This window comes from Acartia tonsa, chromosome 11 (assembly GCF_053477335.1).
Source record: "Acartia tonsa isolate MP-2025a chromosome 11, ASM5347733v1, whole genome shotgun sequence".
NCBI lineage: Eukaryota > Metazoa > Arthropoda > Copepoda > Calanoida > Acartiidae > Acartia > Acartia tonsa.
In genome coordinates this window covers 3,383,478-3,496,310 of record NC_137270.1, presented here as the reverse complement: position 1 = coordinate 3,496,310, position 112,833 = coordinate 3,383,478, and the positions used below count along the sequence as shown (strand labels likewise).

The following is a 112,833-nucleotide window of genomic DNA, read 5'->3' as shown; positions in this document are numbered from 1 at the left end:
CCCCAAAGTTATATAATGATGTTTTCATATTCGTTGGCTCAACAACTTTGGGAACTACATTAAAGTTTTATTAGTTGGATCATTATTTTGAGTGTTTAAACGTTTTAACCACTAATTTTATGCTACAGAAGGGTTAATTTTGTGTAACGTCATTGGGAAATCAATTTATTGTTCATTGTACTATCCCTTTAGATCCCTGCATAATATATCTATGGTTACCAACACCCATCGTACAGACAACTAACCCTTTGATTGCATGACCTTTGTCTAAAGAGTTCTAACTGTGCATGGTAATTAGTGGCGCCTATTTATGTTGCACACCTGACATAGAAGCAGTAGGAACCATTTTTAACGTCTTTAGTTTTAAAGTTATAATTTTTAGAAACATAACTTTATAAGAAATTCAACTATTTTTAGCTAACTTATATTATGTTTTGTCATAGGCTTCACTTTATACGAAACAATTCACCCAAGAAAAGCTTTATCCTAAGATATGCGTTAATCTACACAGAGAGAGAGAGGGGACAATGGGCTGTTTATTACACTAGTTCCCAAAGTTTATAATAACGTTTCCTTATTGGTTTGCTCAACAACTTTGTGGATTAAAGTGAATTTTGATTGGTTGGCTTATTAAGTTTTGTGTCCAAACGTTTCAACCACTAATTGTAATCTACAGAAGCTTATAACGTTATACTTTGTTGTCACAGATTATCACTTCCTTAGATAGATAAATAGACAAAAAGATGGATAGATAGATAGATAGAGATAGATAAAGAGACAGATAGATAAATAGATAGATAAAGGGTGAGCAAAAAAAATGCGTACTTTTTTAAAATTAAAATTGCGCAACTTGTGTTAATAGTAGAAAAATGTTATAAATATTGTTAGAACCGGTATGAACTCTATTTTTTGGAAATATAAGAACGGATCCTGTGCTACGTATAGTTAGGGAGCTACGTATTAAAATGTCCCAACTGGCTTAAAACTTAACTTGCGAGTAAATTTTGGGACATTTTTCCATCTGGCTCCTAGATTATATGTAGCACAGAAACCGTTCTTATATTTCAAAAAAATACAGTTCATAGCGGTTCTAACGGTATGCGTAACATTTTTCTACTATTAACACAAGCCGCACAATTTGAAATTAAAAAATGTATGCATCTCTTTTTGCAAAATATCTTCTCTAATTTCTCTAAGTTATATTTTAAAATTTACTCGTAAGTCAAGTTTTACATCAGTTGGGACATTTTAACACGTAGCTCCGTAACTGTACGTATCAGAGGAATCGTTCTTATATTTCCAAAAAATAGACTTCTTAGCGGTTCTAACGATATGCATAACATTATACTATTAACACAAGCCGCGCAATTTCAATTTTTAAAATGTACGCATTTTTTTTTGCTCACCCTTTAGATGGATGGATAGATGGATAGATTGAAAGATGGATATATGGATAGATAGATAGATAGATAGATTTAGATAGATTGATAGATAGATAGACAGATAGATAGATAGATAGATAGATAGATAGATAGATAGATAGATAGATAGATAGATAGATAGATAGATAGATAGATAGATAGATAGATAGATAGATAGATAGATAGATAGATAGATAGATAGATAGATAGATAGATAGATAGATAGATAGATAGATATATATATAGATAGATAGATAGATAGATAGATAGACAGATAGATAGATAGATAGATAGATAGATAGAAAAATAGATAGATAGAATCAAATAAAAAGAAATAGCCTAAAACCTGTCCATATAACAATACTAAGCTTCCCTGACAATTTAACAATGAATAGTTAAGAAAGCGTCATCTATTAAACCGGTTTTAAACTGATTTTTTTAAATCAAAACATAAAAGCAAAGTTGTTAAGCATGAAAAAAACTCTAGCATATTAAAAAATAGCCAGATAGCTTTATTTTGCTTGTTTTATGATAAAATTGATTTTTTTCTGTTCTACAGTTAAAACATATTCAATAATTTGAAGAATTTTAAGAGTTTTTTTTCTGTCTAGAGTTAAAAATCATGAAAATTGGTAAACTCAATTAGTTGATCTTTTAAGGGCAGCTTTATACATATCTTACTTGGCGGATTTAAGCTATTTTCATTACCTCCCTCGCACAAATATATTATAATCTTATATAGGAAATAACTGCAGAGAGAGAGAGGACAATTGTCCCCAAAGTTTTTTATTCGTTGATTTAATAATTTTTTGGCCTATAGGGAATTTTAATGGCTTGGTTTATTGAGTTGTGTGTTCAAACGTCTCACTCACTAATCTATAGATAAGGTAATTTGTGTATAATTTGGGATGTTTATCAATTTATCGGACATCGTCTAATCCCTTTAGATCTCTGGTTAAATTATAACAATTTGTTATTAAAAAATCCTTAAATGTCATTTTATGTTATATTCTTTTTAGTAGCAAAGGTACTATATAAATAACTTTGTGTGTCTGTCCGTCCGTCCATCTGTACGGCTAAGGGGAAATATAAATTTTGTAGAAAGCTGAAATTTTTAGTGTTAACCTAAGAGAGAAGGGGAACAATGGATTGCTTATTACACTAGTCCCCAAATTTTAAAATAAAGTTTACTAATTGTTGGCTTAACAACTTTGGGGATTTTTCTTGACTTTTGATTAGTTGGTCGATAAAGTTGAGTGACTAAATGTTTGAACCACTAATTGTAATCAACAGAAGAGGTTATTTTGTGTATCATCTTTGGGGTTGTACATCAATATATCGGCATATGTCTTATCCCTTTAGATCCCTGGTTATATTATAACAATATCTTATTTATCTTTATCTTTAAATTGCCATAAAAATTATCCTGTATCAAGCAGTTTTTCATCAAAGTTACTTACAATTTTGCTTCGACTCTTATACTTTTATATTCTGATTATTAAGTTCTGACACTATACAAGTATTAATGTCCGTTTGTTCAACCGTTTCAGTGCTTCGCTTTTATGGATGTTGTCATCCTTTTTTTTATATTTAATGCAAGTATACTTAGAGATGGATTTTATGAAATAATATTAAATAAAGTATAATAGAATAATTTTGTAAAAAATAATACAAATTTGAATATGTTTTGAAAAATATTTGACTGAAAATTTGAAATCGACAAAATCTTTGAGATTAAAATCTAGGCTTTAAAAATATTATATCCGTTGGCTTTGAAACATTTTGTTTGATTAAATGTTATTAGCAATACTTATCTAAATTTGAGTGTCTATGTTTTTCTACCAAATAGGTTTACAAATCTATCCCATAGATACATCTATTTTTCTTAATGAAATTTCATTTTTAAAAAGGAGTCTCTATTTAAAAGTATAGGTTGACATATCTTAATCGATTCAAATGATCTTTTGCCACAATGATTCTATAGATGCAGAAAGAATAGAAATTGTTTTATTTTTTTTCTGATGATGGTGAAATGTGACAGCACCGTTTAAGTAAAATGACACCGGGGGTATAATGGAAGCGAACCGGACACAAACTATCTAACTTGAGGCCCTTTAATTTCAAATAAGATGGGAACAAAACAAGGACGTCAAAGCATTTTTATTTGGGGGGATACAAAATTTAAAAATATATTTTTTTGGGGGGGGGGGAGGAGGGGGGCGGGTAATCATTATATCACAGAAACAAGGACGTCCATGTATTTTTTATTTGGAGGGGGGGTAATCAACCCTTTACACCTTCCCCTTGAACATCCCTGGAATAAAAATAAAACAAAATATTTCCTCAAATACTCTTCAGTGAGGGTTAACTTAACAGGACAGGTTTTAGGCTATATTAGAGGTCCGTGGGAAAGATTATACCTTACTTATACAGGAATCTTCAAGTAATGCTACTAGGTTTTAAGATTAAAGGACGATTTTACTATGTCTAACATTTCATTTTAAATATGCTGTCAAAAAGAAGGTGAAGGGCTAGAGAGATGGAGTTTTGCTTACTTGCGGAAATAACCTAAAACCTTTCCAATATATCTCTGTGTCTGTCTGTCTGTACCAAAAAATGCCACCCCCCCCTCCTCCCAATTATTTTTCTAAAACTAAAATAAAAATGGGGGTCGAATTTGACATCTTCCCCCTACCTTAAGTTTCCTTAGAAGCCTCCAGGGGCGTACACGCTTGTATTAAGATAAACAGCTGAGAAAATTCGTTATTAAGCATAAATATTTTATAGCAGAGCAGCTTTTTAGCTTATTATCATTCTAAATATAATTCTGGTAAATCTATATGTCTATATACATATCTGTGTTTATGTGGAACAAGATCCCTGAAACAGCTTTGTTTGGAAATTTTTTTTCCTAAAATATCTTTAAAAATATTCACTATCTATCTATATACATATATATCAATCAAGCATTCTATCTATCTAACTAACTATTAATCTTATAGCACTTGCTACTTTGTAATTTCTAGTCCTTGTTATGCCTGTTGACTGTTGAAAGTAATATTTATGGCCCATATCCTATTATGTCTCAGCTATAAACTCTCTTCATTGTGCAATTTGTGTTCTATAGATAATTGCTTTTAGTTTAATATTGCTTTTACACAAAGTATCCTGTTGAGCACTGGTACATCCCCAAACCCAACAAGTTTTTGAACTAATTTAAAAGTAAAGATTATATGGTGTGGGGAAGTTTTTTGTTTATTGATTCAGGTTAGGTTATACTGGGTAAACCCGCAGGGATATGGCACTTATACCGCGGGGGTGGGGGGTATTATAGTTCTAAAAAGACACTTTGTGTGAAACCTTGAATAATCTATGTGCATCAATCTAATTTTATTTTCTTTAGTTATGCTATAAATATATGTTTCCTTGTAAAAATCAAAGTTTAAACATTAGAGGGGGTATTTTTGTTTAACGGACATTTTTTAAATTCCGAAATTTGTAGATATTAGTATTACACAATTTCTATTTTTTGTTTTTTTCTCTTTCCAATAGCTAAAATATGAGAAGGATAAACAAACAGCTTGATAGATATTTAGATGATATGATTAAAAGGTAGATAATACATTTTAAAATGCTTAGATTAACAATTAAACAGAAAAAAACTCCCCCCCCCCCCTACAAAAAAAAATGGTTTTTTTACCTTTGAGACTGGGAGGTCGACTTACCCTCACCTTAAGTGCCTCTAGAGCCCTCTAAGGGCGAAGCCGCTATTCTGTATTACAAATGGGTTTTTTTCAAATTAGATATTTAATTGTGCTGGTCTATGGGTTGTACTTTCCAGGTAAGTTAGATAGATAGATAATAAGTTAGATAGATAGTAAGTTAGTTACATAGATCGATAGATATGTATATAAATAGATAGTTAAATAGGTAGATAGATCATAGATGACTATTATTAAAAATACTTTAGGACCAGCAATTTCTAATAAAAAGATGTTTCAGGGATCTTGTATTACTATAAATTGATAAGTATACTGGCTTCTTAAATTTTAAAATGTTCTAACTTTTTAACCAATAATTTTAATCTAAAGAATGAATAAATTTGATAATCATCATTGAAGACGCATAATGACAAAGAAAAACGTATACAAAAACGCATACCCTTGATTTATTATATACTAGCGGCTACGACCCTAGAAGCCTCTAGGGGCATTTAAGGTAGGAGGAGGAAAAGTCGACCTAATCCTATTTTAAATTTGAGTAAAAAAAAATATTTTTTGGGGGGGGAGGGGGGTGAATACAACCTCCCCAAAAATAGTTTAAAACCTTCCCAGGACCTATAAGAAGCTTCATTGTAAAGGAGAACAATATCGGTTCAGCGGTTAGCGAGATCCTTCGGGACAGACAAAAAACGCTTACTACTTTATATAATAGGATAGGATATAATTGATTAAATATAAAAGAGAGGCACAATTCAGAAAGCGTAGCAACTCTATAACCCTTACCAGAAAGTCCGTATATATTGTTGAAATATGCAAATTTTTCACAATTTTTTTATGTATGACATGATTATTATAATAGACATGTTACAATTATCCTATCTATTTTATGCTTCGCATGATCTCTCTCTCTCTCTCAATCCCTGTCTCATTCTCATATTTTTTCATTTTTACACTTAAAATTGATCAAATTTAAATGGAAGATTTTTATAAATATCATTTGGCGGATTTTTAAAGTGAAGCTTTTATTATAATTATGTTCGTCCGTCCGTCTGTACCTCCGTAACGCTTAGCTCTTTTCGTTAATTTAGGCATGTTATAATTGTAGTAGCGATTTCAAACTGTGCATGACAATTTAGAAAGCGTAGCAAATCTATAATCATTACCAGAAAGTCAATATATACGTTTAAGACATGCTGATTTTTTTTTTACTTTTTAAACAACATTTATTTGTGATAAAATTATAAAAAAAAGATATGTTACACTTATTTCATCTATTTAAAACTTTACATGAGGATTCCTATGACAGTTAGGTACAATTCAGAAAGCGTAGCAACTCTATAATCGCTACCAGAAAGTCAATACATACGTTTAAGACATGCTGATTTTTTTTTACTTTTTAAACAACATTTTATTCGTGATAAAATTACAAAAAAAGACATGTTACACTTATTCCATCGATTTAAAACTTTATATGATGATTCCTATGACAGTTAGGTACAATTTAGAAAGCGTAGCAACACCATAATCGTTACCAGAAATTCCGTATATCCATTTAAAACTTGCTGATTTTCTTGACACTTTGACAAAACAATTTTTATATGACATAATTATCTTATTCATCTGATTTTTTAAATAATGATTCTTAGGACAACAAGGTAAAGTGTTATAAGCAAGGCAACTCTATAATCAAATCCTAAAATTGAAAGTATATATTAGAGAGAGGGAAGAATGGGCTGTTTATATCATATGTCCCCAAAGTTTTATAAAAAGCATTTTCTTATTTGTTGGCTTAACAACTTTGAGGACTTTTCCTGAATTTTAATTGGTTGGTTTAGTAAGTTGAGTGTTCAAACGTTTCAACCACTAATATTAATCTACAGAATGGATAATTTTGTGTGTCATCATTTGGGATGTACATGAATTTAACAGCCATTGTCTTATCCCTTTAGATCCCTGCCTAACCTAAAAGTATAAAAGTCTGGGGCTATAAATTAATAACTGAAATTTCTTTAAAAGGATGTTTCTAATTTCATACCTATGGATGGGATACAATTTAGCACGGATCAAGTGATCGCCTAAATTACGTGCTCTTTTGTACCCAACCGTAGGCATTATCGGAAAAGATGTTTTAAAGCTGGGATCCTTATTTGTAAATTTTTATGTGATGTAATCATCCGATTGATCTGATTTTTGGAATACTGATTCCTAGGACATCAAAACTACATTGTTATAAGCGAATCATCTCTATAAACAAGACCTAAAAATGTAAGTATGTCCTTAAACATTATCCTGTATGTTAGCAGTTTTTCAACAAATTTACTTAATTTTATTTCGACTTTTATACACATATGTTCTGATTATTCAGTTCTGACACTCTACAAGTTTTATTGTTCATTTGTCCATCCATTTCAGGGCTTTGCTTTTATTGAATTTAATATCCATGAAAAACTGTTTATACTACTATACGATAAATACCTGCTTTCCCAAATTACCTTGATTTATTAACTGTATAAGGAATTACAGAGAAATTTCGTGATTTTTTAAGCACATAAATATTCAGAACAAAATTTTGAATTCGTAATGTAAATCTGCAGCCACTTGTGCAGCCATTACTTTATGAATCCTGCAGCCATTACTTTATGAATCCAAGATTCTTATCATTCCATCTTTACATTCCATGTGTCATATTTCATTTACTTTAAGAATTCAATCATTTACTTTAAGAATTCGAAAAAATCGGCTGCAAAATTGCATTTAGAAGCCGGCTGCGGAATTCTTAAAATATACTTTAAAAATCTTCTTTTAACTAATTCTATGGTATTTTGTCGGCATATTAACAGAACAAAAGCTGAATATTGAAATCAGTTGGTTTTATCAAATTGTGTAGCTGTTTTTGTTGGTGTATTTTTGACTGTACTTATGACATGGCCAGCTCATGAGCGGCTGCGTATCTGCCGGTCACCCAGTGGAACAGCTGCCGTTCTATGTCAGTCAACAGGCCACTGGCTCCGATTCTAAAATACAGAAAGAAGTTGCATAGTAATTCAATTATTGAACGATTAAGAAAATTCAAATAAAAGTTCCAACTACACCTAAAAGATTACCACCCTTAATTTTCCGCCGTTTTCAAAAGCCAAGGCATTCCTCCTACTTTTACCGAAGCTTTCACGTAATTGAAACACAAAATCACAAGATCAAAATGCATTTGTTCAATTTGAATTAATTATTGTACCTTTGAATTTGACACATAGACAAAAAATGAATTTTAAATAAATTTTAATAAATCAATCATTCCAAAATTAAGTAACAGGATGTCTATCAATCTCTGTGTCTGTCTGTCTGTGTTTAACGAAGGATTTCGCTAACCATTGAACTGACATGGTTCTCCTTTACGACGGAGATTATCATAGGTCCGCGGAGGTTTTATAACTATTAGGGGGAGAAAGAGAAATCACCTCTAGAAAAAATGACTACCCTCGAAAAAGTATCAGGTTATTTCTAAAAGTGGTGAATTGCCCGCTCCCTGCCTTTCTTCATATGCCCCTAGAGACATCTACTATAGTGGTTTAGCCACTAATTAAATGTAAGATAAGAAGAAAGGTGCGTAAATGTACCTGAAAAGATGATTATTCAGCCAGGCATCTCCTAGCTCCTCTTTGATTAAGATTAACCAGACCAAACAATCTTTTGCAGTTCTGTGAAAAATAATAATAATTTATATCAATCTGTATATTAGATGCATTTATCCTCATATGAAAGTAACAAGGCGCATATGCTTGTCCTTATATAAAAGTAATAGGATGTTTGTCTGTGTGTGTACCTTAATATATCGCAAAATATGAAACAATAACGATACATATGAACAAGAATTACATGGCAAAGATATAACATAACATGGTGGTTATGCAGAGCTGATCCCCTCCCTGCGTCAGGTGGGGGGGGGGGGGGGGGCAGCAGATGCATAACTAAATCAGATAAACACAATTAAGGGCACAATAGCTATACAGCAACCTAATAAATTATATTGGTATATTTACAATGGCTTCTCCCGTAACTCAAGGGAATCAACAAAATTAAACATAGAGCTGGGGAAGCAATGCTATGATATAGCCGGGTAAAGTAAGGAACGTACTGCAAAAGTAATACGGACAGACATATCCTAGTTATAGAGCAGCTGCGAATATAATAATTAATACCTGATTCCTCCAGCAGGCTTGAATCCCACAACAAAGCCAGTTCTTTCATAATAGTCTCTAAAATTATAACACTGTTTATTCGGAATTATTCCAGCATATAAGTTCATACCTAGTAGATTACCTCGTACGGGCGGGATTACAGTCCAGGACCTTTTTTAATTTGGTGTACTGTCTAGGTCCTAGTCCAGCAATCCAGGAGAACTAAGGATGACTGTTACGCACCCTTCTCTGTCCAAACACCCAAGGATATTAGGTTAAGTAACATCCGACAGACAACCAACTCTCTCTGAGAAGTCCCAACTGTGCATGGTAACAAGTTGCGCCTGTTTTGGGTCAAGGCATTCCCCCTACTCTAACTATGTATGTCGCGCATCTGACATAGCAGCAGTAGGAACCATTTTTAACGTCTTTAGTTATGACGCGGTGTCGGCCCGAGATTCGAACCTATAACCTTCCCGATGAGTGGATTCACTACGTGTTGAGCCATGGTCGCGGGTTCTCAAACTTTGAAACCCCTCATTTTACTCCCCTCAAAAAAAGTTTTAGCGACAGTAAGCTCCAATTACAAGGAATGAACAACTAGTTCTACATAGATGTACCTGTCAATGGCCCTGCAATCATTTGAAAGTGATTTTAGCTTTTTGATACCAATGTTACTTTGTTTTTTAATTTTAGAAGGCCAAATTGGAAACATAATTCTGTTCATAACTCTAAATGTTCCTGAAATAAACTTCGAGAAGTATCAGGATCAAGTTAAGCAGAGAAAGCCAATTCATTGTTTTGAAATGTGCTTAACTTCGCAAAATTTTGGCATGCTCTGCTTTAATTTTTGAGCATTGAAATGCCCTGCTTAACATGATCCACCTGGAGAATTTAACCCCTTACAGTCGGGCCCCTTGCTGCACCTTAATCAGTCGGGGGGGGGGGGGGGGGGTTCATCCTTTTATTTAACAACCTTTGTTTTTAGGTCCTTTTTTACTTTAAAATTTCAAACGGCTGTAATTTTTTTATTTTTTAAGCTAGAATAAATTTTTTTTTGCAGAAAATGTTAATCTTTATGTAAATTCTATATTTCAAATATCAAATTATAAATTTCAGCGGCCGCAGCTGTACTTGGCAGCTGCCAGCCGCCGCAGTCGGCGGGTAAACGGCGGCGGATCTTTATGAAATTTTAATACGTTATGTAGACATGTAAGAAAAGAAAAACTTTAAAATTTGAAGCCTCTAAGTCAAAAATTGCGGCCACAGGAGCCATTTAAAGATTTCTGGAGACCTGGAGGTTTAAGACCTGCAGGATCATACCTGGAACCTGAAATTGACTTGAAAACCTAATATGAGAATGTACTACTAGAGGATATCTTAGTATTTTGGTAAGATAAAATGCTTTTTTAAAGTCAAAAAAATATTTTTGCTCTTTACCTGGATGACCCTGCCAGGTTTGCTGGCATCCTGTGCCCGCCAGGATGAAGATATTCAAAAAATTCCAACTCACGGTTATGTGTCATACCCAAACTTAGAAAGTCACGCAGTTTGGGCTCTTTATCTTTCACACACAGAAAATGAGATAGAAAAAACCGGATGGGGGGGCGTTCAACGCCCCCCCCCCCCCCCCCCGACCGTTAAGGGTTAAATATTCCTTGAGGAAAAATACAAATTCAGCCTTTTCAGCAATCTTCTCAATCAGTATGGCTTAAAACCGGTTCTAATCCAGCGGATATTAAACGATTTCAAATGTTTTTACCTGATGGCTCTACACATGACAAGACCAACAGGCAGGATGGCATTCACACCTTCCTTTCCTAGGAAAAAAGAGAGTAAAGATGTAGTTTTTAAGGGCAACCAATGATTTTAAAAAATACTAGAAAATGCAGGGAGTAAGGGAGGGGACAATGGATCGAATATTCAATTTTTAGGAGTCTCAGACTTTGGGGACTGGCTTAAAGGGAACATGCAAGAATTTAGCAGTTTCTAACCAATCTTGGGGACCAATTATGAATGACGTCACGCAAAATCATGCATAATCTCGCGGCAAACTAGCGCGTCAACAAAAAGATAAACAATAACAAGCAGACAGAATATTTTGATTTTGAAAATTATTTTGTAAATTGAATCATTACATTTTTTATATCTAATTCTTGTTTAATGTTAATTCATTCCGATTAGTGCGTTGTAGAAAGAAATTATATTAAGATTATTAGTTATTATGAGCAAAGCCTTCCTATAATTAGGTCCCGCACATTTGTACGTCCGTAACGGTTAGCTCTTTTCGTTACTTTAGACATGTTAGATGTTTCTTATTGATTTAATGTAAAGGCAAAAGTTTTTTGTCTTTAGCTTAATATTTCTGTAATTAATGATCCGATTAATTTCAAAATTTTAGAGGAATGAGAAACTGTCCCAATTTTGTATAACTTTAGCGGAACAAGTTCCAATTACGTCATATTTTTCTTTCCCGAAAAAGGGAGGGGGGTAAGAAAATCTCTTCAAAAGAGATGGGGAAAACCCCCTTTTCTCCCATCTCTTTTTTCTTCCCCCCTTCCCTTTTTTTCTTTCCCCCTTCTCTTTTTCGGGAAAGAAAAATATGACGTAATTGGAACTTGTTCCGCTAAAGTTATACAAAATTGGGACAGTTTCTCATTCCTCAAAATTTTAGGGAAAATTCACGAAGTCCTGAGTTGTTCAAGGTTTGTTTATCATTAAAATCTCAAGATGGTGTTATTTTATTTTTCTGTCCTGGATGCTAGGAGCGCAGCTACCAGTTATCCTAAGATATGTTACTTAAACCTTAAGATCTTTAAAATTAAGATGTACTTATGTTCTCAACTATTTTATTTATGTAGTATGAAATTTTGACGCAAGGTATCTCATTTTTATTTCGTTAAATGAAATAACTTGAGTTAAAAGTTCTGTAGCAAGGTAATTGTTTTAGTAAGTTTTGTAATATAATTATTTAAAGGCTTTTTCATGTCTAAGCTTTTTAATAAATACAATAAAAAAATTTGGGTAAAAGATGTTGTAAAAGTAAAATAGTATGTTTCCTTAATTTTCCGAAGTTTAAATAATAATAATTATGGAAATGAATTGTAAACAAGGGTTTTGATCTCTAGAATTAAGGGCTTGTAGTAAAGCATCAGTTTAAGGATGGTGCATTTCGAATGAAAAACAATTCAAAAAGTCAAAAATTTCCACTAAAGGTTGCTATATTGTAAATACTTATTTTATCTGGAAATATCTGGGTTTTCAACCTGAAAGGGTCACAACTATAAAATTGAATTAACTGCCCATTGTCCCCTCCCTTACTCCCTGAGAAAATGTCACATTAATTTTCAACGTAAACCTGATAGACCCACTTTTCTCTATTCAGGAAGGGATTGGACATTATGCTATTTAAAACACTAGTTTCCTAAGTTTTATAATAATTTTTCTTATTAGTTGGCTTAACAACTTTAGGGACTTTTTAGGGATGTTTTTTCCCTAGTTGCTATCACATGACCAGTTACTTAGGTAGCATTGCAATTGGCTACATCAATAATTCTATCTTTCTTATTGGTTCAATCAATAATTGATTCATTCGTATTGGTTAAATCAATACTTGAATCATTCTTATTGGTTAAATCAAAAATTGAATCATTCTTATTGGTTAAATCAATAATTGAATCATTCTTATTGGTTAAATCAATAATTTAATCAATCTAATTGGTTACATCAATAATTCAAGCAATCTAATTGGTTGCATCAATAATTAAAGCAATCTAATTGGTTACATCAATAATTCAAGCAATCTTATTGGTTACATCAATAATTCAATTATTCTTATTGGCTACATCAATAATTCGAGCAATCTAATTGGTTACTTAAATAATCTAATCTTTCTTATTGGGTACATCAATAATTTAATCATTCTTATTGGTTACATCAATAATTAAATCTTTCTTATTGGCTACATCAATAACAATCATTCTTATTAGTTACATCAATAATTGAACCGTTCTTATTGGTTAAATCAATAATTCAAGCAATCTTATTGTCTACATCAATAATTCAAGCATTCTTATTGGTTACATTAATAATTTAAAAATTTTTATTGGTTACATAAATAATTCAATCAATCAAATTGATTACATTAATAATTGAATTATTCTTATTGGCTACATCAATAATTGAATCATTCTTATTGGTTACATCAATAATTAAATCTTTCTTATTGGCTACGTCAATAACAATCATTCTTATTAGTTACATCAATAATTGAATCGTTCTTATTGGTTAAATCAATAATTCAAGCAATCTTATTGGCTACATCAATAATTAAATTTTTGTTACTCGTTGTGTACCTGTGCTAGTCTTGATAAAGTCAGATCCAGCCATCATACAAACAAGAGATGCCTGAAAAAATATAAAAAAATGTTTTGTCATTTTGAAAGCTTTAACTATATTTAAATAAATTTATTGTTGTTGTATATTTCTTATATTTCTATAATGCTTTCCTCCCTTTTTATTCAAATTTTGGTGCAATTCATTTTTAAAACATAATTAAAAAGGGCAACTAATGCACTTCTAAGCAACTGATCATAAATTGTTACCTTATAAACATTCTCCATGGTGCCCAGTTCACCAATAGCAAGAATAGCTTTCATATGGGCATCTCCGCATGCCTCTTTCATGGCAACAACCTCTCTAAATATTTACACAATCAATAAGCATACAAAGAGCCTAGTAATTTTACTTTATTCTGGTAGTACAAAGAGTCAGTAACATTTTGTTATCCTTGTATTGCATAAAACTAAAATTGGCCACCACAGGACCAATAGCTATATTAACTGAAGAATAGAGCCCAATTGGCACAACAGTTACCATGATCTTAAGCTTCAGATGGACAGACAGACAGACAATGTTCTACTTTGCACTATAGAAAAGTTTTTTTTAAAGCTTAATATCCGATATAGTAGGGAAGATTTTTAATGGCCATGGCTGTTTTAATTTTGGATTTAAGTCTTTGAATGGTTTTACTTCTCTTTATTACTCCTTTGAATACAGAGCTCCTAAATGCTTGAGGCGCAGACTTTAGTTCAATACAAAGAGTCATATTTCATGATACAATTTAGAATTTACACATCATTTAACACAAGAAGCTGCGAACATAAGTCCCTTCCTCACATAAACTTACTTGTACAACTCCTCCCAATTGTGCTGGAGTGCCAAGGTTCTGTTGATAACAATATCAATCTCTCTTGCCCCTGCCTCTACAGCCATACGAATCTCCTAAGATTATGGTTTAGAATAAGTGTAAAGAAAGTTCCAAAGCAGAATTACAAAATTAAATCAAACAGTATGACTTGTATCACAACTCATTACAGACAGTTTTAGAAATAATGCACATTTGTATTTACAGAAAAAAGCATGTAGCTGGCAAATAATACCTGTAGCCTGGTATCTAGGCTGTATTGACCGCTAGGAAATAATACCTGTAGCCTGGTATCTAGGCTGTATTCACCGCTAAGAAATATTACCTGTAGCCTGGTATCTAGGCTGTATTGACCGCTAGGAAAGCCAGTAGCCACAGCTGCTACAGGAATCTGAAATAAAATAACACAAGGAATTGATTATTTTCTATGTCAAGTAATTAAGGTATTAAAGTAATTTAAAATTATCACAGAAACCAATATTTAAAGTATCATTAACCCAGAAAAGTTAAAGGTTCGTGAGTAAAGAGGTGATGACCACCCCCAAAAACAAGTTTGGGGCATTTGTACGGCTTTACCCCCCCCCCCCCCCTCTTATTCCACACCATGTAAATATTCAGAAAGAAAAGTCACAAAAATAGTAAAATCATACCCAGTGCATAGACCCTAATATTTTCTCAGCAATTCAGTGTCCTTTCCCTTTGAGGGTTGGTTATTAACATTGTGTACCTAACCCTATGGGGATGTTAATCTCAAAAATAATATGCCTAACCAGGCTGCACCATATTCAACTAGCAAAAAAAAGTCTCCCTAACCCTACTCGGGTAAACACAAATATTCTTAACCCTACGGGGTTGACCCCAAATATAAAGTATGCCTAACCTGGCTAGCACCAAGTTAACTAGAAAAAACAGTCTCCTTTTAACCCTACTTGGGCATACAAAAACATTATGTACCTAACCTACGGAGTTACATCCAATTAATAAATGCCTCACCATATTTAGCTATGAGTCACCTTAACCCTACTTAGAACAAACATAAAATATACCTAACCTGGCTGGCACCATATTTAGCCAGGAACTCCACAGTCTCCTTAACCCTACTCGGGTAAACACAAACGGCCCCACAGGTGATTTTTAATCCTTCAACATCCATGGCCTGAATAAGAACTGTAATTAGACATTAAACTATTGAGTAAACTTTTTTGTTGTCTCTCCCGCTAAGGTTTTGATATTTGATATTTGATTAAAGGGAAGATTAGATATAACAGATACATAATCATATATATCGCCTCGAATTTATTCATTAGATAATTTTATAGACAAATGTAGTTCGAAATAAAAATACTATTTACAATGTGGCCAATTTCATGTAAGTTTTGCAGATAATCAAATCTGCTCTATCATATGAAATGTCTGTCTGTTCTGAGAAACCTGCTATTTATTGCTCCGTTCTAAGATAGGTGGCTAGGCCGGATAACAGACATTTTAGATCTACTGCAGTTCACGGTAAAATATTGCTGGTAACGAATATTGCAAAAAGTCTATGAATTTTAAAGGCTGCTAGCTGCCAAACGGCTGAACGTACAGATAATGCACGCACACTGTTTTAAGTGGCATAAGAAGGCCTACAAATAATCTGGAATAGCCACAAATCAATAATGCATAATTATCTCGCAGTTTAGAGAAATGCGCGAAAAAGGCCTATTTTACGCGTTTTTTCTTCAGTGAAGCTTTCCCTGTGCATCATTGGATCTTGGCTATTCCAGATTATTTGTAGGCCTTCTTATACCGCTTAAAATGGTGTGCGGGTATGATCTGTACGTTCAGGCGTTTTGCAGCTAGCAGCAATAGATTTTTTTTGCAATATTCGTTACCAGCAATATTTTACCGTGAACTGCAGTAGATCCGACATTTTTATTGAGTAGTTTTGCTACTAAATACCTCGATAATGTCATTTCTAATAGGCCGGGCAGCTTTCAAAGCCAGTCTACTTGTATTTGATGGGGTGTCATCTCCTAAAAATGAAAAAAAAAAAATTTTATTGGTGCTATCACACAAAGTATCTTGTTGAACACTGATAACCCTGCCTTTAAAAACATAAAGTAATGGTGGACGGGCTATTTTTTGTTAGTTTAATTATTACTTTAGGTCAGGTATAATAAAATGAGAATTCAGAAAAAACCTTAATAAGCTAATTCTAACAAAATTATTTACATTAGAAAATAAACAGAATTTTAATCATTGCCTTACAAATGTATCAACGAACATGAATTTAAAGTAACAGGATGTCTGTTTTTCAGTCTATATATCTGTTTGTTTGTACTAAAGGATCTCGCTAACCTCTAAACCGATATGGTTCTCATTTACAGGGTAGCTTTTCATGGGTACTGGGAAGGTTTCTAACTATGTATAAACCAAACGAAACTTTTTTTACTTTTTCTTTTTAAATTTAAATAAAAAATTGGTTTTTCGAATTCAACTCCCCCACCTCATGTGACCCTAGAGGCCTCTAGGTGCGAAGCCGCTAGTTAAGTAATATAATAGTAACTGCAACAAACTAATTATTTACCTGAAAGAGTTGTCAGATCAATACAGGTAACTGCCCTCAGCAACCAAGCTGCCTAAATAATAAATTTATACTGTATAGATGTATAACCAGACAAATACCTGGATCCCCCTTTTAAGGACCTTTTTTGTCTGCTAGCAAATTGTTTTCTGCTTCTTGGCTATGTTAATATTCCCAACACTACTGGTTGATTTTCAAAGACTCAATTGAAAGTCGGCACAAGGTCCTTGGGATGGGGACTTAGTTATTTAACCCTTTCCACCTCTAGTTATTTTCTATAATGCCTGAATAATAATTGTAAAAATCTAGGATGACAACATCCATCGATCAGACAGTGGCAAAAAAATAAGCAAGAATATTAATTTCATTATCTAAACAAAATTGTATGTAGATATGTTGTCAAATTGCCTAAATAAAGAATAATATTTATGGTCATGCATACATATTTAGGAATTAAAGAGATGCTTCGCTTATAATTTTGTAATATAAAATTTAGCCTATACTTGTTAGTGAACCTTTTTTAAATCCCAGAAATTTTACCTGCCATTGCTGTTTGACGGTCCTACGGGTGCCGAGGGTTTCTGCCCGCCTCTTGACCGCGGGTAAATTAACCTTCATAAAAGATTGTTTACTATAGCTATAGATATAGTTATTTTCTATATTTCAAATTATAAATAACAGCTACGGCGCTTAATTATAGAGTAATCCGCCATTTTTTTTTTGATAATTTGTTAATTTTTTTAAATTCAGGCCTGGTTAGGTTAGGTTTTATTAGGGACATAGTAGCCCGGCAGGGTATGTTAACCTTAGGTTTAGTCCCTGGGCCTCCTGCAGGGAAAAGAGGGGGGGGGGGTCATAAGTGCACAACAGGCACTTTGTGTGAAAACATCAAACCTACTTTACAAGTTTGTAAAATATGTTAGTTTCCAAATATTCACGTAAATAAAACATTAAAACATCAAATTTACCCAGAAATAAGGTATAGCCAATAAGCGCAATTATTTTAAAGTAATAATTGGGAGGCAGATAGAGAGGTCATTAATCCTACTGTTGTGCCCCCCAATAACAGCTGAAAATCACGTATAGGTTTCGTGCCTTTTCCGAATTGATTTCGATATAATCTGAATTTACCAAATATATCATGTGGCCTTCTATAATACAAAGTAGAACGATGTCTGTCTGTCTGTCTGTCCGTCTGTCCGTCTGTCTGTCCGTCTGAAGCTTAAGATCTCAGTAACCACTGAACCGATTGGGCTCTACTCTTCAGGGAATATACCTACTGGTCCTGTGATGGTTTTAAGCTATTTTCTTGGGGGGTGGGAAACCCCTAACCCCCCCAAAAAATGAAAAATACCCCCTCCCCCCCAAAAATTTTTTTTTACTTTTTCTTTTTAAATCTAAAATACAAAAAAATAGGTTGATCAAACCTCTTGGGACAAAGCCCCTAGAGGCTAGGGGCGAAGCCGCTAGTAAATAAATAATGCAGAACCTTGACAGCTTGAATCCAAGCCAGGTCCAGCTCCATCCCAGGATTGTTTGGTCCAGCTACCATTTTTATCTGGACAAGGACGATAACATCTATGAAAGCGAAGCTTTAAAAACGAACATTAACTCTTGTAGACAGTAAGAACTTAACCCCCCTCTAGTTTTTTCAATCTCATTTTTTTGTAGGTAAGATGGAGAGCTGTAACTTCATGACTTTTTAAGTTTAGTAATTATACGTCAGCAAGAGTTGATTTTATTAGGATATCTGGTCTGTGTCGGTCGTGGTGTCCGGTCAAAGTCGGTTGGGTAGCAAAAAAAAATTAGAAAAAATTCTAAATAAATCTTAATTTCTACATTATGACATTTGTATATAAGGTAGAAACCTAAAATTTTTTTGGTGAATACTTAGATATCAATGACCTTCTGAGAAAAGTGGTGTTATGACCGTTTGACCGCTCCCTGACCGACTTTATGACCGATTTTTGTCCGGCTTTTACTACAGACATATATCATGAATATCGTGGCTTCTATTACAGCTAGAGACCTATAATTTTTTTTTGGTAAATCCTTGAGTAATAATAAACAGATAAAAATATTAATTTGCGCCGCCGACCGCCGTTTTACCGCCGTAACCGCCGAAAAATGGCGGTTTCCGTTATTTGACGTTTTTCGGCGATGATCAGAAAAAGTATTTTTTTGTTATGAAAAATAAAAGTTCGTCCTAAAATTTGGTCATCCTAGCTGCAAAATTGGCCGTTCTACAGCTGTTTTAAAATTTAGCGGCTGGCCGCTAAAAAGCGGCTAAGGAGCGGTCTGACCGCTATGACTAGAAAAAGTAATTTTCTCTAATATTACACATGAACCACCAGAAAAAATTTTTACGTCTTTATCTGTACCAGGAGCCGATATAGAGGGGGGGGGGGGCTCTTTGAGTCCCCCCCCCCCCCGATCTATTAAGGTGGGAATTGGGGCCCGCTCTGTAAGGGTTAATAACAGAATAATTTTGTAGCTGAATTGCTTCAATATTAAATTTTGTTTAAGGACAGATGTAAACTAGTCCATCAATAAATTTAAACTTTAGTAAGAGTTTTCTTGATTATCATAATTTTTTGTAAACCTTAAATTACCCCCCCCCCCCCACCCCACACTGTCTTTTTCATTTTCTAAAGCACAATTTTTTTGCATATCAAAAGCTCAGATATAATAATAACATCGCACCTTATGGGGCGATTTTTCTTATTTTTCACAGTAGCTTTCTCCTATTTCTAGCCCCTGCGGGGGGCTCTAACACTGCGGGGCCAATTACCTAACACTGTGGGGCAATCACCTAACCCAATATAACCTAACCTAACCTAAAATAACCTATAAAAAGACATTTTAAAAATACGACGCATCGCCCCTTATGGGGCGATCTTACGAAAGGGACTATTATCTAATAAACTAACAAAATTGTTGGGAAAATATTGTTAAAAAATTGTCACCAAAGTTTTTAAATCGAACAATAAGCAATGATCAATTATGCTGTAAACGCACAGAATAAGAACACACATATATGTTTTACTTATAGAGTAGCTTCTTCACCAAACAAAATAAAGAATTATATTTCCAGTAAGGCTTCGAAACCGATTAATATCCGCTGAATTAGAACCGCTTCTCAGTCATACTGAAGAATTATGTGCAACATCGTGTTATAGACATTTTTTCCCGAATAATATAATGTAAAACATTGTTTTCGGTTATAATTCTATAATTTTTCATACCCGTGGAAAGCTGTCTATAATACGATGCGATGAATAACTATTCTAACAAAACTAAATAACACAAAACTAATAAAAACATTAGCTTATCACATAATTAAAGTTTCACATTGACTATCTATATATAAGTTTATTTTTGAAATGTTTAAAACTTGAATTTCAAGTTTTATAACAGTTCATATAATACGACAGATTTTTGTAAATAGCAGAACAACATGTAATTGTATATGAGTTACATCAAAATTAAACATGTTTTATCCTTCTATTACTATTTAAGGTCACAGACATCAAGACTTTTGGAGGCCTTTCTTGGCACACTAACAGGCTATAAACATTTTAATCTATGGAAATCATTTAACAGCAATGTTTAAAATGACTTTTTACCTATAATTCACCATATTCGTTTTATAAAAGAATCATCGCTACTATTAAATGAATTATCATTCTTGTTATATTATTTATTAATCATTTACTTATTAGAAATCTTTAAATTTAGCTGTTAAGAGTTTGGGTAAGATTGTAGGAAAATTTGTTGCTCACTGCATTGATGTAGTATGCGTGTGTATGTGTGTATTTGTGTGTGTGTGTGTGTGTGTGTGTGTATGTGTATTTGCTTGGAGCACAGTTTTATATAATAAGAGTCTGTCTGTACACCTTAATGTTAGACATGTAAGAATTCAAAATGATGACTCCTGTTACAGTTAGGTACGATTTAGAAAGCGTAGAAACTATATAATTCTATATAAATGAAACCAAAGGGTTCCTTTAAATAATGTTTTTTTTCAAAAACTTGTTATTCAACAAAATTTTATATGATGAGCACTTCTTAGTTTCTTATACAAAAAAAATCACGCATGAACAATAAAGCCTAAAAACTATCCTAAATTGTAAAAAATACATTAAGAAATGATAGTGTGTTGAAAAAAAATATTTTTTCTAACAATAGAAAGATATTTTTTTATTTTCCTTATAGAATTAGTTGAAGTCATGGCTGCCAACACAAAAATGTTAAAACCGTATTTTTGTTCTCATTTGAACAATTTTCAGAGTTGACATGAGTTTTATATCTTAAACTTTTCCTTTAAACTTACTTGACAATCAAAAACCTTTAAATCAACACATTTATTAATGTCTAGGAGTACAGCTCTTCACAAGTCATTTTTACCTGGAGGTCGATTGTGGAAAAAGCATGGCCTAATATCAATTTTTTTTTTCATAAATGGAATAGTCTATACTTGTGTAAATTATGGTATCAATTCTAGATTGGCTACATTATTCTTACTAGTTCTATAACTGATTAATCTGTTTCCAAAAATCTAGCTTTCTTTCTTTGCACTTCTTTGTACTTGTTTTTCTTGTCAAAATGATAAAATGATTTAAAAAATAGCTGTTTAGGCCTTCCTAAACGAAGATCCAATAATTGTGATGAATATAAGCATTCATGATATCTCTATATCTGTAAAATTAGGTATAGTAAATATTACAAATCTTAAACGGCAACCATGATTATAATCAATTTCTATTTAATTTTAAGAGCTTTGCTTTAATGGATGTTGTCATCCTTATTAAATAAGATTCAACAATGTATTATTTTTTTTAGTAGTGAAGCTACTCTATAATTTGAAATGTCCATCCGTCTTTTAGAGACAAAAAGGGGGAAACATCATTTTCTCAGCTCCTATAAAAGATAGAAAACTGAAACTTCTTGTAAACATAAAATAAATATGGAGCATAATTAAGTATAAAACATCCATAGCAGTTGGACTGCTTTTAAGCCACTTATATTTTCACAACTGATTTCTCAATGTATTATTATTTTAGTAGCAAAGCTACTCTAAATTTCGAAATGTCCGTCCATCCGTCTGTCAGTCCATCTGTTAGAAACAAAACGGGGGGGGGGGGAGGGACATGATTTTCTCAGTTCCTGTAAAAGATAGAAGGCTGAAAATTCTTGTAGCTATTCACATAAATATGGAGCATAATTAAATGTAACACATCCATAGCGGTCAGACTGCTCTTTTTTTTCTTTTTTGTGTTAACAGATAATCAGCTTTATGACTCACTTTGTCCGTTTTTACAATAGATTTTGTGCTTCGCTACTTATGGATGTTGTGAACCTTGTTTTTTTTATTTAATACAAATAAATGTTCTTATTAAATAGTGTCAAAATTTAGTATTTATAAATGGATTTGTAATTCAAAACATTTAGAATGACTCTATGTCTTTATTAAACTTAAATAAGGGGGGGGGGTGTACACTTTCACGGAAACAGTGCGCTCTGAGGCCCATATACAAGATAGAGCTCTGAATTATAATACTATGGGTCAGTCTAGAAATATTCTGCAAAACTTTTAATTTGGTGGTTTGGCGGCTGACCGCTGGTGCAATTATTCAGCTAAACTTGTAAAATTGAACATGTAATCTTGTTTTTTTTTTTGAGGTTTGTTTTGGTTAATTATAAGAAAATATATCAACAGTAACAAAAAACTGTTGAGCTGCAAACTACCAGCCGCTTGCTGTGGCTATTAATAAATATTACAACAATTTTGCAGCTCAAAGTTTTTCATTACTGTTGATATATTTTCTCATAATTAACTAAAACACACCCAATTAAACATGTGCCTCAAAGCTTACTATTTATGTGAAAGTGTTCAAACTGCCCCCCCCCCCCCCTTGTTCCACTAGCAAACAGAGGGCGGTTGTAAAGAGCTTTGTTTGCTAATCTATGGTTTTAAAAAATTTAATTTAAAATTAGCTTCGCTACTGTAAAGTTGTTTTCATGTAAAATGTATTTTTTTGTGTCCAATTCATGTAGATTTTACAGGAAGGGATAGTTCATCTGCTAAGAGGTAATAAGGGAAGATTTAGCCAACCTCCCTGGATATCCTTTTCTATTTATATTATCTCATCTATTTAAGACTATTTGTTAAAACATTTTATAATTTTGACAAAAAAAAACAGTACAAAGAAGTGCAAAGAAAGAAAGCTAGATTTTTGGAAACAGATTAATCAGTTATAGAACTAGTTAGAATAACGTAGCCAATCTAGAATTGATACCATAATTTACACAAGTATAGACTATTCCATTTATGAAAAAAAAATTGATATTAGGCCATGCTTTTTCCACAATCGACCTCCAGGTAAAAATGACTTGTGAAGAGCTGTACTGAAATGTGTTGATTTAAAGGTTTTCGATTGTCAAGTAAGTTTAAAGGAAGAGATTAAGGTATTAATCATGTTTTAACTCTGAAAATTGCGCGTTTTAGAACAAAATTAGTATTTCATCTTCAACGTGTTAAAGTTGATGGCATTGCTAAAGTCAAAATGAAAAAAAATTATTTTGTACTATTTAAGGAATAAAAGAACTTTTCTTTGATACACTATCAATTGTTTATGTATGTTTAACAATTTAGGATAGTTTTTAGGCTTTTTCTGTTCATGCGTGATTTTTTCGTATAAGAAACTAAGAAGTGCTCTGATATGATTGTCCTATTGGTGTTGTTTATGGAATAATAATTACTAAAAATACTAAGTATACAATTATGAGCAAAAAAATCACTAAAATCAATTAAATTTAACGTATGTGCTTAAAGGAAGCCTGCAAGAAATAAACCGATCTAACTGCTGGATGACTGCCACAATTAAGTAGACCTAAAACATATCCCATATTTAAGCAGTTTTGCAAAAAAAATATTACTTACAATTTTGTTGAGACTCATTTATTCAAAACCTATTGATACAGTTCTGACACTATACAAGTGTTAATGTTTGATTGTACTACTGTTCCAGAGCTTCACTTTTATGGATGTTGTCATACTTGTTACCTTGCTTACTATAAAAGGTACAAAACACCAAAAAAATATAAATACTTGCCTCTAATCTAACTCTAGCAACTAGATGGAAATAGATCTGAAAAACCATCAATTAAACCAATTATTATGCAGTTTCATACCTCTAGTTCCTTCTCTGAAAGGGGATGTCATTCAGCCAATTAATTCCATTTGAAATTACCGAAAATTAGATATTTTGGTGGCGTAGAGTTGGCGTTAAATTTGTGTAGCTGAAAGGAAAGATGGTAGGAATGGGAGAAATAAGGGAAGAGGGTTGTGGGGAAATGTTCACTTAGAATTGTTTGTCTGAATCCCGTTCCCTAGTCCCTGCTTCTCTGACAAAGATTCACGACAGCCCCCCATGATTGAAGCGCACATAAACAAGGCAATTCCACAATAGTTTTCCAAAGATTTCTCACACAAAGACGACATTTTGTTAAATTAATCCTTTTAAGAGGCCTCTAGGGACACGTAAGATTATTTATTTTCAATCTATTTTAAAATCAGCTATTTACCTAAAATATTTTTTTCGTCGATGAACGGTGTTAGTTATGTTTTTAGGTAATTGCAAAATTAGTCCGCAGGGCATCGTTTTTATTTTTGCCGATTTCTCATGGAAGGGTGGTGGTGCCCTCATCAAAATAGTTATCAACCTTCCCAGGACCTATGAGAAGCTACCCTGTTAAGGAGAATCCGATCGGTTCGACAGTTAGCGAGATCCTTCGGTACAGACACACAGACAAACACACATTCTGTTACTTTATTATAAGGACTAGCTGCTACTCCCCTAGAGCCCTCTTTAAATGTTTGTTTTTTTGGTTCAAGTCTCTAAGATACCCATCTACATATGTTGCGTTGAAGTCTTTATTGCGTTTTTTTCGTGATTTCTCTTGAGAGGGTGGTGGTAACCTCTCTTATCAACCTTCCCAGGACCTATGAGAAGCTACCCTGTTAAGGAGAATCCGATCGGTTCAACAGTTAGCGAGATCCTTCGGTACAGACAAACACACATCCTGTTACTTCATTATAGGAATTATAAATGTCTTACCATAGGGGGAAATTGTAGATTGTTCCAGTAGAGAGATTACTCAAGAAACATAATGTCTGATTCCACCAATAGAAGAATCCTTAAAGGACGCCTGCAAGAAATACCACCCTTTAACTCCTGAAAGACTGCCACAAGTGGACCCAATACCCCAAATTTAAAGCCTTCAGCTTCAATAACAAAAAAGTTCTAGGCATTTCAAAATAGCATTTTATGTACAATGAAACTTTTGAAAGATTTCCAATGCTTATAAAAGAAAAAACAATATGAAATTACATCGCCTAGACACAAAATTATGACTTTATCTTTGTCAGAAACTTAGATTGCCAGTAACTGATTACATTTTTACAATAAAAACACCACATCTCATAGTTAAAATCCATGAAAAAAAATCGATTTAAATTGCATTTTTAAACAAAAATCATACGTAAACAAAGGGGTAAACTAAGACAAGCTGAGCTGTGATTGGTTGCTTAGCTGATTCAGCCTTCTGATTGGCTACAGTACACTCGGTACAACGCACGTTAAACTTATTTTTTTTTAATGGTTTTGACTATAAAAATGGGTATTTTTATTGTAAAAATATAATTAGTTACTGGTTGCCTAAATTTATGACAAAAATAAGCTTTTAATTTTGTTTCTAGGCCACGTAGTTTAATTTCAAAATTTCTAACATTAGCACTGCAATTCTTTCAAAATTTTCATTGTACATAAAATGTCATTTTAAAATGCCTAGAACTTTTTTGTTATAGAAGCTGAAGGCTTCAAATTTGGGGTATTGGGTCTACTTGTGGCAGTCTTTCAGCAGTTAAAGCGTGGTATTTCTTGCAGGCTTCCTTTAAGGAACATCCAAGAGATCTCATTGGTTGAAATTGTGTAAACATTATACTAACACGTGTCTTTATTTATTTCATTCATCAGATGTATACAGTATAATTATTTTACTACAAAGCTTTGCTGAATCATACTTAATTGCCCAAAAATTTTGATTACTTTTCGCAGGTTACCTATTAAAATAAAACAATAATATACATACTATTATAAAATCATAAAAAGGTTATTAACATAAGGTTTTGTTTAATTTTTGTAGATTTTTAATGTGATTTTGGAGGATTTATCAGAAAAATTATTTTGCCTCACCAGCGAGTAGCGAGCCTAATTTTTTTTAAAGAATCCATCTCAGCTTTAGTCGAAAGTAAACATTTCTTTCGTCTGCTAGAAATGTTCCTTTTTAGATTTGATGAAAAATCGGGTCAGACTGGTAATCTAGATATAGTATGTCTATTATTGTTCTAATTTAATAGGTAACATGCGAAAAGTAATTAAAAATTCCTACATTTTCATGATTAAACACCTTTGCTTGTTTTTTATATTACATGATACTTGATGATTTCTTCTCTCTCTTCGCCCCTAGAGGCTGTATAAATGAGTCAGCTACGAATAATTAAATTTCTTGGGATAAATTTAGTTTTTGGGAAAATATATAACAAAATATAAACAAATGTATTTATCTGCTAGAATTTCCATTTCTAAAACATTAATAAACATTTATGACGGTTTCGTGATTTTTTTATCATGTTTATCGACTTTTATTCTTATGTCCTTTATTCTCCATCTTTTTATTCTTCTTTTTATGATCACTGAACATATGCATAACTTTACTAAGTGTTTAAAAAATCAGCTTTGTGATGTCATAAAAATGTTGGATTATCCATCTCTTTTTTTATGGGTTTTCTTACTCACTTCTCCTCTCATCTCCTTCATTTTTATGACGTAACATGGCTGATTTATGAGAATCTTTGTAAAGTTACAACATATGCTTGAGAATTCACCTTAGTGCCCCACTGCCGCCCCATGATTTTGTACTTTGATACTTATGGATGTTGTCATCCTTGTTTTTATATAGATTATACTTTAATTTTAGTATAATAATATTGCTTCTTAAAAATATAAGTAAATATTTTAGAAGCACTTTATTTAACACAAACTTTTTTATAGATTAAATTAGATATTTATTTTATGACACATATAACAAAAAAGACGTCACCGAAACTGTCCCAATTTTGTATAACTTTTGCGGAACAAGTTCCAATTACGTCATATTTTTCTTTCCCGAAAAAGAGAAGGGGGAAAGAAAAAAAAGGGAGGGGGGGAAGAAAATCTCTTCAAAAGAGATGGGGAAAACCCCCTTTTCTCCCATCTCTTTTTTCTTCCCCCCTTCCCTTTTTTTTCTTTCCCCTTCTCTTTTTCGGGAAAGAAAAATATTACGTAATTGGAACTTGTTCCGCAAAAGTTATACAAAATTGGGACAGTTTCGGTGACGTCAACAAAAAATAATAATAACAGTTTTATAATACCTGTATTAAATATCATAAACAAACAATAAAATTGAATATGAATAAAAAATAAGGGCAAAACATTCAAATAAGAATTATGTACAGTGTCAAAGGACAAAACAATCTCATGAGAGCCAGGAATAGTTATTTCTCGCATCGTATTATAAACAGCTTTCCGCGGATATAGAATGTACAGTTATAAGATTAAAACCAGTTTGTTTAGCCCCGAGGTGCCAAAGGCCAGGCTAAAATAACTGGTTTTAATCTTGTGATTGTACATTTTTATATTCGTAGAAAGCTGGATATAATTCGATGCTAGACATAGTTGTTTCGTATGGATGAGAACCGGTTCCTATCCACCGGATTCGAATGAATACGAGAAATATACTTATAATGTTTAAGAGGAGGGTTTAAATCTCAATTTGGTACATGAAAAAAGTTATACTTACCTGTTTGAAATATTTCATTATAATCATTCAATTAAAATTCACATCTACTGCTTTACCTATGACTAGCGGCTTTGCCCCTAGAGTCCTTTAGGGACAATTGAGGTGGTAGGGGTCTAATTCGAACCCCCACATTTATTATTTTAGTTTTGAAGAAATAAAATTTTTTTCTAATGGCGATTTCTCTTGAGAGGGTATTGGTACCATCCTTTAAAATAGTTATAAACCTTCCCAGGACCTATGGAAAGCCAAAGTGTAAAGAAGAACCATATCGACTCAGCAGTTAGCGGGATCCTACGGTCCAGACAGACAGACAAACAGACAACCTGTTACTTTATTATAAGGATTATCCTTTTTATTTGTGCAAAAACCCAAAAAGCTTCATAGCGAAACTTTATGTTAATGCACAGTAAATATGTTTGGAGTGCTAAGAGAGATTTCTGCTCTATACGCAATTTCGTCTATAAGTATTTTATAATAGCTAAATCAGACAACCAACTACTATTTTATTGCACAACTTTTTGTTAATGAGGAAGGTACCAATGTATTTCAAGAAAGAGGGGATATGACAACACAAAGGAGATCTGTTAGTCAAGGACGTCCAAGCTTTCTTATTTTATTGGGGGAGGAAGTTAATCTCTCATTTTTTTGGGGGGGGGGGATTATTTTCTTCATAAAAATGTTAGGGGGATGATAGCATTTGATAAAATATGAAGAATGTAGATTGACTTTTAAATGAAACAAGGATGACAACATCCAAAAGAGCAAAGCTCTGAAACGGTAGGGTGTCAGAACTGAATCATTATGCTAAGTTTGAAATATATAAGACAATTCTAACAATTCTAATTTGCGAAAAGAGCTAACCGTTATGGATGGAGGGACAGACTCTAATCATAGATAAGCTTCGATTTAAAAAATACTAAAGTTATAATTAAAAATTTAAATACTTACTTGTGCAGTCATAACATTCTGTTGTGGTAGCTGAAATTAAATTATATACATAAATAATTGCAATGAATATCAATAATACATTATTTACTTTTTTAAGGTGTGAAATTTTTTTTCAATTTCTCTTGGGAGGGTGGTGGTACCTTCCTTCAAAGAGGGTATTAACGTCTAAGGACCTATGAGAACGATTATACACTGTAAAGCAGAAACATAATGGTTCAACGGTTAACTAGATCCTTTGGTACACACAGTTAAGCATAAATTTATTGGCCTTTGTCCTATCCCTTTAGATCCCTGGGGAAATACATTTCTTAAAAAAACTGTACTAAAAGAAAAAATACTCACGTATAACGCACTGAAATCTGTCCCAATCGGTGGGTGCGTCAAAAGAACCAGAATCCTAGATATTAAGTAGTGAAATAAACAATAAAATTAAGATATGAAAATACATTATGAAAGTTTTTCCTATTTGGTAAGTAAATGAAGCTGATTCCAATGGTATACTTTGTAAGTCTTACATTCCATAAAATCTACCTTATGACCCACTAGCGGCTTCGCCCCTAGCCTCTAGGGGCTTTGCCCCAAGAGGTTTGATCAACCTAATTTTTCGTATTTTAGATTTTGAAAGAAAAAGTAAAAAAAAAAATTTTTTTTTTTTTGGGGGGGGTGTATTTTTCATTTTTGGGGAGGTTGGGGGTGTCCCACCCCCCAAGAAATTAGCTTAAAACCATCACAGGACCAGTAGGTATATTCCCTGAAGAGTAGAGCCCAATCGGTTCAGTGGTTACTGAGATCTTAAGCTTCAGACGGACAGACAGACGGACAGACGGACAGACGGACAGACAGACATCGTTCTACTTTGTATTATAGATAAAAAAGTATTTTTTTTAGGCTTTAGAGTCTTTTTTTGAAATGTAACATCAAATTCAAAAGTAGCATATGTTCTTGTTCTCTATACAATTTTACACAAGAAAAATCACATATTAATGGAGATTTTTAAGGCCAAGATTTCTAAAAAGCTCTTGAGAAAAAAATTTTTTTTGTTTCTCATATTTTCTCATATCTTAATTTTGCTAAAAAAAGTAATTTCATGTAAAAAGTTACCTTTTGCTTAGTCACTTTTTAAAAACCTTAGCTATAAAAATCTTTGTTGTTAATGTATGCAAAATAAATTTTTTTATATATGGTTATGTGGAAATGTATACAGAAAAAGGACATATGCTACTTTTGATAATATATATGAACTAAGGGCTGTAAACCCTAAAAAATACTTTTTTTATGGGTCATTGTGAACATGTTATGAACATTAACTTGTAATTTTTTATGTATAATTTGCGTTTTTATCTATAATTATCCCATGAAACAATCAGTAATAAACTATCAATACTTTTTTACTTCACTAAAATGGCTTAAATACAAAGAGAGTTTAAAAAAAAACTAAGAGTTTTTGTGGGACACCTTGTACATGTAACAGTAACAAGCACTTTTCACTCCATAGGGGGAGCATAGGCCGCTGACAATTTGTCAGTGTTTCTGTAACAATGTGGCTTTTTTTGGACATGGGATAGGGTTGTCAGCCCTAAGCCCTATGATTGCCCATCAGACAACCAACCCTTTGATTGCACGACCTTTGTCTGAGAAGTCCTAACTGTGCATGGTAGTGAGTTGCGCCTGTTTTGGGCCAAGGCATTCCCCCTACTCTAACTATTTATGTCGCGCACCTGACATAGCAGCAGTAGGAACCATTTTTAACGTCTTTAGTTATGACGCGGTGTCGGACCGAGATTCGAACCTATCACCTTCCCGACGACGAGCGGATGCGCTACGTGTTGAGCCACGGTCGCGGGTACATGTACATTGCTATAATTGTATAATTTCATATTTTTCCTCTACCCAATACAATTTTGCTTTTGCAGGACTTACAGGTGAAGAAGCAACACTACAATTTAGTAACAAACCTGGCATGTCATCATAACAAACGGTGTAGCAAACCAGTCTGCATCAAAAACCATTCCTAGCAAACATTTTTTATCATTTGCTTGTACAGCTAAGGGACTTAAATATTTCATCCCAAACACATCTAATGAGAAGGGTATGGGTTGAGTTAAAAACCTAAAATATTTTAACTCTTCCCCCAATAACAAATTATCTCCCTCCCTACTTGATGTTGCCATAGACAGAAGTTTTGGTGTTATTACACCTCAAAACCAACCCTCTCGCCCACAAATTCTCAAGACATTACTTTACACCTGCTTACAAGACATCAAGTATGTACCAGAACAGAAATCATGACCACACCCATTGTTATTAAACAAACATACGTCTAACTACTTAATTGATTGTAGTATTAAAAGGTAATAATATGATAATTGAATATTTCTAACACTTTCTTTGAAACTAGCGGCTTTTCCCCTAGCATCTAGGGGCTTTGCACCAAGAGGTGTCCCACCCCTCAAGAAAATAGCCTAAACCACCACAGGACCAGTAGGTATATTCCCTGAAGAGTAGAATCCGATCGGTTCAGTGGTTACCGAGATATTAAGGGACAGACTGACAGACAGACATCATTCTGCTTTGTATTATAGATAATCAAAATATAAAGATTATACCATCTGAACATCTATAGGTTAGGTTGAAACCCAGAGGTGGAGCAGGGTCCATATTTTCTGATCCAAACCCAGCATAACTGAAGGGAAGATTAGTAAAAATAAGTTCATTGCTAATAAAAAAAAATAAGGGACATAAACCTTTAACTGATCAATCAAAGTATTATTAATTTAAACCAAAATAGGTAGATAACTATATGTTACACTTTAAACAACTAATTTTATCACTCACCATCATATAAGTCTTTCAAATGTATAAGAGTTACCTACTTCCATTTTGCAATCACACCATTTTACAGTTTTTCATATAAATAATTTTGTTCACAAAGAAAGTATTTATAAATTACATACTGCTATGTATATAATTATACACCTTCAAAACTATTGTAGTCTATTAAGTTTTCTAAGTTGGTAATAAATGTATAGAAATAACTTTCAAGTACTATTTTATACTATGTAAGTTCCTACCTTAATTCAATGCCCCCATATACCAACAAGTTGGTAATGTTTTCTAAAGGTATCCGATGAAGGAAATGTGGAAGAGCTGCATCAGCATTGAGCTTCAAAGAAAATCCATCTTCATCACAATGCAAGCTAGAAAATGAGGAATCTTTTAATTAAGAGAGACTTTCATAATCTCCTAGTAATTAATTATTTTTATTATTTTCTTTTGTGGTTGAAGAATTTAATAGGTAAGATTCATTTTTCAACTGTTTAGATTTATTTTTATAACCAAGTGTATTTTAAAACATTTTGTTAGTTTACTATTAACATATAAACTTACACAATGATGATAGGTTCACCAAAATCTATAGTTGTCCCTACATCAGTTTCCATTCCTTCTTCCACACCCTGTTAATAATTTAAGAGTAAAAGTTTTTGACTTGCTAAAATACAATAAGAAAAAGTCATAAATAAATAAACATAATGATCTGAGAAAGATTTCAAACTGAATAGCTTAAAATTAAATAAATACATATTCTGATAAAATAACTTACATCTTCAAGTTCCATCCACCTTGATATTTCTTCAGTAGCTATATCTAGTTTCACATGGAATGCCTCCATGTCATTTTCAGCTCTTAGGACTAGTTGTGCTGGCTAGAAAGTTAGATAATTTAAAAGTTAGAATATTGTTTAAATTGTAAGACTATTTGACAGTTGATAAATACTCATAATATTTGTTTTGTTTATATTAGTTACCTGGTTATTGTCAAGTATTTTTCCAACAAGCATAAGTTTCTGTCCTTTTTCACATTGGCTGGGTCCAGGGAAAGGAATTTTCATGGGAATTGATGGATTATACCGGGTAAATTCTACAAAAATAAAGCTTCTAGCAATTGTTTATAGGACAATAGATAAAAATATTTTTGATTTGATAATTGTTCATCTTCTGTATCTTTTTTAACCACAAAATATCAGAAGGGGGAGAGGGGAAATTTCTTTATTTACTTCTTTTTTTTTGCAGTCTCTTTAACATTATGTAAAAAAATTAAGGTTATTATTGATTGGCATTTTAACTTTAGTAATTGGACATAACTGGAATTTTGGAGTAACACCATCCTGCCGGTCAAAGCACACCAGGAAACCAGAATGGGTCATTGAATTACAGAAAATAATTGTTTGAATTTTAAAATTTATATTATTTTGTGCTTCAAGTTCATTTTATAGGCAATTTAAGTTAGGTTAAAAAATGACCATAAAAAGATCTTGCTAATTGAAAGCAGTGAAGACAAAAAAGATTGGCTTTGCTTTTGCTATACTCTAAAAATGAAAAAAAAATCACACAGAAGGTTTTAGCCCTCTGCTATGATATATAGGGGTTAAAATATATTAAGGTTCTGCTTTGGGCACAATCTGTAAAGGATAAATTTTACAACTTTTTCTCGAGGACAAGAAACAATTTAATTATAGATCTTAATACCTGATACTAGAGTCATATTATTCCTCTCATCTGGGCTGTATACCAGTCCAAGTTTCTTTGGTGGGAAAGGAATGTCCTGATATTAACACAAAAGGTAAATTATACTGTTGTACTTCATAAAATAATTTAATTGGCTTTAATTACAATAACATAGTTTTTTTCTAATACTTGTCAGTAGTTTATTCTTCTCCAATAACATATTTTTCTTGAATGAGTTTTACAATGCTCTAAATTATCAAAAAGTATCTTGAGATTCAAATCTGTACCTGACAAGCTTTTGCTGCACAGTTAGGGAGTACATCCGGCACCCAGGATTTATTCCAACCACATTCAACTAAAATGGAAGCAAATATTTGATAAATAAAATGTCAAGTCACATGAAAGCTATGATAGAAACTTAACTCTAAATGTATTTTTATTTGATGATTGGTCAATATTCTCCTTTGAATAAGGAGCTACATTGAAGCTTTCAGTTAGATTATTACTATGAAAGTGTTTAAATGCATTATATTACATGATTTTTCATTATAGCTCAGAACCAGTTATAATCCAGCAGGTATTAATTGGTTTCAAAGCAATTCTGGAAATTCTTTACCTATAACTTCTTCAAGGCAATTTCCATCTTCATCACAAAATTTTCCATAGGGTCCACATGTGTAAGATATTTGTGTTCCATAGGAGTAGTTACCACTCCACTCCCAGGTTCCTGCTCCAGGTCTTGCTGGTGGCTCCCCACAATCAACACCTAAATATAATATATTAATTGGTGTGATTCATTATGAGATAATAAGTTCAAATTTCAAAAATACCAATATGATATGCAGTAAATTCCATGCCCTAGGAAGTAAGATTAAATCTTACTTGCAAGACACCTTGGCCATTCATCAGGTTCAGTAAAGCTACCATCAGTTTGACAATAAACATCATAAGCTTCCAGTTCTTTGTCATGTTCAAAGAAGATATTGTCAGTAGCACAGGTGTAATTACTTGTGCCACCAAATTCTGTTGTTTCTCCTTGCCAGGAGCTTAGCAGTTTGTTCTCCAAAGGTGGCTGAAACAAAAGGCATGTATCTTAACCAGAGGTGTACAGAAGGAGGTTGTGTGTCCAACCCCTGACCAAATTTAGTGGGGGGGGGGGGTGTATCAATCCCCATAAAACTCCCTTACGCCCCTCTATTAAGGGTCTACACACATCTCATATAACCTCATTTACGTAATTTTCCTTCTTGAATCAGGTAAAGTAGGACTGATAAATGGTGTATCCTATTATACAAAGTGTAAGCCTTTTTGTCTGTAGTGAAGGAACTAGGTAACTGCTAAACCAATATAGTTTTCTTTTACAGTGAAAGTTTCCTGAAAAGGTTTTAGGCTATTTCATTTTTAAAATTAAGTCTGGGTAAGGTTTTAGGTTATCTATCTGGCCAATATAGAACCATAGATGATAGGGGAGCAGCCGCTAGTTATACTCACTGTAGGTGGATAAAGACAGGCCACCCAAACACATTCGTCCAGAGTATTATGAAGGGTCCAGGTCTGGTTCCAGTTACAATAGATTGTCCTGTTTGGATATGTGTCTTGGAATTTGTCACCACCTGACATGCATGCATTTAAATAAAGCATTAAAGAACAATTCAATGTTTACCTCTACAAATATCGTAAATTCCCAAAAATAAGGTTAAAAAAATTTAAATTTTGAGAAAAAATTCATTTTTCCTTAAACTAATCAATCTCCAAAACTCAGAATTTAAATACTTACAGACTACTGTCTATAAGCACATGTCAAACACCATAAATTTTACTATCATCATATAATTTGTAAAAACAAAACAAAAATATTATCCTTATGATAACTTGATCTAACTATAAAATAGCCCTGGCATACCTGAGGTTAAATCTAGAATATTCAAGAAAACATTTTTTTATCTCATTATTAATACAAAATTACTACAGTGTCCCGTCCTAAAAAAAATTTGGTTAAAATTTTGGCCCACAGCCAAAATATGGTTGATTTATGCAAAAAAAATTCTGTAATGCAAAAATTGCGATGGTACTTGCTACACCTTCATATGTTATAATTGAGTCGGCCCCCATTTTTTTTGGAAATTTTCAGGTTTATAAGGACACACAAGAATTGAAATTTTATGAAAATCTTTAGAATTGAGATGGTACAGGTCTTTTTGCAGATTTTAAAAACAGGTCTTTTTGTAGATGTTAAAAACTTTGCAGTGCTTGTACCATCGCAATTTTTGCATTACAAAAAATATTTTGCATGGGTAATTTTTTTTGTGCATAAATTAACCATATTTTGGCTGGGAACCAAAATTTTAACAAAATTTATCTAGAACAGGACACTGTAATAATTACTTTAGATTCAATTAAGCTTTAATTTCAATGCTCCTTTGGGTAAAAACTCTCTTCCCTTTCCGCACTCATACCTAAAATTTAAAAAAAATAGTTTTATCATTTAGTTGTAAATTCAATCAAGAAATTCAAAATCACCAAACCTTTCTATTTAAATTGTATACTCCCTCGAGAAACAGACCATAAGGTGGTGATTCTAATGCCTTTGATTTGAAGTGATCATCCAAAGAACCATGGGCAACATCCGCTTGTAATGAGAAATATCCAACACAGACAATCAACCATTTGATGGCATGACCTTTGTCTGTAAGTTGTAATTATGCATGGAAATGATTTTCGCCAGTTAATAAGCCAACTATTCTTACTACCAGTATCATATACCTGACATAGCAGCAGTAGGTACCATTTTTAACGCCTATAGTATAATACGGTGTGTACCACACAAACCCGTCACCAACCAGACAGCAAGCGGCACACTACTATTTAAGCTAATGACATGTGTTATTATGTGGTCCATTACTTGAAAGCTCAATTTTTTTTTATTTTTGGGGGAGGGGGTGGGGTTTGTATATCCAAAAAATAGACCTCCTCAAAAAAGTTATATAGGCATACAAAACTTTAAATTGACATGCAATTTAAAATTGATTCCCTTTACTTATTTTAGTTTTAACAGAATGTGTACTCTTTATACTTTCAATTAAAATTAATAGTATTTTAAATATAGACATCTAAATATATATCAAACACTTTGCAAAACTCAAACTGACACTAATTCATGTTTTTGTAGAGGGAGAAAGGGTTAATAACTGTATTTCCCCATCGCAACCGTCTTGTGCAGCCTTTCTATTGGGTCATTGAAAATCAACCAATGGTGTCGCTTATTTTAACACAGCCAAGTAGCAGAAAATGATTTAGAAGCAGACAAAAGAGGTCTTTGAAAAAGGAAGGGAGGTAGTTGTCTGTATATACATCTATACTATAGATCTGTTTAATGGACATGAAATATACGTGGATATTATGACAGGGGAAAAATTCTCGTCAATTTAGGTTGCTAGCAAGGACATCATTTATTGTCCAGTTTATTTATCCAGTAGGAGTAGAGAGGATTGGGAGAGGGGGTGGATAGCTTATTTTTTCCAGCTATAATTTTTACTTTATTAGAGTACTTGGTAATCTGGTTTAAAATCCAAGTAATAATACATGTTCTTTTTCACTTCTTTAAATAAATCTAAACCTTAGAAAGAAAATAAAGAATAATTCTAATCCTATTATATAAAGTAGTAAGCATTATTTGTCTGTCCCAAAGGATCTTGCTAACCGCTGAACCGATTTTGTTCTCCATTACAGTGAAGCTTCTTATAGTTCTTGGGAAGGTTTTAAACTATTTTTAGAGAGGGTGTCTTTACCCCCCTTCCCCCAAAAATATTTTTTAAAACTCTTTTGAAACTAAAATTTAAAATGGGATTAAGTCGACTTTTCCCCCTCCTATCAGTGCCCCTAGAGGCTTCTAGGGGCGTAGCCGCTAGTAATATATAAGGCAGTTTTTACTTTAGCTTTAGCTAATTATCGTTATCGGTTAATTTTGAATTTCATAACAAAACAAATTCATTTATTGATTCTATTTAATTATTTCAAAATAGGGAAAGTTCAGACATTAATACACGTGTACAATAAATATATAAAGTTTACTTATTTAAAGTAACAGGATGTCTCTTTTTCTGTCTGTACAAAAGGACTTTGCTAAACACAAAACCGTTATTGTTCTCCTTTATAATGTACCTTCTCATAGGTCCTGAGAAGGTTTATAACTATTTTGGAGGATAGAAACCAATAAATAAGAAAACTTTTTGAGATCAAAGTTGAAAATGGAGTGGGAGTCGACTTTATCCCCCCCCCCCCATTCCTCTTCTAAATAGGAGCGTAAAAAATTCCGAAAATAAAAATAATTCTAATGTTATGTTTATAATAAAAAAATAACATTTTAAGATTTATAGTTAAATTGTTTTAAAGTTTTTTTAAAACAATCTTATAATATAAAGTAGAAAGGCTTCTTTTTCTGTAGCTTGAGATTTCTGTAACTAATGAACCATTTTAGGGAAGTTTTACATTGGTTTTTGATGGTTTTAGTCTAATTTGTATTTCAGATCGAAGTCTTGAATTGGTTTTAGGCTATTTTTCTACACTTCCCTTCTATATGCCAGAGGCGAAACCGCTAGTCATCAAAAATAAATAAGGTAACTTGTTTAAAGAGTAGATTAACTTTAACAGAAAATGAGACACCAAAGCAAGAATTTAAATTGTTTTTTTTCAGGCATTTTTAGAACAGTATTAAATTTCAATAAGCATCACTAATATTTGAAGAAAAAAAATTAAAAGAGAGGAAGTGAGTTAGTATTGGTCAACAGACATTTCAGTGGATTTTGACGTCGGATGTCATACATATTTGAAATATTTAATAAAATTAATAGATAATAAAGTGCTTTCCCCAAAAATAGTAATAAATCGTCCATGCACTTATTAAAAGTTTCACTCTCAAAAAGAAGCATGTCTGTCCAACAGTTAGCAAGATATAAGGCTAAACACAGACATTGCTTACAAAATTAGTCTCTATTAAAATCATATTTGTCTGGCGGCAAACTTTAGCGGCAACATTGGAATTCATCGATTAATAATTTTCAAAAAAGCAATTTGTCATTTAAAAATACATTGAGCATGAATTTTTCATATAAATGGAATTAACATGTTTTAATGAACAAATGTGGTGAGTGAAAAAGTGCATGAAATATATGTATTTTCTAATTCATTTTCTTACGCTTTGAAACCCTCGTGTCTGCTTGCTGTCGGGAAGGTGTCGGGTTCGAGTCTGGCGCACACCATGCCATACAAGAGACGTCAAAAATATAACCTTCTGCTGCTGTCTGATTGATGACACAAATATTGACGACCAGACATACAATGGTATAGCTATTTGTCAATGAAAGTAAAAAATTTATTGAATCAGAACTATGGCTTCATAGTGCTCCCAGGAAAGGCCTTGAGGAGTAGAATCAGGAACTTTAGTCCGTTTCAAAATATCTTGTTCCTAGCCTAAGAAATTACTAAAAAAAACACCATTTTTAAAGGTTGATTGAAAATTGTCCAATTTGTAGAGGTTTTTTGAGATTTTCTCAGTCTAAGAACGAGATATTTTGAAACGGCCAAAGCCATAGTTCTGATTCAATAAATTGTTTACACCCATTTACAAATAGCTATACAATTGAATGTCTGGTCGTCAGCGGTTTTAAGACTAAGGATAAATTTTAAATCATCCAGAGGTGTATTATACTCTTTAAAATCATTTGCAGATCCCCGCTTTGGTCTCAGAAAAAAAATGTCCAAAATAGACCCACCCTAGTGAATAACCTAATATCCATGGGTGTATTGCATACAATTACAAGCTGATGATGATCTAGCTTCTCTAAATGATCACATTAAATCAAATTTAACTTTGTTACGGAAAAAAAATTACGTGAGAATCGCTCCATAGGATCTAAGATCGATTTCTTCTTGTGTTTCCAGCGGCTCAGAATCTGCTGTGTCTGTCTGTCTTCTCCATCTTTCCAGGCCTCTGTAAGGGGACTCGGATTGCTCATTGTCTAAACAGTTTTTGTTTTTACATTAAATTAACAATAAAAAATCAATAAGAAAAATATTGGTTTAAAGGTGTAATATATAAACATGTTACACAATTTTGTAAACACAGGATTTTAACATTATTATGATAAAAGAGATGCATCGCTTTCTAAATCACACCCGACTGTTAAAGGTATCACCATCTAAAGTTTAAAATCGATAGGACAATTCTAGCATGCCTACACTATAGTGTTTTAGTAGTAAAAATGTAAAATATTATATACTGTTAAACATGTTTAATTCTGAGCAAGAAAAAATAAAAAATTTTAAAATCTGAACAATTCATAAAATTATTGAAAAAAAACTTATTCCTAAATTTATTTTTTAACAATTCATTGTTTTCTTGCTATTGTTTTGATAATTATGTTTTTATAATTGTTTATTTACAAACCTTCCATTTCCCAGTGAAAAGCAGATACTTCTCTTTTCTTTTTACTTGTTGCGCCACTAGTACAAGCAACTAAAACATTTAATTTTAGTCATGAAATAGCAATCTCTGAGTCTCTATAAAGATACTGGAAATGACTGAAATTTGTCATTTTTATGCAAATTTACAACAATGAAGTTTGGTGGAAATCGTTCCTTTTTTGTCTGAAAGTAGGGGGATGCCTTGGCACATCAACAGGCTCAACTCATTACCATGCACAGTAATGAGAATGCTTTTGTACATAAACAAACTCATAACCATACACATCTAAAACTTACATACAAAGGTCTTGCAATCAAATGGTTGGTTGTCAGTTGAATGTTTCTTAACATAATATCCTATAGAGGTTGTTATAGCATTGCATCCCTTTACTAGCAGTTGATGACACCATGGAATCTGTCCCGATTTTGTATAACTTTTGCGGAACATGTTCCAGTTACGTCATATTTTTCTTTCCCGATAAAGGGAAGGGGGGAAGAAAATCTCTTCAAAAGAGATGGGGAAAACCCCCTTTTCTCTCATCTCTTTTTTCTTCCCCCCTTCCCTTTTTTTCTTTCCCCCTTCCCTTTTTCGGGAAAGAAAAATATGACGTAACTGGAACATGTTCCGCAAAAGTTATACAAAATCGGGACAGATTTCATGGTGTCGCAGTTGATGTTCTAGCTTCTCTAGATAATTGAAGAAGAATCCTTTCCCAGCAAGATAAATAATTTTTTAACTGAATGACTAAATTTTACTTACATATATGAAATTGTGTCAATAGATCTTTATCCGGTAATGCTTCATCTATTCATTTTATATAAACATTCTCTACAACATTAATTCATACAAAATGTCTTTTTATACTTACTTGGTCAAACAGATTAATAGGCTGGCAAACTCCCCTACTAGTGGTACTGAATCTACCCACAAAGACAAAGCTAAACTCAAGCTAGAGTATGACATTACCCATGCCCCACAACTTTTTGACTACACAGGGTTAGATTTCTCCACTAGATTTTGAAATGAAATAAGATAAATTTTAATAAGTTGAATAAGAAATAAAATTGTAAATTATCAGAGGATGCTCTCCATGACACTGTAACATCAGGTCCAACAACCACGTACGGATAACTAAGGGGAGCTGTATTTCTCCTTTTATGTCTAAACACCCAGGGTCAGTAAGACCCATTAGACAACAAACTCTTAAACAGAACGACCTTTGTCTGGAAGTCCTAACTGTACACAACTGTGCACTATGTGAACCATGTTTAACGTCTTTAGTTATGATACAATGTTAAGTCAATATTTAAATCCTCCAAACAACGAGTAGACGCGATGTGAGTAGAGCCATAGCCGCAAGTTATTATCTGGGGTAGTTAGGACAAATATTGTAAAACATTATTTGACCCTTTATTTGTGCTTTGATGTTCAGATCTCTTTATGGTACTTTCATGACCAAACACACATTTTATATTATTATGTTTATATTATTTTTCCTAGTGCCATTTCCATTTCTTCAAACAATGTCTCCCTCATTTGATCATATGTCATCTTTAGTAGTTCTTGTGATATACAAATAATCTATTAGTTTATTGCATACTCTTGAACTGCCATATTAAATATTTAACAATAAAGAATGAGACAGTTATTTCTTTGAAAAAACCAGTAATTAAAAGTTGCAAATTTTTTAATTTATAGATAAAAAAAGCAAAAACTAAGAGCAGGTTAGTAGTTATTTTTTAACTTAGTTTCCAAAGTTTAACCCATTTAATTTTTTTATCTTGGAAGGTATAGGATCTGCTTTACAACCAATGGATTTGCCTGATTTTGTTTTGACTGTTTCAAAAAGTGCCCAGTACATTGCTGATATACCACACAAGCTGCCAGTTGCATCCATAACACCCCTAAGTAAAAGTGTAAGTAAGCTTAAATCAAGACAGGCAAAGATTTTTATGATTATGGTTGAAATAATTGACCATTAGGTGAACTTTTTTAACCTCCCTAATGAATTAAATCTAATAGAGATTTAATTCAAAACATATATCACAGGGAGCTAACCATATTTTAGTATATGGAATACAGATTGCCCAAATTTAATTAAGTTTGAACGGCCAAATTGTTGACATTTTCTAGGACAATCTGGTTTCAAGGACTATTGAGCTAGATATCTAAGATTAATTATCCCTTGTCCAATCTCTATGTCCCTAAGTCATTGGATAGATAAAGATTATAATTTTACCCAGATGAAGGGCATACACTATTTTAAGATTAACCTACACACAAACCTAAAATGTAAGGTAGCTTTGTTTTAAAAAATAATTTACCTTCCAGCTAAATCTCCCAGAGTATGCTTTTTCTTGCTCACTTTTCTTGATAAAGTGACTGTTAGTTGGGCTCTAATTTCTTCAGCTACATATGTTACTTGTCTCAATTTTTGTTATTTGTCAAGTGTAACTTAGACATGGCCAGGACTATAAATAATAACTAGGTCTTCTTTAACTTTTATAGTGGGGAACTTTTAGGAGGAGAAAGTGTTGTAGATTATAGAGTTCTTAATATAAACTGAATGGCCATCAGTCAAAAGTCCCATTGCACTGAATGCAGTTTTAGGATGTAGAGTTTTTAATTTTTACAAGGTTAAGGTCAAGATTTCAATGCAAATAAATATTACAATTGACAATTTGGTATTAGAGTTGTGGGTAATAAGAAATACACCAACAGGAGAAACAAAACATACTTTTACCTTTTACCTTCTTAATTGTAAGTGAAAAATGAGAACATTCCTGTAGAATTTGTAAGACTTTCTTCACTTGCCCATTCATTGATTAACAGGGACCTTTTCAAGCATTTTGATTCATCTTCCAATAAGGTAGACCAGTCATTACATAGAACTAAATACAATAACACATTTATTTCTACTTTAATAAATTTTTTCTGTCCAACAGATCTTGCTTATACTGCTATACCAATATTATGTTCCCATAAACTTTTTTTAGGGAAGTTTCATAACTTTTTTTTGAGAGTTTACCTCGACACTCCCAACAGAATTATTTTTCCTTTTAGAAAAAAATAAAAATTTTTTCCTGATTTTTAAAATTATACCTTTTAATTCTAGAAAATATTTAAAATTTTTAAAATTGATACAATGCCTTTCTATCAAAGCTCTTTGTTAAGGACATACGAACAAACAAACATGTATAGGAAATATAAAAAAATCTTCATAAAGTACTAACTACAAATATAAGTTGCATTAATTTCTCTTCTATATCTTTCACAAACAGCATCCAAAGGATATGCAGCAAATCCAAAGGTTCCAGTGCACATTTTCTAAAAATAATGTAAATGAATTTGTTATACCATGGCTTAATGGATCAACATGGTAACAAGTTATTGAAAGAAAAGGTTACATATTATTTTTCATTTTAAGAAGAATTTGCCAATAATTTTTAGGTGCTTGCCTTTCTCGCATCATGTAAATCATGTTTCCATAAAATAAAGATCTTTCAAAGAATAGAATGAAATATTTTTAATAAAATCTTCTCAACAGAATAAGAATTATTTCATTTAGCAGCTGTTAAATAACATTTCCCCTTTAGAAAACATTATATAGTAACCCTGCTTCTGAAAATATCAACCCACTTACCTTTCCATGACAAGTTTGTCTTATTTGATGAACAACAGTTGTGTCTATGCAGTCTACATCTGGGCCACCCTTAGGATCATCATCTATGTTGATAGATTGCTTCATTAGATAAGGAAATGGATAGATTGATAATGATAAGAAGGCAATACAAAGATAAATGAGAGGAAGAAGAAGAAATTGATATCTGTAGATTGTTTGGTATTTAGATTGCTATTGACACCATATAAAGCAATAATTTGAATATCAAACAAGGATGACGACATCCATAAAAGCGAAGTACTGAAACGGTAGGACAAACAAATATTAACACTAGTATAGTGTCAGAACTGAATAATCAGAATTAAAATGTATTAGAGTCGAAGCAAAATTGTAAGTAAATTCGTTGAAAAACTGCTTGATACAGAATATTGATTATGGACATACATTTTTAGGACTTGATTATAGATTTGCTTTGCTCATAACATTATACTTTGTTGTCCAAGGAATCAATATACCAAAAATCAGATCAATCAGATAATTAGATCACATAAAAATTTGTTTTTAAAAAAGTAAAAAATCAACATGTTTAAAATGGACGTACGGACATTCTGTTAATAATTATAGAGTTGCTACGCTTTCTAAATCGTAACTAATTACTAAAGGAATCACTATGCAAAGTTTGAAATCGATAGGACAATTCTAACATGCCTAAATTAACGAAAAAAGCTATCCGTTCCAGACGGACGGACGGACTGACCATAATTATAGAAAAGCTACGTTTTTTTTAAAATGAAAGATAACCCACCCTGCTCTCCATTGCAAAGTTGTTTTTTGTTCAACTTTTTATATCTTCCAAAGTAAGCAGATTTCACATATATATTCATGAATGAAAAGCATTTCATTTCCATTTCCTTAACAAAATGTTTGGTAAACTAAGACAATTACATCAAAAAATAATTTTCAATTCTATTAAATTTTGCCTATTATTAATAATAAATAAGGTAGAAAATTTGATGAAAGATGATAACGCCAAAAATCCTCTTCTTCAAAATACAAATTAGCTAATAGATTTACAAGAAGCCAAGTGTGAATATTACCTCTCCATCCACCCCACAGCTATGAGAACTGGGAAGGCCTACCACAAGAGGATCATTCTCCACTTTACCCTCAAATGGAACCTCTGGTGGTTTGGGGCACAATGGAGCTAAAAAGGTAAAAAACTTATAAAATCCAACGGTAAAACTGACATTAACACTAATAGATCTTCAGAACTCAAAATGAAGAATACAAATTCATAATTTTATACAAAATTGTATATAAATTTGATGCAACATTGCTTAAATATGGGATACTGTATAGTAAATACTTACATTTCCAGGACTTAAGCATAGAAATGCTTCACTTAAAAATTGTTGTCAAAAATTTTGAAAATTAACATGTTTTATGTACATACCTAACATACCTAACTGGTGCAGGAATCACCAAACTAAGTCAATAGGACAATTCTAACATGCTAAAATTAACTATATTCTTTATGGATGTACAGAAAAAATTTATCCTAATTATAGAAAATGTTTACCTGCAAGACATCTTGGCCATTTTGAAGGATCTGTTGGTGTATTAAAAAATCCGCGACTGTTATTTTTTATACTGTTAGTCTTATAGCAGGAACTAAATATTACAAAGTTAAGTGAGTAATTAGCTAATCTTATACAAATTGAAAGAAAACTTAATTGAAAGTGATTTCTTACAGTGAATTTTATAAGATGAAGTTTATTTAAATTTTAGAAGTGACAATAGTGTTTTTAAACCAAATCAACTTAAACATATCTATAATCGAACCTTGTAATAGTGTCGGACTGATTAAGACGTAAGAAAAAAAATTAGCCAATGAGAGGCCACTATAAATTTTACCATTGGTCAATAATGGCCTCTCATTGGCTAATTTTTTTTCTTACGTCATAATCAGTTCGACACTATTACTAGGTTCCTATAATCACACTAACTTTTCAAAATTGTTTCATGTGTGCACAAAATTAAATAAAAATTAATAATCTTTTTGTTTATGACCACTTAAATTAACAATTAACAATCTGTTGATTTTAACAGTAAGTAAATTCCTTGAGCCTCCAGCACCATCTTTGCACTCATAATTGACCTCTAATATCTCTGGATCATCCTCAAAGAACATTCCCCTTCGACAAGCATACCTAGACCAGGTAATAAACTGAGTAATGAACAGAAATTCCCACTATAACCATGTGGTGTCTTTACAACCCTCAGGGTGGATCTTGGACAAAGTAGCTTCGGACAAAGCAGCTTCGGACAAAGTAGCTTCAGACAAAGTAGCTTCAGACAAAGTAGCTTCAGGACAAAGTAGCTTCAGGACAAAGTAGCTTAGGGACAAAGTAGCTTAAGGACAAAGTAGCCTCCTAAGGAAAGTAGCCTCCACTGTTAATAAAGGTCATATCCGCAGCGCTCGGCCCCCTGGCCTGACTAGCCGCGGGCGCTCGGCTCCCTAGCCTATAACCTAACCTAACCAAAAAATTGTAAAAACATAATTAAAACTTGTAAAAACAATATTAAAAATTATAAAAATCTATCGACCGTTTTTTGGAAATCCACGAAATTATAAACCACCTATGTATTACCAGTTGATGATATTTTTCTAAGATAAATGTTCTGAGGCTAACATATAGGTTAGGTTATAGGCTAAGGGGCCGAACGCCCGCGGCTAGGCAGGCCAGGGGGGCCGAACGCTGCGGCCATATTGGAGACTATTTTTCTTTGTAAGCTACTTTTCTTAAGTAAATGTTCTGAAGCTACTTTGTCCTGAAGCTACTTTGTCCGAAGCTACTTTGTCCAAAGCTACTTTGTCCAAGATCCCTCAGGGCTACATATAGTGACTACATATAGTACTACACATATGTTTAGGATTAAACCTCATTTATTTCAATTAATTTAAAATTAAAAAGTTAGTAACTAGGCATTTGAGAGTTATCGCCATAAAACCTTGTAAGACAGCAAAGGTAAGAAGTCACTGCTCACTAAAGAGACTATGAAATGCATACCATTGACATATTACCTGGCAAATCCCCCAAATGGCATGACCTCTCCTTCCCAGTCCAGGAGAATTAGGTTGGTTCCTTCTGGTGGTTCTGGAGGCCGTAGACATCCTACCCAATCACATTCCTATTGAATAGAAAAAATGTGTTGTCTTCTACTTTAAGCTTTTAGAATCACTACAATTTTGTGGTTAAAGATAGAAAGGATCCAGAAAGATAAAAAATAATTTACAAAAGTAAAAATAAAAAAAATAAAATTTCTATTTAAAACAACAATTATTGACAAATAACAATCATTATTATTTCGGCCTCTAACTAAAGTACTTATAATTGTTAACCTCAAACTAAAAATCCATTCCAACAAATTCCAAACACATAATGCCTGCAAGTACAAAACAACACTTACAGGAAGTTCTGTGAGGGGTGGATTCCATTCTCTGTTCCACTGACAACGCATCTTCTGTATGGGATGAAAGGATCCATCTTCACTCTTAAACTCTCTTGCTGCTCCACAACCATAACTGAGAGATGGTTTTTATTATAAAATTTGTTGAAACTATCATTTTTAAAAGATTGATTTATATCTGCATTATAGATTAAAATATATTAAATTTAAACATTATTATGTAAAAATACAATCCTATTGTGTAAAGTAGTAAGCTTTTTTTGTCTGTAGCAAAGCATCTTGAGGTGTAAACACACGCTTAAATGACCGACTAGATATAACCTGTTGTTTATAGATTGTTACTAGGGACGCCATTATTGTGTATACACTTGTATCATACACACAAACATTTAACATTTGTATTGTGTACTTTGTTAAAATAATTTAAAACTTTTCAAATTCTCGTTGCACTAACTAAAACTTTTTACTGTTAAAATGAGTGATCTAAAATCTCTCAAAGACCTTGTTGATAAACTAACTCTACAAGTGAATTCCTTACAAACTAAATGTGATTCTGCGGACTATAGCAGTATAAAAAGTGACATTAATAAGTGCAAAATATCATTAAATGATAGAGAACAATATGCGAGGAATTGGAGTGTGAGAATTAATGGTCTCAGCGTTCCTCGTGATCTTATACAAAAGTATGGCGTAGATGGTGGATGCCTGCGTCATATTTATGACAAAGTTCTTAAACCCACGCTCCTATGCTCGACGCCCGAGAAAGTAGCAGAACTTAATTTGAATTCTGGCACCCAGTTGGAACCACAGATTGACTTCGTTCCCGGCTTATTTTCGGTTTTAGAAAATGCCCATTTTTTGGGTGGTCCTACAAAGTCAAAAAAAAGCAAAGATTTATTGCTACCACCTGCAATAATCTGCCGGTTCAAATCACGCTACTTTAGAAACCTGTTTTTGCGACTAAAAAGGAACCATATGCCATTACCATCAGATGCTGAAGTTGCCAGAGGCATAAGCTATTACTCTGTCACACCAGATCTAACTAGAGACAACCATCTTTTGCTGACAAATTTAAAACGAGACAGTAGAGTTAAAGCAGCCTGGTCCATAGATGGACACATTAGATTTTGTCTTCTCTCAAACGATAAAATCAAATATCAAGTTAATGATGTGTACCGATCAGTAGAAGATATTATCTCTTCTTGTGCAACAGCAGCCTCAAACACTGCTGACAATATAACATCTATTGTTAAGCAGAGAGGCAGCTCAGATAACGAGAACAGTTCGACAGCGGACGAGAGCAGCAGGAGAGCCAGCAGGAATGGTGGAGGTCCCCCTGAGAGGAATGGCAGCAGGTCACCTGTCCAAGCTGAGCTTCGCGGCGGCCGCAGACACCCTCCACCCGTTGGAACAAGAAAGCCTGGAATAAGGGCTGAGGTTGAAACTTCAAAAATAAAGTGATAAGTTTCCTTTTATTTAAAACATGATCATTCTTCTTACCACTATTAGACATAATCGTCCATGTCTATTTTTCTTACAGATTGATATTTTTTAGCACCACTAATCCTATTGATAACAATCTATTAAACATAAACAACATTTTTCATGAACGACAAAACTTCTATACATGTGATCCGTACTTATACATTTACTCTTTTATTCTTAATTAATAATCATTTTACATTTAATAAAGCCTTATTGTGTTATTTTACTTTTTCTTACTTTTATATGATTGTACATTTAGGGCTCTTTTTTATCTTACCAGTTACCTTTTACAAAATTAAAATTCTAAAAATTAAATTTAACTTTTTTTTCTTTGCAGGAGCGCTGAAGGAAGTGGCGGTGGCGGACGTATGTACCTGGCGGGACTTTCACCTAGGGCTTAAACATGATCCAGGATGATAATCTGCTAGGTATAGGTAGTATTCTAGCCAATGATAATTATAAATTTAACTCATTATTTCAAAATGAAAATGGCATAGGCAGTCAGGAAAATGTTATTTTTGACTCTCCTTACGAAAATTGTTTTCTAAATTGTGCATATTATAGCGAACACGAGTTTGCAAATTGTTTTAAAGAAAATAAAATTTCTTCCTTGCTAAGTTTAAATATACAGGGTCTCGCTTCAAAATTCAATAATTTACAAGAATTTCTGAATGAATTAGCCTGTCACAAATTTTCATTTGATATTATTGGTCTTCAAGAACTACATTCTATAATAAATAAGGATTTTTTCAAATTAAGGGGTTATCATGAATTAATTAACAAGAATAGAGTTCTATCGAGGGGGGGTGGGGTAGGTTTTTTTCTTTCTGAAACCATAAAGTATAAAATATTAGACGAAGTTTCTATTTTCCATGAAATGATTTTTGAGTCTATCTTTATAGAGGCAGAATTGCCAGATAAAACAACAATTATTGTCGGCAATGTTTATAGGTCTCCCTCCCCAATACAAAATATGACCCAAAGTGTGCAGCTTGATTCTTTTATTGATATTATGTCGAATGTTGTATCTAAACTCTCAGATTATAATAGCAAAGTATATATTTTAGGCGACCTTAATTTTGACATTCTACAGTATAAAAATCACAGAAAAACTCAAGATTTTATAGATAATATGTTTGCTTCTGGCTTTTTACAAATTATTAATCATCCTACTAGAATTTCTGACCATGCTAACAATAATAGTGCAACACTAATAGACCATATTTGGACAAACAATATAAATGATTTTTATACTTCTGGAATAATAACTACGCATATTTCAGATCATTATGCACCCTTTTGCTTCTTAAATAGTAATAAACCAGCCAATAGACCAAAATTTATAAAAACTAGAAATTTTTCTGCTGAAAACATTAATTCATTTAGGACCCTTTTAGAACAGGCTAACTTTCAAGGTACATTCAATGAGCAAGAAAACCCACAATTAGCTTATGACAAATTTCATGACATTTTTTTCTCTCTTTATGACGCACACTTTGAGGAAAAAACTATTCGTTTTAACATCAATATACATAAGATAGAACCATGGATGTCAAATGGTCTTTTAACTTCTAGACGCAAAAAAATAGAGCTTTATTCAATTTGGTCTAAAGACCGTTCAGCTGAAAGCAAACAAATTTTTAATAATTATAAGAATCTTTATAATAAATTAATTAGGGCAATGAAGAAACTACATTATAGTATGCAACTTATTTCTCATCAAGGTAATTTTAAAAAAACTTGGGACATTATCAAAGAGGCATGTAATAAGAGTGGAAGGGCCAATTCATCCCCTAAATCCTTGAACATTAATGGCAATATTATTAGTCAAACAGAGGAGATAGTTGAGCATTTTAATAGACATTTTACTAGTGTTACTACTAACATCCAGCAGACAATCCCCCCCACGGATCGTCCCCCTGATAGTTATTTAGATGAAGCTGGTGCAAATTTTAGTTTCAATCTAACTTCATCTGAAGAAATAATACAAATTTTTAGCCAACTTGAAAGCAAATCTAGCACTGATTTTACTAGTCTCTCCACTAAATTAGTTAAAAAGATTCTGCCAATAATTTCTAGGCCACTTGCACACATTTTTAATTTATCTTTAAGGCATGGTTTAGTCCCCTCTCAATTTAAGATAGCTAAAGTGTCAGCAGTTTTTAAAAAAGGTGGAAATCCTGAAAACCTAAATGATTACAGATCCATAAACTTATTGTTAGTATTTAGTAAAATCTTAGAAAAATTAGTTTCAATTCAATTGAAAGATTATTTAAACGAACATAACATTATTCATCCTAATCAGTTTGGTTTTCAGGAAGGAAATTCTACCATTCATCCTATGATTCATATGCTTAACAAAATTTCAACTGCAATGAATAATAATGAATATACAGTTGGAATTTTCTGTGACTTAACCAAAGCTTTTGATATGGTTCCTGTGGACATTATGTGTAAAAAATTAGAAAAGATAGGTATACAGGGGTCTAATCTTAATTGGTTTAGAAACTATTTAACAGATAGGCAACAATTTGTTTGTATTGATTCTACCAAATCCACTCTTCGCGAAATTAAACTTGGCTTGCCACAAGGATCAATACTTGGCCCAATTATGTTTCTTATTTTTATTAATGATTTACCCAAATCTACTCTATTATATACTTTGCTTTTTTGTGATGACACTACACTTCTTGCATGTGGGCCTAATCTAGCAGATTTAGTTTCATTTGTAAATTCAGAACTGCAAAAAGTCTCTACTTGGTTTCGCACTAACAAAATGTCTCTTCATCCCTTAAAAGCAAAGTTTACTATTTTCCATCCCTCCCCTCATCTAATTCCATGGAATGAAATAAATATTTATATTAATGAAAATAATATTGACTGTCCTTCCTCCAATGAGCAACTTATTAAAAAATTAGAATATGTAAATCATGAATCAGATATACCTGCTATAAAATTTCTTGGGGTTTACTTTGATCCAGCTCTAACTTTTAAGTACCATGTTAAACAACTAAATGCTAAGCTTTCAAAATCACTTTTTGTTTTACGAAGATGTCAAAAAATATTAAACCCTGAAGCAATGCGATCCTTATATTATTCAACTTTTCATTGTCATTTAATCTATGGAATTATAGCATATTCTTCAACATATGATAGTCTTATTAATGATGTCTTTAAACAGCAGAAGAAAGCTATTCGATGTATTTCTAATGCTAAATATAATTCACATACAGGATCGCTGTTTAAAAGATGGGGTATTTTGCCATTTCCTGCTCTAATAGACTATTTTGAATTAAACTTTATGTATCTTTATTTAAAAGATTTGCAGCCTAAATCATTCAGGATAGATAATTGTTGGACTTTGAATCGAGACAGAAATGTTCCTTATGCTTTAAGAACTCAAGCTGACTTTGCTATACCATTTTCCAGACTTGCCCTAATTTCTAGATTGCCTTTTATTTCTCTTCCAAAAACATGGAATAATTATGCAGAAATTTTGAAAGATCTAAAAAATAAGCCAAATTTTAATTTATTTAAACAACATTTGAAAAAAACAATGGTTGAAAATATTGAAACAAACTGCTACAGACTTCTTTGCCATATTTGCCATTTAAATGCAATTTGAACTATTGTTGGTTGGAATGCTGCCATTATTCTATAATTTTATTATTCTGTGATCAAAAAATATTAGAATGCAAAATTTGCCAGGTTTTAAACATACTACAACGCCGTACATTTCCTTTCTTTTTTTTCTTTCTCTCTTTTTTTTTGAACTACATGCTCCATTTACTTTTTTATTTTTTTAAAAGAAATAAAAAAATTTTTCACTTATGATATTTAACTTTTATCTCATTTTTATTTTATTGTATTATATTCTTAATAGGGCTTGATCTCTTTTTACCGCATGATCACAGTGTTATTGTTTAATAATCCACTTTATGCTAAAAAATTTACACATTGTGTTTTGCGTTAGGTCCTGCCACTAGGCAACATATTTGATATTTCTTGTGTATTAAAATAAATAAAATAAAACTATATAAACAATATACCTATGTAAATATTCGTATTATATAATTGTGTTTTAATATGTTGACTGAAATAAATATTTTGATTTGATTTGATTTGATCTGGCCAACCGCTGAACTGATATGATTCTCTCTTACAGTGACGCTCCTTGTAGCTTTAGAGTAGGTTTTTAACTATTTTGGGGAAGGGTATTTCAACCCTCCCAATAAAAAATGACCCCAACAAAAAATATTTTGATTTTCTCTTTAAAACTCAAATTGAAAATTTGTGGGTGTCGACTTTCCCTCCTAACTTAAATTCCACCGGAGGCCTCTACGGACGTAGCTGTTAGTATAAATGTTTCAACTTTAATAAGACTCCTACATGTGGGATTTCCTTAATTAGGTAGGTTTATGAAGGATACTTACGTAAGTGTCACATCATAGTTTCTATTAAAAGTAGTATGATTATGTTCTGAAGTTAGATTCTTGTACAGTGGTGCTGGGGGCAGAGGGTATTCATAGTACTCAATATGCACATACCCATCATCCTAACATAATAATTATATTTATAAGCATATCATATTTGAGCTAACATCTGAAAAAAAATCAGGACAGTAAGAATAGTTTTTTAAATTACTCCCATTGTTGGTGGTTCAAAATTTTTAAAAGTGAAGCTTTTCTATAATTAGGGTCGGTCCCTCCGTCCGTAACGAATAGCTTTTTTCGTTAATTTAGGCATGTTAGAATTGTCCTATCGATTTCAAATTTTGCATGGTGATTCCTTAAACAGTTAGGTACGATTTAGAAAGCGTAGCAACTCTATAATCATTACCAAAATGTCCGTACGTCCATTTTAAACATGTTGATTTTTTTACTTTTTTAACATCAAATTTTTATGTGATCTAATCATCCGATTGATCTAATTTTTGGTATATTGATTCCTGGGACAACAAAGTATAATGTTATAAGCGAAGAACTCTATAATCAAGTCCTAAAAAAAGTAAGTATGTCCATAAACATTATCCTGTATAAAGCAGTTTTTTCAACAAATTCACTTACAATTTTGCTTCGACTCTCATACATTTATATTCTGATTATTCAGTTCTGACACTATATAAGTTTTAATGTCCGTTTGTCCTACCGTTTCAGTGCTTCGCTTTTATGGATGTTTTCATCCTTGTTAAAAACATAATTAAAAAGAGCAACTAATGCACTTCTAAGCAACTGATCATAAATTTTTACCTTAGTTTCAGTGCTTCGCTTTTAAGGATGTTGTCATCCTTGTTATAATGGTATTAGTAGGAACTATCTTTTTATGAATATTTTACCTTTTTGAGTACATACTCTTCATCAGTTGGAATAGGGGGAGGAATAGGACACTCAACATCAACTTGACAAGTTGGCCAATTTACTCTTTCATTTTCAAAGTCGTAATATCCATCCTCCTTGAAAAGCATAGAATAAAGCATAGAGTAATGGAATAAAGAAATCCAATTATGATACAGATTTTCAAAATTTTAGATAATATAGAAAAACATAACTGAAAAATAGTTATTCTGTTGTGAAATTACTTCAACCATTTCCAAAGGATAACGATGACACATATTTAATCTAGGATTTAGTACTTCATGTTTTAAAAAGAAAATACCTTGCATAGCATTGAGAACTCTGATTTTGTTCTGTCCTTTTCAAAGTACATTGTATGGTCAGCTCCTCTCTTATCTTGACACTCATACACCTTCATCATTCCAACTCTTGTCCATGCTGAGGTCTTCTCCTAAAATTTATTAGCATTTTTTACTATATTATTCTCTCCCATTAGTGTTGAGTTGTTGAGGATGGTATAAACACTAAATCCAAATTTTAGACAACAATTCCTGATGTTAATCTCTTTAAAAATATATTGTTTTATCAAATTTTTGCCAATGGTTTTATTGCCATTGTGCATGTCTTTCATTGTAGTTCCATTTTTTTTAGACTAGCAATTTAAAATTTTAACTTTAATCAATTTTCAGTTAGTTAAATTCATAGCAAATTCATAAAATAATAAATGAAATAATATAAACCAGTTTTTCAGGTATTGTATCAAATGTTACCTGAAGAAAAGAGTCTTCTGGAATTTTAAAAGGTTTCACACAATCTGTTATTTTACACTCAGGCAGAGTATCCTTGTAAGGGAACCACTTTTTGTTCCATTGACATCTAAAGATATAAGATGTAAAGTCTAAACAAACTGACAACATTAATTTTCAGGGGAAATGATTTTTTTAAAGACCTGGTTCTCAAGAAAATTGTATCTCCATTCCCATCTAAATCGACATCAAATTCTGATCCATTAACACATCTATACTCAATTGTTGTATTGTAAGTTTCCTGAAAAAAAAATCAATCAATTAGAACTATTTTAAAACATTTTCGCGTATTCATTTGAATCCGGTGGATAGGAACCGGTTCTCATGAATACGAAAAAACTATGTCTAGCATCGTATTATATCCAGTTTTCTACAAATATTAGCCGGTGCCTTCGGCACCACGGGGCTAAAAAACTAGTTTTAATCTTATAATTGTACATTCTATATCCGCGGAAAGCCGTTTATAATACTATATGAGAAATAACTATTACTTACTTTACCCTTGTATTTATCTACATTTGATTTTGTCTGCAAGTAATTTTTAAAAATAAAATTTTAAAAATTCTGTAAATTTTATATTTATAAGAAACAATGACAGTTAGTTGATTAAATGAGTTATAATTACCCCTAAATAAAAATTTTGTATCCCTATGTATCAAATGAACATCTGTAGGGTTATCATCAACTTGAAACTTTTGTTTGTTTAATTCAGAATAGTATTACCTCATTTTCTTGATTCAACCAGATTCTGGAACCATTGATTGTTGGTTCAGGAGGAGTACCGCACAAAACTGTTTCTGTACAGTTTGGCCATTGGTCCGGAATAGCATATATACCTTCTCCAGTCATACATTGTACCTATGAAGTTAGTTCTCTGTACTAATATAATGACAAATATAAATACTTTATCCTTTTCTTAGAGGGTTCCTGAGGAAGGAGGGGAGGGGGGGGGATTTAAAGCATAGTATCTCATAAAAGTAGATAATAGTTATTTATCATATTTTCGTAATATTGTGAATGCTAGAAAGGATATTAAAATTATTTCAACAATTTTGGTCATGTGATCAAGATTTGAATTTTCCTTCTACTATTGCCCCCTCTGGGGGCGAAGTAGGTGGAAATTTAAATTTTTGTCACTTGACCTTAATATTGGTGAAATAATTTTGAATGACCTTTCTTGTATAAGCAATATTAATAAAATATGATACTTGGTTTTGTCTCATTCTCTATCTTTTTCTTAAATTCAAAAAAGTCTATCAAAAAATTTACATCATCTAAGGGTGAACAATAAATATCTCTGTCTATTTTTCTCTATATTTCTTCCCCCTCCCCCCTCCCTCACTTTTCTGTCTATTTCCTTCTCTCTCTCCTCCTCTTTTGTACGTTCATTTATACAATAGAGATAACCTAAAGACAGCACAAGGGAATTTTGTTTACATTATGTATCAGCTATAAATTGTTGAATATCTCAGATTAAAGCTTTCCTTGGGTGAAATATTTGAAGAAAATATTTCTTCCATCATATAATGTGAAGCGTATGACACAACATATAATAAGTTAGTTATAAATAATTTAATTTCTTATAATAAAGTTATCTTTCTAAAAATTATATCATTGCAAAATTTAGTTGCAAATAATGTTGCCTATAGGGCTGTATTTCATATACAACAAAAAGTGAACAAAGGTTTCTTTTTATGAAAAAAAATGGGGTCAGATTTACCATCTATGTCTAATGTTTATACCCACATCAAATATTAAATTATAACAATGTACAGTAGAGTGGATCAATTTTGGACATTGAATTTGTAATCAACATCTACAGTTTAAACGTCATATAAGAAACCTAAATATAAAAAATTGATTTTGTCCTTGAGGGGAAATGGGGGGAAGGTGTTTCCATGCATTAAAAATTTTAGAAGTTTATTCTGGAGGTGCAACTTTTTTTCTTTCAAAGTATTGCTTTATGCATCTTTTTGAATTTGTCTTGTTGATTAATATAAGAATATCAAATTGGTTTTTAAAAATATTCATCCAAGCATGAAAAATCTTAAATTAAATGTAATATCTCTTGGTTTTTAAATTTATTTATGGATTTTTCTTGCTAGGATCAATAGTTTTAAAAACAGATTTTTTATTCTTATTCTACTCTTCAAGACAAAATTGGGAAGGTGCATAAAGCTATACTTTGAAAGAAAAATAATTGCCCCCCCCCAAAAAAAAAAAAATTCTCCCCACAAGTGTCTTTCTGAAAGTTTACATGCATCAGCGAGCCTCCCCATTATCCAAAATATTTTCTTTTCATTTTTTGGTCTCTTATATGATGTTCAGACAGAAAGTGTATGTAGCACATTTAAAATTAGAAAATCATTGAAAATCAAGCCACTCTAATGTACAGCATTTATTTCTTCAATTCCACAGTACAAAATTATTCCTGTATTTAAATTTAACATATCATATAGGAAAAAATATTCTTGTATTTAAAATTTAAAATCATGTTGGAATTTTTTTTACAATTTTTTAATTTTTTAATAATGTACAGCAAATTATTTCCTTTTTATCTCATGTTTTGAAATTTATAAGATAGTAAGAATAAATTACAGAAATAATGAAAGTTTTAAAGAAGAGAGCGTCAGGGTGGGGGGTCGAGGGGGGTTTCCCCCCTCAGGAGAGGGGGGGTTGAGGGGGGTCTCCCCCCTCAGAAAAAGCTTTGGCTTAAATCTTCAACAAATAAAGAAAACAAAATTATTTAAAAAATTTCTTTTTTATGTTAAATATTATTATTTTTGTGACACTTGATTTTGAATGACAAAAAATGTTAAAATAAATATTACCCACTGTATGAAATGTTAAATTAGAAATCAATAATGATGTTGAAAAATTTATTCTCATTTTATACTCTGAAAAAAGGAATTGACAAAAAATAATAATTTTTATTCCAAACTTTTAAAACAGCATGCCTATTTCTTATTGGTTGACACTTGAATTAAAATAAAATAATGAATATTATTTCAAGACCAGAAATAAATTTAAAATAAATAATTTTCTTTCCCCTATATTTTTTATTCCAAAATGCCAAGAATTAATTTTGAAATAAAATAATTTTCTTTCCAATATTTTTATTCCTTTTTCTTATTGGACGTCATTTTGTGTCCAATGAGAGACTAGTGTTTAAATATTTTAAAGCTTATTACAGCATTTATTTTGAATATGATAATAGCAACATTCTTACATTAAATGTGATAAAGAAATTTCACAGAAATATATTTTTCCAAATATTTTCTCAATTTATTAATATTAGTCAATTAATAAGCACTGCTTTATTGGTAATTCTGTTGCTAGGAATTAGAGATTGTAATTAAGCTATTTTTTTGGAATGTAAAATTTACCTTTATTTCTGTTTTAGTAGGATCTATTTCAGTATTCTCGATGAAATAGTTTTCTTTACATCTATATATAACACTAAAAAGAATTATTAGCTTAGAGACAGAACTTATTCTAAAATAAATCAATAATTCATAAAAAAAAATGCCACTTAATAATTTTTGGTCATTTTGAATTTTAGTTTGAGGTCTAAGCAATTTCCTTTGTGCAAATGGAACATGACTAGCATTAATCTGTGAAGTTAGAACAAGATCAATATCATAAATGGGGTCAGGATGTTCATGACTACCATCTTCCAAGTTTGGATGTCCACAATGATGAATATCACACTAAAAAAAGACTTGATCAGCAAATGTTATTTTTGCCCAGTAGAACAAATTCACTAAATGACAGGGACTTTAAAAGGTTTCCTGGGTAGGGACTATTTATCAGCAAATTAATTATAATTGAAAGTGATGAAAATTTGGATATTTTGTGGTTCAACACTTGTTTTGTTCTGGGAAGTGGATAAATTAGATTTAGACATTTCTTCCCAATTCCTTTAATTACAATATTTTGTACTTTTTTTGTAAATCTTTCTTTAGATAATTTTTAAAAACTTTCAGTTAAGGAAAAATACCATTAACTTGGGAACATTGATTGGATATGTTTTCTTCCATCTACAAGTTGTTGTTGTTTTTGCAGCCAATGTTCCAGTTTCTCCTTCTTTTATCCATCTTCTTTTATCCTAATATTTTATTTTTAATACAGGGTAATCTCGATTAAGTGATATTTCTATTGCTTTAAAAGCTAAGAACCAATTAGCATTTAGAAATTAACACTAATTAGTTAACACATGTATGAATATAGGATATGAATTCTAGTTGTGAAAGAGACAATTATCTACTTAAGGACTACAATAATAAAATAATTGTAAATAACTACTATTCATTATTACCTTGCAGTGATAAGTTATTACAGAATCATAGTTCAGAACATCAGGCTAGGAGATGAAATTTCATGTTTCTTAAGTAATTTGAAAGTAAAGAAGATTTTATAATAGAAACTTTCTATTGTAGGTAAATTTAAAAAATTATAAAATGTTTGATGTAAATCTTACAACTAAATTAAACATGAAATTTTCCTTAGTCTGAACAAGAAAATCTTCTGTGCCAGGATCTTCACAAAGTATGTCATTCACACAAATATCCCAAGTAGCTAAATACATCAAAATTAAAAATGTTTAGAAATACTTAAAGAAAAATGTAAAGGAAGATTTGAAATTTTGTAATTGAATAATTTCTAACAATTATAAATCTTAGGATATTTTCATATTTTTTTTAATAAGATAACATATTTCTGTTTGACAACCAATAAGATAATGTCAGGTTGAAGTTTAAGTTTTAAAAATTAGCATGTGTATTAATGTAAACGAATGTGTTTCTTGGCCAATCGCATGTCAATTTTTTCATTATTTTTTCTTAGTGATTGATCATAGAATAATATATATTTTATAAGTAAATGTAACATCCTGATAAAGTGAATAATTACCTATTTGGTATAACAAATCTTTTACAACAAAAAATATATTATATGGAAATATTTTGAATTAACTTTAGTATACCTGGATATTGAAATTCTCCAGTATCCAAACATGGAACAACTGTTGTACGAACAGCTTGTTCTTTTCTATCTACATCATCATTCCTACAATAATTATATCTCTGAGCTCAGAATTCACTCCTCCTCAACCTGACATTTTCACCAAATGTGTAAAAATTTATGACTTGCAAGTATTAGTAAAATTGTCCCAAGAAACGTGAAAAAAAATGATTACTCACATACAATTCAATTGATAAGAAGTGTGTGATTCAAAGAAAACTATGATAATTCCTGTCTGCTTAACCCTTACGGTCGGGGGGGTGGGGGTGCATTGAACGCCCCCCCCCCCCCTCCGTTTTTTTCTATCTCTGTATGTGAAAGTTAGAGGGCTTTAACTTAGCGACTTTTTAAATACGGACATGCCACACAATCGATTTCCCGCTGGCTGTGGCAGTTGGCGGCTGCAAAATACAGCTGCAGCCGCCGAAATTTATGTTTTGAGATTTGTAATCTAAAATTCACAATTTCTGAAAAATTGTTTATCTAGCTTCAAAAATAAGAAAATTACAGCCGTTTGAATTTTTAAGAAAAAATAACCTAAAAACAAAGGTAGTTAAATAAAAGGGTGAAATTTGATGGTGACTTATTCATAGGGGACATGCCCAAAATTTAGCCCTATAGCTCTAATAGTAGCTGAGATAATGGGGGAGGCTGGAGCAAAACTTAGGTAGGATATAATTAATTATTAAATTATAAAAGTAAAACCTGTAGTAACCATTCTTACAAACATATGTTATTGTTTGTCCTATGGAAACTCTTTCATGTTCTTGAAATTTGTATGTATTCCACGTTTGTCCATGTCTATATGCCCAATGATAATCAATTCCTGCTGCTAGAGGATCTTGGGTAGCATTTGTACAATGTGCTAGTTCACATCTTAATACAATACAATGATAAAATATTATGAAAAAAATATTTGAATATTTTTTCTTTGACAACAAATCAAGGTTTTAAAAATTTCTTACGTTAAATCGCTTGGTTTTATGTTAAAAGTTTTATCCCATTGACATTGTGCATACTGTATATCAACTGCAGGATTAGATCCTCTTTTTGTGTGCATTCTTCTATCCTTGCAGAACCATCTGAATAAGTCAGTTATAACACAATCAAATATGAATACTAATAAAATTGCTTGTAAAATATAATAAAGAACTAACCCTGTATATCCTTGATACCAGATCTTCAAATTTGGATTAGTATTAGTGTCAAAAATATCATCAACCAATGCAAAAGGATCACACTCAATATCTAAATATTATTTCTAATTTTCAGTACTATACTCATAAGAGAAAAAAGGAAAGTATAATTATTAAAGAGTTTGTGCATGATAAACTTTCTCATCTGTTTATCAAACTTTAACATTTTATAAGCCCCATTCGCTAAACCGACCAAAAAAGTCCTATTAACAAAAATATATAGGACCTATGTCTTAATTTTACGGTATTTTTGGAGGAAAAAATGTAAAAACACAGAAAATCTGAGTCCATTGAACAACCAATCACAACTGAGCATCTGTATCTTACATTAGTTTAATTTTTCCCGCTATGATTTTACGCTTTCAAATACAATTTAAACCGAATTTTTAAAAGACATTTTGACTATAAAAAGGGGTGTTTTTATTTACTGGCAGTCTAAGTTTTTGACAAAGATAAGCTATTAATTTTGCTTCCAGACAACGTAATTTAATATTGAAATTGCCATCATTAGCAATGAAAATCTTTCAAAACTTTCATTGTACTAAAATAATCATTTGAAATGTCTGTAACTTTTTTGTTATTGAAGCTGGAGGCTTTAAATTTTGGGTATTGGGTCTACTCGTGGCAGGCTTTCAGCAGTTAAAGCGGAGTATGTCTTGCATGGTTCCTTTAAGGATTGATTTTATGACATAAAATTGCCAATTCATGTTTAAAAAACGTTATAATTTGGTAAAATGATCTCCTTTGAATTCGTAAAGTGCTGAATCTCAGAGTTTATTTCAAATGATAATATCCTTTTTATTGTGTTGGACAATAAATAACCTAATCATTATTTACTTATTCAGATTTAGATTACACTTTTATCAGACTGTTTATAATTTTATATTATAATTTAATAATTTGTAATTAAAGATGGGCAAGAGATGGGCCAACTGAAGTATATGATATAAAAAAAAACATGTTTTTAGCTTTGTTATTGTTATTTATATTAGATAAAGAATATGGCTTAATTTATCAATTTCTAAGTATCTCTACATTAAGAGCATGGTATGTGTTAAAAGTCGGCATAACCATTAGGAGAACTATGTCAAAAAGTTTAGTTTTAGCTACAAAAGGAATTCTTCGTATCTTGGATTTAGTAGTAAAAATTGGTGGAAAACGTTTTTTAGGAAACGAGATTCCAGTTTCCCTTATCTTTAAGATATTATGAATGAGATGATGTAAAGGTTTGATAATCATATGAGAATGTTTTTTCATGCACACTCTCTTTAAATTAATAATTTAATAGTTATTTCTCGTATCGTATTATAAACGGCTTTCCGCGGATATAGAGTGTACAATTATAAGATTAAAACTAGTTTTTTTAGCCCTGAGGTGCCGGAGGCACCAGCTAAAAAAAAATGGTTTTAATCTTATGATTGTACATTTCTATATTCGTAGAAAGCTGGATATAATACAATGCTAGACATGTTTTTTTCGTATGGATGAGAACTGGTTCCTATCCACTGGATTTAAATGAATACGAGAAAATATATTACCATTTGGAGAACTATGTCAAAAAGTTTAGTTTTAGCTACAAAAGGAATTCTTCGTATCTTGGATTTAGTAGTAAAAATTGGTGGAAAACGTTTTTTAGGAAACGAGATTCCAGTTTCCCTTATCTTTAAGATATTATGAATGAGATGATGTAAAGGTTTGATAATCAGATGAGAATGTTTTTCGTGCACACTCTCTTTAAATTAATAATTTAATAGTTATTTCTCGTATCGTATTATAAACGGCTTTCCGCGGATATAGAGTGTACAATTATAAGATTAAAACTAGTTTTTTTAGCCCCGAGGTGCTGGAGGCACCAGCTAAAAAACTGGTTTTAATCTTATGATTGTACATTTCTATATTCGTAGAAAGCTGGATATAATACGATGCTAGACATGGTTTTTTCATATGGATGAGAACCGGTTCCTATCCACCGGGTTCGAATGAATACAAGAAAAATATATTATATTTATAATGACTTACTTGAGACACAATTAGGCCATTCAATATTCTCAAAACTATTATTGACAGCACAATTGACTTGAATTTCACTTTTAGTGAAGTCAGATTCAAACTTATTGTATCCATTTGTGTTACATCTAAGTAAATAAATGCAATAAATAATATTTCAAGGTGTACTGCATTTGTGCAATGAAAAAAGACTAAAAGACATCAACATTTTTTAGTTTATTTAAATCTTCACAGTGAAAGATTTCTCAATTGTCTCAAAAGTTGTAGAAAATTAAATGCAGCTAATGGCCTATTATTAGCTGAATTTGATCTCATAAACATTTTACTGTGGAATTCACCGGACTAGTTTATTTAACTTTCTCGTATTCATTTGAATCCGGTAGATAGGAACCGGTTCTCATGAATACGAAAAAACTATGTCTAGCATCGTATTATATCCAGTTTTCTACGAATATAGAAATGTACAATCATAAGATTAAAACTAGTTTTTTTAGCCGGTGCCTTCGGCACCACGGGGCTAAAAACTAGTTTTAATCTTATAATTGTACATTCTATATCCGCGGAAAGCCGTTTATAATACGATGCGAGAAATAACTATTCTATGGTGTATTGCCTTGTTTGGGTTGTCTTATAATACCAAGAGATAAAATAAAACCTAAACAAGAGCAACAAAAATCCTACATAAAAATGTACATCTGAATAGCGTACAAAAAAAGATTAAATTTAAATATTCCATCAATGAAAAGTTAATGAAATAATCTGTGTTTATATATATTATAAATATTATAATAAATTTAAATATAGTAATATTTACATGAATGTAATGTTGTCACCATGTCTGGGCAATTTAGTGTTGTTCCAATGATTCCAGGCCTCTGGTCTCCCACCACCACCACTACCACCACCTGCACCACCTGCACCACCTGCGCCACCACACACTGGTATTGTAGTTGTAGTACCTGTTTCTGTTGTGGTTTCACCTGTGGTTCCTGATGTGGTAGTTTCACTTGTAGTTCCTGTAGTAGTTTCAACAGTTGTACATTCTTCAGTGGTAGTTGTAGTAGTTGTAGTAGTTGTTGTAGTTGTTGTCCGGCCATCAGTTACTTTCCAGCCAACCAGTTTTAATTTATGGGAGGCATCAGGTACAGGAGGAATCAAACAGTTGGCCCCTTTTAGATTAAAGTTTTATCATGTAAAAAATCTATTATGTTATATGTTATAAAATATGTATCGATTGAATTGAAGAAAAATCAAAACACTTACAATTGCATGGAGGAAAGGTGTTTGATGACCAAACTGGATTTCCATCTGCATCTTGGTCACAAGTTATGTTGTAAGTTTTAGAGAATTGAGCTGTTTGGGGCTCAAATTCACGTCCTATTTCATTACATTTAAACCTGAATAGTTTTAAATCAAAATTCATTTTGACATTTGATTAGATTGCTCTAGATTAATTTTTGATGATAATTCAACATAAGGGTATTTTTTTGTATAAAAAATATACTGGAAAAAAAAAATACATGATATTAGTCCCAAAAGTAGACGTAGTTTCATCCCAACCGACATGTTGTACATCTGTCCTGTTTGCAAGCATATCTTTGATCAGAGATGCGGTGCAATTAACAACTAAAATTATATATATCTTTTGATGGTAATTACAATATATATAATATGATAAGTTTTTATAGATTAATTTTCAAATTTCTAACTTAAGAAAATTTATAGATTTTTTAATACTACCAAAGAATACATTACAATTCAAAATAAAAATATAAAATTCTTAAATTTTTTTCAGAAGATTCTTCAAATTGATCTACTTTGTTAATTAATAAATAAATCTTACTATAGCAAGCTGAGGGAACAGTGTAGTCATATTTCCAATATGCAGCTGTACCTTCTTGCCAGCTTGTACAGTGAAACCTTCTTTCTGTTCTCAATTCATCCTCTACATAAAAAAAGTGTTTTGATGGAAATAACCTCTAAAAAGTCAATATAAAGCTATTGCTAAACCATACACATATATCTATTGTAAGTTGTAGGAAAGTTAAAATTTATAAATTTTGTATTGTTTGTCTATAATGATTTTTTGTTAAGGAGCATTAGAAATTCTTTGGGTTGAAAGTTAATTGTGGCATTGATTGATTTTTAATTTTAGAAATTGGTGTCTGGTACATTCTAAATTGTCCTTAATTATAAGATATTAACTTTGCCTTCATTGAGACATGAATTATTAATTTCATTGAGTTTTTTTCACCATGACACTAAAAAAAATATATTAATTACTGTACAAAAAAAAACATTTTTGTTTCTCACTTTAAACTTCAAACAATAAAAAAAGGAAATAATCATTGTGCAATAAGATTACTTGGTAATATCATCTTAGAAATTTTTTTTCAATTTTGTAAATTTGAGAACCCCCCCCCCCCCCCTCCCCCCCCCCCCCGTCAGCAAACTATGAACTTTGGCCGCAGCGCTCGGCTCCCTAGTCTGCCTAGCCGCAGCGCTCAACCCCCTTGCCTGCCTAGCCGCAGCGCTGGGCCCCCTTGCCTGCCTAGCCGTAGCGCTCGGCTTCCTAGCCTAAAACCTAACCTAACCTAAGGATTAGTGTTATCAGCTAATAAAAATCAAATTTGTATTATTCATCTTCAAAAGGACTTTCATTAAAATTACAACTTTCCTATAATTCATATAGAACAAGGATGACAACATTCTTAAAAGCGATGCTCTGAAACTGTATAACAAATGAACATTAGCACTTGTAAAGTGTCAGAACTTAATAATTAGAATTTAAATGCATACAAGTCGAAAATTGTAAGTAAATTTGTTGTAAAACTGCTTAAATACAGGATAATAATTAAGGACATACTACATGTTTGGGAATTGATTATGGAGATACTTCGCTTATAACATTGTGCTTTGTTGTCCTAGGAACTTTTCCAAAAATCAGGACTATCGGATTATTATATCACATAAAAATTTATTTTATAAAGTTAAAAACTCAGCATGTTTAAAATGGATGTACAGACATTCTTGTAACGATTATAGAGTTGCTACGCTTTCTTAATCGTAACTAACTACTACAGGAATCACCATGCAAAGTTTGAAATTGATAGGACAATTTTAACATGCCTAAATTAACGAAAAAAGCTATCTGTTCCAGACAGACGACCCTAATTATAGAAAAGCTTCGCTTTCAAGATATCTATAAATATAAGTGTACAAATATAGTTTTATAAGCATTTATACTTTTATAATAAAGTTTTCCTAAATAATGAAATATTAATAAATAATTACAGTTTATACCAAATAAATATTAAATATACCTCAAAATTTCATTTATATTGTCCACCAATCATGAAACAGTATTAATTTATTTTTTAAAAGTTTTAATTTTTCCCAAAATAATGTGTTCAATACAATTTAAAACATTGAAATACATTTTAATAATCTTATTAGGGCTCTTAATGATTCCTATCATACCATGATATCATAGCATAGGATTATAAATATCTTACCATTTGATAAATATTTATACAAATTAACTTACCAGTCATTGCACCTTGTTGAGTTGTTGTTGCAACAACTGTTGTTGTTTCTGATGTAGCTGTTGAAGCATTAGGATCTGTAGTCGCTGTTGTAGTAGAAGCATTAGTGGTTGTAGTTGATGTTGTAGTTGTTGTAGTGGTAACAGTTGTCTCTGTAATGGAAGTATTTGTTGAAGCAGAAGTATCTTTAGTAGCAGTGCTTGTAGAAACAGTGTTGTCTGTTGATGTACTTGTGCTAGATTCTGTTGAAATAGATGTTGAAGAATCTGTGAAGGAATTCATTTTATTTTACCTGGGCTATTCTAATTTTTTCATATGAAAGTGTAATTATCTTGGTTAAATCAACTCTCTGGTAATTAAGTTATTTGCTAAAATATATAATAGCCCTAGATTAAAACAAAATAAAAGTTCCTGTTGTCACAGTTGTTAATAAGACTTGTGTACTGTCTGTAGATATTGTAGTTGTTTGTGTAGTTGTTTCTCCTAATATTTTTGCCATTAAGAAAGTTACCAAATCAAAACAATAATTAAACTTTTCAAAATAGTAAGCTACAATTTTGAATTGTTTTTAGGCACCAAATTAGTGTATCTGTTTTTAAAGTAATAATCTAGTCCTGTGTGTACATTTGTATGATTTTATAAAAATGAATGTAAATTATAAAAGTTACATTCATTTCATGAATATTATTTAATTTTAATTCTTGTATTTTTACTAATCAATTTTTTAGAAACCTGTAATGTAGAAGAAAAAATACAAGAAATGCATGCACGATGTATTTTACAGAGAAAAAAATGTAAAGAAATTTTATGAAAAATAATTTCTAGTTGTTAAGATTTAAATTCATTTAAAAGTCAATTTATGTTCCAAAATTTAAAGTTAGAAAACTAATAAAAAATATAAAATATTTTCTCGTATTCATTCGAATCCGGTGGATAGGAACCGGTTCTCATCCATACGAAAAAACTATGTCTAGCATCGTATTACATCCAGCTTTCTATGAATATAGAAATGTACAATCATAAGATTAAAACCAGTTTTTTTAGCCCGTGCCTAGCACCTAGGGGCTAAAAAACTGGTTTTAATCTTATAAATGTACATTCTATATCCGCGGAAAGCCGTTTATAATACGATGCAAGAAATAACTATTAATGTATTTAAAATGACAATTTATGTAAAAATAATACTGTAATATGCAATCATTTTTGTAATATTGCACTTACAAGACTAGGTTTCCAACTAAAAACATTAAAATAAGTATCAAATATTTTAAATGTTGATTTGACACTTAAACTAAAAATAAATATAATTAAAGTGATTGTAAAGCATTTTAAAACTACTGTTAGATTGCTTAAATTGATATAACATATCAAAGAAAATTCAGATTTTAAAGTTAATACCGTACTATCAAAGTTGTTGTATAAATAATAGATATAAATATAAATAATGGATATGGAGATTTGAAAATATAATGTTCACAATCACTTTAACTAAAAGTCCAGAGCTGGATCTTTAAATCATTTCAATGGTGCGCCAATGGTGCGCCAAATCGTAAAATTATGTGCTCTCATTGGTGGAAAGTTGGCTCACCCCGATTTGGCGCACCATTGAAATGATTTAAAGATTCAGCTCAGGTAGAAATTAGTGTGAAAAAGTGGGATAGACAGAAAGACAAACAATATAGATGTCCCTAGGAAGAATCAAAAACAAAGAAGCACTGAAAGAAATTTAAATTGTTAGAATTATTGAAAATATTTTATTTAAGGCATAAAAAAGATGACATTATCCACTAATTATTAGGAAAGGCCATGAAATGTAAGGAAAATGTAAGTTACGAAAACTATTGAAAAAAACATTAACGATTAGAAGCCAAAAAAAAAATATTTTCAAAAAAAATTAGGTATAAAGAATAAGATATATAAGTTTTCCGGAATTTTAATGTTAGGGGGAGATTTGAAATCTGCATCAAATTTTAAGGATTTTTTATAAAATTCGTTTTTTGTATAATTCTTTATCTAAAAGCGGAAATGCATTTTAAGTTAATTAATTTTGACCAATAGGATAGGTGGATTTTAAACTACCTGCGCTCTAATTGGTTGAATGATGTACGCTATCCAATCAGAGCGCAGATTTTTTAAATCCACCAATCACAAATACCAAAATTAATTAACTTAAATTGCATTTCCGCTTTTAAATAAAGAATTATAGAAAAAACGAATTTTATAAAAAATCCTCAAAATTTGATGCAGATTTCAAATCTCCCCCCAACTTTAAAATTCCGTAAAACTTATATATCTTAATAAAGAACCACCAAAAGAAATATTCCATATTATTTTATGCTCTTTCACAAAATAGAGAAGATTGTTCTTTTGGTAAACAAAGATCTTGCTGCTCTATCTTGTTATAGAAGCGGATAAAAATTATTTTCCCCTCATAGAAACCGAAATATCAAATTTCCTTTGCATCGATTCAAATTTATTAAATATAGTAGATTATGAACAACTAGCGGCTTCGCCCCTAGCCTCTAGGGGCTTTGACCCAAGAGGTGATCAAAAAAAATTTTTGGCGAAATTCGTAAAAGCACCAAGGAAATCTTCAGCAAAACAAAAAAAAATGGGGGGGGATTTTTTTTGTTTTTTGGGGGGTTGGGGGTGTCCCACCCCCCCAAGAAAATAGCCTAAAACCACCACAGGACCAGTAGGTATATTCCCTGAAGAGTAGAATCCAATCAGTTCAGTGGTTACCGAGATCTTAAGGGATGGACAGACAGACGGACAGACAGACAGACAGACAGACGGACGGACAGACATCATTCTACTTTGTACTATAGATTAGTGAATTCTTCACAAAAATCAGTTTCCTTTGACTACTTTGCAATCTCATTTTTTTGTTTTCCATAGAGATGTAAAAAATAATAATATTTTTTTGAAATTATTTACATTGCAATGTAAAGTGTTGTCATTTAGATATGCGATTTTATACTTTAGTTTCTAAGAATAACCATGCAGTGTATTTTGTGTCAATGTGTTGTTTTAAAATGTTTGAAGTATGCAGTTTTTATAATATCAATAATAATATTTTTTAAATTGATAATTTGCATAACCATATCTTCATTATTTGTTTGATCTCATTTAAATTTACAAATGTATTCATATTTAGTATAATCTTGGATATCTATTTTTAAAAGCGAAGCTTTGCTATATTTTAGGCCAGTCAATCCATCCATAACAGTTAGCTCTTTTCATTAATTTAGATAAATTGTCCTTTTGATTTCAAACTTTCTATATAATGTAAAATGCGTAGAAACTCAATAATCGTTACCAGAATGTCTGTACCCCCATTTTTAACCTTTCTATAAAAAAAATTTCTTTTGATGCAATTATCCTGTTTATCTAATTTTTAAAAATTCCTAATTCTACAAGGTAAGCAATGCATCTCTATAATCAACTCCTAGAAATGTAATTATGTCCTTAAACAGTATCATGTATTAAGGTAGGTTTGCAACAAATTTACTTACAATTTTGTTTACATTTTATACATTTAAATTTTGCTTATTCAGTTCTGACACTCTACAATAGTTACTGTTAGCTTCGCCCTTATGGATGTAGTCGTTCATGTTTCTTTTACAAATAAGCTGAGCTTCAGCATATTTTTTACCTCGACTTTCTGTTTTAGCTGCCTCAGTAGCTGCTTCTGTGGCAGCCTCTGTGGCAGCCTCTGTGGCAGCCTCAGTAGCTGCTTCTGTGGCAGCCTCTGTGGCAGCTTTCACAACCTCATTTACTGTTTCTTCAACAGTAACAGTGTCTTTTTCCTTAAGTTTATTTCCACCTGCATTCGAATTTGCGTTTGCACTTTGACGTTTTTTCCTTCTTCCACTTGCTCTTGGTGTTGTTGTTGTAGTAGTTGTTGTTGTAGTTGTGTGCTCTGTTGTGCTTATTTGTACATTTCCCTCCGCAGCTGAAGTAATTCAGATTAACGTGTCTTATGATTTTAAGGAAAACAATATTAATATGACGCGGTGTTGCGCTGTAATTCGAACCTAACAACTCAAAGACAATGGTTGCCATGGTCTTGAGCCATGGTTGCTGGTTAGATACAATGATTCATGTCCTGTTTATTTAATTTAAGATTGAAGATTACCTGGAAAGGCAAAACCAGGATTGCACCTTAGTGTAGCTACTTGTCCAATTCCATTGTCATTTGTTTTTTCATATACATACTTTGCACTAGAGACAAGAATAATTACAATAACTTTAAACACTAATTACACATCCAACCCACACAACTAATTAACATTCTCAGGAATAAGGTATAACCAACAAGCGAGATAAATCTAAAATAATATTTTGGAGCAAATGAAGAGATCCTTGTAATAGTGTCTAACTTTTTATCTTTGTGATGTAACAAAAATCCATCTCTTTTTTAGGGGTTTTCTTTCCCACCTCCCCTCTCATCCTTCGATTTTTGTTACGTCACAAAGATAAAAAGTTAGACACTATTACTAGGTTCAGTGGAGAGGTCGTCAATTTTACAATATGTTGCCCCCAAACTAAAGCTGAAAAACACGTATAGGTTTCGTGATTTTATTCGAATTAATTTCGTTATTGTTATAAGCTGTTAAATTCTGCATGGTAATCTATAATGTAAGCTACTCTATAACAAGGGTCAGCCCTTCAGAGTATGTTAGCTAAGATTTTCTCATAGACTACAAAAGATTGGCAGCCAGACTGCTCCTTGACTACTTTTTTTCGGATGTTCAAATTGTTTCCTAAGACAATAAGGTACAATGTTATAAGCAAGGCATCTCTATCAATAATTCCTAAATATAAAAGTATATTTCCTTTTACTGTATCCTGTATTGACGCAATTTTGCAACAAACTTATTTTAGTTTTGTTACAACTTACAAATTAATATTTTGCACTTTACAAGCGTTATTGATACTTTGTCCTTCCTTCTGATTTTGGGTTTTATATGGATGTTGCCATCCTTGTTTCTCTTTGATGTGTTTCTAACCTTACAAATTTTTCATTTTCTGTCATAATCTCTTCCTTTTCTACCACTTTTCTCTCTCTCTCTCTCTCTCTCTCTCTCTCTCTCTCTCTCTCTCTCTCTCTCTCTCTCTCTCTCTCTCTCTCTCTCTCTCTCTCTCTCTCTCTCTCTCTCTCTCTCTCTCTCTCTCTCTCTCTCTCTCTCTCTCTCCCTCTCTCTCTCTCTCTCTCTCTCTTATTTATTTTAAAAAATGTTTATCTCTTCTTCTTTTACTATCTTTCTATCTTTCATATTTACATTTTTAACTTATTATTATCTTTTGTATAATTGTATTATTTATAAAAAATATGTAGAACTTTAAAAAAGAATAATAGGATGATCTATTATCAAAATTTCCAAATTTAACTATAATTTTGCATGAACATTTAAAATTATACAGGTCTTTTAATTATCATTGAAGTTTTGCTCGATTTTTTAAAAAGAAAAATCATTCTAACCTCCTTAATGTAAAAAATTCAAAGGTGTAACTTACTTTTTTACTTGTGTAGGAAGAAACTTGCTTTCACACCATGCTGAAAAAAAAACTATACAATTTTAGATGTCTATAATAAGTGTGTGTCTTTCTGTTTGTTGGTATCAAAGGATCTCGCTAAACACTGATCTGATATGGTTCTCCTTTACAGAGTAGCTTCTCATAGATCCTAGAAAGGCTTGTAACTATTAGGGGGAGGGGCAGCACTATCATCTCTATAAAAGAATTATCCTCCACAATTTACTTTTAACTTTTTCTTTTAGAATTAAAACTGAAAGTTGAGGAGGTGACCTGGGGCATAGCCGCAATTACATACTATAGTGGCTTCTTTAAACAGATGAAAATAAACTGTTGACTATATTTTGGCCAAACTAACTACCTAATATTGTAAAGTGTACTTACGAATGCAATTTGGTACAGGATTTGCATCTGCTGTATATATAAAAGCTGGATCTAAACTTGATGGATCTCTACCAAGAGCACAGGAGTCAGCAAGTGTACGGTTATGATGCAGGTTATCAAACACAGTTCCTAACTAAAAAATGCAAATTTTGTTGAAATCTTAAATCTTATTCAGGCAGAGCTGACAAAAAAAGTGATTTAAATAAAACCATAAAGAGTAAGTTAAAAAACTTCTCTGTTAAATGATCCAACATATTAAAAAGTAGCACATTTTAAGTTTTAAACATTATTTGATTTTTTGAGAAAAAAAACTGAATAGAATAACCAAATAACACAAAAAAAGTTATTATGGAGGTACTTTTGGGAACAAATTTATATTTAATCTAACACGCTTCTTTTCAACATATTATGAACAAGTTAATACAGATTACAAATTACTTCATCTTATTTTTAAGAATGGAAAGCTCTGTTTGCAGAAAGCTACAGAAAGTAAAAATGAAATTAACACTAATTTACTTTTACAACAATAGGTTACATAATAGGTCAATTGAATTAACTTATTGTTGAAATAGAATTAATAAATGAATAAATGATGACCTATTGGTCCATCATTTATTCCCTCGGGTAAGAAATATTCATTCCTAAACAAAAAACTGGACATTTAAGGATTTTTGTTAACAAAGGACAAGGACTTTCACAGTTAAAGTTTACCTTGCATTGATAAGTCACTTTTGTATATAGAAACTTGTCACCATATGGAACCCAGCTTCTATTAGCATACTAAAAAACAAAATTATATCTATGTAAGAAAAACATCACAAGATCAAGTGTATGATCCGCCCTATGTAGCCACCCTTTAATCCTGGTTATAATAGATGCCAACTGTGTCTCATAGAAAACCATACATAGAAAATGAATCTATCTTAATAAATGCCATGTCATTTTCTCACAATACTAGATACTAAAGATACTAAAAAAATGTCGCTGTTCAAAATTAGATACTGTGTTAATAAATCTTTTTGAAAAAATCATCCAATTTGTTTTGTAAGTTTTGTTTCAGTTAAAGATAAATAACATTGAAGTAAAAAAAAAACATTTTTTTACTATATAAATATGTAAGTAATGCATGTATTTTAAATATTATTATAAGGGTAATGTTGAAGATGTAGAATTTCTTTTATATCTTTAGAAATATCTTAAACTACAAATATTTGAAAATTCTTTTAAAATACTGTAGTTATTTCGCATCGCATTATAAACATTTTTCTGCAAATGTAAAATGTACAATTATTCTTTTCCTCCAAATACCGAAGCCACGGGTTAAAAAAATAGTTTTAATCTTATGATTGTACATTTTTATATTAGTAGAAAAATGGGATCAACTGAAGTTCATGATAAATTATTGCTGGTAACGAATGCTTCTTAATACCTTGCAATATTATTAAATTCCTGGATCTAGCATATCAAGAAATTTTCTGAAGCCATGAATGTTTAACTTTCCTGGTTGCCGGCATTTACCCTTAACGGTCGGGGGGGGGGGGGGAGTTCTATCTTCCACTCACAAACAAACAAGGCGCGAATTTTGAATTCATTATTTATCATGTACTCCCAGGGAATAAGGGAGGGGACAATGGGCAATTAATTCAATTTTAGAGTTCTAACTCTTTGAAATTTGCCAAAATAATAAAAGTTGCATATATTCTGGTCCCCAAAGTCCAAGACTGTTAGAAATATGAATTTTAGATCCATTGTCTCCTCCCTTCCTCCCTGATGTACTCCCCTTTTTGCTATGTACAATTTGGTTGTTAACTGTAAAAGACAAGTAATCCCTTTCAGCGGTTAGCAAGATCTTAATCTACACAATGTCAGATAGACACAAATATATTCTTTTAATTTTAATGAAGGATGCGTTATAGAAATGTTTATATGAACAAGGACTTCCTGGCTGCCTTTATGGAAAACTTGATGGAATGTGTTGGGGATAAATTTATTTCGCATTAAAATTTGATTGGCCATTACATAAACGCCTTTCTGAAAGTGAAGGTATAATGTAATGATAAAAAGTACCTAGTAATATAAATCTTAACAGATATCGTATCATTATTAATTTTTAAACATAACACAGTGCGTATGAAGGTGCTTTAAATTTGGGTCAGAACCTAAATTAGGACATAGTGCATTTCATTACCCTAGGTAAGGTAACTTCATTTCCCTTTTCAATAAAATCTAAAATGCAGCCGTTTTTGAGAAAATTAGATTTGAAAATTTCAAGTTCAATTTTCATCCACTAGGAGTTACCATATAATCATGACAAGAAACAAAGGTTATTTATTTAAATTTATGAACAACTTTGCTTTTTTAAAGTCTGTCATAAAACCTCTCTATATATGATTTATTTCAGGCTGAATTTCCGTGACCTTAGCAAAGCAACTGATAAAAAAGACATTATTTAACTCACTTCAGGAGTGGTTTTATGAAAACTTTATAAAAGCAAACTTGTTCAAAATTTTAAATAAATAATCTTTGCTTTTCTTATCATGATTATGCGGTAACTCCTAGTGGATGAAAATTGAACTTGAAATTTTCTCAAAAATGGGTGCATTTAGATTTTATTGAAAAGTGAAATGAAGTTACCTTACTTAGGTAATGAAAAAGTCAAAGCACCTTCATACGCACTGTGTTTTGTTTAAAAATTAATGATGATATGATATCTGTTGAGATTTATATTACTAGGTACTTTTTATCATTACATTATACCTTCACTTTCAGAAAGGCGTTTATGTAATGGCCAAACAAATTTTAACGCGAAATAAATTTATCCCCAACACATTCCTCCCTTCTTTGTAAAGAATGCAGAAAAAGTGTTTGATGCTAGTTTCAATCTCTTATTTAGAGTAACACACAGCATCAGAAGCCACTGTCCCTTTTTAATCATTGCTCCTTCCCCTATTGTGAAAAAGGGTATGGGTTAGAAATTGCTGTAAGCCAGTAACATTCATTAATTGCTGGTAACCTCGAAAATTTTAAGATTGCCAGCTAACAGGAACCTTGATTTTAGGGGAATATTTGTGCTGCTGGATCCAGGAATCTTGTATTATTTGCCAGGTATTGGGAAGCATTTTTTACCAGCAATATTTTACCATGAACTGCAGTTGATCAGAAAAATGGGATATCAATTGGTTTTGAATGAATACAAGAAATGTCTTTAGATAAATTTGACCTGAGTGGTAGGTGCTGGATATGTTGGGCACTCCTGGGGGAAACACTTTGAGAATGATCTAAAGTCTGCTCTTCTATTAGGAAGGCATTCCACAGTTTGAACTGGGTTTGTCTTATTTTCTATCACATAGTTTTCTCTAAACAGAGTAAATATATTTTTTATTAAACACTAACAACAATATTTTTAATAGAATTAACCATTGTCTATACAATATTTACATAAAAAATAAATTTAAAGAAATACTTACTTACAGTCGTATTTCCCAATGAATCCTGGGCCTTTGTACGCATTATGAAAAGGAGCATCTACTGTTTGTTGTTTCAAGTATCCATCATTACCTTTAGAGTACAAGATTATGATAATGTAAAATTACATGAAATAATTGTTAAGGTAACACTCATAACATAGAATTCTTTCATGTAGGTCACAGTATAAAAATTTTAACAGTAACTTATTCTTTCATTAAAAAAAAGAAGGTATTTTAACTTTTATATATTTATAAAAGATGAAAAAAATAATACCATTTTCTCTGTATGCCAATTTTGAGTTTCTTATAATATGTAAGTGTCCATCTATTCCATAATAATCAACACAATTTCGATTCCACCTAAAACAAAAATAGCTTTCAAATCAAACGTATTCAGAAACATTGATTTCCTTATCTAAATCGACATAATAGTAATGGTATATACTAGTTATCATATTTATTTTACATAAAAATTATAAATAGTATTTTATACTTTTTTACGATTAATGTAATTTAAAAATAGTATGTGTGATTTCAATAATGAAAGTGGAATGATACATTACAAAAAACGTATTGGCATTAATGATATCATCATCAAGAGAGGCAAATTGGAATGGTAGATTTCAAAAAGCATATTGGCCATGATGATTTCATTACCAAGAGAAGGGAAAATGGAATCATACATTATGTTTTTAGAGGGTCAAAACCGTATTCATAGATAATATTTCTGCTTCTATAAAAATGGATTCAACCTCCTAACTGTATTATTTTATTCTGTTTTATATAAATTATTTATGTACAATCTTTTTGGCTCACCTTTTATAAAGTTCGTAAACAAATAGTCCTTTGCTGGAGTAATAGTTATCATTTAAACAGTTTGTTTTCGGACTAAAAAAAATTTTTAATATTAGATTGAGGTCTTATTCCGGGTCCAATTTTTAAAAGTGAATAGATTTTACATAAAAGGTTTTTTCGATCCAAAGTTTTTAAAATATTGTTTTAGTTAGAATACTAAAACATAGGGCATAAGCTACGACTAAGCCACAAATTTAAAACCGTTTGGATTTTAAAAAGTTTGAAAGAGTGATTTTTTATATTTGGATCATGTTTAGACTTCCAGTTTATTTTTGAAATAGTTAAAGATCAATTTCCTGAGGATTACTGGTGGATGACGTTCGGCTAACAAGCTCTGCTAAACTGTTTAAACATAAGGGGACTATGCACGAATGAGAGCAAGTGATTTTAAGCACTTTCCAGCAGTGAAACTAAGTATTTTTTTAATGAATATACTAGGTGAATGTTTAACATAGTTATACCGACTAAAACATTAATTTTTACCATGGGTGTATATGAAAAAACTTTGAAATGCTAACCATATTTTGGCGAAATATCATCAAATGTTTTGTTGCGTTCAAAAAACAAAATAAATTAAAGATTGTAAAAGATCATTAAATGGTCTAAATTGTTCATTTATTAAACTGTTTACAATATTTCAAGTTATCACCTCTTTTGCGAAATGTTCATTTTTCATCAAAATCAAATAATTATGTGTCAAAACTTTTTAACAACAGTTTGAACTCAACAAAACATTTGATGATAATTCATCAACAAATGCTTATCATTTAAAAGTTTTTTCTTTAAAACCATGATAAACTTAATTTCTTAGTCGATAAGGATATTTTAAGCATAAACCAGTACATTCAACAAAAAATGCTTAGTTTCAATGCGTGAAGAATCATAAAATGTCTTGCTCTTTTGCGTGCATAGTCTAAATTTTAAAAAAGCAACTATAAATTTATTAAATGCTAGTAACAAGAACCTGTTAGGTTTATCACCCAAATTTACGTTTGAAATGACGTAGCAAAGTTGCATAAAGTATTCCCAAACTTGGTTCTGAAAAAAAATATGGATAAAATATATTTTGAGTACAATTATCAAATATGAAGTAAGTGTTTTGATGGATCCTTAATATATCACAAATACATCTAAAGTTATTCTAATTAATCAAGTAAAATCTTAACTTGATGTATTTGGATTTTTCAGGAAGAAATACATCTTTTAGAGCGAACTTTGCATTAAAAGAAATCTTATTTAAGATTAAGACTTACTAAACAGTAGTTATCATCTTTACCACAATTTCGTGCGTGGCTTTTACAATGTTCTAACACAGCATCTCCGCGTAAATTGCACCAGTCTGGATTTCTATATCTCCTAGGTTATGGAAAGTTTTAAAGGCTGTTTTTTTAATGATATTATATATAAAAATTATAATACCTTAGTATGTATTCCTGGTTAGTATTATAATTAAAGACTATCCTCCAAAATCCATCATCTAAACCATCTTTACCATCGAAAACCGAGCTTGAATATTGAAGGGGAAATTGGTTGCCTAAAAATTGATTCTTAACAAGGTAGCTTCTCATAGGTCCCGGGAAGGTTTATAACTATTTTCTTGGGGGGTGGGACACCCCCCCCCCGAATGAAAAATCCCCCCCCCAAAAAAAATTTTTTTTTATTTTTTTTAACTAAAATTTAAAATGAGAGGGGAGGCAACCCCCCCCCCCCCAAAAAAAAAAAAAAATTTCGCCCCCCCCAAAATTTTTTTTTTACTTTTTCTTTTAAAATCTAAAATAAGAAATTGAATTATTAGATTCGTCTCTCTCCTCCTCAAGTGCCCCTAGAGGCCTCTAGGGGCGTAGCCGCTAGTATATCATACAGCGTGTTTTTAATTATAGGAGCAAGTATTGCTTTATTTAACCCATTTACCATTGACAGAATTTAACAACAAATATATCATTATCTGTATTGATGAGGAGAGTTTTATATCATAAAAATAGTTCATGGTATTCAACAAATCATGCCTTGAAACTGGTTTTTCCAATGTGACTTGATCATTTTTAAAGATTAATGGATTATGACTGATTAAAAGGATACACAAATTGTATTAATTTCCAAAATAAAAAAAATAGCTTATGACAGTTCTAACAGTATACATAACATTTTTCTACTATTAACACAATCCACGGAGGTTAATTTCTTTTGAAATTTTAAAATGAACACATTTTTGTCCATACCCTTAAAAAAGTCATGAGCTATTAGTCTTCAAATATACGTCTCTTTGGAAAAACAAGTTTATATTTATAATCATTTTTATTATTATGATTTAATGAATTGTTAGCTTTTGTCAATGGCAAGTCAGTGAAATAAAGCAATACTTTTGTTCATTTGAATAAAAACACCCTGCAGGATTATATAGAAAATTTAATGTAAAAGGAATTCCCTAAGAAAATTTTATTATCAGTGACTTCTCTTCTAATCTCTAAAATCCTTACTCAAGAGATTCATTATCTTAAATCTTTAATAATTCTGTTTTCAACTTAGCACTTAGCAGACGCGTGTAAGTCTTAGTGAAATATTCATTTAATAAACGTTCAAATTCAGCTGGACGCCTAAACCTGTTCCCAAACATACAATCCATTTTTTTGGGATTTAGTTTATTATACAAAAGCGGGTTTTAAGTTTGGTCTTATGTGCAGATCAGGCGCAGCTTCCAGGCCCTGGTTTTGATTGTAGGACTGGTAGGTATATTTAATATAAACAAATGGTTTATAAGCAAACCACACATTTTAGGACCACATATATTGTCCTATATTTACCCCTAGATGGGAGTGCAGAGAAATCGCACTCCTGAAACCCAGCACAATTTTCTATACGCTTCCTTGTACTAAAAGTAACCTTGTTTTTTTTAAAGCAAGCACATGGTGTTTACAAGATCTTACATGAACTTACCTTTATAAAATGGATAATTTTTTGCCCTGTTGGGATCATACTGTGCTTGTACAAAACCATACTTTTTATTAGAATGATACAATGTGCGTTCAAGAAAATACGCCATGTAAACTGTTGCTACATCACCAAGTCGCTCATCAATACATAGATTTGTCGCAGAATTTCTTTTATCTCTATATATCTGAGATTGTTGACTTTCAGAAGAATTGTTTGTCTCAGCTTCTTCATTTGCGTGGCGTCGTTTTCTGCCAGAGGCAGGACCTGCAGGAGGAGGTTTCACAGGTAAAGGTTTTTTTTCCTCCTAACAAAGTAAACATTTTGTTTCTGATAGTTTTAATTAGTTTAAATTGATCAAACAAACAGTTTCTAAATATCAGAGCAGTAAAACAATTAAGATGATTAAAGTCCCTCCACAGATTATGACGATAGAATAATCATTGGTTATTCTATCATATGACGTCATAATCTGTGGAGGCACTTTAATCACCGCCTAATAGCCAAAGGTTATTCTATCATACGACTTCATAATATGTGGAGGGACTTTAATCATCTTCTAAAACAATATTTAAAGTGTCATTAAATATATTAATCAAAAATAGATATTCTTAAAATTGGATGGGGTAGAGAGGGGGGGGACATAGTTTTGAGTTTTTAAAAAACTGAAGAAAGTGAACATTAATTTTATTAGTTGTTTCTAGTCCTTATTAAAGTAAATATTCTCATTCTTTCAGCAACACTAGGCATAATCTATACATTTTTTATGTTTAGAGCTGGATTTATTAGAGTTTATTTCCTTAGTTTATCAACCGCTCTACACACAATTTTGAAATGCCTGTAACTTTTTTTATTCAAATAAACTCTTAATTTTATAAAATTAGGTCTTATAGGAAATTAACTTTGAACATAGGCTGCAAGGGTTCCTTTTAACTTACTGTGAGCCATTTCTTTAGTCCAACTGCATCCTTATCCATCTGGGTATTCACGGATTGAAAATATGCATCAGTGCAAGATACATGAGTATGAGGAGCCGTGTTATGCATTAAAGAAGGGATTGCCATTCCAACCATTTCATTCATTTCCTAAAGCAAAACACATCGTGATAATTAAACTTTGGACACTTTTTTACAGATAAGAATGTGAATTTATTAATATGTAGAGGGATAAATAACTATACTTAAGTGGATTTATATTAGTAAGAATAGTACCTTTGTAACACACAAGCATCTAAACTTTCCAGGGCTCAAAAACTTAGCAGCATAGAAGGGATATTTTGCCTCTGTACACTGTGAATTACAACTTTCTGCATATATGTAACTTGCATCTTTCACTTTGGGAGTTTCAGCTGAAATAAGAAATTTAATAATAAATAAATTTACTTTTTATTTCAGAAAGTAAAATTTTAATGCACTTTTCTCTAAATATAAACATTTTTAATAAAGATTATTAGCAATAAAGAAAGTTTATTAATTATTTGACAGCATGCATCTATTTAATATTTGTCTAAATAAATTTACAAATATGTTTAAGGAATAACAATTTGTTTTACCTTTGAACACAAAAGTTCCAATATGGTGTTTTGTTAGAAGAGGGTCACTACTGTAGGGAAATGATACAGAAGGATCATAATATTCCCCTAAAAAAAAGGATTTTTAAGCAAAATATGATTCGTGTTTTACAATAAAAGTTTGGTCATCAAGCAAAATTTGAATAACAATTTGGATGACCAAACGCCCATTCCTCAATTATGGTTCTTATTAGAGCTCTGATTGGTCTAAAAATTGCTAGCTATGTAACAGTGGTTTTCATTTTTTTTATATGACAGATTTTAGGTCATTTTATACTTATAACTTAAATGGCAAATTACAAATCTATTTAGACATTTCAAACTAAATTTTTATGGAAAGGACTATAGAAGGTTTAAAATTACTATACTCCTACTTTTGACCTATGTTCTTTAGTCAATAGTCTCTTTACAACACTAGTGTTGTTTTTTGTTCTATTTAAATATTCTAAGGTCAGATTACCATGCAACAGCTTATGACTTACCAAAAAAGTCTATTGTAAACAGAGTTGGTCCTGATACCCATGTAACTTCAACCTTGCTTGCTGTAAAGTGAGCTGGAGTGCTGGTTTTATGGAAGGACTCATTGACTGTCTTGAAGTGAAAGAGTCCTAAAATATATAATTACAATGTGTAGGTTAACTTTCTTCCTTTTTTAACATATACATATAAAAGGAAAATTATACCTGCTGAATCTAAAGAAGTGGCAGGATCTATGCTTATTTCATAAAATTTGTCATCAACATAAATACTAGGAGGTGGCACTGGGTTCATCCAGTCTCTGTAAGCAGAAAAAGTAAAGACCATTTGAAATGTTATTATACCTACCTTTACCATTACCTCATAAGGGTGGGATTCTCCTATGATTTAAGTGATCATCTAGAGAATCCAGAGCATCATCTGCATGTAATGGGATACAATACTCTAACACCCAAGGATATTATGTTAAGTAAAATCCTTTGATTGGACGACCTTTGTCTGAGAAGTCCTAACTGTGCATGGTAGTGAGTTGCGCGTGTGTATGGGCCAAGGGATTCCCCCTAATCTTACTATTTATGTCACACACCAGACATAGCAGCAGTAGTAACCATTTTTACTGTCTTAAGTTATGACGGGGTGTCGGCCTGAGATTTGAACCTATTACCTCCCTGGCGTCGAGTGGATGCGCTACATGTTGAGCCACTGTTGTTGGTTATTATACCTTAGTATTTTGCACACATTGATAAATATGCAATAATACTTACGTCCATGAAGAGTTAGTTGATTTTATTCTAAGTTTTAAAGATATTGGCTCAGTGAGCTGTTGTTGTTGTATTGCCATTCCCCAGATATGGGCAAACCTATAATATTTAACTATTATTAAATACTTAATTGAAAATCAAATTTAAATTCTCATTGAAAAAAAATTTATTGCGGTAAAAATGAATTACAAGTTTAGATTTAAAATATTTAAATCATTACCGGTCTTGAAAATCCACAACAATGGTTGGATGTACAGCAAAGTCAACTGTATATACTCCGTCAAATTTCCAAGGAAATACTCTTCCATCAGGACCAAAGAGATCTTCAGCTACCTAGAAGACAACAAAGAACATTAGAATACCGGTTTAAAACCTAACCTAATCATTTATATATACAAAACTTTACTTAACCTTTATCTTGGAATCAGCAAAAAAAACATTATTTTAAAAAAAAATTTGTGATCAAAATGCAAATTAGAGAAACTGTCAATTTATTTGTTTGTTGGAATTTTTAATAGTTATTTCTCGCATCGTATTATAAACGGCTTTCCGCAGATATAGAATGTACAATTATGAGATTAAAACTAGTTTTTTTAGCCCCGAGGTGACAAAGTCACTGGTTAAAAAAACTAGTTTTAATCCTATGATTGTACATTTCTATATTCGTAGAAAGCTGGATATAATACGATGCTAGACATAGTTTTTTCGTATGGATGAGAACCGGTTCCTATCCACCGGATTCGAATGAATACAAGAAAATTGTTTAAATACTTGATGAAGGTCAGGAGTATAGAATTATTGCATACATACTGACAGACAGAATAGCAAAGTTGTTTTGTTTTGTTAATGTTACTGGAAAAATATAATCAGATTTACCTGATTTTTAATCAATTTAACACCTCTGGCTGGATCTCTAACAGATTCTTGGTCACCTAACAACAGTGACCTGAAACAAAAAATAACATATTATTAAAAGCAAAGCTTTTATATAATTAAGGTCGGTTCCGCAAATTAATGACATTTAGCTCTTTTCTGGTGATTCCTGTAGTAGTTAATTACGATTTAGAAAGCGTAGCAACTCTATAATCTTACTAGAATGTCTGTACATACATTTCAACCATATTGATTTTAACTTTTTTAACAGCAAATTTTTATGTGATATAATTATCCAATTGATCTGATTTTTGAAATACTGATTATTAGGATAATTGCAAAGAATCTCAGTTCTGACTCTACACGTGTTAATGTTTGTTTGTTCTACCATTTCAGAACTTAGCTTTTATGGATTTTGACATCCATGTTTTATATTTTTAAAATATATAAAAATTAAAAATAAGATTTACCTGATACCTGGTAATTTATAAAAAAATGTTAATTATAATAAAAAAGCAACAAAGGGTATAACCAAACAAATAGCACAGCACAGTAAAAATCATTCAAAAATATATAACATGCAAATTGTACCATATAGACAAGTACATTTTAATTTGAAAATATTTCATAAATTTTACAAACCTAAAAAGATATTTTTCTGCAAAAAAAACATTCATATGATTTTATTATGAAAGAAGAATTAATTTTTTTCTGATTTTTGTCTGGGAAAAATAAAAAAAGATGATAATATCAAAGGAGAAATTATTCTATATTTTCCAACCACTTTAATAAAAAGTTTTAAATTCATGAACCATTGTCAATTATTTAATGTCTCCAACACTTCTAAATTCACATCTCATACTGAAATAAAAAAGCTATATGCACTTTTTCTTCATTAGTTTACATAATGAATTTGTGTGTTAATTTAATCTTAAGTTAATTGTATTCCATAAATGGATATATTTCAATATTAGAATATACTTTTTATTGACATATTATTATTCCTTTCTTTTCACAAGGTTAGGTTTAACATTTCAGAGATTAATTTTATTATTTCCATACAATTTTTTAAGAAAAATTTAATATTGCAATCGATACACAAATTTTCAGTATGGCTCAGAATCATTTTTAGAAAGTTAATTCTATGCCATAATGGAAAGTACATTATTATTTCTTAGAATTTGGGTTTTCATTTTGATATTCTTTAAAAAATACTTAACAGTAAAGTTACTCTAAAGTATGGACTAGAAAAATGATCTCTCATTTGTCATTAAACATAAAATATGATTCTAAACCGTTTAGCTGCATGTCTGCAAAATACTAATGTTTTAGCAAGGAACAAAATATATATATATATAAACAATAATTTTCCTCTTCAGAAAATGGTATTAACCTCCACCATCAATAAATTGCTGTCAAGCAAAAATTAGAATTTAAAACTTTTGTTGATTGTATGTTTCTTGCAATAAAGATTATAAATGATTTATAACTAATTATCATAATTTCATAGCACTTCAGTTTTAAATATCAAAATAAGCCCTTGCAAAGTATTTTACTTTTGCTATTAATAATTCATAATTTTGCAAGCATAAAATTTATAAAACAAACTTTAAGCTTAAGTTTGATATTTAATAAAATTAAGAAAATAGAAAGATACTCCCCAACATTTTTACCCTAAATTTCAATTAGATTTAAAAATATTGCAAATTATAAATGAGCTAACAAACTTTCCAAAATAAAGTTAATGAGATTTTTTAACAAAAGACAAATATTACTAAAGTTTTAAAGGTGTTTATGAGTCCTTTTATAAGAATGTATCATAAAAGGTCTGTTTTTATGCATGTAGCTATTAAAATAAAACAGTTGTAAATAAATAATGATCCTAATATTTAACTACTTTTTAATTCTATGAATTAGTCTGTCATTTAAAAGCAATAACAATCATTTTGATTCTTAGGACAATTTAATTTTCTATTCATTCAAAAAATGCATTAATATATGTGATTGAAATGCCTTTTGTAGGGGCAGGTGGAGGTTCCCATTAAAAAAAAGTTTTTGTGAAGTCATTTTTAAAAAAAGAAAAATCTTGAACGGTTAATTTCTTTGGTAAAGAATATTTGTCATCTAGCAACACTGTAAAGAAAAACTGTATTGGTTCAGTGGTTTGCAAGATCCTTAGGTACACACAGATCTTGTTCCTTAATATAAGGCACGTCCTAGAGGCCTCTAGCGGCAATTTATTTTTTTCTTTAAAATCTATGATCAGTTGTTTACCAAAAAGTATTTAAAAAGGCAGCAAGGCTGTGTCAGTTTTGAAGAACGTAACTTTGAAACTGGCGCCGCTTTGCTGCCCCTTTAAATATATTTTTGTATCTTTTAGCTAATTATTTTGGGAGGTGTTGGTACCCTCCCCCAAAATAGTTATAAACCTGCTAAGGATCTATGAGGAGCTTCATTGTAAAGGTGAACTGTATTAGTTCAGTGATTATCATGATCCTTTTTTACACGCAGACAGACAAAGATCCTGTAAGTTTATTTTGATGAGAATGACCATTCTGGTCAACACCAATACATCCAGATACATCAATTCATGTACAAGGTCCTACCTGTTACCCTACTTTTCATGTATACAAGTTTTTTAATGTTATTGTTGATGCATAATGACTCTAAAATGATAATATAAGAATGACATAATCAAAAAGTCTCAAAGAACAGAGGTGAATTCTTAAAAAACTTTTGCCCCACTTAAATCAGTGAGGCAAACCAAAAATTTAGAGGGGATAATTTTGCCCCTTTAAAATTTTAGTGGGGCAAAAGTTTTCTTAAGAATTCACCTCAGATATAAAAAAAAATTTTAAATTATTTTAAATTGGGGATCTAATGTATCTGGTGACTTTTATGTTGTGTTAAACAGAAAGTTTTGGTTATTTGTGGAATAATTTTCAGTAAGTTAGAAATGTTTCTCATAATCTAACATTTTGCTAAATCTATCATGTAGTACAATTCAAATAATGACCATGCAATGCAGCCCTATTTTTGTGGATGTTTTTTTTACATCTAGGTGGTCTTCACCTTTCATGTGCAAAACACAGCATAATGATTATTTTAATTGTTCTATTTTACAGTGAATTGGATATTATTTGATATCATTTTTCATGAGTTGTCAATATTTCTTCATATCTTATATCATAACCTGTATGACAAACTGCTCCCTATGAAGGTTGATTCACCAAACTTACAGTCTATCCTATATAAGTACAACATCATAAAAAAGTTAAAGTCTATTAAAAATTCTAAATATACTGTACCTAATAGTATCTTCACCAACAAGGATCCTACAATACAAAACTTTTTGTATAAAATAAACAGGGAAAAATATAGTTAGTAATTTTCAGATTCAAGATATTTTAAGTTATCATCCATACCTGTATGTACCACTTAATATGATGTTATTGTGAAAATAAAGTTGTCCACAGCTGGAAGATAAGGAAAGGTCTGCATTCAAGTAGTGATCCTGATTAGGAGGGTATAATTAAAATTAATGTTTAGGATTAAGATTAACATTCATTCAAAAAGAACATATTTAGGTAAGTAGTAAATTAGCAAGATGGAATAGTTGCTTACACTAAATCCATAACCATAGGCACAATAATCATAAGTCCAATAATCCATATATTGATTTGTTTTTATACAGAAACAGTTATTGCTCTGAATTAAAATCATTCATATAAAATAACATGCAATCAATTGTATATTTCTTTCAATAAAATCAAGTTTTAAGATCTACATTCTGATACTTACATAACCTCCAATACTAATATAGCCATCTCTTATTTTATGGTAGTCATTGTCTCCATATTTTCCTCTACATGACTCAATACATTGGATATGGTATCCAAGCTTATAGGTAGCTACACCATTCAATTGTGATGCATGTTCACTCTAGATATATAAACTCATAAAAATTATAAATTTCATTATCAAAATTTATGAAGTATTTTGTTCATAATTGTTTAAGGTTGAAAAATCTTTTAAATTTTGTAGATTTTAAGATTATCACCTTTTCACTATCCACATAGTTACTATCTAGGCATCCTTTAGATACTACAACATTTTTTTATTATTTCAATCATTAATATTAAGTAAAATTCTATTACTTTAAATTTTATAATAAAACTTACCTAGAGTGTAACAACTCCGCAAATAGAAGAACATGAAGAGAGTAAGAAACTCAAACATTTTTATGTTATGCAAATTTAAAGTGAACAAGTATTATCATTTTATAATAATCTGAAATTAAAATAAAAATGCTTTGTGTAAAATCTATGCAAATTTGTGAGCAAAAAAGCTTTTTTTGTAAAAAATTGTTGTTTATAATAGTTAAAAAACAAAAAAGTAACTCTTAACAAAATCGTACTTTATGTTCTTAAAAAAGCATGCCAAGCATTCACCCAAGTAAAAGAGATGACTTGGAATTTATAATCATAACCTGTAGGCTAATTGACTTCCTAATAATGAAGTTTCTCCATACTTGCATGCAACTCTAGGAAAAGAATAATTCATACTTTTTAAATATTTGATAGAAAGAATATTCTAAAAATTCATAAAATGTATGTAGTTTTGTATCTGTATAGAATTTTATAATGGAATTATATTGATAGTTTTGAATTATCAAGTCTTTAAATTTTATAATACAAAAAAATATGTTTTACCGTACTATATCTCCATTTACAGATAACCTACAAAGTAAAGTAATATAAAATTATCATATTTCAACATTCTGGATACTTTAAAAGTTTAATTAAATCTGCATAAAGTTTATATGCTTCCAAAAACTTTAACATACCTATAGTATTCAGGTAGTAGAATATTATTTTGAAAGTAGAGCTGCCCACAGCTCGAAGAGTGTTGGAGATCTGACATTTTATAATGGAACTGAAAAATACAGGGCATTCTAATATTTTGAAATATTTTGAAAATTTTTTTTTTTTATAGATTTACTTTTCAATATAAATAACTTACAGCATATTTACTACTACAATATTCACTACCAATTTTCCATTTGTGGGCTTCTCTATTCTCTATGCAGTAGCACTTTTTATCCTGAAATATTACATAATTGTATATAAATATGTTATGGTATAATTGTTGTCATTATCATTTATGTCTTTCTTTGTAAATCTAGTAACAAAAATGAGTGCCTTTTAGGTGCTTTTGAAAAGTATTGAATTTTTTACTTGTGTCTCAAATAGTTGGAAAAACTTACTGGTTTAACACCAAGATAGTCATCATCATAATTATTTGAATGTTTTCCTCTACAAGATTCAAGACATTGCATGTGAAATCTTTCCTCATTTGTTGATATATCAGAAGTAACTGTATTAACTTGCGAGTTATCTTTATGAACTTTATGATAGTCCAAACAACCTCTTGAAGCTAAAAATAAATACGAAAAATCTTGTTGTTTTAGATTGATGGATTGTATTTTGGCCACATTTTGCCTGTTGAATATCACAAACGGGCAGGAAGACTATAATTTAACTTTAAAATTTTATTTTGTATATGGATCTTCTACATAAGTTTTTAATTAATGTTACCTATATTTGAAAAAGCAGAATGAATATTGGAGATTTTTGTCGAAAAAATCAATAAGAAAATTACAATCATTTTATCTGTAAAAAACAACATTAGTCAGCCAAGCTATTTTATAACCCTGATTTAAAGGGTGTGCAAAAAAAATGCGGTTATTTTTAAAATTAAGATTGCGCGGCTTGTGTTAATAGTAGAAAAATGTTATGCATATCGTTAGAACCGCTATGAAGTCTATTTTTTGGAAATATAAAAACGATTCCTGTGCTACGTATAGTTTAGGAGCGATGTGGTAAAATGTCACAACTGCCTTAAAACTTGACTATAACAATATAGAGGTGTGATATAAACATAGGTGGACAGACGGGGACGGGTTATATCATAGAATAGTTTTGCTTTAGCTAAACTAATCAAATAACTCAGAATTAAAATCAATAATTTATTCACTATATAATCACTTTAACATCTTGGTTATAAATTAACCTGGAGAGTTACTTTTAGAGAGATGGGTTTCAAGATGTATTTAGGCAATCTTATTTCTAAATTAAAGTCTTAAGACGGTTTTAAGCTATTTATATGCCCTATTTCCTATCCCTCCTGATAGAAAACCCTTAGATACCCAATTGCAAAGCCAATAATCTTATAGTATAAAGATGTAAGGGTTTAGTCTGTACAACAAGCAAACTCCAGATTTCAACTTAATAAGTGCCAATAAAAGCTATAGCCGAATCTATCTATTAATTTAATCTATTTAGTAATATTTAAAATAAATATTAAAATGTGTAGGTATTTGTTAGATGAAAGGGGACTATCCACGAACAAGAGCACGTGATTTTAAGTACCATCCAGCATTGATCCTAAGTATTTTCTTTCAGAATATAATAGGTCACTATTAATCATAAGTATATCGACGAGAAAATTTATTTTTCACCACTTCAAGTTGAAGAAAAGTAAAAAATGTCCAGCATTTTTAGTCAAAATTCTATCAACGTTTTGTTGAGTTCGAGGTGTCTTTAATTGTCCATGTTGTCAAATGCTAAAAAAAAATTTAAAAGTCAAAAGTACTTTATTTATTTCTCAAATGTATATTTAAATTAACGCTAATATGGATTAATTTACAACATACTATTCGCAAATGTATCATCAAATATTCATTTTATTAACAAAATTAGCTTCATAAAAGTATATGTTACTATTGTACATAAAAGTAAAACATATATATTATAAACTAATACATATTGAAAGTCATTTATACTGTACTCATGTCATAGTCCAAATATGTGCCTGTACAAGTCAAGTTTTTAAGTAAAAGATTTACCACATATATCACATAACTATAAGTTTTCAAAATCAATCAAAATACCTAAAAAAAAACATGGTGAAACCTAAATTTTCTCGTCAATATATTTATGATTAATGGTGACCTATTATATTGTGAAAGAAAATACTTAGAATCACGTGCTCTAGTTCGTGGATATTCCCCTTTGATAATGACCACACAAGGACTAGGAGCATTTTATATTTAACTTATCTGAAGATCTCTTTGTAATTTTAATTTAGTTTTGTCTGCTAGGATCATAATATATTTAGTGAAATTCTCTGCGCCAGTGCCCAAAGACTTTCAAACAAACTTTTGTACAAGAAAGAACCATAGAAGGTTGACTAATCCAAATATATTCCTACCATTGAGTTGTGTGTTTTTCCTTGGATAGTCTCTTTTTAACACCAGTGTCGCGTATTATTCCAAAGACTTTAAAATTAGCCAAAATAAGAAAAGTCGTATTTGAATCAGTGCCCTTATTTTAAGAAAGCCAAAAAAATCCATTGACTTATCCAAATAACCATGAAAACCCTGCTCAACACTTCAGTTATAAGACCTTAGTATTTACTAATCTTGTGAATTTTTACATTTCCACCTAAAATATGTTTTTGTACAGGTTTTTAACAAATTTCATCTACCAAAAAAAGTTACTGCAAATTAAGGATATTTATTTACTGCAGCACTAAAACCTGCAGCTGACAAGAGGGACACAGAATTACTGATTATAATTCCAACAAGGAATATAAAATGAATATACTCTTGACCAATTAATAAGACTCAGGCCTATCCAAAAATAATTATATGATATTTGTTGCAGGTTTTGAAAAACTATGGATAAAGTGATTGTTAATGAAACTAAAATCGCTAATTTTATAATTTGCTATCTTATTGTTTACTGAAATTGATTAATATATAATGGTTTTAAAAAATTATGGATAGTTATTTCTTGCATCGTATTATAAACAGCTTTCCGCGGATATAGAATGTACAATTATAAGATTAAAACAAGTTTTTTTAACCTCGAGGTGCCGAAGGCAAGGGATAAAAAAACTGGTTTTAATCTTATGAATGTACATTTATATATTTGTAGAAAACTGGATATAATACGATGCTAGACAAAGTTTTTTCGTATGGATGAGAACCGGTTTCTATCCACCAGATTCGAATGAATATGAGAATAGTTATTTCTCGCATCATATTATAAACAGCTTTCCGCGGATATAGAATGTACAGTTATAAGATTAAAACTAGTTTTTTTAACCCCGAGGTTAATATTCGTAGAAAACTGGATATTATACGATGCTAGACATATTTTTTTCGTATGGATGAGAACCAGTTCCTATCCACCGGATTCGAATGAATACGAGAAAAATCCTTAATTTATAACCATTAGTTCTGAGTAAATATCTATATTACTTATCCTATGTTTTTATCATTTATTTTTTTAATACCAAAACCTATTAATAATTTAACTTTCAATAGATTGTTCAAAAAAGGAATGTATTTTTAAAGAAATCCAATAGAATAAAGAATCATATTTTGTTAACCTATTTTTCAAACTTTATCAATTTGGTAAAAAAGTGATTTCTATGTCAAAGTTGCTCTAAACTTATTAATATACACGATTTTGAGAAATTATGTCGTGTATATTGGCTAAATGAATTGGTGATGAATAAAAAATAATATTGAAATAATAAATTTTTTTCACAGGGTTTGATCCAACAAATAAATAGTTTAAAACCTGTTATATAGGGTTATATAGAATATACGTGGATATTATGACAGGTTGCTAACATGGACATCAATTTTTGGTCTGTTAATTCATTCAGCAAGAGGGAAGAGGATGGGGTAAACAACATGGATTGGGTAATTTTAATTTTAATTTCTATAAACTTGACGTGCTTCAAGGTTTTTGTATGCATCAAAGACTAAACTACTGTACACATTAATAAACTTGAATATGGACATTTATTCTTGAGTTTGAAAATGAAATAGGAAAAAATTATATTTAATAATTTAAAGACAAAACACAGTTCAAATCTTTTATAGGAGTATTTTACTCCCTTCTCACAAATTTACCCATCATAAATGCAAAAGTTGGGTCTGAGATGTATTACCTTAATACAAAGGGTAATTCCAACCCCCAAAAAAACAGAAATAAAAAAAAAGATTTTTTTCATATTAAATTTAATTTTTATGGCAAATGTTGAGGCTTTATTTTTCTCTCTCTAAGAAATACATTCTTGTTCCAGAAATGCTGAAAAAGTTTACCTTTTATAATGTACATTTATGAAAGAATAAAAAGATATTAGTTTTTGAATAATTTATTATTCTAGACTTTGATATTTGACCAGTAAACCACTTCATTCTTTTTTAATTGAAAAATAAATATAATTTTAATAATTCAAAGAAAATCAATTTTTAACCAATAGATATAAAAATGTGGATATTGTTATTGATTCTCGTATACCCTGATAGTTTTTTTTCTATAAATAACAATGACTCTCGTCACTCGCCCTTATGACTTTACCCCATCCCCTTCCAAGAATTGACCAATATCTGAGGACTATATTAGCATCTTAAATTGACAAAAAAAAACCAGGGGGACTACGAGATATTGAGATACATTAAAAAGACAAGTTATTTCTTACTAAAATGCAGAAATATTAATATTAATTTTACCACCACTGTTATTTACAGTTAAAAACGACAATAACATTAAAAACCCGAAACTGTAAAAGAGGTGCATAAATTCATAATGAACATAAATGAAACTGTACAAAATCTATTTTAGGAAACATGATATAAAGCCTCATTAAAGTCTAATCTAAAATCAATCAAAAAGATTGGTCTGCCTCGAATATTCATTAAGATTAATGACAGTAATTATATTCACATTAATATTTGGAAACAAATTTGGGAAGTTTGAATTAAAGTCAAATAATTTAATCAATTAATATATCTTTTTTTCAACAAAATTTTTGATATCATTGATTTAATCAATAACACATATAACATAAAAAAATCCTTTTTTTCAATTCCATGTTATAAATCATTATTATCTAATTGAGACATAAAAAAAAACTAGAAATAAACAATTTAAATAAATTAAAAACTACACAAACATGCAGCAAACAGAACGTGGAGTTGTGCTATAAAAAGCTTCAAGTGCAGTGGCAAAATAAAATCATATATTTTTATGTAGTTACCTGTATGATAAATGTTTGGCTATAAAGCTATTTTTCACTTGAAAGTTACAGAAAACTCTAAAATGTACACATTCAACATTATTAATTTAGTAAAGGTTTGGCAGCTGCAGCTTATTATGTGTTTCTTAATATCAATCAGAAACTGCAGACCCTATCCAATTTTTAAAGATATTGCGGTTGAAGCTGCAGTCATTCTGCAATTTTTTGGATAATCTGTACTGTACAGATAAAAACGCCTTCCTCTCAAAGAATTTCTTTTTATTAGATTATGAATATCACTTTATTTTTTTTTTTAAATGTTTATCGTCTAACTTTTGTTTCAGTTAAAATGTTTCTTTTTGAATGCTTATAAGTGTATACAAAAATGATACCTAGCAGTAGCTTTAGTTCCCAATGTATCACAAACTGATACTTCTCCATCATCAGAAAAGTCATCACCATAATATCCATTATTAGGTTTACCATAGTAAGGAGCTGTTTCAGTGGCGTTGACACAAGGTATTACTTCAATACTGAAATTATTTCAATTCATTTGATATCATTATATTCTTACACTACAAGCTTACTTTGATTGTATTATCCAAAATCCAGAGACAGCTGTTTAAAACAAGCTCTAAATAATCGGCCACTGCATGCAACTAACAGAAAGGATGCCCAGGTTGTTCTTAGTATAGGTAGATTTTTTTTGTATTATAGAAATCATACAAAAGTACTATGGTATCATTTTTTTTTAAATTTTGTACTGTAAATTTTTTTTACAATTTATGTTGACAGACATTCTCAACTGACTTATTGAGAAGCTTTGCTTGATACTATTACGTGTAATTGTAGGGTCGATAAACGTTTTTCTGAAACATTATTTCTGCACAGCTTTCACTAACTTCAAGATCTTCTATCCTGTACACCTAAGGTTTAAAAATACAAATATAATTAGATAGATAGATATGTAAGGCCTAGGATCAGGGACGTACAGGGGAGGGGGTAAAGTGGTGTTTACCCCCCTGAAAAGATTTGTAACAACCTCAAAAAATACCCCAAACCCTTTTTGGTGGAGATTTTTATTCACTTTTCTCTAAGAATATTTATGGGAGGTCTTCTTTTTCTGTGAGTGATTTCTCTCGGGAGCGTGGCTTGTTGTGGTACTCTCCCTTAATCTACTTAGAAACCTTATCAGGACCTATGAGAAGAGGCTTAGATCACCATTTCAATGTTTAGGATATATTTTTCACTTAGATTAAAAATTAATTTAGCATGTTTGTTTATTAAAAAAAGCGTTTTCTGAATTTCATTATTATTTAATTATTTTAAAATCTTACATAAAATACTCTATTTCCACTGCAATCTTCAAACTAAAATTGAGAAAGTATAATTAATGAAGTACAATCAATAAGATAAGTTTTTTCTTCAAATTTTAAAATTAATTTACATGACAAGACGAAGGTAACAATAAAATTGTCGGCAAAACCGCCTATTTTTTCTTAGGATTAATAAGTAATTATTAAGAGGTTTATCATCCAACATAGTTGCAAAACACTTTCTAATAATCATAGTATAGGAAATAAAAAAATGAATACTTACTACATTTTCCTTAGCATGGGAACACCAACAAGCCCGTTTCTAGACAATTATTTAAAATCATTGATTTTGTATTGTTTCCTGATACTTTTTTGGCCGGATACCGAATATCCGGCTGATGTCTAATGCCCCATAACTGGGATGTTGAAGGAGCGAAAACATTTTTAATAAAAATTGGCTGCTGTTTAGCCGCCGACTGCCGGCTATGGCGGCTGGCAGCTTCCAAGTACAGCTGCCGCCGCCAAAAATCATGTTTTGAGATTTTTAATATAAAATTTTCAATTTTCTTCTATCTTCAAAAAAAAGAAAGTTACAGCAATTTGAAATTTAAAATGTAGGTTTTTTGTAGTATAATATAAAAGAATATATTACAGAAAAATCCGGCATCTGGCTGGATATCCGGCTCAACCCTAATTGTTTCATATACTACATTATCAATTTATCCAACCCCTAGTTAGATATTAATCTCTTTGGGAGGGAAGCGCACCCTCAGTCATGCGTCGTGCTCTTTGTGAAAATTCCTTATGTTCCCTGAACCTTACTCCGATGAATCAGAAAGACAACATTTCCTCAACAAATCCCACCTCCGAGCGCGTTTTTTCCTTTGTTTGTTGGAGAATGCATATTTTTGCAAAGATGTGTTTATGTGTTGAAACCCTAATGTAAGTCTGTCCGGCTTGCATGAGACATAACCCAGGTAAAATATTACATGTGTGCAGTAATGTATAAGGCTTAAAATTCAATTGAAATTCTTCCGATAAGTAAAAAGCTAATTATTTTCTTTGTTATTTAATGAAAAGACCAATTGTGCCTATGTTACCTGATTATTTAACATAATATGCTTAAGATCGATGCTTTGTACTTGCTCAAATCGATTGTGATAATCTTTATTACTTGATCTGATTATCACATTTATATGTATTATTTAATTAACGTATTTTATATTTTTTTAGACTCTTGGTTTTCATCTTTAAATACGCGAGATTAGTAAACCAGTTTGGTTCATCCCTAATCGGACAGCTAGTTGTGGGTCGATTTATAATCGCTACGGTTTGACTGCATGTGTAAGATCTCAAAGTCAAAACAGAGCGAGACACTTACAAATTTATTGATAGCTATCCATGGATGAGTATCAGAAGATGGACGACACCACTCAATACATTGATATGGCTCTAAACTTGGCAGAATGTCAATCTAAAATATATGATATAAATGAGATAATATGACAACTTAGTTCTGAGACACATTACAATCTTTCCCGATTTTGTATTACTTTTGCGGAACATGATTCCAGCTACATCATATTTTTCTTTCCCGAAAAAGGGAAGAGGGAAGAAAATCTCTTCAAAAGAGATGGGGAAAACCCCCTTTTCTCCCATCTCTTTTTTTCTTCCCCCCTTCCCTTTTTTTCTTCCCCCCTTCTCTTTTTCGGGAAAGAAAAATATGACGTAAATGGAATCATGTTCCACAAAAGTAATACAAAATTGGGAAAGATTGTAATGTGTCTTATAAATTTGGTCAATAGGGTTCTTAAAATATAAATCGGTTATTATAGCTGTAAAAATCTAACCAAACTTTATTATGTTATTTTTTTCTATTAATTCTTTAAAATAAAATAATATGTATTACCAAAAGCTAATATACTGAATTATTTTTTTTAAATATTTCTGGTTTAGAAATAAATACTTTACTATAACAATTCTTTTTGATTTATGACCCTAGCATAACATTGAATCTAAAATTTGCCTGAATACTTTTTTTTTAAAAGAATTAAAATCGGCCTAGTGAGCTATTACCTAGCCGATTCTGTGATTTTAAGTAATTTTTGTTTAAAACATAGAGTTTTGATAACTACAAAAATAAATTGTTTTGCTAACGATAGGCTTTGCCTTCTTTCAAAAGCAAAGTGAAAAATATTTTACCTTAAAGGGTTCTCCTAATTTAGGAAAACGCACACATCCAAGCATTTCTTAACAGAATAAAAAAAAATTGTGTGGCTATGCATGCCGGGCATCACAAAAATGGTTGTAGAATATATGGCTATTGTGAGAGATTTTTACATACCCTGATAAAATGTTTCTCCAAGATGGATAATATAATGATTAAGATATATAAGTTTTCCGGAATTTTAAAGTTAGGAGGAGATTTGAAATCTGCATCAAATTTTGAGGATCTTTTGTTCTATAATTCTTTATCTAAAAGCGGAAATGAAATTTAAGTTAATTAATTTTGGCATCTGTGATTGGTGGATTTAAAAAATCTGCGCTCTGATTGGATGGCGTACATCATTCAACCAATTAGAGCGCAGGTAGTTTAAAATCCATCTATCCTATTGGTCAAAATTAATTAACTTAAAATGCATTTCCGCTTTTAGATAAAGAATTATACAAAAAACGAATTTTATAAAAAAAAATCCTTAAAATTTGATGCAGATTTCAAATCTCCCCCTAACATTAAAATTCCGGAAAACTTATATATCCTAATAATGACAGCCTACCCTCTCTCTCCCTTATGTATTTTCCCCTTCTGTCCTCTGACCTTAGAGGAATGTAATGACCAACATTTGAGTCCAAAATATCGTATTTGAGACAGCGTAAAGTGGCGCCAAAAAATGACGTCTCACGATAAAATAACTAATGAGAGGCGAGTATATTTTTTTCCTCTGGTCGATTTATACAGTGTATACTGGCCTCTCATTGGTTAACTTTACGTCATTTTTTTGTGCCCCACTTTACGCATTCTCCTCGTATTTTGATTACTTTATGGCTGCATTGCCATGGTAGTGAAATGGGTAAAAATATGATAGGCCAAAATATAATAAAACAATAAATCTATAAATGTAGCTATGTTACTTTACAATTACAAATAAGTTCTTAAGTTGGGCATAATTTTTTAATTAGATTTTCATAGAGATAGATTTTTAAAAATTGTTAAGTAACTCTTTAGTCTGAACGTTCAAACTGTGCATAGTAATGAAATTCGTCTGTTTTTGGCTAATAATTTCCACCCTTTCTAACTATTAATGTCGCAAACCTAACAAAGCAGCAGTAGGAATCCTTTTTAACATCTTTATGACGTTGCGATGGGCAGAGATTCGAACCTTTGACTTTGCCTATTTGAAAGTTACCTATAGCATTTACTACCATTACAGACAAGGCCAAAAAGATTATGCTTAAAAAGATTTTCATTTTATCTAAAATATATTTTTTTTTAGTGTAAAATTTTCATATAAAATTATTTATATTTTGTTATTGTTTTACTACAGAAATTAAGATATGTTCTTGCGTTCAACTACTGTCGAATTTAATTATGAGCTTGAAACCCTTGTTTCAAATTCAAGCGGCCACGCCCCTAGATGCCTCTAGGAGCACTTTTCAATTATAGTTTGTAAAAGAATAAGCAAAACAAATTTTATTCTAGGGGCAATATCTCTTAGTAAGGTAAACTCCCCAAAAATAATTATGAACATACCAAGGACCTATGAGAAGCTACATTATAAAGGAGAACAATATCGGTTCAGTGGTTGGCAAGATTCGTTGGTGCACAAAGACACACACACACACACCATAAAGATATCCTGTCACTTTTATAGACAGTTATCCGCAGATAGGAAAATGAAAAATTATAGGATAAACAACAAAGGAATTAATTACCGTTATTTTTATTTTCTTATTTATGGACAACTTTTACACATAAACCTATTTTTATCCAGCGGATATAAATGAATTGTATTCAGCGCAGTATATAATATTTTTAAGAGCGAGGCTTTTCTATAATTAGGGTCGGTCCGTCCGTCCGTACGTCCGTAACGGATAGCTTTTTTCGTTAATTTAGACATGTTAGAATTGTCCTATCGATTTCAAATTTTGCATGGTGATTTCTTTGGTAGTTAGGTAAGATTTAGAAAGCGTAGCAACTCTATAATCATTACCAGAATGTCCGTATGTCCATTTTAAACATGTTGATTTTTCTACTTTTTTAACAACAAATTTTAATGTGATTTAATTATCCGTTTGATCTGATTTTTGGAATATTGATTCCTGGGACAACAAAGAACAATAGTATAAGCAAAGCAACTCTAAAATCAAGTCCTAAAAATGTAAGTATGTCCAAAAAATTATCCTGTATTAAGCAGTTTTTCAACAAATTTATTTACAATTTTGATTCGACTCTTTCGATACTTTTATATTTTGATTATTCAGTTCAGACACTAGACAAGTGTTAATGTCCGTTTGTCCTTCCATTTCAGTGCTTCGCTTTTATGGATGTTGTCATCCTTGTTTTTAATATTATCATTATAAAAGGTTATTTAATGTGTATATTAATATCATCTAACCATTACTAATACAATTTATTTAAAAATTATACATTGCTTATTTGATTAATATATTCTTTTAATAAATTGATTTAATTAATGAAATATAATGTCATGAAAGTAATTTAAGGATAATTTTACCCAATAACATCAAACCTTTTAAATAAAAATACTTATATTTTTTACTGATTTTTTATCAATAAAATACACTGGAATTAGATTTTCAGTTTGTCATCTATTAATTTTAGATTTGAGGCATCGTCGTAGGTGACGCGCGGCTGTCGAACCCTTCAAATAACACACATGAAATAAATTATAGTGTTAGAATAGTTATTTCTCGCATCGTGTTATAAACAGCTTTCCGCGGATATAGAATGTACAATCATGAGATTAAAACCAGTTTTTTTAGCCAGTGCCTTTGGTTTTAATCTTATGATTGTACATTTCTATATTCGTAGAAAGCTGGATATAATATTATGCTAGACATAGTTTTTTCGTATGGATGAGAACCGTTTCCTATCCACAGGATTCGAATTATTACGAGAACAAGGATGACAACATCCATAAGTAGCGAAGCACAAAAAAAATCATGGATGGTAATACGTACAAGTAGATTTAAAGTGTATTTGTGGTATCCGCCTCGGTTAAATGGCAGATACCCAAGTTCAAATGATTACGGCAGTGCGAACAGACGTGGACACATATATTATAGAGAAGCTGCGCTTCTCTAGCTATCACTAATAACAAACAAAGTCTATTTAGATGTTACTTTATTCAGGGTCTAAGGTTTACTAAAGATGTACAACATAATATAAATACATATGGATTAGGGATAGAGATAGTTAAAGGTAAATCATACAAGTAAAACATAGATAGTTGCAATGGTTAGGTAGATGGCTATCCCTGTCCGGGGGAGGCAGGATAGCCCATGGAACAGCACAATAGGTAGATAAGAATAGAGGGGTTGAGTGGTAGGTCTGGGTACTAAAAGGGAAGGTTTGATGATTACTGTGACAACAACAGTCTGTGTGGGTGGTGAATCTATCGGGTGAAGGAAGGCTTAGAACCTTTATCCTCAGGGCTGAGGTGGTGCTGATAACTTGGTGGTTGAAGGGGAAGGTTCCGGTGCTTAAGAAAGGAGAGGGAGGGGTCACACCCCTCCCTCCACTTGCAGGACAACTGAGAGATGAAATCAATACCGTTATCTTACATATTTGCAGGTGGCTTTACAATTGTAGAATAACAGGATTAGCTGGGTGCGTAGCATCACTATAATATCTTGGTTTCCTTTGAGAATACCACATATTTATTAATTGATATATTGGAGAAAATATGGGGGGAAATGTAAAAAAATATAAAAATAGCCAAAAACCTGCAAAAAGGAAGTCTGAACGTCATGGTTGTTTTCTTTAAACAAGGGGAAATTTAATTTTGATATGTATAACTGAAAAAATTTTGGAAATCGTACCATAAACACCAAAGATATGGAGAAAAATGTGAAAAATACAAAAATAGCCTAAAACCTGCTGAAAGGCAGTCTGACCGTCATGGTTGTTTTCTTTAAGGGACAGGAAATTTAATTTTGATATCTATAACTAAAAAGATTTTGGAAATCGGACCATAAACACCAAAGATATGGAGAAAAATGTAAAAAATACAAAAATAGCCTAAAACCTGCTTAAAGGCAGTCTGAACGTCATGGTTGTTTTCTTTAAACAAGGGGGAATTTAATTTTGATATGTATAACTGAAAAAATTTTGGAAATCGTACCATAAACACCAAAGATATGGAGAAAAATGTGAAAAATACAAAAATAGCCTAAAACCTGCTGAAAGGCAGTCTGACCGTCGTAGTTGTTTTCTTTACACGACTGGAAATTTAATTTAGATGTCTATAACTGAAAAAAATTTGAAAATCGCACCATTAACACTGAAGATATGGAGAAAAATGTGAAAAATACAAAAATAGCCTAAAACCTGCTAAAAAGCGGTCCTACTGCCATCAATGTTTAATACTTAATTGTGCTCCTTTATGATGGGAATGTTGTCAAAAAATTTCAGCATTCTATCTTTTATAGGAGCTGAGTAAATCCCATTCCCCCATAGCGTTACGGACTGACAGACTGACGGACGGACTGACGGACGGACAAAATGAATTATAGAGTAGCTTCGCTACTAAAAATAAAATCATATTTTTGATGTTATTAATTATCATTTTTATGTTTTCATACAATGGCGCCATTTTTTTTTCTTTCTATTTCAATCAATTCTATTTTTTTATAGCAAAGTTACTCTTTAATTTTGTTCTGTCCGTTTTTCACAAGGGCGGGCTACATCCAACAACACTCACCTGTATAAACAGCGTAAAGTAGCACCAAAAAAAATGACGTCATACGTTGAATTAACCAATGAGAGGCAAGTATAACTTTTACAATTGGTCAATTACAGTGTATACTGGCCTCTCATTGGTCAACTTTATTGTATGGCGTTATTTTTTGGTGCCACTTTACGCTGTCTTCCACCTGTATAAACTTTATTTTATTTGCATACGGGAAATATTTTTTTGTATATGGAATTGAAACTGATTAATATCCACTGGATTGGAACTGGTTCGGAGCTATAAAAAAATCAACCAAGAGGCTTATGCCTAAGCCAACAAAATGAATTAATCTTAAAATTAAATTATTTGTTTTCCGCTGAAATACGTTTATAAAACGTTGTGATAAATAAATATTTTTTGCTAATGTTTAGCTGAAATCTAATGAAGATGACAAGGATGACAACATCCATTAAAGTGAAGGTCTGAAATAGAAGGACAAACAAACATTAACACTTGTAAAGTGTCAGAACTGAATAAACAGAATATTAATGGATAAGTTGATATGTACAAATTTTAAGTAAATCTATTGTAAAACTGATTAAATACATGGTACTGTTTAAGGACATACTAACGTATTTAGAACTTGATTATAGAGATGTTTCGCTTATCACATTGTACCTTGTTGTAATAGGAATCAGTATTCAAAGAATCAGATGAATATGATAATTATAACATACAAAATTTGTTGTCAAAAAAGTAAAAAAAAATCAGCTTGTTTTAAATGGACGTACGGACTTTCTGATAGCAATTATAGAGTTGCTGCGCTTTTTAAGTCGTACCTAGCTGTTTATGAATCAGCATACATAGTTTGAAATCGATTGGACTATTTAACCTGTTTAAATTAACGAAAAGAGCTAACTGTAACGGACGGACGGACCGACCCAAGTTATAGAAATATAGAAAGGGGCGTCGTGGCTCAGTGGTAACACACTGTGCTACGGTGGTGAGAGTTCGAGTTCAATTCTCCATGTGTTGACTCGAATTTCTCTTCGCAATAATAATCACACAACTTCCCCTGATTGTGTAAGAAGGGGATTATTGAGTAAGTTTGGATACTCAATAAGAGATATAAGTTTTCCGGAATTTTAATGTAGGGAGGAGATTTGAAATCTGCATCAAATATTAAGGATTTTTTATAAAATTCGTTTTTTGTATAATTCTTTATTTAAAAGCGGAAATACATTTTAAGTTAATTAATTTTGACCAATAGGATAGGTGGATTTTAAACTACCTGCGCTCTAATTGGTTGAATGATGTACGACATCCAATCAGAGCGCAGATTTTTTAAATCCACCAATCACGGATGCCAAAATTAATTAACTTAATTTGTATTTCCGCTTTTAGATAAAGAATTATACAAAAAACGAATTTTATAAAAAAAATCCTTAAAATTTGATGCAGATTTTAAATCTCCTCCCTACATTAAAATTCCGGGAAACTTATATCTCTTAATAATCAATAGCCACGTACATAATATCAGTACTACTCTTATCCCAAGCTCCTCTGCGGAGAGCGTCATTCATTACGGTGACTTAATTTGGGACATTTGCCATACTCGGCGAGGGTGAGGTAATAAATAATGAGTAGCTCTCATGAAATAGCGGGTCAAGTCATAATGTTCTTGAACGTGAAGCTTGATAGCCCTAGTGGCTATACAAAAGTGTCTCAACCTACTCCGTGACTACTTAGGTCCAAACCCTAAGAAACTATGGCTAATCAATCAATCAATAGGAATATCGCTTTTATTTTTTTATTTTTCGCTCTTTCACCATTTATTGATTTGTTATCCTTGTTATATTCATTTAATAAAATTAATGATTATAATGTAAAATAAACTATTATATTTGTAAAACAAATTAATATTAGAAATACATATTTTTATACCAATATTACTAACTATCATTTGTTAATTTTTAAAAACGAAGCTTTTCTATAATTAGGATCGGTCCGTACGTCATGAATGGATAGCTCTTTTCGTTAATTTAGGCATGATAGAGTTGTTGTATCGATTTCAAACTTTGTATGGTGATTACTGTAGTAGTTAGGTACAATTTGAAAGCGTGGCAACTTTATAATCATTACCAGGATGTCCGTACGTCCATTTTTAACATATTGATTTTTAACTTTTCTAACAGCAAATTTGTATGCGATACTATTATCCTATTATTGATCTGATTTTTCGTACACTGATTCCTAGGACAACAAAGTAAAATGTTATAAGTGAAGCATCTCTATAATCAAAAAATATAAGTATGTCCTTAAACATTATCCTGTATTTCAGCAGTTTTCAACAAATTTACTTACATTTTTTACTTTTATACTCTAATTAATCAGTTTTTACACTCACAAGTTAATGTTCGTTTGTTCTACCGTTTTTGAGCTTTGCTTTTATGGATGTTGTCATCTTTGTTAATGTCAAATATTCTTTCCAAAATAAATTATCCTCAATTTATTTCATAATTAATTCATCCAAAAGCATTAATCATCAGGAATCTAAAGGGATAAGACAATGGCCGATAAATTCATGTACATGGTGATACACAACATTACCTCTTCAGTAGATTACAACTAGAAGTTGAGATGTCCCCAAAGTTGTTGAGCCAAAAGTTAAATGATATAGACAGCCACATGCCCCCCCCCCCCTCCCCCTTTGAATAATTGGCATTAGTGTAATAGGTAACAATTGCGACAATAAATGTCTCAGGAGAATCCACAAGATCTTTTGGCCAAATTAGATCACAAATGCTGAGCTTCTAGAGCGCAGTGATATGTCAGACATTAAACTGACAATAAAACAGAGAAAATGGAGATGGTTGGGGCACACTCTAAGGAAAGGGCATGATGATATAACCAATCAAGCCTTGACTTGGAACCCCCACATAGGAAAGAGGAAACCAGGTAGACCAAAAACAACCTGGAGGAGGGAACTCTTAAGTGAACTGAAAGCTAAGGAAATTCCATCTTTCAGCAATGCCGCAAAACGTGCCGAAACAAAGGAAGATTGGAGAACCATTGTGCATGGCCTACGTTCTGCCGAGAACTAAAAGGCAATGATGATGATGACGTTGGATCTAAGCTACACTGCATCATACTAGAGACGTTACAATTGGTACCTACAGTTGCTATGTCAGAATTGTTACGACAGTCGAATTGCACAGTTACGACTTCTAAAAAACTATCGAGCAATCACACAAATAAATATCTACCTCTCTCACTTTCTCTCTAACTATCTATCTCGCTATCTCTCTCTCTATTTATCTCTCTCTCTCTCTCTCTCTCACACTCACTCTCTCTCTCTCTCTCTCTCTCTCTCTCTCTCTCTCTCTTTCTCTCTCTCTCTCTCTCTCTCTCTCTCTCTGTATTTCTCTCTCTATCTATCTATCTCGCTCTCTCTCTCTCTCTCTCTCTCTCTCTCTCTCTCTCTCTCTCTCTCTCTCTCTCTCTCTCTCTCTCTCTCTCTCTCTCTCTCTCTCTCTCTCTCTCCCTCCCTCCCTCTCCCTCTCCCTCTCTCTCTCTCTCTCTCTCTTTCTCCCTCCCTCCCTCTCCCTCTCCCTCCCTCTTACTCTCTCTCTCTCTCTATCTATCTCTCTCTCTCTCTCTCTCTCTCTCTCTCTCTCCCTCTCTATCTCTCTCTCTCTATCTCTCTCTATTTCTTTCTCTCTCACTCTTTATCTTCTTGATCTTTTCATTCGACCAAACTAAGTCAACTGTAGAATATCTCCGGCACACTAAAAATTAATAAATAAACAAAAAAAATTAATGGAAAATGAAATATGTTAACAATAGGTTTACCTTTAAATAGAATAAAGTGAATAAAATTGCTGAATACAATTTCAAAGTAATTCTTAGTAAAGATTTTTCTTGTAATGTAAAAAGGGACACCATGTAACTTTTTAAAATGTAATAAACAGCACTTAAAACCAACATTGATGAAATAGATCAGTGGACTCATATACATACATTCATATGTGGTTTAAGCCTAAACTCTTTAGTTCTTCTATCTCATTTTCTGTCTCAGACTAAGTATTGTGATTTTTAATAATCACAATCATACACAGATAAGAATAAAGTCTGATATGAAGCTTCAAAAATATATAGTGTAGAACATGCGGATACGTGTCATTTTATGCTGGATAAGAAGTTAAAAGGCCACTTTCTTTAAAAATTTTTAGTGGCATGCAAATTAAAAGCACCGATACCTAACCCACCCCATACCCCCCCCCCCCCCCACTGGCCTTATTTTTTATTTTTTCATGCCACTAAAAATTGATAAAGAAAGTGGCCTTTTAACTTCTTATCCAGCATTTTTAATTGTTGGAACATTCATTAACACAAATAATAAGAATAAGAAGCAGAGGCGTGCAAGAAGGAGATGGTATATATCAAACCCCCTGGCAAAATTTAGGGTTATAGATACCCCCCCCCCTTCCCTATACAAGAATCTATACAGCCAAGTGGGTGTCAAAGTAAAATAGTATATGAACACTTGTAGAATGTCAAAACTTAATAAGCAGAATATAAACTTACAAGAATACAAAAAATGTTTCTGAACCTGTTACAAAACTGAAAAAATGCAAGAAATACCCAATATTTTACAGAGAGTTTTGCTTCAAAACAAATTGTAACTTGATGAACTAGGAAACATTGTTCCAAAAACCAGATGAATGGGATAATTATATCATACAAAAAAATGTTAAAAAATCAGGAAGTTTTGAATGAACGTACAGGCTTTTGGGTAACAATTTCAGAGTTGATACTCTTTCTATGTTTTACCATATTGTAACAGGAATCATCATTAGAGTTTGAAAACGATAGGATAACTTTAACATTCATAAATCAACGGTATGAGCTAACCGTTATGTACGGATATACAGATGGACAAACGTACAGACCCTAAATACAGAAAAGCTTTCCTCTTAAAACCTAATCTCAGTATAGTTTAAGAAAAAAAACCTTTGCATTTTTCCTTGTTTCAAAATAATCTAAACTAAAATATTCATTTTTTTCTTCAAGTTAGTAAGAAATGTACATAAATATTTTGAGAATTTATGTTAAAGATTTAATTCTCTTTACCCTGATTCATCAAATTTTAAGTCCTTTAATAAGATTACAAGGACTGCCAGCCACAAACGGATGCGGTTAATCATGTTAACTTACATACATTGCGTTAAATATATCTTTGTATACTGCGCCCCCAGCATATATTGGAGGTAGAGAATTAATATAGCTTAAAACCATCCCAACTTGAATTTAGAATAATCACTCGTTACTCATGTGAAGCTCTTAATTTAGTAAGAAGTGCTATTCATTGCTTTGTGTTATAGACAGGTTTCAATAGATAATTTTATAAGATTTATTTCCAATTTTGTTCTTTGTTAATTTATCGTTAGTGAAAAATTGTCTATAATACGATACAATAAGAGATCAATTAGTATGGCATAGAACCAGTTCTGGAAAAACTCTTAATGCTTTATTTAAATTAGCCTCAACGTCCCTTTAGGCTTGTATGGGTAATTGAGTGGTGGAAGGTGGTGGTTCCCTCTTAGACCTTCCCCATTCCAAGTTATAAACCTTCTCAGGACCTATGAAAAGCTACAATGAAAATAAGAACCATATTGATTCAGCGATAAGACATCATGTTATATTTATAGATAAAGGTAGTAAGACAAGAGAGGAAATGTCTGATTGAGCCAATAGGAGAATCCCATCGGAACCTACATTAAATCTCATTGGTTGAAATTGTGTACGCATTTCATTACAAACGCATGTTTTTTTTTCATTTCATACATAGATAAATGCTTGCTGTAAACAATATCATTTCTTAGTCACGGTTGGACCCTCAGATGTCAAAACTTTATTTTAGTGTTTGGCCAAAATGACTTCCAGGTTTTTCTTTATAATTTTAACAATTAAATATAATATAAATCTTCATTATCTTTTATTTGAATTATCATACACATTAAAATGTGAAGTATAAGCTAATATAGCACTTTTTTCAACGAATATTTTAATGACATTATATCAAAATAATTCCTCTTAAATATCACACAACATATGATTGGGAAGTATAGCCATTTCTTGGAGGTATAATATTTACAAAAATACCATTAATTCTGTTTTTATCAGAAGTTAAAAAAATTGAACAATTCTAAAACAATGGTTGGCTGTCTAGATATTGAGAACACTAAGACTACGGCTCTGTTCTATTGAAATAACGTTGCAAAAAGAGGGGTTCTGAAAGTAATCTACCTAATTTTTTTAAAAGAACCAACAAGTACTGTCAGTATCTTTTTTCTTGTAATCTAGCAGACAATCAAATCATAACACAATTTTCATGATAAAATATTCAGGTTTCTACTTCACATTTAAAAAAATATACTGATCAATAAAATGTTCAAAATTTAACGTTGTACTAATTGAAAAAATATGTTGTAATTCTTATTTTAAAGTTACATTTTTATCCCTGACAAAATCATAGACGACTTTTAAAGGCATCTTATCTAAACTTTTTGAAGAAAAACTTAAAAACGTTAATTAAGTATGAAAACTATTTTCTTCGATTTTTCTGAAGTTATTATCGCATTCTATGGGTTTTTTATTATCATTTACTTATATCGAAAGTGCCTAACATTGTACCCCAACTTATTCATTTAATAAAAAACGAAGCGTGTAGTACAAAGCTTTACTGAATCAAACTGAAAAATTTCGTCATAAATGGGAAAGCTTCAAACAGTGGTAGATTCTTTTTTAAAAATTAGGCTTGCTACTCGCTGGCGAGGCAAAAATTTTTTTGTGAAAAATCCTCAAAAATCGCATAAAAAATCTACAAAAATTAAATAAAATCATAAAATGGATATTAACATATGATGTTGTTTAATTTTTGTAAATTTTAATAAGCTTTTGGATGATTTTTCACAAAAATAATTTTGCCTCACCATCGAGTAGCGAGTCTAAACAATACTATCGTCTGCTAAAAATGTTCCTTTTAAGATTTGACGAATAATCGGGTCAGAAGCGTAATCTAGATATAGTATGTCTATTTATTTATATAAGGTTTTTAAAAGCATTTGCCCAAATTTCTATGACATTTTTGTATGTTAGACATTATCAAAGCCTTTGATAAATATAAAATTTTTGTTACTTGGATCTAATAAATACTCTAATAAAGTAGAACTCGTAGCTGGCTAAAGAAACGATAACACAATTAACCCCCTTAACCCTATCACCTTCCCTTTTGCTGGATTAACAAACTGACCAATAAATGATATCTATGTCAGCAACCTGAATTGAAGACATTCTATATATATTTATAAAGCTTAAATTCGTCATATTTATAGACAATAACTAAAAAGTAGGAAAAAGGACATTATTAATTTAGTTTAGTATATTCAAACAATATTTCAAGAGATAAGACAATGGACGATAAATTCATGGATATCTCCAATTATGATAAACTAAGTAACCTCTTTTGTAGATTAAACTCATTGGTTAAAATGTTCGGACACTATACAGTTTGGAAACAACCAATCAAAATCCAAAAAAGTACCCAAAGTTTTTTGTCAAATGAATTTAATAATGTGGCTATACAATTTTGGGTACCAGTGTAATTTACAGTCCAATGTCCCCTACCTCCATGCAGATAATGACAAAGCAGCGTCGATTTATAAGTGAAGGTTGCGTGAATTTCTATTAATTTTCTTTTAAATTATTCATCTTTTTATATAAAGGAAAATTTTAAAATAAGTTACTATCTGAGCTTGGCGATGAGTTACGCCTGTTTGGGGGCAAAGCTTTTCCACTATTCTAACTATTTATCTCGTGCATCTGACATAGCAGCAGCAGGAACCAGTTCTGAGGCGATGTTGAGCCTAGACTCGATCTAATCCCCTCCCCGACGACGAGCGGATGGCTACGGCAGCTTGTGAACTGCCGTGGTTTACCCCTCATCCCCTCTTGTAGCAAAGGCAAAATTAAGTTTTAATCATATTACATGAAATCCGCGAGGTCATTCTAAAAAAGGGTTTTAACAGTTGCTACTGATCAAAATAGTCGTGCTATGATAATGGATATATTATTTCTTGGATGTTGCACCATATTGATACTTGCAGCTGGCTAAAATACGATTCCCCCTTTTAACCCTTTTACCCCATCCCCTCCTCTCCTTCTGAATGATTGAACTAGCCAATAAATGAGGTCATCGTTAGCAACCTAAATTGACGACAAATTTTCCCCTGTCAATATACAATCCATGTATATTAAATCCATTACTATGTAAATGACAGCCTCCATTGAATAAGATAATGCTGAAAAGTTTAAAAGACTAATTGCTTTGCCCCTAAAATATAGAGGATCTTGGAGATCAATATAATAGCTTAAAACCACCCCATTTCTAATGTTTCTTTGAAAAGTACAACCTACTATGGCTAGCATTTCCCTTTATTTTAGCTTCAAACAAAAATGTATAAAATTGTTATAATCGCGTATTTAAGTCCTTGTTAAAACTTGTTTCTAATGTTTCTAATTAAGTAAAGTATCAAGTTCTTTATACGGTTAAATTCTATTTCATTAATAAGTTAAACTTAAATTTAATTAATTTGCTAATTCAATAAGGATAAAACGATTTATGCAAGTGAAACTTGCATATGATCACGAATTTATTGAAACTTAAATTCCTAAAAAAAATGCCTACAAATTGAATTTTATTACATTAGTAACAAAACTAAAATAAAAAAGTGTACTTTGGGGAATCTAAATTAAAACAGTCAAACCTATATCTTATACAGCAAACGAACTGTTCTTAGTTATAGAGTAGCTTGCTGCCAAAGTCATTATGTGGATATACATGCCTAATACTTATAGGAATCTAAATAAAAACAGTATAACCTTTTTCTTTCATAGCCTCTGAGAAAATCAAATCTTGTTAATGTAAAAGGACGGACAGACGGCTTACGGACTGACCTTAGTTATAGAGTAGCTTGCTGCATTTATTATTAAATATTCAAACATGCTCATAACAACCAAACCATTATCTGATACAGCCGCTGAGAACTTTTTGTTAACGTACATTATAATGGGAAATACGGCGAAAGGACTATCCTCATTGATAGAGTAGTTTGCAGCCAATGTTATTAATTTGTCAAACATGCCTTACAGTAATGGGAATTTAAACTAAAACAACCTTAGAAAATCAATAGTGCCTATAAAAAATTACGTCATTCAATACAAATGACCAATGGCATACATTTGAAATATATACTGATCTCTCATTGGTCATTTAGTATTGTTTTGTGTCATTTTTTCTAGGCTTTTTAATCTGCCTTCTTGTTAAGGTACTAGGACGGACCGATGTTGTAGAATATCCTTTCATTGTCTCTGTATTCTTTTACTCTTTAAACTCTCAAGTTTGCTCTCTTTAAAAGAGCTTTCCGAAGATATCACCAACATGTATGTGACATAATTATGTTTGGACAATTTATTTAAAGTTCTACTATCATATCATAGAAGGAGAGGACTGTGAGAACTGTTTTTATTTCGGCATAACTCCAATGTAACACATTTTTAGAAGTCTCAATAGTTGATAGCATAAATGTTAACTTTTCAATTCAAGGAAGTGGACTATTGTCTGTTTCAAACGCTAGTCCCCAAAATTTTAAAATAGTGTTTATCGTAATCTTTGGTTGATTCATTAAGTTAAGTGTCTAAATGTTTCAACTGCTGATTGTTATCTACAGAAAGGGTAATTTTATCAGCCATTGTCTTATCCCTTTAGATCCCTGACTTTGCTTTTGCCCTAAATAAGATATTGGACTGAAAAATTGCCCTCAAGAAATTAGTAAAAATAAGATGGGGGAGGGGAGAATAATAACTTGCCTCCATGCCTCAGAGAGGTGTGAGAGGGGGGGAGGGTTGGTTCTTATTATAGGAAATTGTTTTAAATATTTTGAAATGAACAAGAAAACGAAATGGTATCAATATTTAATTTTTTAATTCGCTACTCATAATATTTGAAAATCAAACTTTTTCACCTGCCCAACAGCCAGAAGAAGCCTTTTCACTTTAAGATGCTAAAGATGCAGATTTGCAGACTCGTATTAACACTTTAATTTTGTGTGTGGGATAAAATGACGGAATTTCTCGCATGAGATGTCACAATTTCTAAATCCTTTGGCTAGGAAGGTAATATTTTCTTACTTGGGATCTGTAGTACATTACGTACATAACGGTTAGCTATTATTGTTACTTGAAGCATGTTATAATTGTCCTATAGACTTTAAACTTTGCATTCAGATTCTAATAACAGTTAGGTATGATTTAGAAAACGTAGCAATTTTTAATCGATACGAGAAAGTTCATAGGTGCATTTGCAACATGCTAATTTTTTGCTTACATTTTTTGTATGATATTATTATTCTATTCATCTGACTATTAGAATATTTATTTCTAGAACAGCAAGGTATAAGCGAAACATCTTGACAATCAAGTCCTCAGTATGTCCTTAACGAGTATTCTGTATTTACATAATATTTCATCAAATTCATATACAATTTTGTTTAGACTTCAAAATTATTATTCTTGCTTAATACGTTCTGACAATCTACAAGTGTTAATGTTCTGTTGTACTTCCGTCTAATTTTAGAGCTTCGCTTTTATGGATGTTGTCATACTTGTTTGCATAAAAAAAAACTTTTTTGCCTCTGAGATTATTCACCAGTAAAAAATATTTGATTTTTTAAAAATTTTTGCAGGTGTAGAAATAAACATTTAGTTATTATCAACAAAACTTCAATGAAATTAATAAAATGCATATCAATTATCTTATTTAACTAGAGGAAAAGTTTAAGGCAAAATATTTATTGTAAGAAGAAAATTTTATATTCATGTAAATCTGTGAAAATAGACAATTGGAAATTTATTTTGAATAGCTATTTAATGATTATCTTTATACAACGTAAAGTTATATTGAAATTTTAGATAATTCAGCTTTGTTTCATTTAAGTTGACTTAGGCTTTTTACCTCATAGGGCTAACAAAATAGTTATTAATAGGGCTCTACAACGCAGAGCAACAGCCTCGACAAAATCTCAAATTTAAACCCATTTGGGATGCTTTGAAAAAGTTTGATCTTCCAGCTAAATTTTTAACATTATAAATGGTTGATTTCCTTCAGGCATACAGGCGGCTGTCGAGCCCTGTTAAT

General features: G+C 31.3%; 3 protein-coding genes across 4 annotated transcripts; all 3 read right to left on the bottom strand.

The window, feature by feature from the left end:
• Positions 1 to 8,012: 8,012 nt before the first annotated feature.
• Positions 8,013 to 18,719, bottom strand: Dera (deoxyribose-phosphate aldolase). Of its 2 annotated transcripts, none has more exons than XM_080177880.1 (13): positions 18,580 to 18,719; positions 17,631 to 17,702; positions 17,094 to 17,145; positions 16,466 to 16,539; positions 15,576 to 15,680; positions 14,760 to 14,915; positions 14,507 to 14,601; positions 13,923 to 14,016; positions 13,674 to 13,725; positions 11,081 to 11,138; positions 9,340 to 9,396; positions 8,758 to 8,838; positions 8,013 to 8,157 (listed from the first exon to the last, which is right to left on the bottom strand). In XM_080177880.1, the coding sequence occupies exons 1-13, from the start codon at positions 18,640 to 18,642 to the stop codon at positions 8,061 to 8,063; spliced, it is 1,056 nt and encodes a 351-aa protein (XP_080034006.1). In that variant the 5' UTR covers positions 18,643 to 18,719; the 3' UTR covers positions 8,013 to 8,060. The 2 variants fall into 2 exon arrangements, with proteins under 2 accessions (XP_080034006.1, XP_080034007.1); XM_080177881.1 differs by having other exon boundaries at positions 14,850 to 14,915.
• A 10,114-nt stretch (positions 18,720 to 28,833) lies between these two features.
• Positions 28,834 to 59,011, bottom strand: LOC145331376 (uncharacterized). Its single transcript, XM_080176000.1, has 39 exons — positions 58,944 to 59,011; positions 58,626 to 58,733; positions 58,210 to 58,335; positions 58,012 to 58,086; positions 55,349 to 55,483; positions 54,769 to 54,866; positions 54,590 to 54,695; positions 54,142 to 54,270; positions 53,822 to 53,938; positions 52,920 to 53,041; positions 47,002 to 47,116; positions 46,616 to 46,722; positions 45,653 to 45,740; positions 45,110 to 45,167; positions 44,628 to 44,734; positions 44,336 to 44,441; positions 43,552 to 43,634; positions 43,142 to 43,235; positions 42,694 to 42,799; positions 42,233 to 42,319; positions 41,730 to 41,812; positions 41,408 to 41,470; positions 40,668 to 40,715; positions 39,891 to 39,959; positions 39,336 to 39,462; positions 35,866 to 35,901; positions 34,937 to 35,060; positions 34,328 to 34,517; positions 34,062 to 34,211; positions 33,733 to 33,800; positions 33,467 to 33,542; positions 32,746 to 32,858; positions 32,542 to 32,643; positions 32,328 to 32,395; positions 32,012 to 32,137; positions 31,547 to 31,623; positions 30,896 to 30,951; positions 29,283 to 29,337; positions 28,834 to 28,970 (listed from the first exon to the last, which is right to left on the bottom strand). The coding sequence occupies exons 2-39, from the start codon at positions 58,626 to 58,628 to the stop codon at positions 28,921 to 28,923; spliced, it is 3,543 nt and encodes a 1,180-aa protein (XP_080032126.1). The 5' UTR covers positions 58,629 to 58,733; positions 58,944 to 59,011; the 3' UTR covers positions 28,834 to 28,920.
• Positions 59,012 to 59,078: 67 nt separating this feature from the next.
• Positions 59,079 to 84,553, bottom strand: LOC145332448 (uncharacterized). The gene is made up of 32 exons (XM_080177438.1): positions 83,252 to 84,553; positions 82,596 to 82,708; positions 82,379 to 82,474; positions 81,821 to 81,915; positions 81,620 to 81,745; positions 81,120 to 81,206; positions 80,779 to 80,915; positions 80,506 to 80,652; positions 79,574 to 79,874; positions 78,059 to 78,173; positions 77,893 to 77,995; positions 77,604 to 77,677; positions 76,601 to 76,672; positions 76,059 to 76,144; positions 75,785 to 75,875; positions 75,538 to 75,673; positions 73,029 to 73,097; positions 72,318 to 72,450; positions 71,916 to 71,955; positions 70,534 to 70,619; positions 70,051 to 70,350; positions 66,398 to 66,547; positions 64,694 to 64,795; positions 64,371 to 64,476; positions 64,114 to 64,247; positions 63,665 to 64,019; positions 62,863 to 62,978; positions 60,805 to 60,895; positions 60,613 to 60,729; positions 60,353 to 60,523; positions 59,610 to 59,692; positions 59,079 to 59,203 (listed from the first exon to the last, which is right to left on the bottom strand). The coding sequence occupies exons 3-32, from the start codon at positions 82,453 to 82,455 to the stop codon at positions 59,079 to 59,081; spliced, it is 3,825 nt and encodes a 1,274-aa protein (XP_080033564.1). The 5' UTR covers positions 82,456 to 82,474; positions 82,596 to 82,708; positions 83,252 to 84,553.
• Positions 84,554 to 112,833: the final 28,280 nt, after the last annotated feature.

What these genes read in the sequence shown, in the direction of transcription:
- Dera (XM_080177880.1), bottom strand. Translation starts at nt 18,642, where the DNA reads ATGGTAGCTGGACCAAACAATCCTGGGATGGAGCTGGACCTGGCTTGG. An exon ending in TGATCTGACAACTCTTTCAG is followed by an intron (nt 16,540 to 17,093) that starts GTAAATAATTAG and finishes TTTCATTTTTAG; the next exon opens with GAGATGACACCCCATCAAAT. An exon ending in AATTGGGAGGAGTTGTACAA is followed by an intron (nt 14,017 to 14,506) that starts GTAAGTTTATGT and finishes GTAAATATTTAG; the next exon opens with AGAGGTTGTTGCCATGAAAG.
- LOC145331376 (XM_080176000.1), bottom strand. An exon ending in GTCATGTTCCATTTGCACAA is followed by an intron (nt 58,087 to 58,209) that starts AGGAAATTGCTT and finishes ATAATTCTTTTT; the next exon opens with AGTGTTATATATAGATGTAA. An exon ending in AGTTCTCAATGCTATGCAAG is followed by an intron (nt 53,939 to 54,141) that starts GTATTTTCTTTT and finishes ATGCTTTTCAAG; the next exon opens with GAGGATGGATATTACGACTT.
- LOC145332448 (XM_080177438.1), bottom strand. Translation starts at nt 82,455, where the DNA reads ATGGCAATACAACAACAACAGCTCACTGAGCCAATATCTTTAAAACTT. An exon ending in AAGTGACTTATCAATGCAAG is followed by an intron (nt 72,451 to 73,028) that starts GTAAACTTTAAC and finishes TGCATTTTTTAG; the next exon opens with TTAGGAACTGTGTTTGATAA. An exon ending in TGGTATCAAGGATATACAGG is followed by an intron (nt 60,730 to 60,804) that starts GTTAGTTCTTTA and finishes TGACTTATTCAG; the next exon opens with ATGGTTCTGCAAGGATAGAA.